General features: G+C 40.4%; 3 protein-coding genes across 7 annotated transcripts; all 3 read right to left on the reverse strand.

The window, feature by feature from the left end:
- Positions 1-35,148: 35,148 nt before the first annotated feature.
- LOC148848777 (mitogen-activated protein kinase homolog MMK2) lies at positions 35,149-70,395 on the reverse strand. 2 transcript variants are annotated; one of them, XM_088949382.1, is made up of 6 exons: positions 69,586-70,395; positions 61,354-61,483; positions 52,719-52,856; positions 36,648-36,980; positions 35,861-36,044; positions 35,149-35,783 (listed from the first exon to the last, which is right to left on the reverse strand). In XM_088949382.1, the coding sequence occupies exons 1-6, from the start codon at positions 69,747-69,749 to the stop codon at positions 35,611-35,613; spliced, it is 1,122 nt and encodes a 373-aa protein (XP_088805508.1). In that variant the 5' UTR covers positions 69,750-70,395; the 3' UTR covers positions 35,149-35,610. The 2 variants fall into 2 exon arrangements, with proteins under 2 accessions (XP_088805508.1, XP_088805509.1); XM_088949383.1 differs by having other exon boundaries at positions 69,637-70,334.
- A 27,033-nt stretch (positions 70,396-97,428) lies between these two features.
- Positions 97,429-101,237, reverse strand: LOC148848778 (protein BPS1, chloroplastic-like). 4 transcript variants are annotated; one of them, XM_088952317.1, is made up of 3 exons: positions 101,021-101,104; positions 99,847-99,969; positions 97,429-98,692 (listed from the first exon to the last, which is right to left on the reverse strand). In XM_088952317.1, the coding sequence occupies exons 2-3, from the start codon at positions 99,910-99,912 to the stop codon at positions 97,610-97,612; spliced, it is 1,149 nt and encodes a 382-aa protein (XP_088808443.1). In that variant the 5' UTR covers positions 99,913-99,969; positions 101,021-101,104; the 3' UTR covers positions 97,429-97,609. The 4 variants fall into 4 exon arrangements, with proteins under 4 accessions (XP_088808443.1, XP_088808444.1, XP_088808447.1 ...); XM_088952318.1 differs by lacking the exon at positions 99,847-99,969 and having other exon boundaries at positions 101,021-101,237; XM_088952321.1 differs by lacking the exons at positions 99,847-99,969; positions 101,021-101,104 and adding an exon at positions 100,036-100,106.
- A 14,153-nt stretch (positions 101,238-115,390) lies between these two features.
- Positions 115,391-118,947, reverse strand: LOC148848779 (putative serine/threonine-protein kinase At1g01540). The gene is made up of 7 exons (XM_088952516.1): positions 118,007-118,947; positions 117,429-117,533; positions 116,921-117,043; positions 116,653-116,823; positions 116,350-116,479; positions 116,033-116,242; positions 115,391-115,909 (listed from the first exon to the last, which is right to left on the reverse strand). Exons 1-7 carry the CDS (start codon positions 118,591-118,593, stop codon positions 115,748-115,750), a joined length of 1,488 nt encoding a protein of 495 aa, XP_088808642.1. The 5' UTR covers positions 118,594-118,947; the 3' UTR covers positions 115,391-115,747.
- Positions 118,948-144,179: the final 25,232 nt, after the last annotated feature.

Raw genomic sequence — 144,179 nt, forward strand, 5'->3', positions numbered from 1 at the left:
TCTTGAACCGGTTCTCAAGAATCGGGGTCCCAAACTTCGACTGTCGAGGCGATGTAGACCTACCGAGCCGGGGTCCTCCCGACCAGTCCGCCTGCGGCGAGATCGGGGTAGCCTGTCTCTCCCGTCTGCCATGGGGGAGGCTTGGTTTTTTGGGAGATTTTGGGGAGCCTCTCCTTGGCCAGAGTGTTCGCTCTGACAGCGAAACTTGGCTTTCTGCGAGGCCAGGTGCTGAGGCTAGAGCTGAGGCTGTTGAAGTTGAGGTTGAGGCAGTTGGGGGAACCGCTGCTGATACTGGTATTGGGAGAACTGGTGCAGCACGTGCTAATGATAGAGCTGAATTTGTTGGAACTGTTGCATTTGGGCCTGCATGGCACTCATGCACTGCATCAGGTCCTCCAGTTGGTTCGGGATAGCCACTGGGGGCACGACCAAAGGTTCAGTGAACGTCGTTCCGACGGTAGTAGGGAGTGGGGTGATGACAGGTGCCATTGTGAGAGGCACGTTCAAGCTGGGGATTCCGTCCGCTGAGAGGGGGATGGTGAACTGTCTGATAAGACAGTAGGAGGAAGCTGGGGTTGTTCCCTGGAGTTATCCATTTTCGTGTTTCGTCCAACATTGCTAGAAGAAGCCACTGCATCAGGTCCTCCAGCTGGTTCGGGATAGCCACTGGGGGCACGACCAAAGGTTCAGTGAACGTCGTTCTGACGGTAGTAGGGAGTGGGGTGATGACAGGTGCCATTGTGAGAGGCACGTTCAAACTGGGGATTCCGTCCGCTGAGAGGGGGATGGTGAACTGTCTGATAAGACAGTAGGAGGAAGCTGGGGTTGTTCCCTGGAGTTATCCATTTCCGTGTTTCGTCCAACGTTGCTAGAAGAAGCCATGAATGTTGGATTGTTTCAAGGAAGAAGAAGGAACTGAAAGAGTTTAGAGAGAAAGGCTTTTTGAAGTGTTTCCCACAGACGACGCCAAATGATGTAGCGCGATCCGGGCACTCCTAGCTGACTGCTGACTGGCTCCTTGTTGGCAATGAACGACACCTGAGAAGATGAAAGGAAAGATTCCCGGGGATTTACCCGGTGGGAATACTCCAATGCTTAAGTTAGTATTGTGTGTGGGAAGTAAAGAAAGAAAATGAAGGCTAAGAGTGGAAGTCGCACTCTTTTTTCAGTACTTGAGAGATTGAAGGTTTCCAGAAGAAGTTTCTCCTCTGCCCTGAGGGCTTTTATAAGGGTGCTCCTTGTGAGATCTGGCACAACCGCCACTGGGCCCCCTGCCACAGCCGTTACTTGCCAGGGCTGCGCAGGTGGCCATTGCGACGTACTCCTTACCCGAGCGAGTAACACGTCCCCAAAGTGACAGGCACGCCTCTACCTACTGAGAAATGTGGGCACAAACTAACGAAAGGACAGGGACTGCACTGCCAGCGAGGGATATGGCGCAGCCTGATTGGTACGACCTCTCAAATAGAAGCTTCCTGTGGAATGCTCGTGCGGCTAACTCGCGAGCTACTTTGCAGCAAGCTCGGGATACTTCAGGAGTACCCTTAGTAGAATTAGTCCTCGGGATGACTTGTCTGCTCGAGAGCTCGGGCGAACTAGTTTTCTTAGTTTGTGAGCTGAAGTTCCCTCAGAATATCCCTTTGGGGTAGCTCGGGGAACCCGAAGCTTGCATCATGGCGAGCTCCTCCTTTTGCGCGATATGATGTGGCAAGCTGCTTTATGGGTCTGTTACTTAGCTGTACTGGGCCGCATTGCTGAGTTGTCGCTTACGTCAAGTCAGTGCCCACATGTCGCCGTATCATAGATTGGGTCAAATCATCCTTCATCACCAGGCTTTGACCCCTGCTAAGGATCTCACTGATTGGCATATCAAAGACAGCCCAATCTGACACCTAGTGCAGTATCATAATCGAGTCTAGGGGTCAGGTGTAACTTTCTAGTTTTTCCCATCAATCTCCAAGGTCCAAGGCAATACTAAAATCTAGTCTGATTCAAAGATTCAATTAATCCTAGCATGTGCCTTGGGTCTCACCCTGGCAGCTAAGACAGGCCACCCCAACATTTGGCAACACACTAGTGTCAGCCTTGGCAAAATAAATCTCCCTAGACTTATCCAACAGCTATGAACATTCTAAACAAACACGAGTCTCATAAGTGTCCAGTTCAAGGGTATTACACAGAAACACACCACAAGAACATGAATCAAATATGTACTTTATTCATTTACAATAAATTCATAATGTACATCATTCTGATTGGAGCTAAGGGCATAGAACTGTCTAACAGGTTTCACTTGCACTTAGGTCCAATCTGGTACAAGTCAGAGTCTCATACTTTCCATGTGTTTCTCAAACACTTTCTATGTCAGTGGCTTAGTCAATGGGTCTGTTACATTCTCCGCTGACGCTACTTTCTGAATCAGGACTTCCTCTCTACCAACAATCTCCCGCAGTACATGGTACTTCCTCTCGATGTGCTTCGACTTCAAATGGGCTCGTGGCTCCTTAGCCTGAGCAATCGCTCTATTGTTGTCACACAACAATGAGATGGGTGATGTGCTAGATGGAACTACTCCCTATTCATGAACGAACTTCTTCATCCACATGGCTTCCTTGGCAGCTTCACTTGCGGCAATGTATTCGGCTTCGGTTGTGGATTTTGCCGTGGACCCCTGTTTGCTGCTTTTCCAGCAAACAACACACGATCCTATTGTGAAAACATACCCAAATGTAGACTTTCTATCATCTGGATCCGACTAAAAATCGACATCAGTATACCCCTGGATCTGTAGTGAACTACCATCGAATACCAGACAAAACTCTTCTGTCCTTCGAATGTACTTAAGTATGTTTTTCACAGCAGTCCAGTGCTCCAGCCCTGGGTTGGCCTGAAATCTGCTTACCACACTCACTGCCTGAGCAATGTCAGGACAAGTGCACAGCATGGTATACATGATGCTCCCTATGACTTAGTCGTAGGGAACGTCGTTCATGCCTTCAATCTCCTTAGAGATCTAGGAAGACATCTTCTTGGAGAGAGTGACTCCGTGCCTGAAAGGAACATTTCCCTTCTTGGAGTTCTCCATGTTGTATCTCTTGATAATTTTGTCAATGTAAGCAGATTGGGATAATCCTATTATCCGCTTCGATCTATCTCTATAGAGTCAAAGACCCAATATATATGAGGCTTCTCCAAGATCTTTCATGGAGAATTGTTGTGAAAGCCATACTTTCACCGTAGTCAACATTTCTATATCATTCCCAATGAGTAGAATGTCATCTACATATAGAACCAAGAACGTAATTTTATCCCCACTGGTTTTCCTATAAACACAGGGCTCATCCGGATTCAGCTCAAACTCAAACATTTTGACAATAGAGTCAAATTGGATTTTCCAACTCCTAGAATCTTGCTTAATCGATGCCCTCTTTCTGAGTGTAACCTTTCGCCACCAGACGAGTTTTGTAGGTCTCAACCCTACCATCGTGGTCCTTCTTCCTCTTATAAATTCATTAGCAACCAATGGCTTTTACCCCAGGGGGCAGATCTACTAGAGTCTAGACTTCATTGGTCTCCATTGAGTCCATCTCAGCTCTCATGGCATCTACCCACTTAAGGGAGTCCATGTCCAACATAAATTTCGCATAAGTCACAGAATCCTTCTCACTAGTCAAGGCTTCCACCAAGTAACTATCCTGGTCATAACCAAAATGGACTGGTGGCCTGGATACTCGGGTAGATCTTCTAGGTTGGTCACTAATTGGAACTTGTGGGGCACCTCCCACTACATCCGAACTCTCCTCATCAAGAACAATTTCCTGATGATGATTGTCCAAGATGTAACCATTTTCCAAGAATTGTGCATTTCAATTGTAGAACACCTTCTGCTCACTTGAGTCATAGAATAGGTAATCCATAGAGCCTTTTGAGTGGCCTACAAATAGGCAACGTATCACTTGTGCATTTCAGCGGCAAAAAGGAGGCAACAAGAGAGATTTAGCGCAGTGAAGCTGAATTCTCTCTTCTGTGATATCAGCTCTGAAGAGGATGTGAATATGAATTATCTTCTAAAGGCTGCTGCCCCCTCCTTCTTTTATAAGCTTAAAGGGATCAGCTCCTAATCCCATTAGGAGTTGCTGATCCAAATCATATTTGGATCAGAATTTCCTTTAAGTGATAAGGGTAAACCCTTATCTTATCTGCAGATTAGATCATCCCCCTCCTAATCCTATTAGGAGGTTTCCATATCTGAATCACATTCACATCTGGATTCTTTGAGTGGATATGGTTAAGGCCCAATCCTATCTGCTAATCTAATCTCATAATTCGCCCCTTATTTAACTAATCAAATCAGCCCAGTTTGAAATGGGCTTTAGGCCCAATAAAGTTATGTGCTCACTTAGCCTTCCAAACTGCTGCCTAGTTGGGCTTCCTTGTATGGCGTGGGACCCAAATATTGATCTACACATCAGCCACATGGGTTCAGCCCAGCCTTTGTTACAAGACCTGGCCGAATACACTGTTATGGGCAATGCACCCCCTAAAACCCATCGAATGGGTTCTATGAGCCCAACACTTACCCTAAGTTGTCCATGGGCCAAGCCACCTTGTAACACCTAGGGATTGTAAGTAGATGCAAGATTAGCCCATTAGGTATTACCCTCAATGGTCTTACACTTAACCTCTCAGCCCATAATGATCAAACACTATTCGACAAGAGAGGACCTCTCCCTCGGCTGCAAGGAACAGTGTTTCACTCTCTGCTCACATGGATCCCGGGAATTATAACCTTTTGCAAATGTTTAGAGAGAGTGCATCCCCGATCATTACCTTTGTCCGACAATGGGGCTGATCATGTCACTATGATCACCCACTCATATGAATTCTCAGACTGTCCCAACATACATAGGTTTTGACCCCTACTAAGGATCTCATTGATTGGCATATCAAAGACAGCCCAATCCGACACCTAGTGCAGTATCATAATCGAGTCTAGGGGTCAGGTGTAACTTTCCAGTTTTTCCCATCAATCTCCAAGGTCCAGGGCAATACTGGAAATCTAGTCCGATTCAAAGACTCAATTAATCCTACACTGCATGTGCCTTGGGTCTCACCCTGGCAGCTGAGACAGGCCACCCCAACATTTGGCAACACACCAGTGTCAGCCTTGGCAAGATAAATCTCCTTAGGCTTATCCAACGGTTGTGAACATTCTAAACAAACACGAGTCTCATAAGTGTCTAGTTCAAGGGTATTACACAGAAACACACCACAAGAACATGAATCAAATATGTACTTTATTCATTTACAATAAATTCATAATGTACATCATTCTGATTGGAGCTAAGGGCATACAAATGTCTAACAGTTCAGGGGATCAAGATCATATGAATTTGGGATAATGGAAGGATCCAAAATGGAATCTTGGTTTAATGAAAGGGTAAATGGAGGAATTTTGAGTTGTGATTTGTTGGATAGGTATTTTAGCATGTTTTGGGTTTGATGGCAATGTCTGATCTAATTATTGAGATGTAAATGGGGGCTGATCGGGGGCCATAAGATTGGTATCGAGCAGGTTTAACAATGGATCTAGGGACTCTTGGGGTGAAATTAAGGTTTCTTGGGTTTTTTGGTGTTTTAGAAAGATTGAAAGGGTCCGATCGAAAATTTAGGGTGAATTGGGGATTCAAGTGGCAGACCGAGCAAAAATAGGGTTCTGACAAGGTCGAGCCATTCCATAGGCGTGATTTCTTTTGTCTTGCATTTGAGGGCTGCTACATAACATTGCCTCACAAACCACTGTTATGTTGTCATCCATCGAAAACTTCAAGACTATGTTGTTTAAAAATGTCATCACCTTTAATGAAGGTAATGTTAGTTAGCCGATAATTGCATTTTATGGGGAGCTAACCTTGACAACTAGGAACTTGGTCATCAGAGTAGTGTGTTAAGCTTTGTCCCTATTTCGGTGATCTTTCCTTTAAGCTTGATGGTTGCCCTAGAGAAACTAATTAAGGGGATGTCGATAGGCTGGACTCAATTAAGGGTCATCCTTACATAATTGGCAATCATGAGGGAGATCACCAATGTATCATCATGGGGGATGGCGACTTCCTGTAGATCATTGTTAGAGAATGTGATAACTTCCTCCGCCTTAGCTTTCTTTTGAGGCCTATGCCCAATATGAAGTTGTCGAGTGTAGGCCTTTTGGGTGGACGAACTCTCTCTACTTGTTCTTCAAACAAAATGCGGAAAATATATAGGAGCACTACTAAAAGGGTACTAACAGAGATCAAATATATTGTGTATAGCTATCTCTATTAGTATGAAGGGTGGTTGATGTGTTAACTCACCTTTAAATGAAAGCCAACTCTATGTTGTCTTAAACCACAAAGGCCAATAAATCTACACACTAGTACCACAATAGAGAAGCAATTGATGTGTCTCATATAATCCCTTGCAAATAAATGGGGCTTCTCAGTCTATATAGAGACAAGAGATAAAACCCAAACAAGGTGTAGGTACATAGTGGTCGTTAAGACCATCAAAGTACAGAGGGTGTCAAAGCAACACTACATGAATACTTACGATGAATCCCTAACCCATTGCACATTTGCGATGAATTCATCGTAGATATGCGATTGTGATGAACTCATACCTAGGACGGGTCATGATGAATTTCGGCTAGCGTGAATCTGCGATAAAGCTAAGACATGTGCGAGCTTGCGATGAACCCCGGACACACACGGATTTGTGCTAAACCCTGAACACGCATGGAGTTGTGATGAACCCGACACCATTACAGAAACGCGGAATCATAGTAGATCGGGAATAAATGTGGTTACACATACATCTTTAAGTTATGCATGCGAGTTTAATGAAAGTACACCTGCCAAACAAATACGTCACCTATGCCACGTCAGTATAATAAGGGCACATACGAAGAGAATCTAGAAGGGGTAGGATTATCTAATAATGATCTCTTAATAGTCAAAAAAAATGAAATATCTAATTTTCTAACAAGAAATATCATCTTTCTTAATAGAAAATAACTCCTTCCTTGATAGCCTTAACTATCTCTATAAAAAGGGGAGAACAATTCTTCCTTGAGGGACAACACAATAGAATGATAACTCTGGCCTAGGGTTTCTCACAAAAGAGATTCTCCCTTCTCTCTTTTCCTCTTCCCTCTTCCCCACATCCATTCTCTCTCTTTCCGGCTGCTATCTCCACCTTTGGAGACCGACCAACCTCCGCCTTACCATGGCAATTACATTAGGATCTCTGGTTTTCGTGACGGGAGAGTGATATTGAAGAAATCTTCTCTCCACCTCGATCGGAACGAATGGTGAAGACGTAAAGACAAAAGACTCCATCTTCCCGCGCCATTCACCAATGCTATCGAAAGTGTGAAATTGGTGTTACTACAACCCTCATGACAAAAGCACCGTGAACAAAAGAGAGTCTCTTCTTTGATCATCTTCTTACGGAAGTAGTGAATCCAGCGGCGGCGAGTGACTCTCATTCGGCACATTCATCTTCCATCTTTGCGCCCTCCAGCGAAACCAAAACGGGAGAGCAGTGGTCAATTTCCGCTCCCTTCGCCGGATTCCTCCCCCTCCCTTTTTTTTCTCTCTTTTCTGTCCGCTTCTTCTCCCTTTTTCAATTTTTTTATTTTTATTTTATTTTATTTTTTAATCCCCAAATGCACTATTCCTCATCGTCTCCCCTATTCGAGTGTAAGCCGGCGACAACCAACCTCACTTCTCTCCCTCTCTCTCTCTCTCTTCTACTCCTTTCCCAGACCACCCGCAATCCACTATTTGTCGCCCCCCCCCCCTCCCCTCTCTCGACTCCGAACTGAAGTAGAGCACCGAAGACCCCTTAACCTCCTACTTCTAATCCACCAGAATCGAGTCTGCATTTTGCTTAGTACCTCTGCTCCATCGAGCAAACTCAGGCTCAGATGCGATCGGTTTCCCAGAGCAACTCTCCGCCGTCGTCGACAATAGCGGTCGGACAGAGGTGACAGCGGCGGCAACGAATCCATTGTTCACCATCATCTTCTCTACCCAAACCAGCGACAAAGCGATGGGATCGAAGCTGCATTTGCGGAGCTCTTCTCTTCTTCTTACCTGAGTCCAGCAAAGAATCTGATCGCGGTGGTGATCGGCGGTTTCCATTATTTTGTTTCTGTCAATCTTAATTGAATAAATTCTATAAGGCTGCTAGTGACTTGGGGGGGGGAGTAGTCTGGTAGGTCTAACTTTCTTGACCAACCAGCCAAACCATAACCTAATATTGAATGCTTTTATAGAGCATGCTCAATAACACAGCAATCTTTTGAAGAAAACTACATTTAGTCTAACTTTTTTCCCCAAAATGCTGTCATTCTTTTTTTTTTTTTGGTTTACACATCTAGTCTAACTTATAATGTTTACACATTATAGGTTTTGGATTCTGCTTGCATTCTTTTCTTTGACTTGTGGTAGATGAGGTGCAGTGCCGAATGAATCCATGTATTTGAACTTTGGCTGATTTCATATTGTAGCATGCAGCCATGTGACGTGAAGAATTTTTTTTTTCCTTTATTTTCTTGTCTTTAAATCTTCAAGGTATTTCTTAAGGCCATACGTACACTGGTAGAGGTAATCTACAACACAATGTGGGGTACAGACTTGTTTGAACAAGGGATCTAAGGAACTAAACATGTCTTTGATATTTCTTAAATATCTAGCTAATGAAATAAAAGGCTTTGTTTTCTATTCGGTCGAATTTTGCCAATTTCTATATTTTTTATTGTTGGTGGTAGCCTAGTGGTTTATGCTATTGTGAAATTTAGTGTGGATATTTTTGCATAATGGGCTTTGTTTCAAGGTAGATTGGCATGAATTCTAGGTTGCTTATGATGCCTTTCATATTCTTTGAGGATACAAAATTGTCAATGTTGGCTTAGAATTATACACAAATTGTCAATGTTGCCAGTATTTAGTGTTTCAATTTCTGTTGATAATCTGCCCAAACCCACTTTGACCAATCCAAAATTAAAATGATCAATTCAATTAATCGGGTTAGTGTAGTTTATTGTTATATGTTTTTTTCTTTTTTTCAATAAATGGAAACTATTGTCATTTATTGTGATTATTAATAGGAATTATCAATTTTGTTTTGTTAAATTAAAGTATGGAACATGTTTGTACCTTAAAGCATCCAATGTACCTATGCACATTTTGTTAAATTAAAGTACGGAACATGTTTGCACCTTAAAGAATTTCAGGTCAAACAGTTATTTTCAGAGCACACTTTTATCACAAAACGTGATTCCCACAAGGTTTTTCTCTTCAAACAGTTATTTTCAAAAACATACTTTCGATGCCATCTTCTAAGATATCTAAAATATGTTATCATCTAGCTTCGAAATTTTATCGTTTTGTGGTTTTAAAACATGGTTTTTTTTTTTTACAGTAAAACTGTGGCTTGGACTTAGGTTAACAAATTTTGGAATGAGTTTTCACACATTCATTACATATCTTGCAATGTATTTTGAGCCTTGTGATGGAGTTATGATACACTGATATGATTCTGAATAGCATGATATAAATATTGTTAATGGATATTTTTTAGTTGTGCGATGAATCTTGACTATGCTTATATATATATATATATATATACATATATGCTCTTATCTCCTAGCAACCCCAAGATTGCACTTAAATTCCCTAGCAACCCTGGGAAGGCCCTGTTCCGGCAGGTGCACTCTCATATACCCTGGTTCGCCCAGGATGCCGCATGCTCCATACGAAGGCCCTATCTCGGCAGGTGCACTCTTACATAGGCCCTGTTCCAGTAGATGCGCTCTCACATACCCTAGTCCACACAGGATGCCGCATGCTCCATGCGAAGGCCCTGTTCCAGCAGGTGCACTCTCACATACCCTGGTCCGCCCAGGCATGCTCTATGCGAAGGCCCTGTTTCGGTAGGTGTGCTCTTACATACCCTGGTCTGCCCAAGATGCCACATGTTCCATGCTAAGGCCTTGTTCTGACAGGTGCACTCTTACATACCCTATTCTGCCCAGGACGTAGTGTGCTCCATGCGAAGGCCCTAGCAACCCTGGGCGTGCTCATATCACCTGGCAACCCCAAGCGTGCTCATTTCACTTGGCAACCCCAAGATTGCACTTAGATTCCCTAGCAACCCTAGGTGTACACACATCCCCAAATAACCCTTAGATGGCTTCGGCAATATCAGGTATAATTCTTATCTAACTTACAAATGTGGATGCTTTGTTGAGCCTATAAATGCTACAACCATAAACGAAATAAAATTCAGTACTCACTCCGACTATATATAGACTACTTCCCGTAAGTGGCCTTAGGTAGTCCCCTCATGTGGTAACCACATTCCGTCCCAAAGCAACCAAAAATAAATTCCAAAAAATTGAACCCTTGTGACTACCTGTGATCCCTATACAGTTGCGATGAAATTCCAGCTTATGCAACTATTCGTCTACAATAAGGGCAAACTAACAATTATTTGCGATATGGTCTACAAAACACTTGGTTCAGTGGCACAACCAAAAATCAAGATAGGTTCTCAGTGAACGTCGTATCTCACGATATCACAGAATTCACTTAAAATTCGAAATCATTTTACTTGCGATTAAAGTTTCACTTAAAATTTGACACTTACCTTTCCAAACTACAAATTTCCTTTTTGCGATAATATTTACCTCTCATGTCTATTTTCTCTCCAATACAATATCAATTGCCATATCGTTCAACTTTCGCATATGCAGTGGTGTTTAACTTTTCCAAATGCGACAACACCCGACCTTTACGTACGTAAAAGACTTAAATTTTTTTAAAATGCAATGACACTTAGTCGACTGCGATTAAACATTTTTGGCAATACCTCGAAAACCTCAAGGATGATAGATAAGACAACAAGCATGACAATCCTTAGCATAATCAAGTGCGATGACATGTCCTGGCTAGATCAGTAATAATTTGATAATCCGAGCCACACTAACAGGCCTTGAAAAAAGAAAATACTTGGCAAATCCAAGAGAGATAAAACACCACAAACACTTAGCACTCCGAGTGGTGACTACATAACAAGGTTAAGCTGCAATAGTCCAAAGGACTTCATATGCGATAACACACCCCATGATCAAATAAATGATCCACAATATTATCACAAGAATACTAGTATGTTGTTCAAAATCACAATCAATGCCAGCATGTTCAAAACCTTGCACAATAAATGGGGGCTTTCCTTCATGCCATATTTTCCCTACCCGATGCTTTACTAGCACTTTCTTCCAATCAAAGCGAAAGGAGGTTGGATACTCTACCCACAAAACACCCATGCAACACCCCCCACTCACACAAGAGGACAACAAAGGTTACACATCCAACGAACCTCACTAAAATGTTTCTTGATATAAGGCATTCTGTCAAGATACAAGGGGGTGAACATTAAATTAGCCAATTATTCATTTCACTCATTTCTTGATACAATGACTTCTATCAAGAAATAGGGGGCTAAAGTACAGAAAGTATTTGAGTTATATTTTACAAAATGCCCTTATTATGTTTCCGTCACTTACACCTTTAAAAAAACTCCGGTGACCCCAAAAGCAAGTACGAGTCAACACAAAACCCTGTCAAAAAGATAGGGGGCATAATCACAAAATGAAAACTCTTGATTACTAAGTCAAATACCACAATGCTTATTGATAAACATACTTGCCAATAAGCAGGGGGAGGGGGCTACCAAACATACCAAAATATTTTTTTTCCGCACGTAAAACTTACAGAGCATCTCATCAAGAACAGGAATGATCACCGAACCTAATGTAAAAATATCAAAATGCCACAACATCTACAAAATTGTTCCTCATCACCCCATCCCAAAACCCCGAAGCAAACACAGCGACAAAAAATGCTTATGAACTTACCGATAAGTAGGGGGATAGTGTAGGTACATAGTGGTCGCTAAGACCATCAAAGTACAAAGGGTGTCAAACCAACATTACATGGACGCATGCGATGAATCCATAACCCATCGCACGTTTACGATGAACTCATACCCAGGACAGGTCGCGATGAATTTCGGTTAGTGCGAATCTACGGTAAAGCTAAGACACACGTGAGTTTGCGATGAACCCCGAACATGCGCAGATTTGTGATGAACCCCGAACACGCATGGAGTTGCGATGAACCTGACACCATTACAGAACTGCGGAATCACAGTAGGTCGGGAATAAATGTTGCTTATGCGTGCATCTTTAAATTACACATGTGGATTTAATGAAAGTACGTCCGCCAAATGATGATGTCACCCACTCCACATCAGTATAATAGGGGCACATACAGAGAAAATCCAGAAGGGATATGATTCTCTAATAATGATCCCTTAATAGTTAAACAAAAGGAAAGATCTCATTTCCTAACAAGAGAGATCCTCTTTCCAAACAGAAAAGAACTCCTTCCTTGATAGCCTTAACTTTCTCTATAAAAAGGGGAGAGCAATTCTTCCTTGGGGGACAACACAATAAAATGATAACTCTAACCTAGGGTTTCTCACAGAAGAAATTCTTTCTTCTCTCTTATCTTCATCCCTCTTCCCCACGTCATTTCTCTCTCTTTTCAGTCGCCATCTCCGAACCTTCGGAAATTGACCAACCTCTGCCTTACCATGGCACTTACACAAGGCAACAACAAAAAATTTCATAACAATCTTCAATACAGTTTCCCCATTCCTTGAAAAAAAGAGGAAAAATGTCTTGGGAAGTGACAAACACAAGACACTCAAGAAAGCTCGTAGCATGGTCTATAATGATCCAACACTCCTAATATACGATTCTCTTGGAAGAGTAATAGTAATCATAATGAAGGAAACTCTAGCAAAAGCAATAGGCTTGGTTGCCTTCTTAATGGCAAGAATAATTCCTCTCCATCTTCACTTTAAAAAGTGGTGTTGTTTTGCTATTGTGAAGAATTTATTGTTGGAGTTCCTAAATTGGGTTGAACATAGTAACACAAATCTCTCTTTGGAGATTGTGAGAAGAGGTGAAATAAGGAAAGAAGAGACAATTCGAACACTTTCTTTTCACTCAGAAAAATAAATATATAAAATAATTTGAGATTTCAAGGCTTTTCATCCAAGTGCAAGAAAACCTACTTGGAAGCACTAACTAAGAAAAAAATAATAATTAGTTAAACCTACTTGGGTTCAAATTCAAATGTGTGCTGGACACACTTATCTAGTGGATCAAAGCCGAGTCCGGATCTCCGGTCCATGAGAATCCTACCCACAGTTACACATGGAGAACATTTCATCCTCTGCATAGTATTATGCAAGGGGAGATGTTCACAATTTACAGGGGATGATATAATATGGATAGACGTGGGCAGGGTTCTCATGGGTAGGAGATCCCGAATCATCAAAGCCATGTCACGGGGAACTTGAAAACATCTGTGGTTAAGAGGATTTCCTTACAAATATCGGGCCGCGATCATGGAGCTCGTTGCATGCAAAACTCCAATACACCTTTTGGGTGTAGAATGCTTAAAAGACCAAAAACGTGAAGACCAAAAGTCATGAAGATGAGCATGAAAAAAGACAAAAAAGGCTGATAATTACGAAGCTTCAGATGAAGCGATTGGCTTTTCCGAGCTGAAAATAACTGCCCCTACCCCACCTGTTTTTAATAGCCCGGTAGACCGTGACAGGAATGAAACGGTCTTAAAATTTAAAGACAAGACCCCAAAATCTCAAGCCATCTTCTTGTCTGCCAGGCTATTCAAAGATCTTCTCAGAAAGATTTGCCAAATAGTCACTAACTAAAATATGCAAATATGTGCTCATGTCATTGAAACTGACATTAGCATAAACTTGGGGGGCATTTATAGACATTAATATTTTTATGTTCTTCTAAATGGGCCCTACCCCTGTAAACTCAAATTTGCTCATGGGTTTAAGTATGGATCCTTCTATTTAAACCTTGTCCATATTCTCAAATATGTGCATGGGGCTTAACACTTGGGCTTTGTTACTGCAGATCCACTAGCACGATAAATGGGTCCATGTGAGACCCACCTTGAAGTCAAACTTAAATTCATTCTGGCCATATCACCAATCGATGATACCGGAATTTCTCTAATCAAATTCATTCTGGCCATCAACAAGTAAGTTTCTTCAACTGGGAATATTGGTAGTTGGTGAGTCTTCAATAGGGATCTCTCAGAATTGTTAGCATAAAGATACAAATTAGTTAATTTATTGAGAAGAAACAAGCTAATGGTTCATCGATATATCATATCCAACCAGCAAACTACTACCATGTCACCACAAGTAAGTTTCTGTTGGGGAAGATGGGGTCACTGTAACTTTGGAGGAGAAGCTTTGAGGCGCGTCTGAAGACACTGTCTTTAGAACGTTATTTGCCCCTGCTCAGTTTTACTGAGTTTGCTATTGGGTTACAGGCAAATCCGTTCCCAGGATACAACAGAGCCTTGGGCGAGAATCTGCAACCAGCAAAGTTGAAGAGTATCCAAAGAAACCTTCTGTGAGACTGTAGCAGACCGGACAGAGAGAGAGAGAGATAGTGAATTTCGAAATTGTGTGTTTTGGAGTCTGATTCATGCTCCTCAAATAACTTGTGAAGAGGTATGAGGAAAAGGTAGGTGCTGGTTTAGAGAAGGCACCTTGAACAGTCACAATTTCGACCATTGTAACTGTTTAAAAAGTTGTTAACAGTTGGTGATTGTTAACTTTGAATTGTGCCTCTTAACCACACCCGGTCGAATCGTGACTGTTGATCTCATCAACGGTGATCAACGGTCATCAACGTACCAAAACCAGAGCCGCCCATCGCAAGCCACACGGGTGCACGCAAAAGTGCACCTCATTGCGCCACACACACGCGCGCACACGCATGCGCGCGCGTTGCGCGGCATCGAATCCCCATACTCTCCTCTACTAATTCTAAAGAGTGTAAATCAGCTCCTATTGAAATACTGAAAACAAACCTTATAATTATCCAATGTGGGACAAGTTCAAAACAGGGTTTTTTTTTTTTGTAAGAGAAAAACTGATTTTCCAACCAAGTGTGCAGGTGCAATTTCTCATGTAATTGACCAATCAAACCCATTGAATTTAATCTCTTATGAGATTAAAATCCAACACTTTCTTCAAGAGAGTGAATTCTACAAGGATCTCCTTTGAGACGACAGGAGAGTGGTTGGAGGCAGACAATTTCGACCAATGAGAGCTGGAGTTGGGAGATCTTCAGTGACGAAGTGTGATGCAGAGAGAGAGAGGAGGAAGAGAATGAGAACGATGAACACTCCAATGCAACTTCCAATAACAACCCATAAAGGCAGACCGGATATTGAGGTCGGCTTGGAGAGTTCGTTGTTCAAGAGGGCAATGTCGTAGAAAAACATGATAAGGAAACAGAGAAAAAGAAATAGAAACAGAGTAACAAGAACCAGTCATTATTCTTGAGGATGATGAGGATGTGGGGTTCTAGATGTATGTTGCATTTTATTGCCATAAGGAATTCAAGTTTCAGAGGAAATGGTGATTACATCCCTGTTCCAGCAAACAAAGGTGGAGTTCTAGTGGAATCGGAAGTCCGAGGAAAGAAAAGAGACGTGGAGTAAGCCATAATGTGTCAAACCCTAAGTTATTACCTTTAAAGGGCATAATTAGAAATTTCAAAAATAAACGGGGATAGTTTTGGTAGAGAAAATTCAATTAAGTAATTATTGTTTAAGCACTTAAAAAAGCTGAAAGTTAGGCTTATTATTTAAGCTTTGGAGCTTATTTCCCAAACATCAATAAGTGCTTAATGGTGTGGTCCTGGCCCAAATAAGTGTGTATTTGAATAAGCACTTATTTTTAAGCACTCCCAAACATGACTTTAATGATTTATGGAAATAATCCAAATAGAGTCCATCTTAAGTCCTAAAGATGAAAATCTAGTCAATGATTGAAGAGATAATAATTGATTTAAATTCATTCTCTCTATAAATGGCAATTTGCCAAATTTCTTCTTTATGAAAGGTAACTAGAACCAATCAAATATCTAGTAAATTAAGGCGCACCCTCCTACAAATGGAAATTGGTCATGATTAAAAAGAAAATAATGGATGATAAATTATTCTCTTCAAGAATGGCAATAATTATAAGCTTTCACTCTCTAAAAAAGGTAAGAAAAGCTAATCAAATCCTTAATCAAGGAATTAAGAGATTAGATTAAGAAACCTATAGGGAGCTTTTGGAGTCAAGGAGAAACTAAGTAAAAGTTAGAAAGGTATTGGAAAAGGTGGAAATACATCCACAACTTTGTAAAGAACAAAGCTACAACACTCTTGAAATTTTTATAGAATCCTTCTTTTTATCAAGCTTTAAAAGTCCAATTGAAGGAAGCAATCTTCGTCACTTTTTAAAGTATGAAAGCGCATCATCCGACCCTTACCTTCAACTTAATTCAAATCATAAGTTACAAGAAATACATCACCAAGAGAGAATCAGAGGTTCTATCTCTTTTGTAAGAGAATTCAAATACAAAGAATTTATACCCCATTTATTTAAAATATATAAAAAATTATTTTTTTTAATTTGTTTCTATTTTTTTTATATTTGGATTTATACACGAAATTTGTACCAATAATGGCCTTTTGGTAAATGAGAAGTTGAAGGCTAAGGACGCTAAGCCATTGGTGGCAGCTGCAATAGTGATAGCTTGGTTAAGGTCATTGACTTCAAGCACCACCTTGGCGTTGTAGTGTTGTATATAGTCCTAGAGGTTTTCCCCACGCTTTTGCTTAACTATCATTAATGCAGCCGGTGCCTTTTGATAATGTCTACTGCTCACAAAATGGGAGAGGAAGAGATCTACAAACTTTTTCTTAGAGGTGATGAACCAAGGTAGGAGACCTTGAGAACCAATCATTAAGGCCCTTTTAAGCATGGCACATTAGGGCATTGGAGAATCCATGAAGGATCATGATAATACGGAAGTCTTATATATGGTCTTCCAGGTTGGTGTTTCCATCATAAGTCTCTAGGGTAAGAGACTTAAAATTCGATGGGAGATGCTTTAAGAGTATCTCTTTGGCGAATTTTCTCGGTTGGACATGTTACCATGAAAATGGACAAATTAGAAATTGCCTTCTGATTTATTTTGAGTAGAAATAAAAGTATACCTGTAAATTGATGAACCGCCTTAAACGTATCTAACCCACAAACACTCTCAACAGAAAAGGCTGTTGGTCCCCAACATCTAAAGTTAACCCAGCTCTGAGAGATCTAGGTCATTTTAGGAGTGTCCGAATGCGATGGAGACCCCTTCTCACCGGGCACAGCAGTTGTTGAGATGGTGGCATAGGTCCGACACTTGGCCTTGAGGAACAGACCCAGACGTAGTGTCGTCATGACGACGACTGGGTGTGGCTCGATCCTTGTTGTCACCCATGTTCCTTTAGTTGTTTAGGGGTGGAGCGGCCAACGTTGTGGCCAATATGCATAACCCTAAGAGACTACTACTATCGGCCTCGGAAAAGTCATCCTTGGTACAACTTCCAAGGCATTGATTCATTGAAGGGTTAACTGGCCACCTGCTATTGTTGTCGTGAGCATCAATGGGATGGTTGTGTTGGGATTAGCCTCCCATTGGTTTCTATAAGTTAAGCACTTAATCAGCGAGGAACTTCACTTGTTGCATCAACTATTGGAAGAGATCGTGTTCTATTAGGGCAAATATGTGCCGATACCATTCTAATAGTCTCTTGTAATTTTGTATAGGGAATATCTCTTCATGAAATAAAGCATATAAGTATGGAGATATTTTCAATGCAAGGTAGTAAAAATTGTTTAAATAGGCTTTGCCCTAACTGAAGCTGAACTCAGGTGCTATAGGTTTTTTATAATGAGATCAACTTCTATCAGGGCAAATCTGTGCCCACACCATTCTAATAGCCTCTTGTAACCTTGTATTGGGAATATCTCCCCATGAAATAAAGCACGCAAGTATGGAGATATTCTCAATGCAAGGCAGTAAAAGCCGCTCGAATGGGCTTTGCCCTGATTGAAGCCGATCTTATCAGGGCAAATCGGTACCCACACCATTCTAATAGCCTCTTGTAACCTTGCATTGGGGAGACCAGCTTCTATTAGGGCAAATCTGTGCCCACACCATTCTAATAGCCTCTTAGAACCTTGCACTGGGAATATCTCCCCATGAAATAAAGCACACGAGTACAAAAATATTCTCAGTGCAAGACAGTAAAAGCTGCCCGAATCGACTTTGCCCTGAATAAAGCCAAACTTGGAGATTGACTTCTATCAAGCAAAGGGGAATTGTCAAGATTGCACCCAAGGCTTATGTGATGGTGAAATTGCCCTCGAAATGTGCCATGTGTCAAACAACGATTGGATGGTCAATTGTTATTGCACCAAAACCCTCATGTTTACATGGTTTTTTTGTTGTTCTCTTGTTCCTTACAGACTTCTACATAAGCAATATCTTTATAAAAAGTGGATGGGATCAATATGAAATATCTTTCATGATGTCGACAATCATCAAAAAGGTAGACATATATTTCCCCAAAAAGCAATGTAATCTTTCTATCAAAAAAAAACAAAGCAATGTAATCACGTTGAGAAGCGAGATTTCTATTCCGAATTCGATATCTAACGTAATTGAATCGAATTTGAATGGTTAAATAAATTTAACGGTTGAATTCAAATTTATACATTTTACCGATTAATTTATCAAATTCGAATTTTTATTAATCCAATTCGATTAATTATATACATTTAATATATATTAATAAATATAATAAAATATAAAAGTTAAAGTCATAAAGAGGGGTCATGTCGAGTTCATAAAAAACAAAGCTGACAGCTGCAATTATATCACATGTCATTCTCAATAACCCCTCCCCTCCTCTCTGTCTCTCTCTCATTTCCTCTCCTCTTAATTTCTTCTTCCTCTCCTCTTAATTTCTTCTTCCTCTCCTCTTCTCTTCCTCTCTCTCCCTCCCTCTTTTCTATTCGCACTCCTCTTCTCTTCCCCTCCTTTTCTCTTTTTTGTTCTTAATCTTTGGAAGTTGTGAGCACCTACAACAGCATTAATGATAGCAGTCGAACATGGGTTACTTGGGTCACTGTCCACTACCATCTCCTTCGCTACTCCCTCCCTCTTTTCTATTCGCACTCCTCTTCTCTTCCCCTCCTTTTCTCTTTTTTGTTCTTAATCTTTGGAAGTTGTGAGCACCTACAACAGCATTAATGATAGCAGTCGAGCATGGGTTACTTGGGTCACGACCCACTACCATCTCCTTCGCTACTGATCAAGTTCAAGCTCAATGCCTCAAGGCCCTCAACCGTCCAGCATCACCGGCCATTGTGCTGCAACAGTTCAGCATCACCAGCTAACATTGCTCACTATCATTGCATTCGCACTACCAAGAACCCATGACCGCCGCCATCACACACTCACACAGACTTGGCCCACCGCCGGGAACCCACAAATGCCGCTCTCAATCTCCCACCTCGTTTCTCAAGCTAATCACTTGTTTTTCTTTGCAAACTTAGTCATTTAAGATTCTAGGCCTCATACCAGTTGAATTCGAATCGAACCGAATATTCGATTTAATAATCAAATTTGAATTCGAATATTGTTTTTTATAATTGGTTTCGAATTCGAATCTAGCCTAATTCGATTCAAATTTAATCCATTTATAGGCCTACGTGAAATGCATTATCTATCTATCTATAATATATATATATATATATATATATATATATATATATATAACAAAATAGGAAAGTCCATGTCAGCAGACCCCCCCTTTCAACATAGGTATTTATCTATTTTCTTCTTTTTTGTATTTTTTCTTATTTTCTTTTATTTTAAAAATATAAAATAATAATCATTATTATTAATAAAGTTATATACCATTGATAAAGTTGCACACTATTAACAAGATATTATATTATTAAAGATATATATATTATAAAAGAGAGACAATTAAAAGAGATTATTAATAGAGAGTGATGGTGCGCAATCCAGTTGGTCCTAGCTGTCAATGACCTTGCCTCTGACTGGAGCCACAAGGGCCTGAAACAGAAAAGAAAGTGGGGGATCTCCGGGGAGGAACCTGATGAGATTTCTCCAAAGCTCAAGTTAGTACTCTCACAAAGGCAACATAAAACCAGATGGCGCAAAGTTCACATACCTTGTTCTTGGGGGGTAGGGAGCCTTTTATAACCACTTCGTGCACTCACTCCTAAGCTTCTGTTAGGTCGGGTATGATTATCTCTGCGCTCCTACCAATTCAGGTGTCATCACCTCTGTTGGGGCAGAACCGCCACTGCTCTCCTTGTCGGAGCCATCTCTGCAACTAGAGATGGCGGTGGCAGGTGGCAGTGGCAGGTGGCCGTTGAAGTGCGGCTGTCAAGCGTCAGAACCCAAGTCAGTCAGGTGTGCCGCCCCTAGATACAGACTTCCTCGGTGTCAGGCATGGTACGGTTGTTCAGTTCGGCGTCCTGGAGGCGAAGTGCTGGAGTGGTGAGCGAGGTGAAGTCTTGAGTTCGGATAGAGGTGTGTCCCGAACAGCCATGGGGCAGGCCAGTTCGGGTTGTTGCCCTTTGTGTTTGTAAGGCTCGGGGCCTAAGGGAAAGCTCGGGCTCCTTGCGGGGAGTTCGGGCTCCTTGTAGGGAGTTCGGACCGCTGGTTCCTCCTTTCAGAGCTCACGCCTTGGGCGTGCTATTGTGTTGAGCTGTTGCCTTTGCCACGTTGAGTGATTACGAGGTCAGGCCAAATCTTCCATCATCAATTGTCCCCCACTCCTCGCGCTAAGGGATTTGCCCTGGCACGGGGAGTTCGCAAGGTGGCGGGTGGATTTGTCCCGTACTTCAAACTGGTTGACTGGTAGCGCGAAGTGCGCGTTTGTCAAGATCTTTCCAGGTTTCTCAAGCGCCAAAAAGATGGGAAACGCGCCAATCTGTCTACAAATGCTGATAGACGTGACAGCGTGAGCTTATTTCAAAATTCAAAAAGCGCACCACTGGGAAACGTGACAGCGGGCGTCTTTTTAAATTTGAAAAAATGTGCCGCTGCCATCTTTAAAGCGAGGAGACGTGCACTGGCGTTCTTTCAGTTTCAAAAAGACGTGCGGCCAGTCACGTCTCAGTCTCAGGAGATGTGCGGCCAGTCGCGTCCCAGTCTCCGAAGACGTGTGGTCAGTGCAACTGCGGGCCATTGGATTGGCTTTGATCTGAGCCATTGATTCTCGGTTACTGTGAGTATAAATAGTGGGGGGGCCCAGTCGCTGTCATTATCCTACACTTTTCTTCTTGAGCTCGCATCCAAGTTTCAGCTCGCGTTCACGTTCCCGTAGTCTGTTTGTTTTTTTCGGGTGAGTACTTTCCTGGAATCCTTTTTCTCCTTCCGATGTCTAGCTCAGATAACTCAAACAGTTCTTCAAGGGGGTCAAATGCAAGTTCAAAGAACCGAGTTGCATCCCCCGACAATCCTAGTGAACCTGAGGTAGAACTCGAAGAAGAGTTTGAACCCGTAGGCCAAGTTGCCTCGGGTAGTTTGGCGTCCTCCTCTCATTGAGGTCGGACGTTAGACAAGTTTGGGCCCTCGACCATGACGCCAGAGGGGCTTCACTCTCTTATTATCCAGTTCAAATCGCCTAGGGAGTACACCTACTTCATACCCTCAGGCAGTTTTGGGAACACGGTCCTGATGAGATCGTGATATTCCGGGAGCAGCTCGTTGCGGGATTGCGCCTGTCTTTCCACCCCCTCATTGTCGAGGTAATGAACCATTTCAGCGTTACTGTCGGCCAGCTTCACCCAAACTCCATTCGTAACTTGGTGGGAATAATCTCCCTATTTTGCGAACAGGTCTTGCCTTTAGACCTGGAGATCTTCTCCTCCATTTAATGCTTAAGAAACAAATGGGTCCCCTTCCCGGGCATAGGCGGGCGTATTACCTGTCTCCTTGCCTGGGTTTTAAGCTTTTACACGAACTTCCCAACAAGGTCCCGGCGTGGAAACGGGACTACTTCGGGGTGCAAAGTGCATTGGGGTGGCCGTTCCAAACCGGGTGGGGAATGGCTGCCCCTGACGCCGGTGTTACGCTTGATAAGGAAACGACGATGGGCCTCCGGAAATGGGCACGACTTGGGCTAAAATGCCATCATTATCTGACGGAGGCCAAGCTCATTGAGGTCGGACTGAGTTCGGGTAGGTTCCTTACTCAGAGGTTTGTCTTTTGTTTTGCTCTGTTCTTTCATTTTTTTTTATGCCAAGCTCTTTTTGTAGGTATGATGGACTCAGAGAAGACTCGTGGTGGACACCTCTTTCACGGCATGAAGTGGAGGAAAAGAATCGCCAAACGAACTTGTGCCAAGCTACCCCGAGATGCGGAGCCCGAGGTACCAGACTACCCATTAGTGGATCCGCCTAGGGAGCCCGAGATGGCCCCTCCAGTACATGAAGTGGCAGGGGCCCCTTATGCCAAGGCTACTTACACGGGGGCTCCCGCTTACTCTGAGTCTGCTTATACGTGAGCTGGGCCCTCAGGCTCGGGAGCCCAAGGCGAGTTCAGGAGCGTGTTGTCACCGAACCATGCTCTTCAGAAGAGTAGGGAGGCCATCTATCCTGAGGAGGTCGCGGCATGGACCGAGCTTCCTTTGAACCAGGTAGCTTGTCGTGCTGCCACTCATGCCATTGTGGTAAGCCAGATTTCTTGTCAGGCTCTTTGCTTTTATCTTTCTTGTTGTCATTATTTTGATCATTTGTTCTTTCCTTTTGGTAGGTGAATTCTTCTATCCATGCCTTGGCGGCCCAAGTGGAAAGGAGCTCAAGGCAGGCGCGAGCTGCCGAAGAGGTTTCCCGTGCTGCCGAGGTGGCTGCTCGCACTGCACAGGCCAGGCAGGCATGGTCTCAGAGAGATGCCGAGGCCATGGGAGTTGTGGTGAAGCAAATGGTGGACCTAAGGCTGAATATGCAGCATCAGGTTGAATACCTTCAAAAGGATATTAGGGAGAGGGCACAGATCTTTTCTCAAGGCATTGAGGATGCCAAGAAGAAGGTCGTCGATGAATACATCACCTCGTCGCGCTTTGATGACTTGATGGTGGACTCGTACAGAAGGGGCTTTAAACTAAGCCGGTGGATGATCTGGAATACGTACCCCGAGCTGGATATTAGTGCCATATCCACTTCGTGCATTACTCAGGAGATGGCCGACGCCACTGACGGTGAGCCGGATTCTGAGGGCGAGGCAGGACCTTCGGGTATCGTCGAAGTGCCTTCTGATGGTGAAGAAGTACCTCCGGGCCTGTGATTTTTAATCAAGTGTACCCAGTATTATTTTTTTTTTTTGAAATGTACACAAAGTATTTTGCAATGGAATGATTTTCTTTTGATTAAGTGTTGGTCGCTCTTTCCTCCGAACTGGTTGTATTGCCGAACTAACCATATGTCGATGCCCCTATTAGTTTGTTGTTGGCACTTTGCCTGAGCTTTTAGTTTGCATCTGAGCACTCTCTTTACTCGGTACGGCCCTTCCCAATTCGGTCAAAGTTTGCCCATGCCGGGCTCGGGTGCCATGATCTTACGGAGAACTAGGTCGCCGATGCGGAAGTTCCCCTTTTTTTACTCTAGCATTGTAGTACCGAGCTACCTTTTGCTGGTAAGCTGCGGTCTGGATGTACGCGAGGTCTCTTACCTCGTCCAGTAGGTCAAAGTTTGTGCGTAACTCATCTCCGTTTGTTTGATCGTCATATGCTTCTAGTCGCAGTGTAGGTATTTCGATCTCCGCCGGGATTACCGCTTCAGTGCCATAGGTGAGGTTAAAGGAGGTTTCTCCTGTGGCAGTTTTTTCCGTGGTTCGGTGAGCCCATAGAACAATTGGTAGCTCGTCTGCCCACAACCCTTTAGCTCGGTCTAGTCGTGCTTTCAGTCCGCGGAGGATAGCTCTGTTCATTACTTTTGTCTAACCGTTTGCCTGCGGGTGTGCGAAAGATGTGAAGTTCTACCGGATTCCCATATCTTGGCACCATTCCTGAAACTTGATATCCTCGAACTGCTTGCCATTGTCGGAGATCAGTGCCCGAGGTAACCCGAAGTGACATACTATGTTCTTCCAAAAGAAGTTATGTACATTTCGGACTGTAACTATTGCTAGAGGTTCAACTTCTATCCACTTTGTGAAATAATCTATTGCTACCACTAGGAACTTCCTCCCACCTGTTGCTAGCGGGAATGGCCCCAGGAGGTCGATGCCCCATTGCGCAAAGGGCCATGAACTGGTGAGGTACTTGAGGTCGGTGACAAGCTGATGGTGGATATTGGCATGCTTTTGACACTTGTCGCATTTTCTGACGAGCTCGATGGCCTCTGCCTTCATCGTTGGTCAGTAGTATCCTTGTCGAAGTGCCTTTTGGGCGAGGGCTCTGCCCACCAAGTGTCCGCCGCACAGACCTTCATGAGTGTCGTGAAGTACGAGCTCGGCTTCGGCAGGTCACAAGCAACGCAGGTAGGGGAGCGTGTAGGACCGTCGGTACAGTCGTTTGTCTATTATGACATATTTGGCTGCCTGGCGCTGCACCCTCCTAGCTGCATTACGGTCCGCAGGGAGGATTCCATCTAGCAAGAAGCTCGCGAGTGGGTCGATCCAGCTCGGATCTGCTTCAAGGACGGGAGCCACCTCTGCCCCACCGAGAATGCTAGGCCGAGGTAAGTCCTCTATGTACACGGTTCTCATGGTGTTGTGACTCGTGTTGGCTATCCGGGACAGGGCGTCGGCCTCAGTGTTCTCTGACCTCAGGATTTGCCTGATGAAGTGTGACTGGAAGTTGAGCAGAGCCTCCTTTACATTTGCCAAGTATGCGATCATAGTGAGCTCGCGTGCTTCGTATTCGCCCATAACCTAGTTGACCACAAGCTGGGAATCGCTGCAGATAACTATGTGTTTTGCTCTTACCTTTTGGGCTAGGTTCAGCTCGGCTATCAGTGCCTCGTACTCCGCCTCATTGTTGGATATCGCAAACTCAAAGTGTAGTGTGTATTCCAATTTCGTGCCACCCGTGCCGCGTAGCACTATTCCAGTCTCGCTGCCCTGCTAGTTCGAAGAGCCATCTACGTGAAGGATCCAGGGCTCCTCATCCCAGTTCGCATTTGGCCTAACCAGGTGAGATGCCACACTAGCTGCTACTTCACGGGGTTCAAACTCTATTGGCTTGGGAGCTTCGGTCTCACCCGAACTGGGGATCTCAGGCTCAACTGGCCTAGGGACTTCAAGGCTGAACGTGCACTTGGCGATGAAATCTGCCAAGGCTTGGGCCTTGATAGCAATTCGTGGCTTATACTGGAGGTCGTACTCACTGAGCTCGATGGCCCACTTCGTCAACCAATCAAAAACCTCGGGCTTAAGTAAGACTTGCCTTAGAGGTTTGTCAGTCAAGACGATGACAGTGTAAGCCTGTAAATATGGGCGGAGTTTTCGAGCTACAATTACCAGTGCGTATGCTAGCTTTTCTATCTGTGTGTATCTCGTCTCTACTCCCTACATAATTTTACTAACATAATAGATGGGCTGCTGGACCCGATCTACTTCTTTTATTAGTACCGAACTGACCACCTCGTCGCTTGCTGAGAGGTACAGTTCTAAGACCTCGCCCTCCTTAGGCCTGGCTAAGATTGGCACACTTGCGAGGTGGCTTTTTAGCTCGTCAAACGCAAGCTGGCAGTCTCGAGTCCATTCGAACCCTTTGCCTTTGATTGCCTTAATGAAAGGCAGACAACGGTCTGCCGATTTGGACATGAAGCGGCTCAGAGCGGCTATGCAACCGTTTAGCCTCTGAACCTTTTTTACTTTTCAGGGTGGTCTCATATCTAGGATGGCCTTTATCTTGTCCAAGTTGGCCTCAATACCGTGCCGGTTGACAATGTACCCTAGGAACTTACCCAAGGTGACACCGAAGACACATTTGTTTGGGTTCTGTTTCATGCTAAATTGATGCAGAATTTGGAAGACAAAATCTAAGTCTTGTATTAATTCCTATGAAAGCTGTGTCTTGACGACCATGTCGTCTACATAACATTCTATTTTTGTGCCAATTAAGGGCCGAAACAGCTTATTCACAAGTCTTTGGAAGGTCGCCCCTGCATTCTTCAGTCCGAAGGGCATGACCTTGTAGCAGTACAGGCTGAACTCAGTTATGAAGCTGGTTTTTCCTCATCGGACTGGTCCATCCTGACTTGGTTGTAGCCCGAGTAGGCGTCCAAGAAGCTTAGCAACTCATGTTCCAAGGTCGCGTCCACTAGGTGGTCAATTCTGGGGAGGGGAAGCAGTCTTTTGGGCAAGCTCGGTTCAGGTCGGTGTAGTCGACGCACATGTGCCACTTGCCATTTTCCTTTTTCACCAGCACTGGGTTGGCTACCCAGCTCAGGTAATGAACTTCCCTTATGAAGTCTATTGCGAGGAGCTTTTCGACCTCCTCGTCGACTGCCCTCCAGTGCTCCGGAGTTAAGTTGCGTTTCTTCTGTCTAATGGGTCTGACTACAGGGTCAGTATTAAGTTTGTGAGTTATAAGGCTAGGGTCAATACCAGGCATATCGGCCGCGGACCATGCAAAAATATCTACATTTTGAAGTAAGAAACTCACCAGTTCGGTTCGTAGTGGCTCCTTGACAAAAGCATCGATCTGTAGCATTCGAGTCGGGTCTGTAGCCGAAGTCAGGATTGCGATCGTTTCCTCTGTGGGCGAACCTCGTTCCTTGCCCTACTCTGTAGGCCGCTCCAGCTCGAGGTCGTCGGCCACTTTGGTTTTTTCCTTCAGGGCGGCAACATAACACTTCGGGACTCAAGCTGGTCGCCCCGTGCTACCCCCACACCGAAGTCTGTAGGTAACTTCATTGCCAAATAGTAGGTGGAGACCACTGCCCACAGGACATGCGTAATTGGCCACCCTATTATGGCATTGTATGGGGAGGGGGTCGCAACCACCAGGAAATCATGGTTGAGTCTCACCGCACAAGGTCATGTGTCGACTTCCACAGGTACTGTTATTTTCCCAAGGGGCCTGACTTCCTCTCCGCTAAAGCCCACCAGAGGAGTGTTTGCGAGCTTCAACTCGCTTCTCTGCAACTGAAGCTGATCAAATGCCGACTTGAAGAGGATGTTTGTTGAGCTACCTGAATCTACAAGTACATGTCTGACTTCGAAGTCGCTGATCCTTAGTTTTATGACAAGAGTGTCATCGTGGGGATAGTGGACACCTCGCGCATCATCTTCCATGAAGAAGATTGGTTCTTCCGTCTTTGGCCTCTTTGGAGGGTTCTGTTCTTCTTGGGCTGCTTCGCAAACTGACGTCCGGGCCACTGCCGAAGTACAGCTTGCTACCACTGAACCTCTCACTATCACGTGGATGGTTCCCCAAATTGGCCTCTCTTCTGGAGGTTGTCTTTGCGATGGTTCGACTGGCTTGTTGCTGGATTCGGGGTCATCTCTTCTGTGCTCCCCTTATCGACCTGTATTATTATTATTATTATTATTATTATTATTATTATTATTATTATTATTATTATTATGTACAAAATTTCTCAAGTACCCGTGACGAATGAGTCCCTTTATCTCATCTTGGAGATTACTACATTGTTTGGTACTATGACCGTGATCTCTATGGAAACTACAGTACAAGTTTTTATTTCTCTCGTTTGGGTTTCCTTTCAGGCGGGGTGGCCATTTGACGTATGGGGCATCTTTGATCGTCATCAAGATCTCAGTCCTCCTCGTGTTTAAGGGTGTGTAGTCCGTCCGAGCTGCTAAGGGAGCTCGGAACGGCTGGCACGGCTTCACCTCCCGGGTTGGGTTTTTTCTTCTGTCAACTGGGTTGGAGGGCTCGCCTTCCCTCTTCCTTTTCTCGATCCCGCTTTCGGTCTATTGGTTGATCTCTTCCTCTGTTCTCATGAACTTATCCGCGAGCTTGAGGAATTCGGCCATGGTCGCAGGCTGGTTAGCTACCAAGTGCCATTTGAACTCCTTGTACAATACTCCTCTCTTGGCCACCACAGGGTCCAGTCGCGGTATCTGCAAGCACGCGTCATTGAACTGCTTGATGTAGCCCCGGATGGACTCTCCTTCCCTCTAGACTACTCCGAAGATGTTTTCCTCGGTTTTGGGGCACCGCTTGCTGGTAACGAAGTGTACGGTGAAGACCAGCTTCTTATTGACCCGGGGGCTAGGTTCTTGTACCAAGTGCGGGCCACCCCCTTGAAGGTGGTGGTGAAGGCCATGCACATGCACGATTCACTAGCCCTGGCTAGGTGCATTTGGGACTGGAAGGCGTCGACATGGTCGTTGGGGTCAAAGGACCCATCATACTTGTCCAAAGGGGGGACCTTGAAGTCTCTAGGCATGGGGACCATGAGGAGTTCTAATTAGAGGGGGGAAGGAACTGAGAGAATAGGGGCAGCTTTTACCTCGTCCGAGCTTGTCTCTTCTTTACCTCTAAGCTCGGGCAGGACACAAGTGGCAGTTCGGCGCCTTCGCCGGCACCTTCGTTGCTAAGTGGGCCTAGTATTGGCCCTGTTGGCCTCTGTATCGCCGAGCTCGATGGGCCCGGACTATTGGTAGTCTGCCGCTGGGACGCTTAATCGATTCTCTATCAGCGGGAGCTCAGACTTGGAGTGTCGAGATACTGACTTGGTGGGCAAGGTCCCTGACCGATCAGCGAGCTATGAGGCGGCGGTGATTTTTCTTTCCCCTCAGCCCGAGGATGAGGCCTGGCTCTTGTGGGGGTTCTGAAGCTGGCAGGCTTCTCCTCGGTGACGGCGTCCACCCTAAGGGGAGGGCTTAACCGGCTTTAGAGAAAGGTGCCAAGGTGGAAGCAATGGTTGGTTTAGAGGCAGTTGGGGGAACTGCTGTTGATAGTGGTACTGGGAGATGTGGTGCAGTACTTGGTGCTGCTAGAGCTGATGCTGCTGGAATTGTTGTATTTGGGCTTGCATTGCCTGCACACATTGCATCAGGTCGTCAAACTGGTTCTCGCTGGTCGCCAGGGGGAAAACAGTTGGTTCAGTAAAGGTTGTTTCGATAGGGAGTGGAAAGGGGACATTCATGGCGGGAAGGTTTACGGGCGCCACTATTCGTGTCGCATTCAGGCTGGGGATCCCATCCACCGGAAGGGGGATGGTGAACTGTCCGATGCACACCACGGGGACTTGAAGTTGTTCCCCGGTGGTGTTCATATTCGTGCCACATCCGCCGTTGCTAGAAGAAGCCATGAGTGTTAGGGGTTTTTTGGAAAAAAGAGGTTATGAGAGTTTTAGAGGGAGGCTTTTAGAAACTTTCCCATAGATAGCGCCAATTGATGGTGCGCAATCCGGCCGGTCCTAGCTGTCAACGACCTTGCCTCTGACTGGAGCCACAGGGGCCTGAAACAGAAAAGAAAGTGGGGGATCTCCGGGGAGGAACCCGGTGAGATTGCTCCGAAGCTCAAGTTAGTACTCTCTCAAAGGCAAGATAAAACCAGATGGCGCAAAGTTCACATACCTTGTTCTTGGGGGGTAGGGAGCCTTTTATAACCACTTCGCGCACTCACTCCTAAGCTTCTGTCAGGTCGGGTATGATTATCTCTGCGCTCCTGCCAATTCGGGTGTCATCACCTCTGCTGGGGCAGAACCGCCACTGCTCTCCTTGTCGGAGCCGTCTCTGCAACTAGAGATGGCGGTGGCAGGTGGGCGTTGAAGTGCGGCTGTCAAGCGTCAGATCCCAAGTCAGTCAGGTGCGCCACCCCTGGATACGGACTTCCTCGGTGTCAGGCATGGTACGGTTGTTCAGTTCGGCGTCTTGGAGGCGAAGTGCTGGAGTGGTGAGCGAGGTGAAGTCTTGAGTTCGGATAGAGGTGTGTATCGAACTGCCATGGGGCAGGCCATTTCGGGTTGTTGCCCTTTGTATTTGTAAGGCTCGGGGCCTAAGGGAGAGCTCGGGCTCCTTGCGGGGAGTTCGGGCTCCTTGTAGGGAGTTCGGACTACTAGTTCCTCCTTTCGAAGCTTGCGCCTTGGGTGTGCTGTTGTGCCGAGCTGTTTCCTTTGCCACATTGAGTGATTACGAGGTCAGGCCAAATCTAATTTCATTAATGGATTTGGATTCAAATCACCATATGTGAGACCAGATCAAATCGGATTCAGATATAACCCAATTCGAATCCGATATATATATATATATATATATATATATATATCAATTATTCCAATAAATTACTTATTTCCTTTTTAATTTTTTCTCTTTTCCTTCTTTATATATAGATAGATAGATAGATAGATAGATAGATAGATAGATATATAATATTGTTGGGCCAACTCGAGCTTGGGCTAGGCTTACTCAGGAAAGCTTGAGCATGGCTTGAAAAACAATCAGGCCTGATGTTTAAAACCCGAGCTTCAGTCTATTAGGCTACCCAACCCATGAATAGGGTCTAGGCTCAACCTAAAATTAATAAGAGAGAGAGAGAGAGAGAGAATTCTAAGACATAGTTCCCACCATTTCCTTCATTAACCTATTTTAGCATATTTCTATAGGCATATTCTATTATTAGTCTATTGTATTCCAAACAAAGAGAGAATTTTACTCTTATCCAAATTTTTATTCATATTCAAATTCTATATAGTTGGTTAATTGTTATAAAATTATAATTTGTAACCTAATAACTAATTAATAAAATATTATTAAAGTTAATAAAAATATTAAATTCTAACAAGTTTTTGTCTAGCAACTATTTAAATTTAAGAAATTAATAAAATTTATTACGAGGATAATTAAAATTATAATGAAAAGTAACAAATCATTTATAACTTAGCCAAATCTTGCATTTTTTTGGCTCAAACAACTATTTTCTTTTAAGCTAGGTTTAGCTCAGATCTTAACCAAGGCCACACATAATGCAAGCAGTAGGGTTGTAAGCATATCAAATTCACATCAGGTGCAGTTACATCCACATCAACATTCATTTATGAAATCTCTAGATCTGCATGCACATCTGATTATTATATTGGATTTCAAATTTAATCCACAAACAATCTTATTGTGTTTTAAATGACCAAAAAATTAGAAAGTAAAAAAGTACTTATTATTTTTAAAGTATATATGTACAATAATTGCATATAAATATAAAACATTAAATTTATTAATTATAGACTTTACATAATTACACATAATATCTATATGTATACACAGGACGTAGATTTTAATCAAATTGGATGAGGTTAAATCTACATCTAGTCCAATTATTAAACAAATGCAAGTTCTAACATCCAAATCAAGGATTATCGGATTCAAAGTCCAATGACGGCCTTAGCGGATAGAGCCCAAGTTAGCCACGCCCTAAGCTCAACATGGAAGTTAAATGCACATATGGTAAATGTTATTATATAATATTTAGATAACAAGTTTTATATTAATATAGATAAAATTTTATATATTTTTTAAAATAACTAAAATTAAATAAACCAATTTAATTTATAAAAGAAATCATAGTTTTATAAATCAACATGGGCAAGCCTGACCATGTCCTAGGCCTAGATAAATATTATTATGCTTGAATAATAATAATAATAATAATAATAATAATAATAATAATAATAATAATAATATAAAAACACCAAAAATTAACTAAAAATCCAAAAATTCTGAAAAACTAAAGATTAACTAAAATACTAAAAATAATTAAAATTTTAAATTAATTGTATTTTATTAAAAAATACTGAATAATAATGAAAAAAATAATGTATTTTAATTATTAATAGTAATAAAATTAACAACAATTATTTTTAAACTATAATTAATAGTAATTATAATTGCTATAAATAGTATAGAATTACATTTAATTACCAAAAGTTATATTTATTACCAAAAAAGTACATTTAATTAGCTTTATCCAATAAGCAATTTTTTGAAAATATGATATTTTTGAGAAATTACTATATTTTAAATAAATACAATAATTTAATAATTATAATATCTTAGTAATTAATATTAAAAAGTAACAAATCATTTATAACATAACCTAACCCAATTAGATTTTTAAATTTGCAGGCTCAAGCAACTATTTTCTTTTGAGTTAGGTCTAGCTAAGATATGCACCATGCCCACATTTTATAAAGGGTAATCATATTTGAAGTCTAATTGGGTATGAAACTTTTGGAGTCCAATGATGGCTTTAGTGGATAGGGCCTAAGCTAAACAACCCCTAATAAGATCAACTTGGAATTTATATGCATATATGGTAAATATTATTATATAATATTTAAATAAAAAATTTATATTAATATATATAGAAATGTTATATATATTTTTATACTAGAATAGAATTAAATAAAAATTTTAATTTGTAAACAATCATAGTTTTATAATTAATACATGCCTCTTTATCAACAGGAAATGTGCAAGCCCGAGTCCGAGCCCAAAGCCCGATCTGTACACAAAATGTCTTATTTCTATATGCTTTTATAAACTAATATTATATTAATTTAATAAATTAATAAACTATTTATATTTCCTAATAGTAAATGATATTTATTAATAATTTAATAAGCATATATATATATATTGAAATTTTGTCCAGGCCTAAAAAATAACAGGTCAGGCCAGGTCGGGTTGTCAAACTACCCGGCCCATGAATAGGTCTAATTGTATATATAAACAATTGACTTGGTCCGCAGCTTGGCTTGGCCTATGGACCAGCCTAGTCCATAGCATGGCACGGGCTGTGGGCTGTACCAAACCAACCCCCTAAATTATCCTAGGGTAGGGAGGCATGGCCTGGGATGCCCCGTGGGACAGCACAACATGGCTTGCACTTTGTGCCGACCGCATGCAGGTCATATAATGCCAGCCCAATATGACCCGATTTACATATCTACTTAAACCCGCCCCATACTGGGGACAGGGTGGGAAAATTCAAGGATTCCCCATCCTTGATGAAGAGTGGGGTGCCTTGCCCTTGAACTCGCTCGACATTGAGAAGTGTTTGCCTTGCTCTGAACCTACCTGGCACTAGGGATGGGACAAGGATGGGATAGAGTGTCTTGACTATAGGGTAGGGATAGGGATGGGGTGCCCCGCCCTAAACCCACCCTGCTGTCATTCCTATATAATTGTTAATTATTAGTGAAATTAATATAAATGTTAGCTTTTGTAATTATTTTTATTTATTTAAAGTTAACAAATTTTTCATTTAAAAATAATAAAAATAATAACAATTATTACAAATTATTAATAAAATTAAATTTATTAAAAAATATTTGTTCATATTAAATTAACAATAGTTATTTTTTGTAAATGAACATTAAATGGAAATACAAATATCAAAATTTTAGATATTAACAATAACTTTGAATATTTTTACTTAATTAATATCAATTTTTAATTATTAATTTAATATTATTTAATAATAGATAAAATTATTAAATCTTTTAGATTTTCCCGTGCATCACACGGGTCCCGCTAATAAATAATATGCAGCATCTGGCTATAATAATCCAGACAGACCAGCTAACTTGGACTAGCAATACAAAGTTCTGACGAAAATTAAATTGACACAAATTACAATAGTTGCACCATTGTACCTTCTAACCTGAGCAATCAAAAGTCAAATCAACACCCAACCACTAGGGCTATTCAGAAGATGTTCTAAATCCACCAAACTGGGCCGACTTGACCCGAGATGGTCTGTTTCTAAAATGGTCCGGTCGGTCTCGGTTTAAAAATGGCAAAACCTTATGCCCCGGTTTGGTTGCGGTTATGCTTTTTGTAACCCGATGTGAAACCAACCAGAGCATACTACACATATTTGCTTTTTGTAATTCATATATCTTTATATATTTTTCATCTCTTTTACTTTTAATTGACAGCCACTACTTTCTAATCATCTCCATCTATGATCTAATTAAGACACAAAAAAAAAAAAAAAGTAAAAAGTTAAATCTATTTATAGGAGTGAAAACCAAAGAGAGAGCTTGTCAGAAATGTAGAGAGCATATATAGGCACAGTTTTAGGCTACAAAAGTTAATTTCGGCTACAAGCATTAATTTCGATTTGGTTTAACTAAAACCAATTAAACCAATGTTAAACAAAATGAAATTTAAAATTGGTTTTCTCTCTTTATCGGTCAGTTTCAGTTTTCAACCTGACATTTTCGATTCAGTTGACAAAATCAAAGACAACCAAATCGAACGTGAACAGCCCTACCAACCACAGAACAAGTAATATGTTATTGAATCTATTTGAACACCAGAAAATGTGAAGATACAAAATGCAACGAGAGATTAGAGAAAGCAAATGGAGAGATCTTACGTAGGAGGGCTCCCAAACAGCCAATTGCTGAAACTAATGTAATTAGCAGCTTCATGGCCAAAGAAACCTCATACTTTTTGGAAGCAACCTCACTGATATTGTAATTAAGGTATATTTACAGTGCAAGGCTTCACTGCTCGCAGGTGATGACACAATCGGCGGCCAGGGCGCTTTCTGGTGGGGAAAATACACCAAGAATGACAACAAATATAGCATACTCACCCTGATTGTAATCATACGCTCGAATCAGGTCGAGATATTCTCAACACTCCATCAGGGCAACGTTGAAATTGTCTAATGCCAAACGAGATGAGTTGGCATTAGGTCAACTGCTAACAAATTCACTCTTGTACTTGCACACATCCACCCTTTGTTTGCAACAACCATTAACACCCTCCATACAAACCCCGTGGAAATTGATGCTAAAACCTTTATATACATAAGACCTTGCAATCATTTCTTTCCTTTTCGTAAAGGTCAGTTCGGGGTCCGTGGCTTGCCCCATTAGCCCCCACCGGATACAATGTAGTATGGGGTGCTAATGTGAGGTATCCCGCATTCATAGCATGGGATGCTGTTGTGAGGTATATATGTGATACGTTCCCTCTCTCTGGCATCTAACTTTTAGGGTGAGTTCTAAAGCACATAACAAAATGCTGCTTTCATAGATAGAAAGAAACCTGTTTAACTACAGTACAAAATTCTAGGTTCCAAAACACCATCAAGAAATTACTAACCTCTGTCCAACATATTAAAGAAACTCTTCCAATTAGCATTTTTATTTAAAGGTGACAAAATTAGAAAGTGTGAAAAAGACTTGCAACATTACACAATATCTTCTCCATAGCTCCAAACATTCTAATACACAATTTATATCGACAGAAAAAAAATACCCCACATCGACATGGTTTGCAACTCCATGGAAGGACGTCCATTAACACAGAATCGGAGTTTTATCATATTTCCGAGGCATCCATAATATCCTGCATAGTCGCTTCAGCTTCCTTGTACAGTATTTTCGGAGTTCAGGCTTTAACAGGTCAACAAATAAAAGTGGAATAAGCTCTAACAACATTTTATATCTCTCAGCATCTCTAGTGCAGTTTTTTATCTCTTTTTCTTCCATGGAATGTGACGGTAACATTGAAACCTCGGAAGCTGATTCTCTCAACATCTTTTTATAATACAGGTACTAAATACTATCTCATATTCCCTAGTAAGTTGGGTCAGGATTGAACTTCACAGATTCCCTCCAGATGAGCTCCTTGATGTTCTCTTCAGTGAATGATGGTTGCTCAAAATCAAAAACAAAAGGCTTTGGGCAAATAGGCTCATCATTGATATTATGCAGTGATGCCAAGTATGGGTGGCACAATGCCTCATCAACTGCAAAGGAACAAGAAAAAGTCCAGTGAGCCAGACTTAGAAATCCTGTGTCTAAAATTAACTCTAATTCGTTATACCTGTAATGCGCCTGTTTGGATCAAACACAAGCATTTTCTCTAGCAAATCAACAGCCCCAGGAGACATATTGGGGAATCTAGCAGAAAATGGTTGTCTTGGGTATTGTGGAAGCTGTCTCACATATCTCCGAGCATTATCACTTCGAAGAAATCCAAGGCTGGCGTCGTCAGGTGAACCTATTAACTTTTTGAGAGAAAAGGAAAAGAATTCACAGCATAGTCAGCATCATCCTAATAAGAAAGCAACCTCCAACACTGCTTTTTAACCACGACTTTTCCATCATTTCTTACCTTTAATCTTTAGAATCAGTAGAGACCATAGAAGGCAAAGGTGAAAGAAAACATACTTAAATATTCTTCTCATTTTTTATTTTTATTGTTCCAGAAAATGGTATATTTGATAACCTTTCAACTTCTTTGGTCATGACAAATAAAGAGTAGATAGAACTCTTGAATATTTGTTCTTGACCTCTTACGAGTCTCCTAAAATGATACTGTGTCAGCAATAGTAATTCAGGTGGTGTAGTTGTGTCCCTTTGGGTAATAAGGAGTAGATATGGCCTAAGAATGATATTATATGAATAATTAAGGATCATGCACCTAGTAATAACCTCCTTGAAGTACGAGCAGAACCTGAATGCCTGAGAGATATAATGAATTTCCATCCAAGTGGGGTTATTTCATCATGGGAAAAAACAAGTTGTTATCTTGGATAATTAAGCAGCAGCAGCAGTTGCAAGGTTGCCCAACATAAATCAGTTAGTGCCAGTAATGTTCCAAAGAATACCTCCGTGATAAGCCTCAACTGATGAACATAATCTTTCCCAGGAAACAAGGGCTCTCGTGTCATAATTTCACCAAGTATGCAACCCACTGACCAGATATCAATTGCAGCAGTGTATTCTGAGCAATTCAGGAGCAACTCTGGTGCCCGATACCAACGAGTAACAACGTACTCAGTCATAAAATCTGTTTCAGATGTTATCCTTGCCAGTCCAAAATCTCCAATCTTAAGATCACAGTTAGCATTTAAGAATAAATTGCTTGGCTTGAGATCACGGTGCAAGACATTTGCTGAGTGTACATATTTCAGTCCTCGCAACAACTGATACAAGAAGTACTGCAGCAGTAGCATTGACATATCAATCTCATATAGATGTTTACTTACAGAAAGTAGATGAAATTAATCATTAACAAAAATTGTTGGAATACTCCCACTCATAAAAATATCAAGGATTACATGCAATGGGAAGTGGAAGAAGGAGAAGGAATTATATCTCAAGTCTGGATATTGAAGGGGTAACAATTTCCAACCAAAGAGAAATCGCAAGGGCCTTTGTAGATTATTTTAGGTCTATTTTTGGAAGATCCCTAAACAATAGGGTGTCGATTGAGGGATTGGAATGGCCAACATTGCAGCTAGAGGATAGGGAATGGTTGTAAAGGAAATTTGAAGTGGAAGAGATAAAAGAGGCAGTGTTCTCTATGGATAGATCAAATGCACCAGGCCCAAATGGTTTTACGATGGCTTTTTATCAGGATTGTTGGGAGATATTAATAAAGGATCTATAGCTTGTGTTTGATGAATTCCATTCTAAAGGAGTGATTAACCCTAGGCTGAACTCCACATTCATTGCTTTGGTTCCTAAGAAAAGGAATGCAAATCACCCGAGGGACTTTAGGTCGATTAGCCTAGTTAACAGCCTTTATAAGATCATCACTAAGGTGTTGTCATTAGAATTAGGAAAGTGCTCCCAGCAATCATAACAGATAACCGAGTAGCTTTTGTGAAGGGGAGACAGATAACAAATCGGTTTCTGATAGCAAATGAGAATTTGGAGGAGTTCAAGAGATCCAAGAAAAAAGGGGTGGTTTGCAAATTGGACTTGGAAAAGGCTTATGATTTGTTGGATTGGTCTTTCTTGATGGAGGTGATTATCAATTTTGGGTTCAGAGATGATTGGTGAAAATGGGTGTTGGGTTGCATCAAGAACTACCATTACTCCATACTGGTAAATGGGACAATGGTAGATTTCTTTCTAGCCTTGAGAGGGATTAGACAAGGAGACCCCCTTTCCCCTTTTTTATTTACATCGGTTGCCGAAGTTCTGGGGAGAATAATTTCCAAAGCATATTCTATGGGCTTAATAAGATGTTGGAGAGTTGGGAGGGAGAATGTGCAGAATGTGCCACTCACACATTTGCAATTTGCAGATGACACTATACTCTTTTGTGAAGCAGGGAGTCTTAACAAGATCAAAAACCTGGAGCTCACTATACAACTCTTTGAGCAAATGTCAAACCTTAATGTGAATTTTGAGAAGAGCTATATAGTTGGGGTAAATATGGAGGGGGAAACATCTGAGTGTGCAGATATTTTAGAATGTGCAATATTAAATTGGCCCTTAAACTAACCCTCGGAAAGGTGAGTTTTGGGTTCCGGATGTGGAGAGATTTGAAAAGAAACTAGCAACTTGGAAAAATTATTTGTCTCTTGGAGGGAGAATCACTCTAATCTGGTCTACATTAGCTAACCTTCCTGTCCACTTTTTGTCAATCTTTAAGATTCCGATTAGGGTGCCTAGTAGATTAGAGAAACTAATAAGAGACTTTCTCTGGGAGCCGGGGGAGGAGAAGAAGGACCATAGGGTAAGGTGGGAGATGGTTTGTAGGAGTAAGAGGGAGGGAGGTTTGGGTATTGGGAACATAAGGAATAGGAACTTGGCACTACTAGGGAAATGGTTATGGAGATTCACATTGGAGAAGGACACACTTTGGGTGAAGATAGTGGGTAGTATTCATGGGGTTGTAGACAATGGTTGGGATTTTGGTATTCTGGCAAGGACTACAAGAGCATCTCCCTGAAAAGCTATTCAAGCTATCCTGCCTTTGTTCTCTCCATGGATTAGGTATGACTTGCACTCGGGCAATCTACTTAATTTTTTAGAACATGTTTGGATTAAAGATTCTCCCTTAAAAGACCGATTCCCGAGCCTTTTTGCTCTTTCCACATTTAAAAATGAATTGGTTTCCTCATTCCTTGTTCCTTCTAATTCTACTTCTAGGGTCGACTAGAACTTGGGACTAAGAAGAGATATCAGGGACACAAAGCTTGATTGTATTTTATCCTTGTTATCCATTCTTGAAGGGGTTTTCCTAGACCCAACAAAGGCAGACAGTAGAATTTGAACACTCACTCACTCTAGTTCTTTCATTTGTACCTCTTTTTTTAAAGCTCTAACACAATCTTCCTCCTCCAGCTTGCCATTCCCTATTAAAGACGGGTGGTGTCATCCTATACCTCCTAAGGTTGGGAGTTTCTGTTGGGAAGTCTTTCTAGAAAGAGTTAATACAACAAATTTACTTCAAAGAAAAAGACCCAATAGTTGTTTCTGTCCTCACTGGTGTGTTCTCTGTAAAGTTGATGGATATCAATTACTAATTTCTTGTCGGTTTACTAAAGTCATTTGGGAATGGTGTACTTCTCTGTTTGGGTGCAGGCGGACCCCCCATTTAAATGTGCAAAGCTTATTCAATTCTATGCCAAATTGGAAAACAAAAGGGAACAAGACTATGTGAAGGTGTATGAGGGCAGCAGTCTGTTGGACTATTTGGGAGGAGAGAAATTCACGGATCTTCTCAGATAAGGAGAGAAGTTTGGAAGTAATATTGGAGGTCATCCATATTAGGGTGATACACTGGCTGAAAACCTTGGCTTTGTTTGCAGAATTATCAATTGATGAGTTGCAAAGAAAATGGAAGGAGATAGCAGAAGTTGCTCCAATAAAGAAGGCCTCAAACTCTTGTTGGCTCCCTCCACCTCATGGCTTTACTAAATTGAACTTTAATGGTAGCAGCATGGGTAATCCAGGGCCATCCGGAATAGGGGGAGTAATAAGAGATGAAAAGGGGAACAAAGGATCAAGGATATGCAAATTAACAAGCTGATCATAGAAGGAGATTCTGAAGTGGTGGTGAATTGGCTAAACGAGGAGAACTCTAGACTTTGGAATTACAACAATGAAAAGAGGAAATTTAAATGGCTAACTAAGGACAGGGAAATTCGATACAAATGGGTAAAAGGAAGTGCCAACTCATTGGCAGATGGTCTAGCTAGACAAGGGGTGAACAGAAATTCTATATTTTGAGTTGTATTGTAATCATTTTTTTGGTGTTCAATGGTTGTTCTCGGCAGCTAAGATTGTTTAGCTCCCTTGTTCTATAACTTTTCATTATATTAGTACAATTCACAGTTATTGATCAAAATAAATAAATAAATAAATAAATAAGGATACTCCTGTCCAAAAAGTTACATAAACATGTGTACTTTTGTACCCAATGGTAATTTATGATAATATAAATTTGGGTAGACTGCTTTCAGAGAGAATGAAAGATTTGCTCTAAGTCTCTCCTAAGCAGGTCAACTACTATTTCTCTCCCAATGTCCTTTCTTTCTTTGTTCTCCTTCTTCCTTAATTATTTTTATTTTTGTTGAGTTGGGCCGATTTCTAGTTATTGGGCCCAGTTGTTTTGTTCTTATTTTAAGTTGTTAAGTTAGGAAGTTGTTGGGCTTAAGGCCCATTAGCTTATGTTTTTTAAGTTGGGACTGTTCAGCTACTTTAGTAGCCGCCCTACTAAGGGCATTCTTGTAATCTTTCTTTCCCCTCTTTTCTTCTCTACTACTGAAACTCTTCATCCTCTTCTTCTTTCTCTTCACAAGGAATTCATCCTAATTTACAAACAATGATTTCTACTTGGTATCAGAGCAAGGCCGAAGGTTCCTCAAGCTGTTTTCTCATTCAGCCCTGGATTGGCTGACTGCATGGTGATTGAAGAGGCTGATCAGAGATCTCAAGTAAGCCCAATTTTTGGACTTTTTGGTGGATCTGTTTTTCCCTATAGCTAGTCTAGGGTTTCTCATCAAAATCAGAAAAAACTAGATAAAGGGGGAAAGTCCTGTTTCTGTTGGACTCTTCAATTTTGACCTAGGAAGTGGCACCCTAGATTTTTAGGGTTCCTTGGAGTTTTCTATAGGGGGCGGTTCAAGTCCTACCTGATTTGGAGGTTTTTGGAGAGAGTGGCTGCCTCTTCTCTCTCTTCTCCCATTTCGCAAAAAATGAATCTTTTGTGGAAGGACCATCTAGGGCACCAGAAAGGTGTTGTTGGTTCCAAAAGTGTTTCATTTGATCTTCTTGCATACTACAGTAATTTTCTTTGCACCTTTTGAGAAGTATGGCGGGTCACGGAGTTGAAAACAAGCCCGAGAGTGAAATGGGACCAGTAAGAGGAGGTGCTGGAGACCTTTTCAGGGTTGGGACCATTACTACAGTTAAGTTGGATGGTTCGAATTACTTAGAAAGGTCACAATCTGTAGAGATGGCCATTGGTGCTTGTGGGAAGTTAGAGTATATCACTGGTGAAGAAGTGAAACCCGAAACAAACAACTCCCGGTGGGTATAGGAGAATTATATGGTGATGACTTGGCTGTGTAATTCCAAGTTGCTCCATATAACTAAAAACTTTTTATGGGCAAATACAACTAAGGAAATATGGGATGAGGTTGCAGAAACCTATTCACAGAGGGAGAATGTTACTAGGACTTATCAATTGAGAAATTAGATTATTACTACAAGGCAAGGAGATAGACCTATTGCAGTTTACTTTTCAGCCTTTAAGACCTTGTGGCAGGAGATTAACCATTTAGAGACATTTGCTTGGGAAACTACCAAGGATGTAGCTGCCCACCAGAAACACCTAGAGAAGTATAGGGTGTTTGAATTTCGTGTTGTCCTTAATCCCAAGTATAATATTGCAAGACAGCACATTCCTTCCAGGGACAGTGTTACCCTCTCCCAAGCATATGCCTTTGTGTTAGGGGAGGAGAGCAGGAGAAATGTGATGATGAAATATTCTGGTTTTGATCAATCAGCCATGGTTAGTACTGTGAGACCTAAACAAGGTGGAGACCGGGGTGAATCAAGAAGGAATACAAAAAAGATTTGATTTATGACTACTGTAAGAAGCCTAAACACACAAGAGATACTTGCTAGAAGCTTCATCCACATCTTATGCCAAATAGACTCAAAAATAAGAAGGGAAATGCTCACATGGTAGTCACTGGTGACATTCTGACCCCTCCTACAACAGTTGCTCTGGATTTTGTTGCAACTGCTACAGTAAAGGCCGAACTTGAGAGGTATGGGCAATTTTTGAACCAGTGGGATACAGCCAATTCTAGTTCACCAATAGGCAGACAACAAGGTACAGGTGGTTCTGGTGGAGTTCACTCTACTTCCTTTGCTCACACAGATAGTTCACATGCCACTACAAATTATGTTTCTACTTCAGGTAAGGAGGGACCTCCTTGGATTATAGATTCTGGAGGCTCAGAGCACATGACCCATAGCTCCAATTTTTTCCTCTTACCAGCTCTGTTCTGGCAGAGACAAGGTCTTCACAGCTGATGGATCTCATGTTCCCATTGCTGGGAAGGGGTCCATCAAAATTAGTGATTCCATTTCCCTTCCCTCTGTTCTTCATGTTCCCAGATTGAGCAACAATTTGTTATCTGTTAGTAGTTCGATTAAGAACCTGAACTGTTTAGTAATCTTTTCTCCCAGTCATTGTATCTTGCAAGATCTTGACTCAAAGATGACGATTGGGAGTGGTCGTGAAGTGAATGGAATCTACCTCCTGGATGTGCTTCCTCCTCATCAGAGTCATCATGTCAGTAGGGATAGTGAGTCAGGGTCTGTGGGTCAGATTATGCTTTGGCATAATCGTTTGAGTCATTTGCCTTTTTCTTCTTTGAGCCTTTTGTTTCCAAAGCTATTTGAGTCTGTTAGTTTGTCAAGTATGGAGTGTGACGGTTATCAACTTGGAAAGCATTGTAGACATTCCTTTAAAGATAGTAATAAAAAGTGTTCTTCTCCCTTTGACGTGTGGGGACCTTATCATGTTCCTTTTATGGGTGGTTATCGATATTTTCTCTTATTTTTTGATGATTTCTCTCGATATTCTTGGGTTTACTTGACGAGATCTCGAGATGAGGTACCATCCTTGGTAAGGCAATTTCATCGGATGGTGTTAACACAATTTGGAACACGAATAAAGGTGTTCAGATCAAACAATGCCAAGGAATATTTTGAAAAACACCTTGCCTCATATCTGTTAGAATATGGTGTTGTCCATCAGAGCAGTTGTTCCTATAGTCCACAGTAGAATGGTTTTGTAGAAAGGGAGAACAAACACATTGTTGAGATTGCAAGAAGCATGATAATCACATCTATAGTTCTAGTTCGGTTTTGGGGTGATGCAGTTCTCACCACAGTATATTTGATTAATAGGGTGCCCTCTTGTATACTTAGATTCAGCACCCCATTCAATCTCCTTTTTCCTGAGGGGGGGATGTTTCATATTCCTCTCAAGGTGTTTGGGTGTGTCAACTTTGCATATATCCTTGATCCTCACTGCTCAAAGCTTGACCCGAAGACAAAGAAGTGTGTCTTCCTTGGATATGCAGAAAATCAAAAAGGGTACTGCTGCTATGATCCAGTCTCTAGAAGTTGGTATGTTACTATGGATGTCACCTTTTTTGAGTCCACATACTTCTCAAACAATCCTTTTCAGAGGGAGTGTTTTGGGGAAGTGAACAGTCTATCCCTCTCCCAGTTCCAGTCACTGTGTCCACTCCTGTGCTTGATCCTTCTGTGTCACCTACCTTACCACCTCCCTTGCGTCCCACTTCTTAGCGTTACTCAAGACAAAGACTTCACAGGGAGGTTGATTCCATTGCAGCATAACTCACATCACTTTCTGTTGGTCCCTTGGAGACTCCAGATTCAACTGACACAGATTCAGGTATTCCTCTTGATCCCTCTACTGTTTCAATTCCCATTGAAGGGGATCCTTGGTGTCAGTTCTAATTGTTTATGTGGATGATATTGTTGTCACAGGGAATGATCTAAGTAAGGTTGATTGTCTGAAGATGAATGTACACAGAATTTGAAATCAAGGATCTTAGAGAACTTAGATTCTTCTTTGGCATTGAAGTTGGAAGATCAAAACATGGATTTTTATCTCTCAGATGAAGTATGTCTTGGATCTTCTTCAAGAAACAAGGAAGCTTGGAACAAAGGCAATCAGTACTCCTATTGATCAAAATCATAGAATTAATGCATCAGAATGTGAGCCAATAAAGGACATTGGGAGACATCAGACTTGTGGGTCTGCTCCTATACTTGTGTATGACAAGACCAGACATTTCATATGCAGTAAGTGTGGTAAGTCAATACATGCATGCTCCACGAATCCAGCATTGGGAGGCTGTTGACAGGATTCTTGCTTATCTGAAAGGACACCCGGGCAGAGGCATATTGTTTGCTAATCACGGGCAATTGAAACTAGAGGCTTATACAGATGCAGATTAGACTGGATGCCTTGATGACAGGAGATCTACTTCAGGAGTGTGCACTAACCTTGTCTCGTGGAAAAGTAAGAAACAGACAGTGGTGGCAAGATTAAGTGCTAAAGCTGAATACAGGGCCATGGAACATGGAGTTTCATAACTTCTCTGGATCCGTTCTCTATTGGGAGAAATTGGTGTACAGGCAGAAGAACCTATGATGTATTGTGATAACCAGGTAGCAATTGACATTGCCCATAACCCAATTCAGCATGACCGGACTAAGCACATTGAAGTAGATAGACATTTCATCAGAGAAAGGGTGACTTCTGGGGAAGTTTGTCTCCCATACATTGCTTCTGATCTGTAGCTTACTGATGTTTTCACAAAAGGTGTTGCAAGGAACAAGCTGGAGCATGATCTGTGCAAGTTGGGAATGTGTGACATTTACTCCCAACTTGAGGGGGAGTGTTGAGTTGGGCCGATTTCTAGTTATTGGGCCCAGTTGTTTTGTTCTTATTTAAGTTGTTAAGTTAGGAAGTTGTTGGGCTTAAGGCCCATTAGCTTATGTTTTTTAAGTTGTGGTTGTTCAGCTACTTTAGTAGCCGCCCTACTAAGGGTGTTCTTGTAATCTTTCATTCTTTAAGTATAAAATATAATGAGGGGTTGGTGGCCAGAATTAATTTTCAATTCTAGTTATCATCCCACACTTTCTTTCCCCTCTTTTCTTCTCTACTGCTGAAACTCTTCATCTTCTTCTTTCTCATCACAAGGAATTCATCCTGATTTACAAACAGTGGTTTCTACTATTTTCTTTTTTCCTTCTTGTTCTGACTATATTAGAGCACACTTACATAGTATCAGAGCAGGATTTGTGAGAGTTTCTCTTTTTCCTACTTGATTTGCTTAGGGCTTCAATTCTATTGGTGTTGTGGTTAAGTCTTCAAAATTAGACCAAGTCAGGGTATGTTTCTAATTTGACTAATGATGGTTTCAGCAATCACAACATTTGTCAAGGGTGATCTATGAGGTGAGATCCTCTAGTGGGCACAAACCAAGAGGAAAATTGTTGTTTTCATGGAAGAATCAATTTGAACTGTGTTGATTGTGAGGTGATTGCAGTTATGATGCAAAAAAGTAAGATTTAGCCAAGCACAGTGTCAGATTTAGATGTGAGATAGTGAAAGGTGATTTGGCTAGTGATAAAGTTGGTATTCTTTATGTTAGAGCTAGTCGAATAAGGGTAGATTAGTCATTTTATTTCTGTTAAGTTATGTGCTTATGTGGCAGTTTTAATAGACTTCCTGTCCCATACTTAAGTGGGGGGCAATTTAGTCTTTCTACAACTAATTAGAGGCTAATCCAAATTAGGGTCGACTGATTGGGTTTAGGCTATCAGATTCAATTGTTCCTCTTCTTCTTCTTCTTCTTCTTCTTCTTCTTCTTCCTCTGGTTCGAACTACTGAAGCCACTGAGATAAAATGGTATCAAAGTGACGTTGCTCTTTAAATCTCTGCTCGTGATTGCTGCTCCTTTCTGTTCGTGACTTCTTTTTCTTCTCTCTGGACTACAAATGGAGAACACAGACTCGACCTAGGTCTGAGAACACTTCGGCCTCTCTTTCTCTGCTCAGAACTTGATTGCCTATCAAGAGAATAACTCTAGAAATAAGTGGATGGTCAACTGAAGCTCTCCATCAAGGTCGGTTATCCTTTTTCTTTGTGTTGGTGGTGTTTCTGGGTTGGAAAACCCTCAGAAATCTGCTCGGACTAATCATAACTTAAAGAACTAGGTTATTTGTAGCCTTGGTTCTTGGCAAAAGGCCCAAGAACTAGGTTATTTGGAAAACCCTCAAGGAGGTGTATGTTCTTTCTTTTTGCAACAGCGTTTTGTTGTGGTGTTCTTGTACATGAACTTCTATGAATCGATCCATGGGAAGCAAAGAACTCATTTAGCTCCCCATGGAAATATTCTTTCGCTTTATCAAATTGAAAAATTTGAACTTCCACATGGAACTGTGTAAACACCATCCTTTGGAAATCTCTTACAATCTTAGGGACTTCGTCTCTGTTATGCATGGGAAAAACCCATGTATAACGGGAGAAATCATCAATCAAGGTGATAAATACTTATACCTGCCCTCCAAAGTTATGGAGTAGGCCCCCACACATCAAAATACGCAATATGAAAAGGGAAAATTGATCTTTTATTACTTGAAGAAAATATTGTTCTATATTTCTTGCTCAATTAACATGTTTGACAATGAAAATCTGACACTGAACAAGACAAATAATAACGGAAACAAAGACATTATTATCTCAAGACACATGACCTAACCGATTATGCCACAAAACAATTTGACCCTTATTTGACCGAATATGAGGCTCTGAAAATGGCACTGAGAAACCAGCTTTGTTGTTGAGAGTGTAGAGAGAGACCATCCACTAAGCTTCCTCTACCAATCGTCCTCTCAAAAATTCGGTTCTGAAAAATACATGAATCAAGAAAAAAGGTTACAATGCAATTTAATGAATTTGTGATACTACTAATAGGAAGAAGGTTGAAAGGAAGCTGAGGGACATGCGAAACATTATTCAGGTTAAATCCTTGGGGAAGGGATATTGATCATTGACCTACAATGGAAGAAAAAGATCCATCTGCAAGTCTCACCTTATCTCTTCCTAACAAAAGGTTATAAGAACTGAATAGGTTTGGCTTACTAGTCATGTGATTAGAAGCCCCTAAGTAAATGATCTAGGGGGAATCGGTGGCTATGGAGACATGGAAGGCAGAAGCTACATTACCTGATGTATACGCAAATGAAGTAGAAGGGTTACCAGTGGCTGATCTGTCCATCTAGCGCAAGGCCCTACCATATGATTCCAAGTGACTATGGAAGGAGTTCATAATGTCTTCCTTGGGGTCAAAACCAATGAATTGTTCTCGAGTAGTATCATTTGGCACCCAAACAGACTAAGTTTCTTGGGTTACCACATTTGCTATGTTGTGGGCTGTATTAGGCTTCTTCTAACTCTGTACCTTACCCATGTTCTTGGTTCTTTATAGCCCACTTTGGTCTTCCATGGAGCTCCCAACATGTGTCACACGTATGTCTTGAAGGATGACAGTGGGTGTAGAACAACTTATCCTTATCATTGGCTTTCCTGCAATCATTTTTCTTTCCCATGTTATTTCCACCCATTGCAGCTAATGCTACCTATTGCTCCCCCTCAGTTGTAGCCATTACACTCCGCCTACTTTCCTCAGACTGAACAAGGGCATACACCCCTTGGACTGAAGGCAACTCTTTACTTCCAAAAATATGAACTCTAAGGAGTTCATATATGGGGTTTAGTCCCAACAAGAAGGTGAAAACCCGCTGCTGAGAAACCAACTTCTTATAGGCTCTAGTATCATCCTCATGTTCCCATTCTATAGTCTGATAGTGGTCTAAATCCTTCCAAACTAAGGTAAGAGATGAATAATAGGTTGATAAGTTGCGGTTTCCCTGTTTACAAGTTGAGGATTCAGCTTGTAAACGGTAGATCTTAGCAAAGTGCCTTTACTCATAATAGGTGGTTTTGGCCTGCTCCCATATCTCATTTGCAATACCTGTCCATATAAAATTCTTTTTCACATCAAATTCCATGCCTGCAAGAAGCTAGGACATCACCATATTGTTTTCTTGGTCCCACTGATCATGTTCAATAGTCCCACTCTTGGGTTCTTTAACCCTTCCATTTATGTAACCAGCTTTCTCCCTTGTTGTTACATAAGGTTTTACACCTTTGGCCCACTCCAGGTAGTTCAGACCATTTAAAGGAGTGATCAGCATAGGAAACATCATGCTTTCAGTCCCCATACCTACTGTACCACAAGTTGATGTAACCCAGATGATGCAGAATCATTATCCGCCATTTTCAAAGGAAGGTCTACAAGGCAAAAACAAAAAACTGCAACTGCACAAGACCAGTCCCCACACCAATACTACTTCTACTAGTCACAATTAAGGCACAAAACTCCACACACTACTTCTAAAAATATGTACACACTACTGTAGCACATAAACAGTCCAAAAACCAGTCCAGGAAGAAGAATATTGCTGTAAACCCACACTTCGCACACCAATTCTAACACATACCTGGACAAAGGGGATCACACACCCCTGTACAGCACTTGTATGAAGGTGCAAAAAGCATAACCAAGCCTTCACAGCATCAGCCGAAGGTCAAAAAAGGAAGTTTAGGTCTTCATAGCATCAGTCGAAGGAGCCAGGCCTTCACAGCCTCAGTCGAATGTCAAAAAAGGAAGTTTAGGTCTTCACAACATCAGTCGATGGAGCCAAGGAAGCTTTACAACATTGGCCTCCACCAATTAGGGTTACCTTGGTGCTACGACCAAGGAAGAACCCAAAATAAGTGACAAGAGATATTTCTGATCAGTCCGATTAAATATTTTTGTCTTAAAAGTCCAAGAAAATTGGCGCCTGGGTTGAGTGAATACTTCTTAGTGGAAAAAAAAAAAAAACAACTCCCATTGTCCAGAGTGTCGCTCCAATACCATGTAATCATACAAGAAAAGAGGAAAAAGAGAGGAGACAGAAGAGAGGAGAGGAGAAAAGATGTGAGAGTCAAAAGTCATAGACCTATCGGCGCCCAACTTCACTTTTATTTAAATGTGTCACACAACTTATATCAAATATAAGAAATTGCAAATAGGCCCCTAGTGGCACACCCTAATACAAAAGAAAAGAACATGCTGACAGCGGTCTAAGTTGACAGCATTGTAACAGCATGAATAAAGAAAAAACTATTTAAATCTAACATGTACCTAGTACAATCATCAATGAACAACACAAAATACTTGTATCCCATTCGAGAAACAACAGATGAAATCCAAACATCACTATGTATAATTTCAAAAGGTGAAGTAGCATGTTCAACTTGGTGAGTGAATGGTAAAATACAACTCTTACTCAAACAACAAGAAACACAAGACGTATCAAAAGATTTCATAGATGGAATTTTAGTTTTAATAAAACTAGACTCAAACAAATATTCAAGTTGTTCAGAGTCTGGGTGACCAAAACGTTTATGCCACAAATCCCAAACATAGTCTCTCTAACTCGAAATAAGACCCAATGTAGAAAATGTCAAATAAGCAGAGGATGATGCAGATTGTGATTTCTCAAACTCCAATGCAAACAAGCAGCCCAGCCTACACCCCTTCTCAAACTCCAATGCAAACAACCATCAGAGAAAAAGGTTAGAATGTGACCTTCAACAACTAATTGATCAACTAAAATAAAGTTAGCAATAATTGTAGGAACAAGGAAATTCTTGGCAAGGGACGGGGAGTTTGAGGGGGAAAGTTTGATATATACAGCATCACTCCCAATGATATCCAGTTTCTCACCATTAGCAATGATAATATGTTTATGGTTGGTCTTAGAAAGTTTGTTAGAGGGTTCAGGGTAGGCCCAGTAATGTGATTTGTAGCACCATAAGCAATTATTCAAACTTGAGAAGGAGAAGAGCAATAATCGAAGAACTCACCTGATAGGCCAATAGCAGAAAAGGCATTAGAGATAGCAGAGGATACCAATTGTCCTATCTCTTCCTTATTAATGGAAGCAAAGGATTCTCCCTTGGCAATAGAGGCATCAGACACTTGTCCCTCAGACACCTGATAAGCTCGTGGCTAATTCTTCATGGGACCCTTGGGTGGACAAATAGGGCAATCTAGAACGATATGCCCATGTTGTTTGCAATAGGTGCAGACATTATTCATTTTGCAATGTGAAACTATATGTCCATATCCCTTACATAGTTACATTCATAGGATTGGGCTTTAGAAGGATCCTTTCGACTAGATATATTATTCTCGAGTGCAATAAAAATAGTATTAGTCCATGAATCAAGATGTTTCCCATCTATATTTGTAACAGCTAGGAGTCTAGTTTCTTCCCTCAATAACTCTACTATCACAAAGTCTAAATCTGGAAGAATTCCTCTGCTCAAAATATTTGACCTAATTATTTCATACTAAGGTCTCAGCCTCATAACGAATTGGTTCACCTTTCTATTTTCAAAATGCTTCTACAAATACTTGACACACTCAACAGGATCAAAAGGCTCAGTATGAACTAATTCATATTCAACCCAGAGATCAATAAAGCTTGCATAGTATTCTTGTATCTTTTTGTCCCCCTAGCAATAGACAAAGATTTCATATTCAATCTACTATTGTTGTGACATATTGGACTGATGATAAACCTTTTTCAAATAGGAATACATCTCATAGACAGTCCTCAGTCTTCTCATGGGAATACCAATGTGAAGCACAATGGAGCTCAAAATCCAGGAGACTAATTTTCTATTGTCTAACTTCCAATGTGCATAGGCTTTACTATCAGTCTCATCAAGTTTACATATAGTCCCATTCAAGTAACCTTCAAGTCCCTTTCCCCCAAAAAAGAAATCGAAATGGAACTTTCACATACTGTAGTTAATTCCATCAAATTTTACAGGGAGAATGTCTATCTTTTCAGCCATCTTAAATAAGCAAAATCAACCTAGGAAAAGGATAGCAGCACCAATGTTCACTTAAATCAGCAATAAACTAGGCAGTGAATCACCTTAGCTGTATTTCTCAAAAAAAAAAAAACATTAATATCAAATAGCAATGAAGTCTGATCCCAAAACAACACCAAACTAGAGCAACTTTAGCAAGGATAAGTCACTCTATAGAGGCACCGAAACCTCCAATAAGCAACCGAGAACAGCGCAAACTAGAGTTCCAAGGACTGATAATCGAAAAGAAAATACCCTAGGGCAGCACAAAACTAGGGTTCCAAAAACTGATAATAGTTGATTAAGACAATAGTGAGATACACCAACCTGAAATGTGAAGTTTTCCAGAGCAGCTTGAAGAGATGACTTTTATGTCTATTGAAGTTCCTCAGTTTGAAGCATGAAAAAACCAGAAAAAAAAAGTTCAAGACTGCTGCTGCTGAGGGAGGAAGAAGCCAAACTATTGAGATTCCTCATTCTGTAGCTGTTCAAAACTGAACCATAAGGAGCCAAGCTGCTGCCACACTGGAGAAATCAGTACACAGAAGGAGGAAAAAGGCTGCTGCCACCCAGGAGAGAAGACCAGAACTCCTCCAAGACTTGTCAGTTCCCATTGATTTTCTAAGAGAAAAAAAAAAGAACAGATCTGGGCGACACAACCAGTCAGAAATCCTTCCAGACAGAAGCCTCCGAGAAGAACTATGGTTAGGGTTGAAAAGCACAGCCCTAACACCAGTCAAAACACCCAGAGAACAAAACCCCTAATATGCCCAACAAATGAGCAAGGAAAGAGCAGAAATTATCAAACAGCCTGCGCTGATACCATGTCAACAAACCCAAAGCAGAATACAGAATTCCGTGCGTGAAGAATGGATGCTTAGACCCTACCCCAAGGGGCTTTTATATAGATGATGAAATTAGAGTATTTACAGAGAGGCTCTTGTAGGGCAACAGAATATAATTACAGAAAAGCCCTTGTAGGGCTGAAGAAAAAATAATAAGATATACATCAGTTAGATACAATACAAAAGGAACTATGCTAATACGGTACATCAGTGAGTTTCTTCACAGGTAGCATCACAGCCCTATACTTGGGACCTGCTGAACAAGGTGATTGTGGCAAGATCAAAACTATTGGCAGCAGTATATGGGGTTGAGGCAAAAGAGTTGGGTATTGATAGACTGATTATTGAGGGTGACTCAATAACTGTTCTGAAATGGCTGAAGGGGGAGGGGGTGACATGGCATTTGAGGAATGAATTCAGGCGATTTAAATGGCTACCAAAGGACATGACAATCCGAGTTAAATGGGTGAGGAGAACTACCAACGGCTTGGATTGGGACAGCCTTTCTAAAGTTGTATTCTTTCTTTTTTTTCTTCACAACTCTTGTTGTATCCATGCTTTCTTTTTATTAATGAAATCATTTGTGTGCTGCTGATCTAAACAGAAATAGTAGCTTATGTGTTGACCTAGCTCAAACTAAGCATCCAAAAGTTGGTTGTTTAACTAATTAAAGATATCAAGCATCAACTTCATTGAAGAACAATCCTCAACTTCATGAATGTAACTCCATCACAGACCAAACTAAAAGCTTTCTTGAATAAGAATTAGATGGATAGTATTAGGCCTTGATAACAGCCACCAATGGGGGAATACCATTAGCAGTAGAACGAGTGTACAGATGGTTAACGAGTTGAAACATTCAAGTTTCTCAAACTCCAAGTTTCCCAACAAAGTTAGGGAAGTAGTGTGCACAAGCTTTGGGGGTTGCAACTACTAAATGACAAACTTCTTTGTTTTGGCTGCAATAATAAATGACAATCTTGATATGGAAAAGTTGAAACTATGAACATCTCAAGAAAAAAAGATTAGTGCAAAACCTGACAATGGTCATCTGTTAATGGTTGGTTAGAGCGGATTATCTGATGAAGATCAGTGTCCATTAATTCATAAACAATGTAAACATCATTAAAGTTCTCCTTCTGTGGAGGTCGTATAATGTCTTTGAGGGCAATAATCTGTGGCCAATAAAGAACAGAGCAGTCAGATGCCGAAGCCCTTGTCATACTATAATAGCAAGCAAGAAATATCTTAGAATTTCTCCCAACTATCTAAAAATCCTTTCCATTTATTGTCATAGATTGGGACCACTATATTATGCCCAGATACACAGTGGACAAGATATGGGAAACAGAATAAGATAAAATAAGGGTCCAAGCGTCCCATTTAATATGCTTATATCATACGTTCATATCTAGTATTTGAAAGTGCCATTTCATCAAATTTATATATTGCCAAATTTCATTAATCTTCTAACATATAAAGACTTTTTTTTATAGATAACTGAAATATACACAGATTTTTTATGGTATAATTTGTTAAAGCATACTGGTCTATAACATTTTCTGCTAAAGACGTTAAGGAACCGAGTATTCAACATTAGACATCAATATCCATTAAGGGAATTCATGTACATAATTCTTTTATCACTCACTGATAATTACATTATTGATAGTATAAGAAATAAACAAGTATGTTGCAGTATAGCATGTAAAACTTTCCATTTCACTTCTGTAACAATGTTGGACAACTGCAGAAAACTTTTATTGGGAAAAGTTTCCCTAATGGATCAAGTAGGGAGGTTTCTACATGACCTACCCTAATCTGCCACATTGACTGATGAGGCAGCTAATCCAAACCATTCACTAAGTAGGAAAACCTCAGGATTTGCCACATGTTTAAATCTTCCAGTCCATGTTAAACTATATGCCACTTTGTATTTGAAAATTTTTTCCAACTAGTAGAAGCCATTCATATTTTTAGCTTTTTATTGATATAAAACTTGCCCATAAAAAAGATCTTAGTTTGAAAACATGGCAAGGTCTTTTTAGGCTGAAATTTGTTTAACAAATATGAGGCAAGAGGAACATAGGGAGCAGCCCTTTTTGGCTCCAAACTAATTTTCCACATGGAAGATTCTTGGGTCACCTAAGGAAGCTCACAAAACAACCTAACTAGCAAAGCAGTTTCCTATTTCTAGACCCGAATTTTAATTATATGGATAACATCTGGCCAACCAAAAGACAAAAAACTAGAAAAAACAAATTGATTCTGAGGTTCTACTTTGTATTTCATTGACCTGATGTTAGAAAGATGAAAAATAAAACATCAATTAGAATTCAACTTAGTTTTAAAGTAAAACTAGAAAAAACTCTATAGATAATCTGAACAATTGGTTAAGACTTATCAGGAATCTCATTCCACATTGCAACAGCATTTTGTTGATTGCAAAATCAAGAGAACTTCTCCTAGGAACAAGTATGAGACTCCAATCATCAAGGACAAACAATTAAATGTCTTCATCATGAGCTCCTGGGTGTAAATAGAAACCATGAATATAGATACATTATTTCTCAAGAATACTGTATATTGTTAAAGAAAATATATATATATAGAGAGAGAGAGAGAGAACACAACCCACCAATTTGTGTTTCTCTCTTGTTTCTTCTCTTGTTCAACTGGAACTGGCATGGTATCAGAGCGGGTTGCTTTTTTTTTTTGATCAATAACCACATAATTCATTAAAATAGGAAAAAAAAAGTTACAGGGAAGGGGAGCTAAAGATACTTAACTCCCCAGAAAAGAAGTACAACTGACTTAAACACTCAGACCCTCACAATTGAGCCCAAAACCCAGAATTTCTAATAACTCCTTGCCTAGCCAATCCATCAGCAAAGGAGTTAGCATTTCTTCTAACCCAAGTACATAGGACTTCCATATCCTTAATCAGCCACTTGAATTTTCTTTTCTCATTGCTGTAGCTCCACATCTTGGGAGTGTCCTCTTTCAGCCAATCCACAACAATCGCATAATCTCCTTCTATAAGCAGTTTCTTGACTTGAATTTCTTTGGCCCTTTGTACCCCTTCCAACACTGCTAACACCTCAGCCCTCAAGGAGTCTCCCACTCCAATTGGACATGAGAACATAGCTATTACATTACCTTTCTCATCCCTTAGGACCCCCCCAATATCCGAAGGCCCTGGATTCCCCATGCTACTGCCATCAAAATTTAGTTTGATAAAACCATGAGGTGGAGGGTTCCACATGAGATTCAAAGTCTTCTTCCTTGTAATTGAGCTAGCAACTTCTTTCCACCTTCTTAGCATATCATTTGTTGAAAAATCTGTAAACTCCTTCATTGTCTTCAGCCAGTGTATTACTCTTATGTGAGTCAACTCTACCAAAGTTTCAAAACCTCTCTCCTTTTCCAAGAAGATTCTTCCATTTCTTTCCTCCCATAGTGTCCAACAAACAGCAGCTCTCATGCATCTCCACATAATTCTTGATGTTTTTGTTGAGCATTCAATAGGTGAAGAGGAAAACAAGCTTTGTAGACTATTTGGAGGTGTCCACCTGCACCCAAATAAAGAAGCAAAACAATCCCAAATATTTTTTGCCAAAACACATTAGTAAGTGGTACCCAAACTCACCAGCAGCTTTGCATAAAACACACCAGTGTGGAGATAAACAGCTATTGGGTCTTTTTCTTTGAAGTAAGTCACCTGTGTTGATTCTTTCAAGGAAAACTTCCCAACAAAAGCTCCCAACCCTTGGAGGTATAGGTTTACACCACACTTCCTTGACAGGGAATGACAGACCAAAAGAAATTTCAGGTTGTATCAAGACTTTAAAGAAAGACGCACAAGTGAAGGATCCAGACGAAGACAAAGACCAAATCCTACTATTTGTCTTTGTGGGTTCCAAGAAGATCCCCTCAAGAATGAACAGAAGAGATGAAACATTAACCAGTTCTGTGTCCCTGAGTGCTCTTCTCAAACCCAAGTTCCAAGCAAACCGGAATTTGAGTTTGAGGAAACGAGGAAAATGGAAATATGTTCATTTTTTAGGGTGGAGATTGCAAATAGAGCCGGAAATTGTTCTTTCAAAGGGGTCTCCCCAACCCAAACATGTTCCTAGAACTTTATGAGATTACCCAAGTGTAAATCATACCTGATCCAAGGAGAGAAGAGAGGCAAAACATCTTGGATGGATTTCCAAGGTGATGCTCTTGTAGCTAATAGCCAAAATCCCAGAGTCCCAACCATTCTCTGCAAGCCCTTGAATACTACAAATTATCTTCATCCACAGTTTCTCCCTCTCCATAGAAAACCTCCACAGCCATTTCCCTAACAAAGCCAAATTCCTCTTCCTAATATTCCCAATGCCTAGCCCTCCATCCTATTTATTCCTACACAACATCTCCCATCTAACCCTATGATCCTTTTTTTCCTCCCCCGGTTTCCACAAGAAGTCCCTCATTAATCTTTCCAACTTACTAGCAACCCCTGCAGGTACCTTAAAGACTAAGAGATAATAGATGGGCAGATTAGCTAGGGTAGACCTAATTAAGGTAATTCTTCCCCCAAGAGATAGGTAGTTTTTCTTCCAAGAAGCAAGTCTCTTTTCAAACCTCTCCACTACATGAATCCAAAAACTTCCTTTTTGAGGATTATCTCCTAGAGGAAGACCGAGGTAAATCAAAGGCCAATTTGATACTCCACAACCCAAAATATTTGCACACTCAAGGATCTCACTTTCCCCCATAATCACACTTACAACACAACTTTTATCAAAATTAACTTTCAGATTGGACATTTGCTCAAATAGTTGTACTGTAAATTTCACATTTCTAATCCAATTCATGTCCCCCCCCCAAAAAAAAAAAAAACAAAATCGTATCATTGCAAACTGCAAGTGTGTTAGTGATATATTCTCCCTGCCAACTCTCCAACCCTTAATTATCCCTCTAGAACCTGCCTTAGAGATTAGACTCCCTAGTACTTCCGCAATAAAAGTAAACAAGAAAGGAGAAAGAGGGTCTCCTTGTCTTATTCCCCTCAATGCTGGGAAGAAGTCTACCACCGTTCCGTTCACCAAAATAGAGTAGTGGCAAGACCTAATACACCCCAACACCCATCTGTATATCACCGAACCCAATCAATGGATCCTTCAATCGGTGGAAGAGTATAGGGCTGAATTGATCAACCAGCAAGAGAGATTTCATTAGATCTCTCTTGAGAGATTTCAGATCTGGTGATGCACTGATGCCTAGACCTGATCTCTCTAGCCTGTAAACAGCTCTTGCTCTGGTGAACATTTGAAGGAGTTTTGATCTTCTTCCTTGGGCAGCTGCTACTTACGGTTTCCTTTCTTAACTCATCTAGACTCAAGTTTTGGGCTTAGCTTGCCTATTGATTCTAAGATCTTCAGTGGTTCCTAGTGATTATCTGACTTCTCTTTAAGGTTTCTTGGCTGAATATGGGATCCAAAAGGAGTGACTTCATCTCCGTGAAGTTCCACAGATCAAACTATGCTCTCTTGAAATTCCATTACCAGTTTTTTGTTGAAAGAAAGGGTATGTGGGGTTATTTGGATGGAACCACAACCATCCTTGATGTTGCAGATGCTAAAGGGCTGAAACAGTGGATAATCAATAATACCCAGATAGTTTCTTGGATATTAAATTCAGTTATTGTTGATGTAGCTATTCCTATGAGGGGTCTGAAAACCACTAAGGAAAAAGGGTTTCTAGCATAGAAGGGCAACTTTTGGGGTTTAATATCAATAAAAGTAATATATTTAAAAAAAATTCAAAAATAGGTTAATTTTTTAAAAATAATATCAATAAAGGGCAAAAACACTGTTCATCTTCTTCTTCTTGCTATTTGTTCACCAGAGCCACCGTTCGCCGCCACCCGCCACCGCCTTCCGCCGCCCACCTCTGCCTCCGGCAACGTTGCTGGAGGTGGCCGGAGGCAGAGGTGGCGGTGGCAGCGCTGGTGGTCATTCCTCTACCCGCCGCCGCCGCCACCTCCGCCTTCTCATCCTCTTAATCGCTATGGATTTCTTACAACCCATAGCTCCCTTTTTGTTATTTTGTCTTCCACAAATATCCCAAAATCTTACCACCAAGCTATAGCAATTGAGTATAGAAAAGTTGCTATGGACTATGAAATTCAAGGTCTACTGGAAAATAATACTTGGAAACTTGTTCCTCCACCAAATGCTTCCATTATTGGTAGTCGTTGGGTGTACTCTGTTAAGGTGAATTCAAATAGCAATCCGAATAGATATAAATCCTGCCTTGTTGCTCAACAGTGCAAACAGGCACATGATATTGACCATGAGGAAATGTTTGCATTAGTTGCCAAGAGGACTATTATTTGACTTATCCTTGCCATCACTACTATTAAGCAATGTACTTTTCACCAAATGGATGTGAAGAATGCCTTTCTTCATGGGCATCTCTATGGGACAATGTGCATGAAGCCTCCTCCAAGCTACTATGATGATCTTAACTTAGTCTACGGACTTAAGAAATCATTATATGGCCTCAAACAAACTCCATGAGCTTGGTTTGAGAGATTCTATGGGGTTGTCATTGAAGTAAGATTTTAACAGAGTTCCTCAAATTCCTCCCTCTTTATTCTCAAGCATCCTCGGGGCTTGACTCTTCTATTGGTGTACGTTGATTACATACTTATTATTGGTGATGACTTGGAAGGGCTTTGGTCTAGTGACCTACTTTCTTGGTCTTAAAGTCGCTCAAAGTGCTTAGGGATACCTTGTTAATCAACAGAAATATGCTAGTGATCTGATCAAGATGACCAATCTCTCTGATCTAAAGTAGGTTGATACTCCACTGGAAATCAACCTAAAGCTTAGTAAGGATGATGGACAACTTCTTCCTGATGCCACCTTATAATGTCAGCTTGTTGGCAGCCTTATTTACCTCATTCTGACTCGGTCAGATATATCCCATATCATACAAATAGTTAGCCAGTTTGTGTCTACTCTTCAACAACCTCATTTCTCCACAATCCTTTGGATTATCATATATGTGAGAGGAACCTCGTTGTCTCATGGACTCTTCTTCTCGTCTTCCTCATCTCCTCAGTTGATTGCTAATGCTGATGCTAATTAGGCCGGTTGCCCTGACACCAAATGGTCCACCACTAGATGGTGTGTTTTCTTAGATGATTCTCTCATCTCTTGGAAGCGCAAGAAGCAATAGACAATCTCCAATACATCTACAGAAGTTGAATATCATGCCATCATTTGTTTGCAGTAAGCTTGTCTAGCTTCAAGCCCTTCTTCATGATCTAGCTATTAATCATCTAGCCCCTATTCCTTTATTTGCTAACAACATGAATGCAATCAAGATTGCCTCAAATCCAATCTTTCATGAATGGACTAAACACATAGAGGTGGATTGCCACTTCATTAGAGATCTTCTCACTGTAGGTCACATCACTCTTCCTTATGTGTCCTCCAATCTTCAATTGGTTGATCTTTTCACCAGGACTATGACTTGCACTAGACACAATTTTTTTATGAACAAATTGATGCTCTTGTCTAGGCATCAAATTGAGGAGTATAGAGGAAGATGGAAGTTAATAATCATTTTACCATTCTTTTATTTCTTCTTGTACATTACATCTGTACACTGTTGTACCTTATCATTCTTGTAAGGATAGAATTGTCCATTAACACATTATATATATATATTTCTGGGCATGCCAGACATAGAACACACCCCACCAACTTGTATTTCTCTCTTGTTTCTTCTCTTCTTTGACTGGAAAAGGCAAAAACATTTCATGTAGACTTAAAAATTAAAATTATCATAAGTTGTGAGGACCAGATCACATTATTGCAAACACAAAAAAGACTGCAAAAGCAGTTACCTCCATTGTCTTTTGAAGAAGACTAGTTGTCAAATTGCTCAAAATGAACCACAATAACTCTAGTACCAAGCTGAATCAAACAATAAGAGATACATCAAGCATTGTCAATTGGAGCCAGATCTGTTATTTAATAATTTTATGTTATTTGGTATGCCTTATTAATAAGGGAAAATTCCTGATCAGTACCCTGTACTTTGGCTCAAGTGGCAATTTGGTCCCCGAACTTTAAAATGCGACAATTCAGTACCCAAACTTTCAAAATGTGACAATCCAGTACCTGTCGTTAATCAGTCCATTAATCAGCCGTTAAGTGATATTTGAAAAGTCAAAAATTCCCTAAGAATTCCATCTAATTCTCTTTACCAACCATCCAAACATTGACGACAAAATGAACAGTCCCAAATTTTAGATTCTTCTAAACAGTCACCAACTTTTTTGAATAGAAGAGGCTAGGATTTGGGACTGTTCAGTTTTTTGGCAACATTTGGGTGGTTGATAAAGAGAATTAGATGGCATTTGAAGGGCATTTTTTACTTTTCAAATGTCACTTAACGGCTTATTAACGGACTGGTTAACGGCAGGTACTGGATTGTCACATTTTGAAAGTTCAGGTACTGAATTGTTGCATTTTAAAGTTTGGGGACCAAATTGTCACTCGAGCCAAAGTACAGGGTACTGATCGGGAATTTTCCCTATTAATAATTTGGATAAATCTAGTGGAATATATATTTTTCCAAACAATTTGATGTTCACACCAACCAGACACACGCACGACCGCACATATGTGCACATACACACATTCTCAACTCAACTCAGCCTAAATCCCAACTATTTGGGACTGGCTATATGTTTACTGTTGAGGTTTAAGTCCTTAAATCATTTCTTACCACTTCAAGCAACGTTTTCTTTGCTCTTGCCCTTGCTCTTTTAGATTCCTCTACTCCCAACAAGTCATTGGTTATCTGTGCACATGACCAACCACCTCAGTCGACCTCTCATCCTATCAACTATATGCACCCATTTCTGATCCTAACCTTTCTAGTCGACATTTATCCACCTGAGCATCCTCATCTCAGTTTCACTCATTTTTTGTGCATGCTTCTTGATTGTTTATTACTTGTTCCACATAACATTTGTTGGTCTTATAGCCATCTTACCTTCTTTTAGCATCATTGGTACATGTTGGTCACACAGTACACTGGATACACTCCTCTGCTTCATCCACCCAGATCTAATTCTGTAGGAAATACCCTCTTCAATTTCTCTCATTATGGATGAATAATCCTAGGTAACAGAAGTAATCAGTTGAGGATATCTCCACTTCATCAATCTTAATCATGCCCTTTCTTACCATATAAGGAAACTTAGGACAGCTTAGTTACAAGCTACACCAAAACTAACAAAAGGATGTAAAGGATGGGATAGCGAAAAAATTATCTTTTAGAACATTGCAATTGTTTGATCAATCTCTATAACATAATAATCATCCACTTTATCAGGTTTTCTTAATCATGCCCTTTCTTACCATATAACGAAACTTAGGACAGCTTAGTTACAAGCTACACCAAAACTAACAAAAGGATGTAAAGGATGGGATAGCGAAAAAATTATCTTTTAGAACATTGCAATTGTTTGATCAATCTCTATAACATAATAATCATCCACTTTATCAGTTTTTCTTTTTTCTTTTCTGGGGGTGGGAGGGATAAAGACAATCAAATGGTATGTAAACTTACACTTCACAATCTACCCATCAAAATACTTACATTTTCATGATCCATGTGACGCAGAAGCTTAATTTCCCTCAATGTTCTTTTAGCATCAATTCTGTTGTCAAACGCATTACCAATCTTCTTAATGGCAACCTCCTCACGGGTCTCTGAATTCACTGCAGCACTGGAGAAAAGAAAATAAAATTATATAGAATAGACAAAAGGTTATCAACTTATAAATCAAGAAAAGAAAATGAGAAATTATTAACTTTTTAAAATTGCCTTAAAAGTCAACATAGACAACTACTCTTGGTAGAAAAACATGACTTGACTAAGACTTGACATGTGAGTATTGTTAAGGAGTTTTCACCATCAACATGATTGTCCCTGGCTAGGGGCGTCAATTGGACTGAATTTGGTCCAATCTGACCCAGTCCAATGTGAGTTCATTATAAATGGACCAGGTCCAATCCAATCCAATGAATGTTGTTATGCAGGAGAGAAGAACAGAGGAAGAGAGAAGAGTGAAAGAGAAGAAGAGAGAAGAGAGAACTGAGAGCAAAAGTACTGCTAGTGGCGCCAGCTTTTGGTATATATACTAGGGTGACAAAACATAAAAAATAAAAGGAGGAAAATACAAGAGTACCCCTGCGGTACTATACTTAGATAAATAACAGTCTTTTAACACTCCCACTCAAGTTGGGACAGATGTCAATCATGCCCAACTTGTCACATAAATCATGATGCCGTGAGTGGTGTAACCCTTTCGTAAAGATGTCTGCAAGTTGATCTTTAGAGCTAACATAAGGAGTACACAGTTACCCTGTGACAACCTTTTCTCTAATGAAGTGTTTGTCGACTTCGATGTGTTTAGTTCTATCATGCAACACTAGATTAGCAGCAATGTTTATGGCCGCTTTGTTATCATAGAATAGTGTCATAGGTCCGTCAACCGGAAAACCCAACTCACTCAACATTTTTTTTAGCCACATAATTTCAACCAGTCCATGAGACATTGCTCGGTATTCAGCTTCAACACTAGATCTAAGAACAAGCCTGCACCTAGGAACTTCTTAAGATATCTAAGAACTTTTTTTGTTGCTTCAAGATGGGTAGTCTTAGGGGTATGCATGAACTAGCTAAGAACACCCACTGCATAAGCTATGTCTGGTCGAGTCATAGGAAGATATAACAGTCTTCCTACAAGTCTCTGGAACAATTTTACATCCTTGATGGGTTCACCTTGATAGTCACCTAGATTGTGGTTAGGATCAATAGGAGAATCAATTGGCTTCACTCCCAATTTTCCTATATCCTGGAGTAGATCTAGGACATACTTTCTTTAGGAAATGAAGATCCCCCTTTTTGAGCGGGCCACTTCAATCCCAAGGAAATACCTTAGAGGACCTAGATCCTTCACTTCAAACTGGGTAGCAAGAAAATTCTTCAACTTCTGAATTTCATCCTTCCAATCGCCAAATGATAACTATATCATCAACATATACTATCAGTGCTACAATTTTCCCTTCCCCTATCTTCACAAACAATGTGTGATCAAGCTGACACTGCTTGTATCCTTTTTGTTGTACTGCTACATGGAACTTGCTGAACCAGGCTCTTGGTGATTGTTTCAACCCATATAATGATTTCTTTAGCCTGCACACTTTATGTTCATTGCCTTGAGCCCGAAAACCAGAGGATTGTACCATGTATACTTCCTCTTCAAGGTCACCATTCAGGAAAGCATTCTTGATGTCAAGTTGATGTAGGTCCTACTCAAGATTAGCAGATAGGGAGAAAAGGACTCTAATGGAGTTCATCTTAGCAATAGGAGCAAAAGTTTCTACATAATCTACTTCATGCACTTGTGTAAACCCCTTTGCCACTAAATGAGCTTTATACCGTTCCACGATGCCATCAGCCCTGTGTTTAATCATGAAAACCCATTTACATCCAACTAGATCCTTCCCCTCAGGAAGATCTACTAGTTCCCATGTGCCATTTTTATGTAGAGCATTAATTTCTTCCATTATAGCATTTGTTCATTTAGGTATCGAAAGAGATCTGCCACATTCTTAGGGATAGGGACACTGTCACTATAAAAGAGAAAAGCTCAAAAGGATGGTGAAATGTTTTCATAGGAAACAAAGTGGGAAATTAGGTGTTTAGTGGTGCAAGACCTAACACCTTTCCGGTGAGCAATAGGAAGGTCAAGGACATTAGCAACAAAAGTGTCAATGGCAATAGGGTCAAGAACATCAACAGGAACCAATGTACTTGAATGGGTATGATCCGCCCCCGGAGAGTCTGATGGCATTGGTGGTATAGCTTCTAGGTTCCCCACAGCTCTTGAACACGGTTGGCCTTTGTGATGATGAAAGAAGACATGAAAGGAAGGAGGATCAGGAAGAAGAGGGAGTTGAACTAGTTACCCTTCATTCCTACACTCCCCCTAAGGAGAAACAGGGAAGAAAGGCTCACTCTCAAAAAAGGAGACATCCATAGAGACATAAAATTTCCAAGAAATAGGATCAAAGCATCGATATCCCTTCTGAGTGAAGGAGTACCCCAAGAAAATGCAAGGAATGGCACGAGGATCTAATTTTCCATGAGTGGGTGATAGATTTTGAACAAAACGACACCCAAACACACAAGGAGGATCTAATTTTCCATGAGTAGGTGACAGCTTTTTGGAAAAGAAACTGATGTGGGGCTTTGCACTCTAACCAACGAGGGGGCATGCGATTGATGAGATAGGTACCACAAAGGACAGCCTCCAAGCCAAAAACATTTCAAGACATTCATATGAAATAGTAATCCCCAAGCCACTTCAAGAATGTGTCAGTTCTTTCTTTCAGCAACACCATTTTATTGTGGTGTTCAGGAACAAGAGCTACGGTGAAATGAACCACGCAAGAATATATGAAAATATTCTTAGGCATTGTCCAATTGAAAATTTTGGATTTCAGTTTGAAATTGGGTGAAGATCATCCGCTGAAAATCTTAGATAATTTTAGGTACTTCATCCCTAGTTCGCATGGGATATACCCATGTATATCTGGAGTAATTATCAATAAGGGTAAGAAAATACTTGCAGCCACTCTCAGATGGTAAAGTAACAGGACCCCAAACATCAGAATGAATAATGTGAAAAAGAAATGTAGATTTATTATTCTTTGAAGAGAAATGATTTCTACACTGCTTACTCAATTGACAAGTAAATTCGGACACTGATACTGACTTAAACAACTCTGGAAACACAATTTTTAAAGACTCAAAAGATAAATGACCAAGACGACTGTGTTATAAATAGACGCGACTCTTACAAGACTGACTCTTACACTCTGTGACTTGAAGACCAGCCTTATTCTCCAACATGTAAAGCCCATCCACCATACATCCTATACCAATCATCTTCCCCGAGGCCAGATCCTAGATCACACAATAAGAAGGGAAAAAGGTCACTGAGCAGTTTAAGGAATTATTAATACTACTAACAGAGAACAAATTAATGGGAAATTTTGGGACGTGTAAAACATTAGACAGAGTAAGGCAAAAGGGAAGAGAAATGGTTCTTTGACCAGCTATGGTAGAGTATGATCCATCAGCTAGTCTCAACTTGTCTCTTCCAAAAATGAGGTGATAGGTTTGAAAGTAAGAGGACTTACCAGTCATGTGTTTAGACGCTCCAGAATCAATGATCCAAGGAATATTATGGGTATGAGATGCTACATGGAAAGCTATAGTAGAGTTACTTGATGTAGACACAAATGAAGTTGAGGGAGGAGAATCCATCTGACAAATTGCTCTACCATAAAGCTCTAATTGGTCACGGAAGGAATTCATAATATCCTCCCTTGGGTCAGATCTAGAGGCATGTGTCTAAGTCACAGTAGTAATGAGGGGTTGATTCTCCTGAGTAGCCATATTTTCCATAGTGTGTTTTCTTGTACCTTGTTGTCCTAGCTTTTTATTCATATCTGAACCTTGCTTCTTATTCAAATCTTGAGCCCATTTCGGCTTCCCATGAAGATCCCAGCATGTGTCTCAAGTGTGTCTGAGTTTCTAAGAATGAGTGCACCACAGTTTGTCCTTGTCATCCACATTTTTCTGAAAATCCCCCTTCTTAAAGGTATTTCCCCCATCAGTAGTAACACTCCCTTTCGCTGCCAACACAATTGCATCCCCTCCAAAATTGTTCATCAAATTTCTTCTACTTTCTTCTGATTGTACAAGAGCATAAATTTCCTGGACGGATGGAAGATCCTTGCTACCTAAGATCTAGACTCTGATAGATTCATATGTAGGGTTCAAACCATGTAGGAAAGCAAACACTCTCTATTGTGAAACAAGTTTTTTGTACAATTTTGCATCTTCATCACACTTCCAGTCCACACTCTGGTAATATTCTAACTCCTTCCAGACAGAGGTCAAGTCTGAGTAGTACACAGATAGACACCTCTCCCCCTGTTTACAAGTGGATGATTCTACCTATAACTGGTAGATTTTTGCATAGTGACGCAATTCAGAATAGATTGACCACTCTAAATAATTTAATCCATCGAGAGGAATAACAGTCAATGGGAAAGGATAGGTCCACACCCCCACTCATTCCATTCGGCATTGAGGAAACACTGGATGTAGTAGAATCTTCACCACTCATGATTACAGATTCAAAAACACTCTTAAAGTGGGCACAAAACCTTAAAAAAAGTTCCAACACTGAGGGAGAAAGGAAATCCCTTTTTTTCTTCGGAACCACAACTCTTTTCTATAAAACACAGGTGTTGTTACAACACTAACAGGTCACCCCTTGACCTACAGAATCAACACAGGTGTTGCCACAGTGCATACAAGTCATCTCTTGACCTACGCATCAACAAGAAAGCTGTTATAGCAAGTACAAGTCACTTTCTAGCCTTTAGTTCACCATAAAAGCTGCTATTGCAGCACACAAAAGGTCTTCACGACCTATAGTTTTCATAGGGATCAGTCGACCCCACAAAAAAAGGAAAGAAATAGGTGTTGATCACCTCACATCCAACCAGCAGACCTAGTATAGGTTCTGCCCTGGCACATGACCAGAAAAAAATGAGGAGAAGGAGAAAAGTTAATTCAGTGCATGAGATCTTCAATCAGCTAAATAGTAGATGAGGGCAGAAGATCTGGAAATCTGGTGCGAAGAAAACTGCTCAATCGACTTCTCCTTTCAGATCTGATAGTCCCGCTATGATACCATGTTATGCAAGAGAGAAGAATGGAGGAAGAGAGAAGAGTGAGAGAGAAGAAGAGGGAAGAGAGAACTGAGAGCAAAAGTACTGCTAGCAACGCCAGCTTTTGGTATATATACTAGGGCGACAAAACATAAAAAATAAAAGGAGGAAAGTACAAGAGTACCCCTGCAGTACTATACTTAGATAAATAACAGTCTTTTAACAAAGTTTTGGATCAATTTGGACCGGTCTAATTCAATATCTGGACCATCCAATCTGTTCAAATTCATTTTGATTTACCTTGGTTTCAACCCAAACCTGGTCCATTGACACATATATTCTTATCTTATATCAATGGACCAGATATTGGCTTAATCCAACCCAATCCAATATAAATTTGTTATGAACGGACCAGGTCCAATCGAATCTAATAAATATTTTGGACTGGATTGGTCCAATCCAATATGTCTTGTTGGTCTGTCCAAATTGATTTTGGACTGGATGGAATCCAATCCAAAACCGGTCCATTGACACCCTTACCCTGTCTGTATAAAGTGGTTAGAACGACAATTACAGGAAACAGAAATTGCAGAAAGGAAGATTTACATAAAATGGGGAAAATGAGCCTTAGGACCATAGCTATTGGGCTACTCATAATTCCTACATACTCTTCATCTATAGTGGCCCCTTCAATGGAAGCCTATTTACCCTCGGCCTATATGCAAGCCCACTCCAACAAGCCTAATGCAGAAGACAATGAATATTCCAAGGTGGATTCCAAAGAAATAAAAGCAGTAATGCTTTTGGTATGTATGCAATTTTTTTCTTTTTTTTTCTGTTTTCCCCAAGGGACCACACAGCAGGGGGTAGCCCATCCCCCAAACCCATAAACCACCCCAACCCAGGTGCAAGCAGGATTCAATCCCAAATCTCCACTACAACAGCAGGAGACCTTACCAACCAGCCAGTTGGCACCTTGCCTATGTCTGTAATTTAATTCTCTTGCTTTGCAAGACAATCTATCTTTCTTCTATAAAAGGCATTTTACCTCATTTTTCCATTTTTAGAGAGTAAACGAATCTTTTGAGATTTGTCTCTGTAACTTGGTTGAAGGCTGAGAAGTGAGACTCTTAGTGTTGCAACCTTGCTTAGAGTTTTGCACAAGAACCAACAAACAAAGGAATTATTTGCTTTTCAAAGAGTATTTTGGTCATTAAAAACATTACTATTTAAATTACAAGAAGTACCCATCTTTGTTTTGATCATCAAAGTTTCCAGAAATGTATACCTCAAAACAGCCACAGCAATCAATGTATGTATATATGGATGTATCTAAACAGTTTTATGGATACAGACGGGATTGCTGGGAAGGATTTAAAGTTCGGACTTTGGACTCTGAAGAATGAGATATAGCAGATGCATAATAAAAGGATCAACTACAATTTCTTTTTCTTTGCAACAATCCAACTAGGACTTCAGTCACCGAGCAAAAATAATATCTTGATAAGAAGGTAAGGAAAATATTTTATGATATAATGTAAACAGCAATCTTGTCCAAGTTTTGGTTGTAAAAGACAGAGGATAACAAATCACAAATTTGTAGCATGATCTCCAAGTATCCTACAGACGCAACTTATCTCTGTAGTAAAAAGTAACCGATGCAAAATAAATAAATATAAAAAGGGCAACCCAGTGCATGAGGCTCCCACCAAGATGTCAGCACAATGGCTTCACAACTAAAGGTTTTACCATAAGTGAATCTTCATAATGATTGGGAGAACCATTTTACTAGCTTTTACTCCACAAGCCCATTTACAGCTAATTGCAGTCATGAAAGCATGACTGTAAGAATTCAAAGTTCTCAATGAGCATGATCATTCTCTGACTTAATCTACCTTCACTGACCAAGTAACATCCATGCTTTGGAAGAATAGCAATCTAACTTGTAAGAAAAACTGCATAAGGGAAAAAGATAGGCAAGAAGAGCAACAAAGAATGGATAGAAGTAGAGGGTCCAAAAAATGAAAAGACTACAATCAAAGTTTAGGCAGCCATTACAACAGAGAAATGAGATAATCAATAACAAGCACCCGATTCACCACTTTGGAATCCCCCTTGAATGTCTCTCAAAGAAAAACCAGACAAATTTGGGACGATACAAACCAAAAGGTAGAAGTTGAGCCTGTCACCAATGACGGTGCAAGTCTTAGACTAGACTTAAGTGAAAAAAATTAAATGACTTTGTTTGCTTCACAACTAAAGCAAGTCAATGTTCAAGTCTTCTGTCCAATAGCAAATTTGACGAGGAATTGGGTGGAAAGAAGTTACTACAAAGAACCCCAGTGTGATCTATGTACTGACACGGCTACAGTTCATTGCAAATGTACGTTGAATCTGTGTGACATGATCTACTTAAGCATTTCACGGTTAATTCAATTATTAGTTGAGGAAATTATTTGCATTAAGTAATCATTTCCCACGTCGTCAGTAAAAGTCAACTCTATGACAATACAGACATCAGCATCTCTCTGAAACTATCTCCACTCTAGAAAGAGTTTTTAGCTCGATGCAAGTGTTTGTGTGTGTGTGAGAGAGAGAGAGAGAGAGACTACTAGTTTGAGTTGATGTTAGTGCAAGACACAAGTCGTACCTATCGATATAATTGTTTTACGTCGTTACCCTAAATTTGTAAACATACATTAAGTATGAATTCCCTTGACATCAAGTAGGGCATCTAATTACCTGTATTTCCAACGAAATTTTCACATACTATACCCAATTTGGCCTTCTTTTCCTGCAATCCAATTCAAATAATTTGACTGACACTAAAATATTTCTGTCCAACCGATCAATCAGAGAGGGAAAGAAAATGAAGAAGTAATAAAGCCCATAAACCAAATCAGAATTCCAGCAAATTTTCAGCACGATCTTCCAAATCCCACAAAACCTAGTTGAAATCTGAAGAAAATATGACAACCCAAGAAGTTCAAACCAGATAAATCTTGATAGTCGCATACATGTCGAGTTATGAGAATTTGGAATAAGAAAATTAAGCAAGAAATGAAATAATTACCAGACAATGCCGTAAGCACCTCTACCGACGGGTCGTATCGGCGGAACGTACCTAGTAGAGACCTCGAAAAGATTCCCATACACATTGTACTGAACATATCGACCTCCATGTGTGAGGACTCCCCTGATATTATTACTTTCAGCAGCACCCGCCTCCGCAGACATGTTCAGTGACCGAAACAGAAGATTCTCAAGCAAAGACTAAAGAGGATCCCTCTTCTTTTCTCTTTCCCTTCCGCTTCTTTTCTCTTTCCCTTCGCTAAATTAGGGGGAGGAAACCGGAGGCGGAGAGGTTTCGCCTGTCGGTAGTTTTATACCTTTATCTTAAGAATTTTCTTCTGTTTCTCCTTTTTTAGGTTAAACGATACTTTCCGTGTTAAATGCTTTGCAAATCCGTGAAAAGTCAAGTTTGAAATAGACCGCGCGTGGCAGCGCTCGCTCTATTTCTGCTTCATTCCGTCTCATTTTTTAACTCATTCTTCCCTGGTACGCTCTACCAGAATTCCCAACGATGGACTATCAATCCTCACGTCATTAAAACCTCTGGAGCTATCATTGACCAGCATTTTGATTTGTTTCACATTTATCTGTACCTTCCATAAGTTGACCAGATGCTTCAACGAAAAGCCAAAACTGCTTGATAAGTTGATATCTCGTTGAATGACTGGATCAGTAGAAACAGACAGGATTCCAAAAAACAAATCCGTCCACTGAGAGCAGCAAAAAGGTGATTGGTTCTGCGAAAAGTCGAGCTTCTACAGTTGAAAATTCAAGTGGGTCGTAAAATAATGCCCACCCACAACTTACGGACAAGCAATTGAACTATGCCATCCATTTTGAACCATTGGAACGCTGGGCCACACCTTTTGGAGACCGGATCCTCTCCTCACATAGGGTGGCTTACACGCAGATCCTAGAATATCTCCCATATTTTTAAATTATTATTTATGGGAGATGTTTCCAAGTAAATGACTAAATGTGCATTAAGGAGAAGATCCTCTTCCAACCTTTTGTTGGTATGTAGCCATATCAATGTTGCCCTCAAGAAAATATTGAATTTGACATTGGATTCCCAAAGCTACTTTTCAAATCTGTTCTAATCTCCTATACGCTTTTTTCTCTTCCATTCAGTTTATCATCCTTTACAAGTTACCACAAATTTAGGGAAACCGGATCTCCTGCCCACAGAATTCTATACACACCTATTTACAATACACTATCCCCAATGAATTGGGAATATCTCTCTTCCTGCATAATATTATGCACAAGATGAGATGTTCTTCATATATAACTACGATAAATGTGGACAGAATTCTCATGGGCAGGAAATCCGGGCTCTAATTTAGCAGCCCTTTGAGAGGGTTCAACTTTCTGAGTTTTTCACCAAACACACCTTTCGCTACAACTAACATTGCAAGACGAGGAGCCCTTTAAATGGGCATTAAAGGTCTAGCGTTGACTTCACCTACCAAGCTGACAGACTGTCCCTCTTAGTTTTGCCCATTGATTGGTACTCCATGAAACATAAAGATGACTATAAGAAATAGGTTAATGTTCATATTAGCCTTTATTTAGGATCCATTTGATTCAAAGTTAAAATTGAAATCAAAATAGTCTATTCTCCCTGCTGCCCTGTTTGGTTTAAATATAAATCAAAATTAGAATTGGAATCGGTTAGAATGGGATTCTCATTCCCAAAGGAGGGGAGAGATTGACCATTCCCTCAAATGATAGAATCCCATTCTATCAAAATGGGAATTGCATTCCAATTCAATCCAACCCAATAGATGAAATCAAAATGGTTAATTTCAATTGTGATTCCAAATCCTATTCCTGCCAACAAACCGACACTTAGTCTCAACTTTGTAGCATTGCGTATATGGCTTGGTAATCAGTTAGCTTTAATGCATCACCTCTAAGGTGGATTCAAATCGAACTGATCCGAATATTAGACTATTTGAGCTCATATTTTGTAAAATATCACAAGGCTTGAGTTCGGGCTAAGGTCAACAGTGAACGAAGCTTCATATAAAACATTAATAATTAAACATATAAAAAATTAAAAATATTATATAAACTCAATTAGGCCCCATGAGCTTTATGAACCGAGTTTCATGCTGTTTGAGCTCACCTCAATTAATATGGGACCCTATATATTAGATTATTCAAGCTCAAACTCAAAGCTAAATTAAAGCCAAACTGAGGAATTAACCCTTTCAAAAATGTAAGTTCAAATAACTTATAAATAACTTGATGGGAAAATTTATGATGCAGAAAAGATATGATATAGAAAGACTTTTTACCAATCAAAACCCACCCATGAATTTTGATAAATAACACCATGTTCCTTATCACGTTTAATTTATGATTCTGATTTATTGATTAGTTGTTTTTTTGGATATCATATCTTTTTTATATCATAGTCGAACCTTAACTTGATTCATGTACACCCCTAAAGATCACTTATCTACCCTTTACATTAAACCAAATGAGCCAGACCAAGGGGTGGTGGCAAGGCGTTGTTTATTTAATTTGAGAAGAGATTACAATTATAATTACCATATCGGTAGGTAGTAGGAGTGATGGAATGGGAGGCCATATGGTCTGGGTATAGTTGCTTCAGGGATTGCTCTTTACTTGGAGTCATACTGCACTTCTTGACACCTTGAAGAGGTGACATGTCTTCAAACTTACAAACCCCCAAAGTCATGAGGAATGAATGGCCAAGTTTGTTCCACTTATTGGCCATCAACCATACAGCCACCACTCGTCGCTCTATATCAGCAGTAATTGTCCCAGATTGAGCTTTCAACTTTTGAAGGATTATATTTAATTAGGTTGGTTGCGTGTTCACGAGATGTGAGGGTGAGAGGACTGAACACAACTATCTCATATCCCATCTCTCATTTTTCTCTTTAATCATGCTCTCAATTCTAAGCAGTTTTTGTCACCTTTTTCTAGCATTTTCTTCTTCTATCTTGCCCTAAACTTACACAGTTACACATCTTTTTTACGTAAGTTAATTAATTGTTGAAATATTATTACAAAGGAAAAGAACTAATCCTACATAAGAGGAAGAAAGAGAGTCCCACGCACGCATAGCCTGTGAACTACCGAAGGAAAAAGGACTAAACACGCAAAAAAGATTACTTGCTGGTAATGGTAATAGATACTAGAAGATTAGCGGGACAAAAATAGCAATAATTAATAGTTTTTTATAATTTTTTTAAATAATTAATAATTATTTACATTTTATATATTACTTTTAATAGTTCTTTATAATACAAAAATAACAATAATTAATTCCAGCTAGGGTTCATCACACTGATAAAACGGACCAATTTGACATTTTATAGTATTTCTAATCAGATTTGGTTTAACAATTTCCAAATCCGACCAAGTTGGATCAGTTTTGCTTTGATCATTTATAAAACAACCAAAATCAAATCGAACTAACCCGACCAATCGGTTTCAGGTGACCATCTGTCCAACCTGACCAAGTCAATTTGGTTGGCCAAACAGCCTACAACCGAATCGAACCAACCTGTGAACGCTCCTAATTTCAACTAAATTAATAGTCTAATTTATAATAAATAGCAATAGTTTAATATCCAATAATTATTGAAAATTTTTAGTGAAAATACACAATTATTGAAAATATAATTACAATAAATAACTAATAAAAATACAATAAATACTAAAAAATATATTAAATTAGTCCATAAATAGTGTAATCTCAAATAATAGTTTAATATCTAAAAAATATTAATCAATAAATTATAATAAAAATACAATAAGTACAATAAATTAAATTTTAAAAGTTAAATAACAATGGTTTAATCTCCAATAGTTATTAAAAAAGTTATATTGAATAACAAAACAATTATAGATTTATTATCTAAAAAAAATCAATAATTATTGAAAACATAATAAATATTAATTTTAGTATATCAATATAATATACATTAAGATTTTAAATTTTTTTTTTTAGAAATATTAATTGATATAAGTGAAATTAGTTATTTTCAATATTATTTAGTTATTTAAATCATATCATTATTTAAATTTTAAAATATTAATTATTTATTGAATTTAATAATCCATAAAATTAGAATGTGTACTATTATTACAAAATTTCATTATTAATTTTGTAAAATATGAAATTATAATTAATTTGAATATTATGTTATAATTATTTTTGTATTTTTAAGATTTTCTTAAACTTTTTTCATAATTTAGTTATTCTAACTATTTAAGATATAGTTATGTAAAATATTTCATTATTTAAAACATTTAGTTTTGAAAATATTTAAGTAATATATAAAATTCTTAAAATTTTTTGTTATTTGAATTTTATTTATTTAAAAGTTATTACATAATATTAAATATTTTGTTAATAATTATTTAAATATTTAGATAATATTTTATTTTTGAACATTAAATTTTTATCATTTTAATTACATTTAAATTGAATAATGTAGAAAATCATAATTTATATTGTTAGTACATAATTTTGTGATGAATTAATTTTATAAAAATATAAAAATATTAATAATATGATATTATTAAATCTATTATTTATTTTTTTCTTTTTAATAAATATTTTAAATAGATATAGATAAAAAATGGGGGAGAGGATAAATAGGAATTAGAGATAATTTAGGAGAGAGAGATATTTTAGGTAATTTTTTATGTGGAAGGCAAGCATCTCATTGGTTGTTTCAAAGATGACATGGAATAAAAAATAAAAATTCAAATTAAGGAGAAAATTCCTAGACTCCTATGTTTTAGTGTATACTAGTAAGGACCTGTGCGATGCACGGGTTTTGTTAAGCGAAAGCTAAATAATAGAAACACATGAAAGTATACAACTGTTTTGTATTTTGCTTTTTTAATTAATTAATAATTTTTATATTTTATATACTACTTCTAATATTTTTTATAATACAAAATTAATAATAATTAATTTTAGCTCAGGTTGTTAATCAAACCAATGAAATTGACCAACTTGACCCAAGTTCATCGAATTTCTAGTATTTCCAATCGGCTTTGGTTCAACAATTTCCAAACCCAATCAAGTTGTGTTTGGAAATAAGTATAATAGATTTTATATTGTTAATTTTTAAATATATAATTAATAATTATTTATATTTTATAAACTACTTTTATTAAATTTTTATAATAAAAAATAACAATAATTAATTTCATCTAGGGTTGTTCATCAAACTAATGAAACCAACCAACCCAGTTAGTTTTCTAGTATTTTTGGTTGGCTTTGCTTCAACAATTTCCCAACCCGACCAGGTTGGATCAGTTTTGTTTTGGCCATTTGTAAATCGACCAAAATAGAATGACCTGACCAAAGATATATATTAATATTTTATATTTTAAATATAATTATTTAATATGAGAAAGTGGGAAAATTCCCATATTTCTTAATCTAAAATATCTTATATCATAAACTTAATTTTTAAAATCATTTTTTAATAATGCCACTATAATTTTTAAAATTAAAATTTAGTTTTTCAGTTTAAATCTTTTGAACCATTCAACCAAACTAATACAATCCAAGTTGGTCGATTTTCACTAATGGTTAATTTTAATATATATATATATAATAAATATAGATTAAGATTTTAAAATTATAATTAATAAATATTATTTTTTGAAAGATATTTTCTAGAATTATTAAGTTATATAAGTGAAATTAGTTATTTGCAATATTATTTAGTTATTTAAATAATATCATTATTTAAATTTTAAAATATTAATTATTTAATAATCCATAAAATTATAATTTATTCTATTATTATAGAATTTCATTATTAATTTTGTAAATCATTAAATTATTATTTTGAATATTATGTTATAATTATTTTCTACTTTTAATAATTTTTTTAATTTATTACATAATTTCGTGATGAATTTTGAAAAATATAAAATTATTATACGAATATTTTTAAATCTATTATAATTATTTTTTTTGTTTTATTAAATATTTTAAATCTATTATATAATTTCGTTAGAATATTTAAATAATTCTTAATTTTTTAAATTCAAACTTTCTTTAGATAGACATAAATAGAAAGTGGGTAGAGAATAAATATGAATTAGAGATAATTTAGGAGATAAATAGGAATTAGAGATAATTCAGGAGAAAGTGGGGATAGTGGGGAAGGTGGTTTAGGAGAAATTTTAGGAGAGGAGATTATTTAGATTATTGGGAAAGTGTGGGGGAGAGAGTGATTTTAGGTAATTTTTTATGGGAAATGAGAACATCTCATTGGCAATCTATCATATTTATTCGACAATAAACGTTAACTCATTTTTTGTAATATTTTGGATAATTTTTGATATTTGTGACATTTTTGTTAATTATTGGTAATTTTATGCTATTCCCATTAATTTTTGGAAATTATCATATTTTCAGAAATATTTGTAATATATTTTTGGTTATTTTCTTGATTAACTTCTATCCATTTCTACTCATTTATGACAATTTTTGGTAATTAAATTATTTTTTTGCTCTTTAAAATATATCTAAATATACAATTTCAATATAAATACTGTTAATCATGGTTTAAAATTTAATTATATTATTTATAGTTTCTAATATAATTTAAATGTAATTGCTGTTAATTACAGTTTGAAAGAGTATTTAGTTTAAATAATTGATGAGGTTTATTGAAAATTATTGATAATGTTGGTAATAATCAATTAATTGTAATAATATTGTTATTATTATTGAAAATAATATTCCAACCGTGTATAACACAGTAAATCTTCCAATAGTGTATAAGAAGACATTTCCAAAACAGGTTTTTTTAACAGCATTAGATTTTTTTCTTTTTTTTCAGTTTTTTAAACTATTTTCTTACTAATCACATCTATAGTGTTCCACAGTCGAAAACATGTAGAAAAAAAAATATTTTCTACCACTATTCAAGAGCAAAATGTACTGATCACGCGTGGTCTACATGCGCCCCTATTTCTTGTCAAACATCTTCCTACCCTTACTTTTAGTGAAATAAACAATAAAACTTAAATTGGGTTCAGAATTTACTTTTAATGAAATAAACAATAAAACTTAAATTGGGTTCAGAATAGAGAATGAAGAAAGGAGATGGTGAAGTGATTTACCAATTTGGTGTCCTTCTGCCCCTGTTATTTTTTTTTTCTCTCTCAAACAAAGTTACTTCCACCACTATAGAAGCTATGACGTGAAGAGAAATAGGATGAAAAAAAAAAAGATAGAGGTCTAGGTAGATTGATCGTGAGAACAAAATGTGGAAAATTTGACTTGAAGAGTAGAAGAAGAACAATGGTTTAGAATCTTTCATGGCTTGGTCTTGTTTCAGTTGGAAATGATCTAGGAGAGGTTTCGAACATGATAAACCCTCCTAGAATTGTAATGAAACATGGCACTTGGAAAGCCAGTCGATGTGGCAAAAAATGTATCAAGTGTAGGAATTTGATTTGTTAAATGCAAAAAAAAAAAACGTGGATTAAAAAATTAAAATTTTTGAAAAAATGAGAAAATTTCTTGATTTCTTTTATATATATAGATATATAGATAGATAGATAGATAGATAGAAGAGAGAGAGAGAGAGAGAGAGAGAGAGATTATACAGATAATGTATTGATAATTTATGGAAAGCAATCACATTCTTCACTTGCATGCTGACATCTTTCTCCTTGGTAGAGGAGACCTAGGTTCATAAACATGAGAAATAATAGTAGGTAAACTGTTTCTTAGTATAGTCCTCCTCTATGGGTGTATTGGTGGTTTTCTATGTAGTTTGGATCTTAGAGGATGGTGATTGGTTTTTTGTTTAGTTTTGATCTTCACCCTTGTATTCACCTTTTTCTTTTAATTTTAACATTTTTTTTTTATTTTCAAAAAAAAGAAGCACATGGTAGATTAGAGGGTTCAATCATGACCAACCAAAAGAAGCAACTTTGTACTGGTTCTTAAGAAGTCCATATGGCTCATTAATTTGTTTCTCCTCATTGCCTTTATTTGGGGGAAATAGGTGAAAACATAAGAAAAATTGAAAGTGGTAATAATTTTTCTCTACTTCACTACCAAAAACTAGATAAAAATTATTGAAATAATCTAATTAATTACATAGGAAAAAGATAAAACAATAAAGATACTAAGTAGATTGGCCAACATTTAGATACTTCCAACATCTAGGACATCTTAGTATGCCTCAGGATCTTTAGTTTTGAGATACAACAATCCTGAGGTATATTTTAAATGGTTTAGAACCTAGAAACGAAGCAAACATGATGGTTATGGAAACTGTCCTAGCACTGCTCAAAATATGAAAGACAAAATGATTATGAAGATTTCAAGAATGATCAAGACAAGCTTTATTTATTGACTAAGTATTTCTCATGGTGAAACTTGTCTAATTAGACAATTTGAAAGCCCATTTAAAGTTGAAATCAAGCTAGCTTCTATATCATCAACTATCTTCTTACCACTGAACCTTTTTTTCCTTTTCATGCCACTAGAATAGAAAGCATATTTGATATGATAACTAAATGCAAGATAAGAATAAATAATTAGATTTGCAATTCAATGCATGGTTTTTCTATTTGAAAGCCATTTAGTTTGGATTTGTGTTGTTCCCAAAAGTTTACATCCTAAATGGATTTATTAATTCAATTTATATATAAAGGATCATATAATAGTCGAGACTATGTAAGGAAAAAGTTCCCTTTAGAGTGTAAAAGTTATGGCAAAGGAATCTAAAGATCTCCAATCCTATTTACGTTAAGGCTCAGAGCTTTTGAATCTAAAGATCTAACCTTTCATTCTAAATAAGAGTGGCGTTATGCATCGTATCATTGAGTTTCATATTTGTTTTTTAAACTTTGTCTCCAACTATATTGTTCCACTTTAGCAGAACAAGACAAATATCAAAGAGTAGTCCCCTTCAAGTTTTGTTGTTGAGTGAGTCTAAAAAAAGTGGAGACAAATACCAAAGACTAGTCCCCTTCAAGTAGGACCAATTGCCATCTTACTTGCAAACCTCCAAAAGTAGAAAAAAAATCCATAAAAAAGATTGCTAAAATACAGTTGTTATTTATGATGCATGTTTTAGGAGTATGGGTGCTATTCAACCAAGTCGAGCCAAACTTTGTTAGTATACAAAGTATGCAATTCCATGTTAACTAGATTTGGTAGTGAATTTGATACTGATGATTGGATGTGTTCTTTCATTGTTAGGACAAAAATTTGTTGTACATGTATAAGGTCTATAAAAGGGGATCCCCTCCTTCATTTACATAGAGCCAAGCAATCAAGTGTTGTGTCCCTTTTTTGAGCAATACAAAAAGTTTTTTTGAGTTTTCTATCTCTCTTTCCTTATGTACTTTGTGCCTTTATTGCCTAAGTGTGTGCTTTAGTGTGAGGGATGATTTGGTAAGTTGCTTGGTTTCAAAAGCCAGGAGAATACTCTAACTAGGGAAGGCTGACTTATGGAGTGAAGGATTGCTGCCCAAGTACCGCAAGAGATGCTAGATGAGCTTAGGTCCATGACAAGTGATATCAGAACCTCATCAACACTAAGCACATGGCTAAAGATGAGAAGAACATTGTCTTTGAAGTGGAGGATGCCACAAGGATTGATGTGACGAAGATGGAGTCGAGTAAGAAGAGTAAGCATGGTAACAAGAACCAGGAGGCATCCTTGGATAAGGTTGCTAGCCTAGACCAACAGCTAAACAAGGTGGAGATGACTCTTGGTGAAGTCCCAAAGGAGATTGAGAAGCTTAATGGCAGACTAGACTTCTTTGAGAAGGAGCTATCCAGGTTTGAGGAGGTCATGAATGATAGTATTACTAAGGCCACTTAGGCTTTGCGCATATAGTATCAAGGCCAAATGGAGGCCATGTACCGGACTATTGTTGAGCATCAAGCCAAGATGGAGGAGATGCAAGCAAATCATGCCTTATGGAAGAGGGCTATGGCCAGTGGAGGACTATCTGCCCCAGCTCGTGAGGTGGTGAAGGTGAAGACCCCTAAACCCAAACCATTCAAGGGAGTGTGAGATGTATGTGAGCTAAACAACTTCCGATGGTATATGAAGCAATACTTTGAGGCAGTTGGTCTTGAGGACAAGAGGTCAAAGTTGCACATTACAACTATGTACTTACTAGACAACGCCATGCTGTGGTGGCGTAGGCGGTGCATGGATGTTGAACATGGCACATGCACAATGAATACTTGGGAGGACTCTAAGAGAGAAATCAAGAAGCAATTATACCTAAAGAATGTTGAGTACCTTGCTAGGAAGAACCTTAGGCACCTCAAGCATACAGGTACTCTAAGGGATTACATGACAGACAATGACTTCTTATTCCACTTTATGGAAGGCCTTCAGCCATGGATAGATCAAGAGTTAAGGCACCGTGGCGTTCAAGACATGGCTAGTGCCATGGTTGTTGCTAAGCAACTCACTGAGTATGAGAAGGAGACCAAAGACCAACCCACCAAACCGGGTTAGGGTAAATGTGAGGGAGATAAGGCCTATGCCAAAGAAGGATCGTTTAAGCCCCAGTTCTCTCAAGACCAGAAGGATGGAAAGAGTAGCGGTTGGAGAGACAAAGTTAAGGGCCCAAAGAAGAAGTCACTCAAGTGCTTCCTATGTGATGGAGCACACATGATCAGGGATTGTTCCAAGAAGAAGGTCTTCAACTCCCTTACAGCCAAGGAGGGAGAGCAAGAATATGGCCATAAGGAGGCCAAGATTGGGTCAATACAATTACTTTCAGTGTTAAGAAGCTGGAGAAGCCGGTTAAGGGACCAGCCAAGACCACGACCAGGTCAAGGCTGATGCATGTGGAAGCGTTGATCAATGGTGAGAAGACTCAGGCCATGATCGATACAAGGGCAACTCACAACTTTGTCTTAATTGGGGAATGAAAGTGCTTGGGCTTAGTAGAGATCACAAAGAGCATGGGCATGATCAAGGCAATTAATTCCCAAGCACATGAGATCAAGGGCATTGCTTAGGGGGTGAGCATCTAACTAGGGAGCTGACAGAGTGCCAATGGATGACTACCAGATGCATTAAGTATGGACTTCTTCAACAATGTGCGGGCTATGCCCATACCTTATGCACGGGCGTTGTGCATTATGGTGGTAGGGGCCTCATGCATGGTCCCTTTGGTGGATGGGACATGTGCAATGATGAAGAAGTTATCAGCCCTACAACTGGGCATGGGGCAAGGCCTTGGGGGCCAATCTAGTCCAAGGTGGACAAGCAACCAAGGGCAGCACAACACGAAAATCAGGTCCAAGGTAAGGACAAAGTTGTGTATGCAGGAACAAGCCAAGGCAAAGGTCGAGGCAAGGACACTAGAAGGGGCCAGGCAACTAATCAAGATTGGAGCAAATGGGTGGATATAGCTGAAGGGATGAAAGATCCATCATATGGATGGCTGAACCATGCAGGGTGGATGGGCGAAATTTTAAAAATTTCTTTCTCCCATCCATCATATGGATAGCTGAACCATTAGGAGTTTCTTGATCAAAATCTTTATTTGGATCTAAACTCTTTAAGTGATAAGGATAATCACTTATCTTATCTACAGATCAAGATCAACTACTCCTAATCAAATTAGAAGTTTCCTTATCCAAATCTCTATTTGGATCTGGACTCTTTAAATGGATAAGAGTTATCCTCTTATCCTTATTTGCTGATCCATACCCAGATTCGCCCCCTATTTAATTAATCCAATTAACCCAGTTTGAAATGGGATTTAGGCCCATTAAGCTTTTAGGCTCACTTCCTTCTGATGCCGGTTAGCTAAGCTCTCTTTGTATGGCATGGGGGACCCTATCATTGATCTCCACATAAGCCATATGGGTTCATCCTAGCCTCTGTTACAAGGCCTGACCAAATTCACTACTTAATACAGTGAACCCCCGAGTCCATCAGTATGGGTTCTTAATGGGCCCAACATTTACACTAAATGGTCATTGGGTCCAGCGGTCTTATGAAGGCCCAAGGATTGTGGGTAGATGTGAGATTATCCCATCAGGTTTATTATCCCAAATTGATCTTACACTTAACCTCTCATCCCTTAATGATCAACACTGCTCAATAAGAGAGGACCTCTCCCTCGGTTGCAAGGTACAGTGTTACACTCTCTACTCATATGGATCCCGGGAATTAAAACGTTTGGAAACATTTTGTAAAACCATAATATATATGTATATCTCTATATAAATATATTTTACAAAACAAGTTTCAACAAAATTGAAATCAACTATCGGTAGTTTAGGTTTTCATCAGAGACAGTGCATTCCCTGATCATTCACTTTGTCCGACAAAGGGGTTGATCATGTCACTATGATCACTCACTTAGGTGAATTCTTAAGCTGCCCCAACATACCCAGGTGATGATGCGGATTCTGGTCCGTCCTAGCTGCCAGTTACCTCGCTTCTGACGAGATTGGAGGTGCCTGAAACAATGAAGAAAATTGAGACTTCCGGGGAGGAACCCGGTTGGAACACTCCAAAGCTCAAGTTAGTGCTCTTTAGAAGGCAAGGAAATGAGGAATTCTAAGACCAGAAAGCGCAAGAATCACATACCCTCTTCTTTGTGAGATGGGGGCCTTTTATAATCACCCTGTACACTTACTTCCATACCTCTACCAGTTCGGGTATCATTACCTCTGCCAGATCAAGTGTCATTTCCTCTGCCAGATCGGGTGTCATTTCCTCTACCAATTACCAGTTCGGGTGTCATAACCTCCACTGCCAGCTGCAAGGGCCGCCTCTATCCGTCTGAGATGGCAGTGGCAGGTGGCCATTGGATGGCGAATGTCATGTGTCAGACCCCTAATCAGTCAGGTGCACCGCCTCCGTGTACGGGTCTCCTGGGCATTAGGTACGGTTGTTCAGTCAGGACACTTGGAGCCGAAGTGGCATGTGAGGTGAAGTCTTGAGCTCGGATAGAAGTGTGGCCCGAACTGCCTTTGGGTGGGAAGTTCGGGTCTTTGCCTTTTGTGCTTTTTGTAAGGCTCAGGACCTCAAAGGGAGAGCTCGGGTTCCTCCCTAGGGAGCTTGGGAATCTTCATCTCGGAGCTCGGGTTGTAGGTTCCCCCTTTGGGGGAGCTCGAAACTTCTTTTCTCAGAGCTCGAGTTGTGGGCTCGTTGTCGTGCCAAACTGGCACTTCTGCCAGGTCACTCTTGGTTGCTTCCACGTGTCGTATGGCCAAGGGGTCGGGTCAAATCTTCCTCCATCAATTGCCCCCCACTCCACATGCTCGGGGTCTTGACCCGACATGGGGAGTTCACGGGATGACAGATGGATTTGCCTCAGGACACTTTGGCCTCAGTTTGGGACTTCTCTGGTCTAACCTGCTTATGTTCTTGGCTCAACTGGGGTTGGCTTGGTTCGACCAGGGGTCAGTCTTGGGCTGTGTGTAGCTCGCGTGCGTAAACGTTTTCAAAATTATGAATGTAAACAACGCACGCCAAAGAGTCTTTTCCTCGGGGAGTGCACAATTGATTTCGCGGGGAGCCATTGGATGGTTTCGATATTGGCCGTTGATGTGCGGGTACAGTGGCTATAAATAGTGGGGGGGCCCTTGTCACTTTCCTCCGTCATCCTTCGGCATTTGTTCCTTGAACTCGCGTCCAAGCCTATCAGCTCGCGTCACTTGTTCGTAGTCCGGTAGCTTTTCCTGGTAAGTCAGCCCTCTTTGTTTCGATGTCTAGCTCAGGTAGTTTAGGTAGTCTCCTGGGGGGGGCGATGCTGGTTCTACAAACCGAGCTGCTTCCCCCGATAGCCTTAGTGAGTCCGAGGCGGGGCCCGAGGTAGAGCTCGAGGAAGAGCTCGAGTTCAAGCCCATAGGCCGAGTCACTTCGGGTAGTTTGGCATCCACCTCCCGCCAAGGTCGGGTGCCAGATAAGTTTGGACCTTCCACTATGACGTCCGAAAGGCTTTGGTCCCTTATTGTGCAGTACAACCTGCCCGGGGAGTATACTTACTTTTTACCCTCGGGTGACTTTCCTTGGGAGCACAGTCCGGATGAGATCGTGATATTCCGGGAGAAGCTTGTTATCAGGCTACACCTTCCCTTCCATCCCCTAATCGTCGAGGCCATGAACCACTTTGGCGTCACTGTAGGTCAGCTTCACCCGAGCTCTATCTACAACCTTGTCGGGACCATCTCCCTTTGATGTGAGCACTGCCTTCCTTTGGACTTGGAAAAATTTTTCGCTATTCTTATGCTTAAGAAACAAGCGGGTCCCCTTGCCCGGGCGTAGGAGGGCGTACTACTTGTCACCTCGCCCGAGCTTCAAGCTCTTACACGATCTCCCAAATAAGGTCTTGGCATGGAAACGAGACTACTTCATGGTTTGAAGTGCTACGGGGTGGCCGTTTCCTACTGAGTGGGGTTTGGCTGCCCCTAACCCCGTTGTTGAATTAGATGAAGATACGGTGAAGGGCCTCCAGGACTGGGCCCGAAAAGGGCTCAAATACGAAGTCTACCTGACGGAGGACAAGCTTATTCAGGCCGGTCTGAGTTTGGGTAGGTTTCTTGCTCAGACGAAGATACTCTTGCTTTTGCTTTTATTCCCATCTTCTGATGCTGAGCTCCTTTTTGCAGGTGTTCTGGAGGCAGAGAAGACTCGAGGTGCGAACTTGTTTGTTGGCATGAAAAGGAGGAAGCAAGCTGCTAAGCAGGTCTACGCCGATCCTTCCTGGGTTGCGGAGCCCGAGGCACCAAGAATGGAGCCTCCTAGGGAGCCCGAGGTGCCCCCTCCGGTTCATGAAGCGGTAGGGGGTCTCCTATGCCGACGTTGCTTATACCCGGGCTGTGCCTTCGGGCTCGGGAAGTCACGATGAGGTCGGGAGCGTGCTGACGCTGAGCTACACTCTCCGAAAAACCAAGAAGGCTACTTGCCCTGAGGAGGTCACAGTGTGGGCCGATCTTCCTACAAATCTCATAGGCGCTCGGGTTGCCTCTCACGCCATGGTGGTAAGTTGAAGTAGTGTTTGTTTTTGTTTTTTTTTTATCGAGTTGATTTGTCCTCATTCTGGCAAGTGAACTTTTCTATCCACGCTTTGGCAATCTAGGCGGAGAGGGGCTTGAAGCGAGCACAAGCTGCCGAAGCGGCTTCCTGTGCTGCACGAGCTGAGTTGTCGAGGTCTCGGAGGGACAAAGAGGCCTTAGGAATGATGGTGAGGCACATGGCGGACTTGAAGTTGGACCTGGAGCATCAGGTTGAGTTCCTCTAGGAAGATATTAGGGAGAAGACTCAGATCTTCTCTCAGGCCATTGAGGAGGCGAAGGTAAAAGCCGTTGAGGATTACATCGCTTCACCGCGCTTTGACGATATGATGGTGGGCTCGTACAGAAGGGGTTTCAAGCTGAGCTGATGGATGATAAGGAACACGTACCCCGAGCTCAATATTAGTGCCATAACCACTTCGCGCATCACCCCGAAAATGGCTGATGCAATTGATGATGATGCGGATTCCGAAGATGAAGCGGGTCCTTCGGGTGTTGTCAAAGTCCCTTTTAAAGGCGAGGAAGATTGACCTCTGGGCTTGTGACCTCGTTTGTGTTTTTTGTTTGTTTTTGCCTTTTCTTTTTAAACACTGTAAAGCTAACATTTAGCAATGAAGTATTTTTTCTGTTCAAAAGTGTTATGCAAACATTCTTCTTTTGCCGAAGTGACTATATACCCGAGCTGCTAGACTTAAGCCTCGAGGCGAGTTAATATAGTAAGGCTATGTGCTCGATCTGTTCTCCGCCCGGGTTAGTTAACATAGGCTGAAGTGGGCCCTGGGCTATGCACCTCGAGATCCCTACTTGTGCAGATTGCTTTCATTGATGAGGTGTTGAGGTCATCTTTAGCTCGGTATTCTGCGCTTTTTGGTGCTAAGGTCCTTGTTAGCTTGGCATTCTAGGCCTTAGGGTGCCGAGGTCTTTGCTAGCTCAGCATTCTGGCCCTTAGGCTCTGGTAGTGGTTCATGGTCTGCTTAGTTTGATAATTTATAGGTAAAATCGTCTTAAGTTGACGATGTTTCATGCTCGAGGTATCTATTTACCTTCCAGGGTCTCGAGCTCATATGCTCCCCCAAGTACTCTCTTCACTCGGTAAGGTCTTTCCCAGTTCGGCCCGAGTTTGCCAACGTCGGGCTCAGGTACCATGATTTTGCGGAGGACTAGGTCGCCGATACGAAAGTTTCATTTCTTAACTCTGGCGTTGTAGTACCGAGCTACCCTTTGTTGGTATGCTGTGGTTCTGATGTATGCAAAGTCCCTCACCTCGTCAAGTAGGTCGAGGTTGGTACGTAGCTCGTCGTTATTAGTATTGTCGTTGTATGTTCCCAACCGAAGTGAGGGGATTTCGATTTCGGCTGGGATGACTGCCTCCGTGCCATAGGCTAGGTTGAAGGGAGTTTTCTTGTGGCGGTCTTCTCTGTAGTTCGGTATGCCCATAGGATGTTGGGCAGCTTTTCTGCCCATAACCCTTTATCTCGGTCTAGCCTGGCTTTTAGTCCGCGGAGGATAGCTCTGTTCGTGACTTCTGCCTGACCGTTTGCTTGTGGGTGCGCAACCGACCTAAAGTTTTGCCGGATCCCCATGCCTTGGCACCACTCTTGGAATTTGATGTCTTCGAACTGCTTGCTGTTGTGATGGTTACGAGAGTTTCAACTTCAACCCACTTGGTGAAGTAGTCTACTACCACTACTAAGAACTTCCTTCCTCCTGTTGCTGGCGAGAATGGCCCGAGTAGGTTGATACCCCATTGTGCGAAGGGTCACGGGCTGGTGAGGTACTTGAGGTCGGCGGCGGGCTGATGGTGAATATTGGCGTGCTTTTGGCACTTCTCGCACTTCCTTATTAGCCCGACGACGTCTGCTTTCATTGTTGGCCAATAGTACCCCTGTCGTAGTGCCTTCTGAGCGACGACCCTGCCCCCTAAGTGTCTGCCACATAGGCCTTTATGAATGTCATGGAGTACAAGCTCGGCTTTGGGAGGTCGCAAGCAGCGTAGGTAGGGGAGCGTGTAGGATCTTCGGTATAGTCGTCCATCTATCATGACGTATTTGGCTGCCTGACGCGCTACCCTCTTGGCGGCGTTGCATTCTGCGGGGAGGGTTCCATGTAGCAGGAAGCTCGCGAGTCAATCAATCCAGCTCGGTTCTGCTTGGGCGTTAGGAGTGACCTCCTCTGCCCCCCAGATAATGCTAGGCCAAGGTAACTCCTCTATGTACACAGTTCTCATGGTGTTGTCACTGGTGCTAGCTAGCCGGGAGAGGGCATCAGCCTCAGTGTTCTCTGACCTTGGGATTTGCTTGATGAAGTGTGATTGGAAACTAAGTAGTGCCTCTTTTACCTTTGCCAAGTAGGCATTCATAGCTGGCTCGCGAGCTTCGTATTCCCCTATAATTTAGTTGACCACGAGCTGGGAATCGCTGCAGATAACTATGTGTTTTGCCTTTACCTCTTGCGCCAGAGCTAACCCTGTTATCAACGCCTCGTATTCTGCCTCATTGTTGGATGTTGCAAACTCGAAGCATAGCGCATACTCCAGTTTCTTGCCACTTGGTCCGCAAAGAACTACGCCGGCTCTGCTGCTCTGCTGATTTGAGGAGCCATCTACGTGAAGGATCCAAGGCTCTTCATCCCAATTTGCGCTCGCCCTAACCAGAAGAGATACTGAACTGGGTGCGATCTCACGAGGCTCAGACTCAACTGGCCCAGGAGCATCGAGCTCACCCAAACTGGGAGCCTCGTGCTCAACCGGGCTGAGGACCTCAGAGTTGAACGTGCATTCTGCAACAAAATCCGCCAAGGCTTGAGCTTTGATTGCGGTTCGGGCTTGTACTGGAGATCGTACTCACTGAGTTCGATGGCCCACTTCGTCAATCGTCCAGAGACTTCGGGCTTGAGTAATACTTGCCTCAAGGGTTTGTTAGTGAGGACAATGATGGTATGAACTTGGAAATATGGGGGCGGAGTTTGCGCACTGCAATGACCAGCGTATAGGCTAGCTTTTCTATCTCTGGATATCTTGTTTCTGCTCCTTGCAATATCTTACTAACATAGTAGATGGGTCGTTGGACCCGATCTGCTTCCTTTATCAGTACCGAACTGACCACTTCGTTGCTTGTCGAGAGGTACAGTTCTAAAACATCGCCCTCTTCGGGCTGGGTCAACACCGGGATGCTAGTGAGGTATTTCTTGAGCTCATCAAATGCGAGCTGGCAGTTCGGGTTCCACTCGAACCCTTTGCCTTTTATTGCCTTGAAGAAGGGCAGGCAACGGTCTGCTGATTTAGACATGAAACGGCTCAGAGCGGCTATCCTGCCGTTTAGCCTCTGAACCTCTTTTACTTATCGGGGTGGTCTCATATCTAGGATGGCCTCAATACCACACCGGTTGACGATGTACCCTAGGAACTCACCCGAAGTGACACCGAAGACACACTAGTTTGGGTTTAGTTTCATGCTAAATTGACGCAGAATTTGAAAGACGAATGCAAGTCTGGTATTAATTCATGCGAAAACTGTGTCTTGACGACCATGTCGTCTACATAACATTCTATCTTTGTGCCAATTAAGGGCTGAAACAGCTTATTCACGAGACTTTGGAAGGTCGGCCCAGTATTTTTCAGTCCAAAGGGCATAACCTTGTAGCAGTACAGGCCGAACTCGGTTATGAAGGTGGTTTTTTCCTCGTCGGACGGGTCTATCTTGATTTGATTGTAGCCCGAGTAGGCATCCAGGAAGCTTAGCAGCTCGTGTCCCGAGGTCACGTCCAGTAGGTGGTCGATCCTAGGGAGGGGGAAGCAACCTTTCAGGTAAGCTCGGTTCAGGTCGGTGTAGTCGACGCACATGCGCCACTTGCCGTTTGCCTTTTTTACCAGAACTGGGTTGGCTACCCAGCTCGGGTAATGAACTTCCCTTATGAAGTCTACTGCGAGGAGCTTCTTGACCTCCTCATCGACCGCCCTCCAACGTTTTGGGGCCAAGTTGCGTTTCTTCTATCTAATGGGTCTGACTACATGGTCAGTATTAAGCTTGTGAGTTATGAGCATAGGGTCTATGCTGGGTATTTCTGCCGCGGACCAAGCGAAAACATCTAAGTTACTGAGTAAGAAGCGTACCAGTTTAGATCGCAGGGATTCTTCAAGGGATACTCTGACCTGAAGTAATCTGGCGGGGTCCTCTACCGAGACAGAGATGGGAACAGTTTCCTCTGTTGGTGCAGCTTGCTCCTCGTTCTGTTCTGTAGGTCGCTCTAGTTCGAGGTCGCTGGTTACCTTGGCCTTTCCCTTGAGGGCGGCAACGTAGCACTTACGGGACTTGAGCTGGTTGCCTTGCACTACCCCAATGCTGAAGTCCATTGGGAACTTCATGGCCAAATAGTAAGTGGACACCACAGCTTTTAAAGCGTGGGTGATCGGTCGACCTACTATGGCATTGTAGGGGGAGGGGGTCGCGACCACCAAGAAATCGTGACTGAGTCTTACCGTGCTAGGCCACGTGTCGACTTCCACAGGTATTGTGACCTTTCCCAAGGGTCTGACCTCTTCTCCGCTGAAGCTGACCAGCGAGGTGTTCGCGGGCTTCAAGTCACTCTCTCGGAACTGGAGCTTGTCGAAGGCCGCTTTAAAGAGGATGTCTGCCGAATTGTCGGAGTCAATGAGTACCCGTCGGACTTCAAAGTCGTTGATCTTCATCTTTATGACAAGTGCGTCGTTGTGGGGGTAGTGGACCCCACGTGCATCGTCTTTGGTGAAGAATATGGGGTCTTTTGTCCTAGGCTGCTTTTTGGGACTTTGTTCTTCTCTAGCGACCTCCCGGGTTGATGCCCGAGCTATTGCAGAGGTGCATCCTGTTATGATTGATCCTCTGACGATCATGTAGATTGTTCACCGATCTGGTCTTTCCTCTGGGGGCTGCTTCTGCGGTTCGGCTGGTCGGCTGCTAGACTCGGGAGCATCTCTATTGTGCTCTCCCTGCTGACTTGTCTTATTACTATTATTATGCTGTACAAAATTTTGTAGGTACCCACAACAGATAAGCTCTTCTATCTCATCGTGGAGATTATTACAATGCTTGGTGCTATGACCGTGGTCCCTATGGAAGCTGTAGTACAATTTTTTATTCCTCTCGTTCGGGTTTCCCTTCAGACGAGGTGGCCATTTCACATACGAGGCGTCTTTAATCGTCATTAAGATCTCGGCCCGCTTCGCGTTTAAGGGTGTGTAGTCCGCCCGACCTGCTAAGGGAGCTCGGAACGGTTGGCTTGGCTTTGGCCCCCGAGCTGGGTCTCTCTTCCTCCTGTCATCTGAGTTGGAGGGGTCGCCTTCCCTCTTCCTTTTTTTTGATCTCGCCTTCAGTCCTTTGGTTGATCTCCTCCTCTTTTCTTATGAATTTATCCGCGAGCTTGAGGAACTCGGCTATGGTCGCGGGTTGGTTTACTACCATGTGCCACCTGAACTCCTTCTGTGTCACACCCCTCTTGACTGCCGCGAGTTGTACCACGGGGTCTAGGCGTGGTATCTGCAAGCATGCGTCATTGAACCGTCTGATATAGCCCCAAATGGATTCTCCTTCCTTCTGGACTATTCCGAGGAGACTCTCCTCGGTGCGGGGGCACCGCTTGCTGGTAACAAAGTGTGCGGTGAAGACCTGCACAAACTGGGTCCAGCTTCTTATCGACCCGGGGGCCAGGTTCCTGTACCAAGTGCGGGCTACTCCCCTGAAGGTTGTGGTGAACGCCACACACATACAAGACTCACTGGCCCTTGCCAGGTGCATTTGGGACTGGAAAGCATCAACATGGTCATTGGGGTCAAAAGACCCGTCATACTTGTCTAGAGGAGGGAGTTTGAAATCCTTGGGCATGGGGATTATAAGGAGTTCTGATGACAGGGGGGAAGGGACTAAAAGAATAGGGGCAACTTTTACCTCGTCCAAGCTTGTTTCTTCTTTACCTCGGAGCTCGGGCAGGATGCGGGTGGTTGTTCGGTGACTTTGCCGTCACCTTCGCTGCTGCTTAGAGGGCCTGGTGTTGGCGCTACTTGCCTCGGTGTTAACGAGGTTGATCAGCCCGGATTGCTGGTAGTCCGTTGCCTGGACGCCGAACTGGTTCTCTATGAGCGGGATCTCAAATTGAGAGTGTTGAGGTGCTGACTTGACTGGCAAGGAGGTTCCCGATCCACCGACGAGCTATGAGACGGGGGTGTTTAGTCTTTCCCTCCTGCCCGGAGATGAGGCCTGGCTCTTGGAGGGGTCCTAGAGTCGGGAGGCTCCAACTCGGTGAAGGCGCCCGCCCTGAGGGGAGGGCTTGGCTAGCTTCGGAGCAGGGTGCCGAGGTGGCAGCTGTGGTTGGTTCAGAGGCAGTTGGGGGAACTGCTATTGATAGTGATACTGAGAAATGTGGTGCAATACTTGCTGCTGATGGAGCTGATGTTGCTGGAATTACTGCATTTGGGCTTGCATTGCCCGCATGCACTGCATCAAGTCATTGAATTGGTTTTGGCTAGTCGCTAGAGGGACAATAGTAGGATCAGTGAAAGTTGTCTCGATAGGGAGGGGAAGGGGAACATTCACAAGTGCCACCATGCTTGGTGCATTGAGGCTAGGGATTCCGTCCATTGAGAGGGGGACGGTGAACTGTCCGATGCATATGGTGGCGGGCTGAGGGTGTTTCCCTACACATTCAAGTCGGCGTTGTGCCTGTTGCTACTAGAGGAAGCCATGGAAGCTAAAGTTTCTTTGAGAGAGAGAGAGAGAGTTAAAGGATTGGGGAGGCCTTTTGAAAGTTTCCCATAGACGGCGCCAAATGATGATGCGGATTCCGGTCCATCCTAGCTGTCGGCTACTTTGCTTCTGACGAGATTGGAGGTGCCTAAAACAAGGAAGAAAATGGAGACTTCCGGGGAGGAACCCGGTTGGAACACTCCGAATCTCAAGTTAATGCTCTTCAAAAGGCAAGGGAAATGAGGAATTCCAAGACCAGAAAGAGAAAGAATCACATACCCTCTTCTTTGTGAGATGGGGGGCCTTTTATAATCACCCTGTACACTTACTTCCATACCTCTGCCAGTTCGAGTATCATTACCTCAGCCAGATCGGGTGTCATTTCCTCTGCCAATTACCAGTTCAGGTGTCATAACCTCCACTACCAACTGCTAGGACCGCCTATGTCCGTCTGAGATGGCGGTGGCAGGTGGCTGTTGAATGGGGGTTGTCATGTGTCAGACCCTTAATCAGTCAGGTGCACCGCCTCCGTGTACGGGTCTCTTGGGCGTTAGGTACGGTTGTTCAGCCAGGACACTTGGAGCCGAAGTGGCGTGTGAGGTGAAGTCTTGAGCTTGGATAGAAGTGTGGCCCGAACTGCCTCTGGGTGGACAGTTCGGGTCTTTGCCTTTTGTGCTTTTTGTAAGGCTCAGGACCTTGAAGGGAGAGCTCGGGTTCCTCCTCGGGAAGCTTGAGAATCTTCAACTCGGAGCTCGGGTTGTAGGTTCCCCCTTTGGGGGAGCTCGGGACTTCTTTTCTTGGAGCTCGGGTTGTGGGCCCGTTGTCGTGCCGAGCTGGCGCTTCTACCAGGTCACTCTTGGTTGCTTCCATGTGTTGTATGGCCAGGGGGTTGGGTCAAATCTTCCTCCATCACCAGGTTTTGACCCCCTCTAAGGATCTCATTGATTGGAATATCAAATGTAACCCATTCCAACACCTAGTGCAGTACCATAATCGAGTTTAGGGGTCAGGTGTAACATTCCAATTTTGCCCATCTATCTCCAAGGTCTAGGGTAATACTAGAATTTGGTCCGGTTTAGAGTTTCAAGCAAACCCACACTGCATTTACCTCAGGTCTCACCCTCGTAGCTAAGACAAACCACACCAACCAACTTGGCGACACATCAGTGTCAGCCTTGGCAGGATAAATTTCCCCAGATTTATCCAACGGCTGTGAAGATTCTAAACTAACACAAGTCTCATAAGTATCCAGTTTAAGGGTATTACACAGAATCCAATATGTACTTTATTCATTTACAATAAATGTCACAATGTACATCAAGCTGATTGGAGCTAAGGGCATACACTGTCTAACAATAGCAACTATGAAAGCTACATACCCAAAGTGAAGGGATGGGAGATCTATCTTATGGATAGCCGAACCCTGCAGGAAGGTTGGGCGAAATTTCAAAAATTTCTTTACTCCCATCCGGGAATCCTATTCCCAATTTAGAAAACTGCACTTTTAAGGTTTGTTCATGTAACCAAACCATACCAAATCCGAAATCAAATTAAGGGAGGGATATACCTAATACAGAATCCATGCAAGAATGCTCCTCCCAACGTAGGTATTCACGCCCAAAGAGAGTACCAAATCCTTCCTCTATTGAAGATGACACAGCTTAGGGTGATGTAGGATCAACAAGTAGTTCTTCACTAAGAATTAGCGATTCTTCAATAAGAATCGAATGAGACAGTGAACACAGCTTCTAAATTGTTTTTTCTGGCAAGAAACAATATTAAGATCAAATCTTGATCCAATCCAAGAATTGAGATCGAGCAGGGTAGGGAGGCAAGAACAGGAAGAAAAAGAGGCAGAAGGCAAGAGTAGTCTAACTGTGTTGTCTTCTCTCTGTATTCAGCGAATGTGTCTTTGGAGGTTCACTCTACTCTCTAATTTATAGCCTTAAAGAGAAAATTTCCTAATTTTATTAATAGTTTCCTGATCCAAATCTTTTATTTGGATTTAGACTCTTTAAGTGATAAGGATAATCCCTTATCTTATCTACAGATAAAGATAAACCTTCCTAATCAAATTAGGAGTTCCTTTGATCCAAATCTTTATTTGGATCTAGACTCTTTAAGTGGATAAGGATAATCCCTTATCTTATCTATTGATCTAAATCCCTTATCTGCCCTTATTTAATTCATCTAATTAACACAGTTCGAAATGGGCTTTTAGGCCCATTAAGCTTTCAGGCTCACTTCCACTTTAATGCTGGCTAGTTTGGCTCTCTTTGTATGGCATGAGACCTTATCATTGATCTACACATTAGCCATATGGGTTCAATCTAGCATCTGTTACAAGGCCTAGCCGAATTCACTATTGAATACAATGAACCCCTGAGTCCACCATCATGGGTTCTTAATGGGCCCAACATTTACACTAAATGGTCATTGGGTCCAACTATCTTATGAAGGCCCAAGGACTGTGGGCAGATGCTAGAATAGCCCATCAGGTATAATCCTCAATGGTCTTACACTTAACCTCTCAGCCCATACTGATCAAACACTACCCGACAAGAGATGACCTCTCCCTCGGCTGCAAGGTGCAGTGCTGCACTCTCTACTCACATGGATCCCGAGAATTAAAACCTTTTGCAAATATTTTGAAACCATAATATATATATATATATATATATATATATATATATATATATATATATTACAAAAACATATTTCAATGATTGAAATCAACTTCGAACAGTTTAGGTTTCCATTAAAGAGAATGCATCCCCGATCATTCACTTTACCCGACAAAGGGGCTGATATTGTCACTATGATCACCCACTTAGATGAATTCTCGGACTATCCCAACATACTCAGGTTTTGACCCCCTCTAAGGATCTCACTGATTGGCATATCAAAGACAGCCAAATCTGACACCTAGTGCAGTATCATAATCGAGTTTAGGGGTCAGGTGTAACATTCCAGTTTTGCCCATCTATCTCCAAGGTCCAAGGTAATACTGAAATTTTGGTCTAGTTCAGGATTTCAAGAAAATCCACACTGCATGTACCTTAGGTCTCACCCTAGCAGTTGAGACAAACCACCCCAACCAACTTGGCAGTACACCAGTGTCAGCCTTGGTAGGATAAATCTTCTCAAATCTATCCAACGGCTGTGAAGATTCTAAACTAACACGAGTCTCATATGTATCAAATTTAAGGGTATTACACAGAAACACACCATAATAATTTGAATCAAATATGTATTGTATTCATTTACAATAAATGTCATAATGTACATCATGCTGATTGGAGCTAAGGGCATACACTATGCAACACAAAGTGCAGGGAACCTCAGGAGATTATCGATGAGACCATGACTGCTTTTCCTGGGGTAACTCCATGGATGAAGTACGCAGTTAAGTGGAAGGGGTTTCCTGCATCAAAAGCTTCGTATGTATGAGTGGACGAGTTAATTGTGGCTGGCCATGAAGTCTTGATCAGGCAATGGGATGCACAAGCCAAGTGAGTGCAACGAGGGCATTGCACAATTAGGTGGAGGAGAATGTCATAGGGTGACACAATGAGGCGCTTGGCTAGAGAATTTCTAGATGTTTCTTGAGGCTTCTAGCCAATTTTATAGGTTTCTAGGCTGTTCGGGAGCATTCTGGGGTGTTCTGGAGTATTCTCCATGTGTCTAGAAGGGTCTAGATGTTGGTAGAACTCTCTACAACCTTGTGAAACAATCCGGGTTTGTGCGGAACAATCTAGAGGGGTTCGGAGCAATCAAGACTTCCTCTAGAGTGTTCTTATATTTTATGGAGGAGGCATCCCCTAGAAGAGTTTAGAAGGTAGAATGTTCTAGAGGTGCTTCTAGATGATGCTAAGTGTACATATTTCTAGAGAAATCCTTTGAGGTGGAAGTGCTTATAAAAGGGGACCGCCTCCCTCATTTACATAGAACCAAGCAATCAAGTGTTGTATCCATCTCTTGAGCAATACAAATAGTTCTTTTGAGTTCTCTATCTCTTTTTCCTTATGTACTTTGTGCCTTTATTGTCTAAGTGTGTGTCTTAGTGTAAGGGACGAGTTGGTAAGTTGCTTGGTCTCAAGAACTATGAGAGTGTTCTAAGTAGGGAAGATTGACTTGTGGAGCAACGGACTGCTGCCCAAGTGCCACACGAGACACTAGATAAGTATATGTCCATGACATATCGCTATGTTGTTCAATTTTAGCTACCAAAAAAGGCACTTTGATACTACATCTATGCCACAACATTTACGACCAATGCAACATAATCACATAGCCATCCATCCTACACTTTGTATTCCACGAACTCTTGATAGACTTGAATAGTATGACTTTGCAAGTGTTCCATCTTGGCTTAAGTGTGAATCAAATCACTACGGACTTTCTGACTTAGTTTGGAAAGAATACAAATACAAATATGTATAATATAAATACATATAAAATAATATAAAATACAAGATTTTAAGCTCTACATATTTGTATATTTGTATTTGTACTCATGCCAAATTAAGCCTCTTTAACAATTCTTCTAACTCAGGTACACGCTCTTGGAGATGTTCCTCTCGAATGTGTCCCTTATGGATCTCTCTTTATAGCTTGACATTTTCTACTTATAGTACTCTCCTTGCTCTAATTGCACGCCTAGCCATGATACCCACTTTGTCATTATCTTCCATCTGTTCATTGTCTTTTCCTATACCTGTGTAATTCAAACACCATGCTCATATAGGGATCAATGAGCAGACGCTTCAAGTAAGCTTTGGACAATGTGCCTGAAGAGGGTGGGCGTACTTGTGTAGGCAACTCAGGAGGGGGAGAAAGCACCAACTCTATTTCTCCTGCCTCTATCCTCTGGTGATATAACTTAGTACGAGTTGGGAATCCACAGGTAGCCACATGGCAAACTCTCTCTCTTACTGGTGGTCTAGTATTGTTCTAACCTTGTCTTCATGTTCTGTTTGTAATTATGGAAGTCAATTAGATCCTTGGAGATCTAGAACTGGACAAACTACTAAAATCCAAACTAGCGGAGGACTCGAATAAGGGGCTGACCCTACACCTAGTAATTTGGCTAACACTACACTGTATCAGTTCTTGGAGGCCAACCTAGGCTGTTCACCATCAGACTGCAGTTTCCAAACAATTTCCACTTCTGGGTATTCATTTATATTTTGTACATAATCCTCTTGGGTAAGATGATCCAACCGAGGATGAGCATGAATAATGTCGGAAATGCGATACCTGGTCCATTTTATTGGGCCACTGAAGATTGCCGGTGAAGGATCAACCATAGTTGAAGAAGTTGCAATGATCCTTAAATCGACCACTGCCTCTATCATGTAACAAGGACAACCCCCTCAGTATCCGTGCCAATATCATGGGTACCAATAGTAGAGGCCTTTTCTCAAACGGCTATTGAAATTGGAAAATTACCCTAATACATTGGCCATTGCAGCATGCACTCGGTGTTGGTTGATGTGGTAAAAAAGGCAAATGTCAACTCTTGGATGAGAATAATATTAGGATGGGTGACCTATTGGAAAATCCTCGTGTTGCACCCCAACTTTTATCCGGGAACGCACTACCCCTTTGTTCTAGTGCAACTTTAGGGTCCTGATCTGGATTCTGGGTTTCACTTCTTAGCAATAGGAACTCTCATCTCACTGATTGGTCATCTGGCATGTCAATGTTTGTTTTTCTACAACTTTAAACTTTAAGGCTGTGTTAGGTTTGAAGGAAAAAAATAGGAAAAGGAAAGGAAAGGCAGGGAAACCTTTACCCATCTTTTCCTTCAAACCAAACATAGCCTAAATGTATGAAGCAGGTCCACAAGAATACAGTAGAAAGAGATTTTAAGTTTTAACCCCCTCAGTAGTGCAATTTTTAAGCCTGCCAACTAACAAGTCTTTGCCGATGTGTATAATTTTGTCTTTCAAAGGAAAAACAACTGCAAGATCAGTAGCTATTATTTTTTGCTTTAAAAAATAAAATCATACATATTGGCAAAGACCAAAGGAAGCACAAAATACGAGGTACAAGCCTGGTGGCAGTAAGAGGGAGAACAAAATGCACAACCAGCATAAACCTTGTATCATTTCATGAACATGTAGAAATACACATTTTCAAGTACATAACCAGCAATATCACACAACATACAATCTTGTGGTGCCCAATTAAAAGAGTGTTGACTCCAATCAATCAAAAAAGAGACATTCAATGTGTACATGAGTGACCTTGGCCTTTTCAGATCATCTCACGACCTGCTTTTCAGCAATATTCTCTTGCCTTGTGTCAGACTTAGAACCGCCTACTCTTATATTACAAAGTAAAGCATCACGCCCTGTTAGAACAATCTGAAAGAAACCTTCTACTTCTTTTGACAGAAGATCTAGCCCTTGTGAGAGATTCTGTACATACTTCCCCAAGTCCAAAACTACATTACTCAACATATCTGATTCTGGAGGGTCTGTGTCATCACAAGTCATTTGATACAATTGCTTCACACTTGCTTCAACCGCTTGCAGATCTTTCAATAGTGTGTTACCTTCCTTGGAAACTAAGCTTCTGATCTCCCCATAAACATTGTTTTGCAATTCATTAAAAGCCTCTGCCCACAAGAACTTGTCAGAAACATGCAAATCCATCAATGGCTTTGCAGATCCTGAGAAAGCTGCTGTTAAGACACTACAAACAAATATTGTCTCAATCTTAACCCCATACAAAGCCCGCATTAGAACACTTCTTTTCGCTGAGTTCTTAATCTTAGGAAGCTGAAGAGAGCCAGAAAGCTCATGCAAGATGGTGGAACAATTATCAAGTTTTGAGCTTCTGGAACTCATCTGTTGCATCCAATCGTCAAGAGATGAACGAGCACGAATAAACTGTTCACTGGATGGGAAAAAAGTAGATACATCCAAAACAAGCAAGACACATTGAAGCAAGAGCTGTCGCTGATTGAGCTGTGAAAGCTCAGAGCTAAAAGCAATGCAAATGTCAAGTAACTTGACACTGTCATCCAAGTAAACATCCATCCATTTTTCATCCCAGTCAGCAACAGGGAACTGAAGCTCAGTAATGAGGGCTTTGATGTCCATATGTGTTTCAGAAAGTAATTGCATTGCCAGTATTATCCAAGATAAGTTGAGGGTGCTACCCTGACCCTTCAGCTTTAGCTTTTTCAGCCTTTCTGCCAAGGTTTCCTCGAAGGAGTCTAACAGGGCCAGAAGCTTTGGAGAGAGGTAAGATCCCTTGGGAAATATCATCCGGAAAGGATTTCCAAAAGGAAAGAAAGGTGGATGCCCATCATGTGGACGACTCATTTTAACATATAACTGCTCAAAGAGTAACATAAATTTGTAAGCACAAGGAAAATTTGGGATATCACCAGAATAAAAGGCAATTTTGTCACAACTAACAACAAAATAATAAAGAAGAAAATGGATTATAACAAAGCAGATATTATCTCCATGGCAATCAAAAGCAAGGTTTGAAATATTTGTAGCAATACCTAGATCATCTATTATATATATTAAAGGAAGGTCTTCAGGCAACAGCCCCCACCCTTCAGACATGTGGCATTATAAAATTTCAATAGATAGAATCTTAGAAGAGGTTAAACTCTTATTCTTAAAAAAGTCTATCCACTCACAAAAAAGTGATCACTCCACTCTCTTAAAATTCACACACATAGCATCCTAATCCCTAAAAAGTGGCCACTTCAAATGTTATGGTAGTAATTGAATTTTATTCACACACAACCATTTCAAAAGTAATGATTAAACAAACAATTTAACTTGAAAATATTCAAAATATTAAATGGATAAAATAAAAATAAATGAAATTCATAAAATGACTAAACAATAATACAAATGGTGTGAGTTTCATTCTTTTAGATGAAATAGTTTATTAATTGCAAACTAGATTTAACTTTTTTTGGAAGCATAACCTAATTTAGCTTTTAAAAATAAATTTATCAAATAAATAGTAAATACCAATTAAAGCGGGTTACTACTTACAAATAAGACCTCATTTAACCTCTTAAATCATATTAAAAACAACATAAATTAATAATGATTTTCAAACAAAGTAGGTCAGAATAGATTGCCAATTACAAAGATGTAAGACCCATGTTAATTTTTCTAATTTAACCTTTTATAATTAAGTAGTAAATTTCAAATTAAATGATACTGTAGTTGCCCCTTAGTATGGGGTCATTCTCTAGATAAAACATGGTAAGTCTCTTAAATCAAATAAAAAGACTAACCTAAATGTCTAATATAAATAATTTAAAAAAATTGAAATAATTCAGATTAATGGTTGCCATTCATAGTTATATATTATTGTAGAGGCTAAGATAACCATTTTAGAAAATTATTTTGGTAAGAAAAGGCCATTATAAAATAAACTGTATTTGCCACTTGATCAATAATTTACCATATGAATATACAATACCAATATTTGATTTCTTAAGAAGATTATGTATTACAGCCAAGGGGCCATTGCCCATTGCTTGATGCAGTATTAAAACCACAGGTGAGAAGCATGAGAACATGGTTTCAGGTCTGAGAACAACCACTTCGTGCAATTAGTTGGGATCAGCATCTTAGACCTGAACTTCATGCAGAAAAAAAAAATGGCTGTTTATTTTGAATTATTACAAAGAAAGGGTAATTACCAGTATAATAGAGAAAACATGAAGGCTGATTGTAACATATACTTCAACGTTAATATTGACATTCTGAAAACCATGACTGCAGGCAAGTGATAATCAATACGATTAACTGGATGAATTTGAAATCATCAGACTTGTTTCCATGCATTTTCTCATAAATTTAGATATCCCATGTCCCCACACCATCAGAAACCAATGGTATAACAAACAAAGAATTGCATCAAACAAAAGTTCTTGAGGATACACAAATGACATCATTCGAAAGGCCATCCAGTTGAAGGGGCTTTTGAATGCCCAACTGCATCACTAGATATAAAGTCACTAGATGATAAGAGAATTAGAAATGAATCCGTCAAGGATGTCAAGAGATGGATTACCATCTAATCGTGTTATCAAGTCTGTAACGAATCCATTTTGAACTCGTATGTGCATATAGACTCCCCATAAGAATTCTAAAGGATTCTTAATACTTGAACTTCTTAGAAACATATATAAAAAAACATGAAATCAAATTTACTATTATCGTTTTGCTTTTCATTCATTATTTCTTCCAATTAATCATTTCTACCTATCTAACTAGCAGACCAGAGATAGTTTCGATCATCATAAATATATCCAACAAGAAACGCACAGATCTTCACCGAATTGAACAAGTTTCGACAGATTAACATAAAATCATAAAACATATAACAACTCAAATCTCCTTCCCAGGGGGAAGTTCTTGCGAAAATGTCCCATCTACTGCATAATTAACAGAAACACATCGTATCCCGAACCATAATCAACAGAAACCCCAACAGTCGTTTACACGAGGCGGAAACAAAACAATATAACAATAATATTACATCAGAACCCCAAACCTATGTAAAATTGAAAACCCCAATTCAGTCTAAGAAGAAAATTCAAGTTTTCATGAAGGTATCGGAGAAAAGAGATTAGGCAAGAAGACAAGAAGGAAACTACAGAAGCAAGGACCACACTTTCGCACCTGAATTGGTACTAACGAAGAGAATCTCAGACGAAGAAGTTGCAGACGCGTTAAGCACACTCCTTGGTTTTTCTTCTAAACCTTGTGAATGAAGCCTAAGGCGTTGAAACGTTTAGGAAAGAAAATTTGTTTTAGTGGTGGTAATGAGCACTATCCACGATGTTCACCCACTCCATTGAATGTTCAGGATACAAGAAGTTTCCAGGCTGAGCCCAGCCAAATAAGGTAATGTTGATTTAACGGTAGATATTTGATCATCTGGAATAAAGTCCAACAAATATGATGAATCTTAGCTACAGCAGATGATTTTTACCCGTGTTGCTTGTCCATACACGTCAACTCTTTGTTTATTTAGGAGAAATTTCAAACTTTGTTCGGCCACGGAAAATTTAAAAGTCGGCCATGGAATAAACTAATGCTCGATCTGGACGGCCCCCTATTTGTTGGATGGTCTGAATCAGCCACTAATTCCTCCAAATATGCTTTGCAACTACGTCCAGCAAGCTTCCCTGATTGACCCAATTATATGACTTTTTTCATTTTTCATTTTTTATTTTGCAATAAAAGATCTTCATTAATAAAATCTTCAAAGAAAAAGATGAGAAGTCGAACTAATATGAAGAATAATTCTGCACTGAATAATTAAAAAAAAGTTTAATAAAAAAAAATTATCATAACATTTCCCTAACTACTATTTATATAAGCATATACACCTTTATGGCTCTTAAAGGAAAGCTTTATAATCAATGAAAACACTCCATAATAAAATCCTACTAAAACTTTTCAAAAAGAAATTTTTAATTGAACAAAAAATCGGAAATCATGATCTAATACTAATTTGGTAATTATGAACTAGAATAAAAGTCCTACGCTGACACTAGCTTGGTAAATTCGAACTAAAATAAAAATTTCGTGTTGGCACAATTTTGATAAATTCGAACTAAAATAAAAATTTCGTGCTGGCACAATTTTGATAAATTCGAACTAAGATGGAAATTCTGTGATGGCGCTATCTTGATAAATTTGAAATAAGATGGAAATTTCGTGTTAGCGCTAACTTGGTAAATTCGAACCATAATAGAAGTTTTGCTCTGGCACTAACTTGGTAATTGATTACTTGGTTGGATTAATGACATCATCTGAGATTTTTATGTGTCTTGGAGTGGTTCTAACTTGCATAGAACTTATTAGCCTTATCCTGTACTGCATCATCCTCCCCGAGTTGGGAAGAATCCGTCATTGGATTCACATCATCATTTGACTAATCACCAACATATGTTGCCAAGTGTTTGACATTGAAAACATCATGGGTACGCATATGGGTGGGTAACTTTAGTTTATAAGCATTCTCATTGATGACTTCAATTATCTCATATGGTCTAACTTCCTTAGTGCCAGTTTTCCATGTTGCCCAACCGGTAGGTGTTCCTATGTTAAAATGGCCCAAACATAGCCTCCCGCATCAAATACTACTTTCCTCCTATATGTACTAAGATGAATCTTCGGAAACTAACTTTGTAAATGTTTACTTAGTTGGTTTGAATCCCGTACTACATCATTCTCCGGGTTGGAGAGAATTCAACATCGGGTTCATGTTACCATTTAATAGGCTGCCAATATATGTTGTTGCACTTCCACTGTGCTTCTTTGTTTCTAACCCTTTAATATATAATTGGTGATGTAAGCTTCCAATACGAATTGAGTTTTTTTCATTGTATATCTTAAATTTTGAAGTATATTTCTTTCACTTCACAGAACCTGAATTTTCTTTTATTGACTCTTTTGAACATTGCAAGAGTGCTTGCCAATAAGGATCTTCGTAGACATGCATATAGACAATGTGATCATAAATCCCAAGATGATAAGTATTATCTCCATCATATTGAAATTCATAATGAATTATGGCATATTCCTCCTTAATAATTGGTTCTTCATCATAGATTGAAGGTTTGTTCTAATCAACAAGTTTCTCTTTAAAAGATATTGTTAAGGAGGATGGCCACACCTCCTCTAGAAACTCTACACCTTTCAGCTCAACCCCCTTGTCAATTAAAGCATATGCAACACCCGTCTCTTTTAAGGCACTTGTGAATTCAGCCATGGCAAAAATGTTAAAACCTTCCTCAGGTTTCTGTTTAGGTATAGTCTCTTGTGATGGGCATAAGGTTAGCTTTTTTCCTTTAAACTCAAAAGAGTAGGTGTCCTTTTGTCTGTTATGGACAATGTAGCAGTCAAATTGCCATGGGTGCCCAAGTAACAAATGGCAAGCATCCATGCATACAACATTACACCATATACAATCACTATAATTATTGCCAATAGAAAAACTTACTAGACACCATTGTGTGACTACAACGACTACAACTTCATTCTTTCTTTTTAGCCATGCAAGGTTGTAGGGGTGAAGGTGTTGTTGAGTTTTTAAGTTCGGCTTGCGGACGACTACTTCCGCTATAACATTCTCACAACTTCTGCTATCAATTACAAGGCTTGCAACCTTCCCATCCATAGTACACATGGTGTGGAAAACATTATTTCTTATCCAATTCGATAATTCATCCCTAGGAGTTAGGAATGATCACTGCATCACCAAGGTCTCTCCCACATCCCCATACACCATTTCTCCCTCTAAGGTTTCTTCATCATAAGGGTCAAACATAGGTGGGGTTGAGTAGTCAAATGCTTCCAATTGGGTTTCACTCTCATCTTCTATAAACATCGCCCCTTTTCTTTTATCACCCCTTGCACATTCGACAAATTTATAGGCTGGTTCACCACACTGAAAACACTTCAGTCCAGGTGGACCCACTAGTCCACTTGGTTTTGATTAGGTCCACATCCTTGGTTTTAGTTCAGTCCACAGGACTATGACTGATTTATAGGCGGGTTGGGATTACTACGTGGGGGTGGTCTGGCCATAAAAACATCATAGCGTCAAATAGGTCTAATATGTCCTAAATATTTGGTCTTAGCCTGCCTATATACCTAGCCATCAATTAGTCTTCAATTTCAACTAATTCATTCCGGTCCACTAATAGATGAAACTTCTTTGTATATTCATCTACTGTATCAGTTCCTTACTTTAGATTTTGCAATTCTTGATAAAGTAAACGGATATAATTATGGGGTAGAAATTTTGACCTCATATTTGCCTTGAGTTTCTCCCATGTCTTAATCTTTTCCTTACCTCTTCTCCATCGCATAACTTTCAATTGATGCCACCATGTTACTACTTGTCTTCTAAACCGAGTGGTTATTAAGGACACAATATTATTTTTCAAAACTTCATTGAATTCAAGGATTTTTTCTACCATGAAGAGCCAATCCATGAATTCTTCTGGAGTCTTGCTTCATTGGAATTTTGGGATGTCAACATTAAAATCTACTTCCCACCATCTCTGATCACCACCCACAACTATAACCAATCTGGTTGCTTTCCTTGATGATGAAAGGGAACATGTGGAGATACTTGCGTTAGAGTCGTTGTCCCTTCACAACGATTTCAACTCCTGAGCAAGTGCCTTGACTTGTCTTCTCAGCTCTACTATCTCTCCTTGTGTTTTGTTGTTGGGTTTCTGCTCCATGATGTGAGCTACTTGTTTCTTCTTAGGAGTCACAATTCAGAGAATGATAAAAAATGAGCTTTGATACCAACTAGCATAGTACGGAAACGAAACACGTTGAGAAAAGATTCAAAGAAAAAAACATAAGTCAAACTACCAAGAAGAAGAATTATTCACTAAATAATTAAGAGAAAATTCAATATTAAAAACTATCTTAGCCTTCCCCTAGCTACTCTTTATATAGGGATACACCCTTATGGCTCTTATAAGAAATCTTCCTAATCTATGAAAACACTTCATAATAGAATCCTACTAAAACTCTTTAAAAAGAAAGTTCCAATTGAATAAAAATTAGGAAATCATGATCTAATACTAATTTGGTAATTATGAACTAGAACAAAAGTCTTGTGCTGACACTAGATTGGTAAATTCGAACTAAGATGGAAATTCTATGCTGGCGCTAACTTGGTAAATTCGAACCATAATAGAAGTGTTGCGCTGGCACTAACTTGGTAATTGATTACTCGATTGGATTAGTGACGTCATCTAAGCTTCTGATGTGTCTTGGAGTAGTCCCAACTTGCATAGAACTTATTGGCATTCTCCTGTAATCCATCATCATCCCTGGTTGGGGAGAATCCGTCATCGGATTCAAATCATCATCTAACTAACCGCCAACATATGGTACCAAGTGTTTGACATTGAAAACATCATGGGTTCGTATATGGTTGGGTAGCTTTAGTCTACAAGCATTCTCATTGATGATTTCAACTATCTCGTATAGTACAACCTTCCTTGGTGCCAGTTTTCTATGTTGCCCAACCGCTAGGCGTTCCTTTGTTAAAATGGCCCAAACATAGTTTTCTGCATCAAATACTACTTTCCTCCTATATGTACTAAGATGGGTATTCGAAAACCAACTTTGTAAATGTTTACTCAGTTGGTCCAAATCCCATACTGCATCTCTTTCTCTCTCTCTCTCTCTCTCTCACACACACACACACACACTATTCTCTTTATTTCTATAATTGCCTCTATCGTATTCAAAAATTATAAAAATGCCACATATAAGACAAACCTACTTACATAATTGACTATATGGTATTAAAAAATTATAGAAGTGTCACATATAAGACAGATGTATCATCTTTACTTTACTATATAATTGCATCTATAATATTTGAAAATTACAAGAGCACCACATAAAGGGCAAACCTCTTAATGTAATTGACTCGATGACATCTAATACATATATTAAAGGAAGGTCTTCAAGCTACAACCCCCCACCATTCAAACACTTGACATTCTCATTTTTCCAGAAATCTAGATACATGGCATTTTTTGAGAAGCTGCTCTTAAAACCCACAACCCACTACCACCTTTCAAACAAGTGGCCTTCTCATTTTCTAGAAAGCTAGACACATGGAAATTTTTGAGAAATTCTTGCTAAAGCCCCCCCCCCCTACCATTTAGACATGTGGCCTTCTCATTTTTCTGGAAAGTTAGACATGTGATATTTTTTGAGAAGTTGCTACTAAAGCCCATAACCCACTACCACCATTTAGACATGTGGCATCCTATTAATTCAAGAAATAGGATTCAAAAAGTGGGTAGTTTTACTCCTATGGAGAAAGAAGAGATGGCCACCAACAACAAGAAGCTGAGGTGTCATCGTCGTTGTCTCTTGTTTTCTCACTCTGCTGCTTGGAGAGTTGGTTTCAATCTTCATTTTGGAGAATGCCGTCTACAACCATGGGCTGTTCATGGTGGCGCTGAACCAGTGCGACCCATCAACTAAGACCTATCTTCCAACGCCCCTTGTGACTCTCTGATGAAACCACTTCCGTCCTCTTCTGCATCTCCCATCCTCCAATTCTCCTTCTCTCCATGTCTGCATTCTTGGAACCGCTTTCCTCTCTCCCGATGATCGAGGAGTTCTGCTAGTACTCAACTATCTACCTACTACTTGTAGTGCAGCCCTTCTTTCTCTTCCTCCAGTTTATTAGCTTAGAGTGTGATTGTTAATTTCAGGATCACGTAGCACAAATGCTGTGATTGTCGGACAATGATGAAAGGAATATAAGGGAGATTCACAAGATCTACTATCAAGCCAAGGAAAGGGGTTTTGGCCAGGTTTTTTGCTACTGTTCGAAATTATGGTCAAGTGCATTCTCTTTGTAACTGTCGATCTCTCTCTCTCTCACCCTTTTCCTTTCTAGTTCCCTGCACTAGTGGCTGTTTTCTGATGAGATTGAGATTAGAACTAGTTTATGTTCTTGTATTCTTCGGGTATTTAATAGACATGCTTTTCATTTGATTGTGTTGCAAATACAAAGACACAAGGAATTTGCTGATTTTTAGGCTCAATATAAAAAGAGTACAAACAGAAATATGCAAGGACATTTGGGTGGTTTATTGAGTCATGATGGGCTAGGAACAAGCAAATCCAAGCTTAATAAATCATTGGATTGAGCCTAATACCCACAAAGTTGAGCTTTATACCAGCAAATTCAAGAAGTTGGTTTTCAACTCATTAGGACCCATATGATATGTAGAGGATTTATTTTCAGCCAAACCTGAAATCACAGAAATCTACGATAATAATAGAAACAAAGTTACAACAAAAAGTTGAGTAACAAAAGTAACTCACTACAGGGATCGAATCATAAAAAGGATTTCACAAAGATCTAAATAACAAGGAATGAATATTTAAATGAAAATAATACGTAATGACAACAACACCTACTCTAGCTTAAATGATAGGTTGAAACCGACTCCCCAAGCGATAGAGTGGAAAAACACGAGACAACGATGATGACAGTCTGGCTTCTATTAGTCGTCGATGATAATAGTCTAGTTTGTCTGAAATATCTAAGGTTTTCCTTTGGTTGCCTGTGATGACTGTTGGTCACGGTCAGTTGAAGAGGGAAAGAGTGAGGGTGTTCGTTTTCTTTCAACTCTTATTGTTCATTTTTTTTATTTTTTAAAGTACAATCATGCAATCTTTTGTTTTCTAATAATACATTCCAAAAAGATAAATAAAAACTTTCATATATGACGTTAAAATGGATATTTAATAATTTTTAAAATTTAAAATTTCAAAATAATATTTTTTCCGTTCAAAATTAAAAAAAAGAAAAATTCATTAATACCAATATACTTTTTAACATCGGACGAATGCCAAACCGAAAATGAGATAAAACGAATGAAAAGCTAACGGCATAAAAGATAGACTATTTAATTCGTTTGACACGCATTAAACCTATACGCGCACTAAAATACGCGTCACGATGGTAGCATGGACTCTGCCCTGATAGAAACCAGAATCTATTGTTCTACACAAGTTGTCTGCATTCCGCTATTGATATTATTATTTATTAACTAACAGACATGAACCAGCATTACGCATTTAAAAATCAAAACACGGCACGTGAATGCACGCTCTCCATCTGTCTAATTAGAGCTGGAATAATAGATGCACCCCGGCTAGTGCGCCAGCAATTAAAAGCTTATGCGTTTTGTAGTTGAGCAATTAAATACCCTAGAGCCAGCTGCAGAGTTCAGAGACGCCATTCCACCGGAAAATGAAGATAACCCAAGGACTGAGTCAAGTAACCTAAGAAGGGTTTCTTTTATTTTACTTCAGGAGCCTTGAGTAATTGGTACGAATCATGAAATTCTGGACAAACGACAGTCATTAAATTCTACCTGTGCTTCTTTTGAATAATTCATCGATTGCAGTTTAGTCGCACAGAGTAATCCAGATCATGCGAAGGTCCATCCTTTAAGCTTTTCAAGGTTTTTTCTGGCATCCACCAACTCCAATCCAATCATGGAAATCATGGTTAGTCTTAGATCCTGGCCGAGTCAAATTACTTCTCTTTCCGGTGAAGAAAATCAACAGATTAAAGCCAAGTTTCGGGAATAACATTCAAAGCAATCGTATTTTTGGCTCGTTATGACCCAACGGGGACAAGAATTGCAAGGATCCTTATGGCCCAACGACGACAGGGTTGGAATTGGAGTTCCCCACCTATTTATGACGCTTGTTTTTGTTTGGTTCAATCGGGAATTGAAATTGAATACCGATTGTTGCTGTTTGGTTTATTTAGAATTGGAATCAGATTAATTGAAGCTTTTTAATTTTGTATTAATCTATTTATTGTTTTATTATTATTTTATTAATATTTTATGAATATATAATTATTATTTTATAAGTATTTTTCTATTATTATTTTATTAGTATTTAATATTAATATCTTAGTATTTTCATATTATTTTATTATTAATTAATAATTTACTTTTACTGTTTGATTATTTTGTTTATATTCTATTATTTTTGTTTTATTTTTTTAAATTAATTTCTTATTATTTAATGATTAATATGTTAGTATTTTATTACATTATGTTAATATTTTAGTTTTACATAATTATTATTATTATTTAATAAATAATATCTTTGTATTTTAGTATTAATTTATTAATATTTACTAATTGATGTAACGATTTCTGGTCACGTATCATTTTTTCTGACTAAGTACCTCGTCACCTCGTCTACTCTCAAGTGGCCGATGACTCGGAGGCTGAAGGGGAGCTCCCTAGCGTAGCGCAACCCAGCTGCTCCCTGTAGGAGATGATCTGGCTACTAGAAACGGTGGGAACTGAGCTGGATACTCCCTGCTGGAGATGATCTGTTCATCTTTGTAGGCGACGGGAGCTGAGGGACCTGCGAGAACCGAATCAAAGAACTCGAGGGTGTATACCCGGCGAGGTCACTCCGATGGCTAAGTCAGCACTTAGTAGTGAGCTGAGAATGATATTAGAGAATGAGAGAGCTAGAGAGCAGAGGCTACCATCTCATCTCATCTCATACCTTTGCCTCTGGGGGTGAGGTCTTTATATACTGAAGTCCTCATAGGTTTGGTGGAGCAGTTCCTGGATTCCCACTGTGATGGAACCTACTTTCGTGTTAGGTGGGGATAAAGCCACCAATCGGTAAGGTTGCCCACTTCCACCTAAATCGGAGAGTGGGTGAGCTAATACAGCCATTACAAGTCACAATCCCATAAAATGCGGGTATGGTGGTGAGCTCCTTGGGGTTGTCACGCGGTGGTCGGTCTGACTAGGAGGTAAGCTGCCCGTAAGTGGCGAGCTGCCTGTAGCGAGCTGCTTGTGGTGAGCTTCTTGTGGCGAGCTGCCTGGTGGCGAGTTGCCTGTGCAGTGCCGAGTTGTCTAAGTTGCCAGGCTACATGATGGTGAGCTGCCTGTGGCGAGTTACTTGTGGCGAGCTGCATAGTGGCGAGCTGCCTGTGCAGTGCCGAGTTGTTTAAGTTGCCAGGCTACATGATAGTGAGCTACCTATGGTGAGCTACTTGTGATGAGCTGCCTATGTCGAGCTGCCTGTAGTGAGTTGCCTGTGGCGAGCTGTCTGGTTATCATGAGGTGCCAGGTGTCATATTGTCATTGGAGGGCCAAATCTGCCCTCATCATTTTCCCTCCACTCCCGAGCTAAAAGTAACTCGGTGAAGGGAGTAGATTTCTCCTTTTGGCCCGTAATTTGATGAGCTCGTAAGCGATGATTCAGTTTCTTAGGCTCTAGGAGCTGCTTGGAAGCGAGTTGCCCGTAAGGGGCCGAGGTCTCTGCCAGTTCGATACTGTAGCCCTCAGGCTCTGGGGGCGACTTATATTCCACTTTTGTTGATTTTGTCCATGTCGAAGAGGCGATTGTGTCTTAAGTGCCCATGCCAATGAGGCAACTGGGACTAGCTTGCCCATGCCGAAGAGGACTATGTCTTAAGTGTCCAGGTCAAGGAGGTGACTGGGACTAGTTCGCCCATACCGAAGAGGCAACTGGGTCTTAAGTAGTATTGTGGCCCTTAGGCTTTGGGAGCGACTCATAGTCCACTCCTGGACTTTGCCCATGTCGACGAGGTGGCTAGGTCTTAAGCAGTATTGTGGCCCGTAGGCTTTGGGAGCGACTTGTAGTCCACTCCTGGACTTTGTCCATGCCGAAGAGGCGACTGGGTCTTATGCAGTATTGTGGCCCTTAGGCTTTGGGAGTGACTTATAGTCCAGTCTTGAACTTTGCCCATGCCGAAGAGGCAACTGAGTCTTGTGCAATATTGTGGCCCTTAGGCTTTGGGAGCGACTCATAATCCACTCCTGAACTTTGCCCATGTCGAAGAGGCAACTGGGTCTTGAGCAGTATTGTGGCACTTAGGCTTTGGGAGAGACTCATAGTCCACTCTTGAACTTTGCCCATACCGAAGAAGTAACTGGGTCTTGTGTAGTATTGAAGTCTTTTATCAGTTCGTCAGTTCGTGCCTGGACCATGCCGCCAGGTCGACGCCCATGCCAGGTCACGCCAGGTCGGCACATGTGCCAGGCTGCCAGGCCGCCAAGTGGGCGCTTTAGAGCTATGATTGCACTGCATCCGCCTCGTAATGTGAGAGCTTCAGTTTCTTTGAGTTCATAAAAAATGGAAACTAGAAAGCGAGAGCTTCAGTTTCTAAAAAGTGAGGGCTTAGCTTTCTGGGAGAAGAGGACTTAGCTTTTTGTAGGATCAGTACTTAGCTTTTTGTAGCGTGTTTCCAAAGACAACGCCAATTGATGTAACGATTTCTGGTCACGTATCATTTTTTCTGGCTAAGTACCTCGTTACCTCTTCTGCTCCCAAGTGGCCGATGACTCGGAGCCTGAAGGGGAGCTCCCTAGCGTAGCGCAACCCAGTTGTTCCCTGTAGGAGATGATCTAGCTACTAGCAACGATGGGAACTGAGCTGGCTACTCCCTACTGAAGATGATCTGCTCACATTTGTAGGCGGTGAGAGCTGAGGAACCTGCGAGAACTGAATCAGAGAACCTAGGGGTGTATACCCGACGAGGTCACTCCGGTGGCTAAGTCAGCACTTAGTAGCGAGCTGAGAATGATATTAGAGAATGAGAGAGCTAGAGAGCAGAGGTTACCATCTCATCTCATCTCATACCTTTGCCCCTGGAGGGTGAGGTCTTTATATACTGGAGTCCTTGTGGGTTTGGTGGAGTCGTTCTTGGATTCCCGCTATGATGGGACCTGCTTTCGTTTTAGGTGGGGATAAAGCCACCAACTGGTAAGGTTGCCCACTTCCGCCTAAATTGGGGAGTGGGTGAGCTAATACAGCCGTTACAAGTCACAATACCGTAAAACACGGGGTACAGTGGTGAGCTCCTTGGGGTTGTCACACGATGGTCGGCCTGACTAGGAGGCGAGCTGCCTGTAGTGAGCTGCCTGTGGCGAGTTGCCTGTGGCGAGTTGCCTGGTGGCGAGCTGCTTGTGCAGTGTCGAGTTGTCTAAGTTGCTAGGCTACATGATGGTGAGTTGCCTGTGGCGAGCTGCCTGTGTAGTGCCGACCTGTCTGTGTAGTGCCGAGTTGTCTAAGTTGCTAGGCTACATGATGGTGAGCTGCCTGTGGCGAGCTGTCTGTAAGTGGCGAGCTACCTATGACGAGCTGCCTGTGGCGAACTGCCTACCTGGTTGTCATGAGGTGCCAGGTGTCATAGTGTCATTGGAGGGCCAAACCCGCCCTCATCACTAATATTTTATTATTATTTTAATTTTCAATATATTCTTGTTTTATTACTATTATTATCTTATTATTTGTTTCATAGTATTTTATTATTTAATTTCTAATGCATTATTATTATTTCATAAAGTGTTTATTAATATTGTATTGATATTTTGTTTATATTTTGTTCTTGTTGTTATTATGTTTAATAATTAATGCCTTTTATGTTATTATTATTTTATTAATATTTTATTACTTCTGGACATATTCTTGAATGGAAATCCCTTTCCTGGGGCAGCCAGAAATGACCATGCCCTAATACAGGGAAATCCCATTCTGCCAAGCATGGGAATCAAAATCTCATTTTGACAATTCAAATCAAAATAAGCCATTCTAATTCTAATTTCAAACACCATTCTAAGGAACCAAACGGAACTTGGAATTGATGTTGTTTCTCGAAAAAAAAATGACATCACAGCGCCACATAGGATATCAACTTCAAAGGTCAAAGTCTTGTTTGATCAGCATTGTTTTTTTACAAAAGTGGGAGAAAACAGCAATGCCTCAAAATTTGAAAACGCTCATCGATAACTGACTCGGTGCTGACATGACACCCAAACAAGGATCAAAACCCTTTAATTGTTTCTAACTTTGCTTAGTTGGAACGAGGGTTCCAAACCCAAGAAAACATAAAAAACGCTTCAGCCACTGAATGGGCTCATGGCAGAGCCATTTTCGGGGAAATAGACCATGTGAGAAACAGCCACACTACCAAATATATACCTATAGGGTGTTTGGAAACGTGGGTGTTTATTCAATTAATATTGTCACATGGTATGTGTTTGGTACCGTTTATATTTATTGAATAAACGTTTGTACTTTATTTGCTGGTAAAATCGAGAAATGCAATAATTGCAACCGTTTATGACAACTAGGCACCACTTCAGCGTAATAGTGAATAAATGCTTGGCTGTTTATAGAAGCTTCAAAAAATAACTTCTACAAATGACTGACATGCATATAAACCAAAGTTCACCTTTTACATTTTTGATGTATGCAGAAGAGCAAGAGAGAGAAAATGCTGAGATGGCGCCTATGTGGGAACATTAATAAACGTTTAATGAATAAACGTAAACGGTACCAAACATCATCATAATCGCCACTTCACTTCCTCTCATGCTCTTTCGTATGCATGGTAATAGTAAAAGGTGACTTCAGTTTTTGTGCATGCCCACCATTTAGGGAAGTTATTTTTTAAAGCTTCCCCCAATAGTTAGGCGTTTTTTCACTATTATGCTGATGAAGTGCTTAGTGGTATTGGTGCCTAATTGTCATAAATGGTTGTAATTAATACTTTTCTCAGTTTTGCAAACAAATAAAGTACAAACATTGTGAAAAAATATAAACGAAACTTGCAGGTATATGTTGATTGCCACAACTGTGGGGGTACAGAAGGTGCTAAGCCGATACCACAAGAACATCTGTGGCGAGTCCATGGCTAACATCGATGATGATCTCAAAACCCGCAAAGACTTGCAATGAACTTAACAACCGCCGCAGACTTACGATAAGCTTAGTAACCATTGTAGACTTGTGATGAACATAAAACACCACTTGGGGCCCACGGTAAACAATGGGCGTCGCCTAAGACTTGTGATAACATCACCAATCTTGTCTTTTAACACATGGCCACTGGGAAACCTGTAAGGGAACGTAATCTACACGTGCCACGTGAGAATCCTTAAGAGAAAGAAGACTTTGTCTTTGAAGGATCTCACTGGACATGTGGTGAAACCCCAATAGTGCTCTCTTAATAGCCAACATAAAAATAAAGACCCCATTTGTTAATAGGAAATTTCTCCTTTTATATCATTCTCCTTATATCCTTGGGATCCTCTCTATAAAAATGGGGATAACTCCTTCCCACGTTAGATAATATCATATAATTTTGACCTAGGGCTTCTCAGAAGGGGACTCACCCTTCTCTCCTCTCTTCCCCACATTCTCTCCCTTTCTTGTCGCCTTCTTTGGACCTTCGAAGACTTGACCAATCTTCAAAGCCTTACCACGACACCAACAGAACCAAACACATACCTAATAATTGTTGGCAATGGTGGAATTAACTTGATATGAGGACAAGACAAATGAGTACATGTGTAAAGTGGGTAAACCGTGCCGACACGACCCACGAGCGACCTGCGCAAAATGTGGGCCATCATGGGCCATGTCACCCTCCCTAGTGAAAAGTTTGTGGGTTAGCCCGACACAGCCCAAGTCAGGCCACGGATAGGGCCAAAGCTATTTTGGCTACTTATTTAAAAAAAATGAAAATAAACTTAAAATTTTAATTTTATATAAATTTTGATGTATACAAATGCTTATTTATAGAATAATTAAATAAATTAGTATAATAAAATTAAAAACAATTGTTTATTTTATTAATATATTATATACTATATATTATTTATATAATTATAATTTATATAATATATAATATATTAAATATAAATATATAAAATATATAAATATTATATATATAGAATTATACAATATATATATATATATATATATATAAATAGTATATATGGGCAATGCTGGGTCGTGCCAACACGTGGACCACCGTCCTATTTGTTCATGCCATGCCGACCTAACTCGCAGACTAAAACCCTAAGCCTAGCACGACAGAGAGCATCATGCCAAGGCTGGCATGGCCCGCATGCCATCATACCAGGCCGGTCCAAAATAAGGCCGCTCATGGCCTGGCACGATTTACACCTCTACGAGTCCCTAAGTTGATTAAATTGCAAGTAAACACTTTGAAAGGAGTGTTTGGCACCAGACGGTTTCTGCAAATGCCAATTTGCCTCAATCAGCAATGCAGCGGGTGGCTAGAAACGTTTTAAGGCAATGTCTTCAACCTTTTTCTTAGGGTAATGTACCTTTAACTATTTTCGTATAAACCTTTTTAGTTGAGAAATAGCCGTGACCGACGATTACTCAAAGTTTCCCGTAGAATCTTTAGTCCTATTTTTACTTTTTAGTATCAGTTGTGCTTGATTTTCACTTTTCATTTTTCAAGCGCCAACGTTTACAGTTGCGAATGCAAAAATGGCCCCATTTATTTTGTAAAGTCAAAAAAGAAGATTCCCCCCCTTGGGAATGACCTGAGGCAACCATTATGTTGCCGATTAAAAGGAAACAGGTTTCAGAAAATTCAGCTTTGGGCTCGTTTCCCCAGAATTACTAATGTAGCAAGTAGCCAAGTACAAGCAATGAAATTGTATTATCAGTTCATGATGCCAAAAACCACCTTAACAAGAACTGACAAGAAATATCTTCACTCCACTCTCTAGTGCTAAATATACACTTGCAGTTCTGTTTTTTTTTTTTTTCATCTAAATGATGAATAAATTTTCTATGATACAAGTGCATCCCAATTCAACACATGGTGGATCCTAAATTAAAATATGCAAACATACAACTAGACAAAATACAGGATTGCTGCTGGTTAACCATATTCTTGATATAGAATGAGTTATAGACAGAAATTGGTTTACTGTAGAATAGAATTTTGGAAACTCACTCAGGCTAAGAATTGTCAGTCACCTAATTTACCCTTTGTCATCTCCACCTTGTTTGCTGGTGTAGATTGTTACTGGTTTCCCCTTCTCTTCTCTCCAATACCCCTTCACCCAACTGTTTATCGTCCAACCCCACAACAACTTGATCTGCTGATGGATGATCTCGATGGGAGCGGCTGGCTTCTCGTCCAATCCGATTTTCCTGAAAATGGAAAACTCAAAAATAAATGGGTTGGAAGTAAAAAAAGTTGCTTCCTATTAATTTCCAAATCAAAATATTCTAAGAACTCAAGGAATCAGTTTCTAAAGAAACATTTGGACATACATCACGGAATAACAAATCATCAGCCTCAAGCATGTGAATCACATGTCCCATTTTAGGCCTTTTCTTGGCATCCGGATCAACACATCTGAGAGCAACCAGAAGAGCTCGTTTAAGTGCCTTTGAAGATGGCATTTCCGGCAACTTAGGATCCACTACTTGCTCAGATTTCCGGTTTCCGACCATGGTTTTTAACCAATCAACCAAATTCGCCTGCAATTGATTATTCTAACTCAGCAATTTAGTGATTGAAATTGAAACATATTATAATCGAGAAGAAGAGAGGTTAGAAATGAAACTAAATGTCTCAAGTCAACTACCTCTCCAGGTGGTCGACTATAATCAACAGGGATCCTCCCAGAAATTATCTCCATCATGAGTATTCCAAAGCTATAGACATCACTCCTCTCATTCAACATACCAGTACAAGCATATTCCGGTGCTACATAGCTACAAAATCCATGAAAGTAATTAATAATAGTAGAACCAAAAAAGTGATTGATGAGCAGAGCATATAAATGTTTAGATGAGCAAATTTGAATCACAAATTTCTTTTGCTCACAAGGAAGAAAATGAGAAATAAATCACAACCATGGCAAACAAATGAAAGGAAGAGAACCAACCCAAATGTTCCCATCACACGAGTTGTAACATAAGTCCTTTCAGAACACAACAGTTTGGCTAGCCCAAAATCAGACACCTTGGAATTCCATTGCTTGTCAAGTAAGATGTTGCTAGACTTTACATCTCGATGGACAACCTTTGGTTCAAGACCCTCATGAAGGTAGGCCAAGCTGCAGAAATTATATTCTCATTCAGTTAAATGTGCATATAGTTGATGAGCAAAAATAACTAGCAAAAGAATAAGTCTCAGACGAGAGGTGACTTTACCCTTTTGCTGTTCCAAGGATAATGTTCATCCGGATATCCCATGTCAGAGGGCTCACTTGCCCTACATCCCCATGAAGCCACTGATCCAAATTGCCATTGTCTACATACTCGTAAACAAGCATTCTAATCCAGGAAAACAGGTTAAACTGTAAGAAAACTTAAATATCAAGTCTCAAATCAAGACATATTCAGCTTCCAGAGGATCTCAGACACTCTAAATAGGATGAGCAAAACCCTACTATATGTGTGTGGGTGTGCATGTCCATGAATGTCTGTAAGCTCCTTCGACAATGAAGATACACCATATATGGATACTAAGGTTAAAAGCACATATGGATACTAAGGTTACCAATGAAGAGAAAATCAACTAAACAATGAATGTCTGTAAACACCATATATCCTTCGACAATGAATGCCTGTAAATAAAGATACACCATATATGGATACTAAGGTTACCAATGAAGAGAAAATCAACTAAACAAGAATGGAAGGACAAAAGTATCAGTACCTGTAAGCTCCTTCGACACAATACCCAAGCAACCTGACCAGATTCTTGTGTCTAACACGGCCAATCGCCTCTACCTCTACTTTAAACTCCTTCTCAGCTTGACCCCTGATAATTCAACAGCCTCTTACAATTAAACTCTTAAAAAAAAAGATCCAAGGTCATCTGGAAAGCAAAGATTCCAATACTACTGGAGAGAGAGAGAGAGAGACTAATATCGGTCCAGAAAGTGGAAATCTAATAAAACCAACAACACCCAGAATAAGTAGAATAGTTCTATAATTTGAGCAGGAATTATCAGAATATCCAGATTAGCACGAAACTTCAGTTTCACATTCTAACTAAGAAACTAGCAGTTGGTTAAAGCAGAAAATTTCTTCAAATTTCAATATTAATCATGCCTCCTAGTGAGGAGAGGGGGATTCCACCAGTAAGGAAGAAAACACCCTCGAGCTTTACACCAAAGAAAGAGCTAGAACACACGAACCCAACTAATTTATTGATCCAACACTCATTCTGTTAGTCAACGAAAATCGACACAAGAAACAATAATATATAATTTATGCAACTGAGTTGATTACCTGTTATTCAGCAAGTTCTTCACTGCAACTCGAGTATTATCGGACAGTACTCCTCGATAAACAATACCGTATCCGCCTTCTCCAATCACATTCTCGTCCGCCAACCCATCTGTGGCCGCTTCAAGCTCTCTGAGAGTGTACCAATGCCCCCACCCAAGATGTGACACCTCCGGCGGACCCCCAGCCATTGACACCGAATCCGTGGCAGTAGTGGAACGACTCTCTCCGCTTGCATGCGAGGACGGCCTGTCAGAAAAAACAACACGGTGCTCCGCCTTGCCAATATCAATCTGAATCTCGGGAACGGCCGGCGGAACCGGCCGCTGATTCGTAGTAGCAACATGGACGATCTCTTGGATCTCCTTGGAGACAATAGGAGAGTGATCGGAGGCAGAGAACTTCGAGCGACGAGAACTGGAGTTGGGAGATCTTCGGCGACGAGACGTGATGCAGAGAGAGAGGAGGAAGAGAATGAGAACGATGAACACTCCAACACAAATTCCAATAACAACCCATAGACGCAGACCGAATATTGAGGTCGGCTTGGAGAGTTCGCTGTTCAAGAGTGCAGTGTCGTAGAAAGACATGATAGAGAAACAGAGAAAAAGAAACGGAAACAGAGTAACCAGAACTGGTATCAGTCTTCTCGAGGATGATGAGGATGTGGGGCTTTAGATGTATGTCGCATTTTATCGCCGGAAGGAATTCAAGTTTCAGCAGAAATGGTGATCATATCCTTTGTTCCGGAAAACAAAGGTGGAGTTGCGGGGGTATCGGAAGTCGGATGAAAGAAGAGGAGACGTAGAGTAAGATCCGTCTCTTCTTAGTCGGAGTCGCCTACTCACTATTAATTTACCGGAGAAGGCATTTTGACCAAAAGCACGCTCGGTTTTTACTTAATCACGAACACATCCCTAGCCCAGCAATATCGCGTTTGTTATACTTATTTTCTTGGAAAAGAAAAAGGGTTTTCAAATTAAGATTCCGGTGAAGAAAGGTGTGCAAGCCATTAAATGGTGTTCATTGAGTGTGGGTCCTACACCAATCGTAGGGGGAGGATTCGCTTGGGTTGGAAATCACACGTGGATAGAAAACACGTGTGAGTACTAAGTTACGTAGGAAGAAAGCCAAAGTGGAAAATTCAAACGTGGTAAACTAAACGGTCTTCTCTCAAGGACGACAGACAGAACAGAAAGACGGTCTAGAGTTCTAGGACGAAAAGGACGGTCTACCGTTGAAACTGAAAGGGTTGTCGGTGTTGACGAGTGCATGCAAAGCAACCCTTTTACATTTAAAAATTAAAAGTAATAAATGCACAAAAATCATTAAAAAAGCTTTATTCTTAAATTTACACTTGTTTTTGTTAACCAGCATCCATCTTAATAAAACAGAATTTAATGCAAAACGAAAGGAAGTTTAATAATGAATTCTTAATCGTTCGTGCTTTTAGAGACGAAGGCATTAATGGGTTGAACGTTGAACTCGAAGGGGTTCTTATTTTCCATCAAATTAAATTAAATTTAAGGTCATTAATAAAAATACCCTTACTAAAGTTATATTATATTTTATATTTTATTAAAGCACTTTCTATAGTTTGCAACCAATTTATTATTCCACTTTTCATCCACTATGTGGAAAAAAAATAGTTTTAATACTAATACCTATTATAACATAAGCAAATCAATTAGGCTGTATTTGGTTTGAAAGAAAAACTAGGGAAAGGTAGTAAAACCTTAACAAATCTTATATAAGTTTTTTTGTATTTTCCTACTTTTTCCTTCAATCCAAACATAGCCTTAGTGATTCAAAGGAGGAAGTTAAACCATTGGAGACAAAGAATTCATTGTTCTATCTTCTTTATGAAACATTGTTTCATTCAAAAATCTTGATTAAAGTGCCCTTCAACATTGTCAAGTAACCATTTCGGAATGTGAATACAAATATGTTCTTAAGACTGCGTTTGAAAATGATGCAAATGGAGTGTAAATCCCAGTTCAGGGTAAATTTACACTCTGGTTCACTTTTGCCTGTGTTTGGCAACATTACATTTATGCATTGACAAATGATAAACTAATGCATATTTATATTGATAATAAAATGTAAAAGTACATCAATAAAAAAAGTAAATTTGCATTTAAGTGGGCTTTTGATATAAAAAAACATATGCTTTATTAGAATTCATATTTGCATTCATTACATCTAAAAATCTTTTTGGTAAAAAGATGAATTTGTTAGTGCAAAATGAACCAAATTCTGCAATTTATTTGAACTGTTTTATACTCTATATATATTTGTATTCACACTTATTTGCATCATTTTCAAACAGAGAATGTTGATTACGTAAATTGATTACAAATTATAAGGGTTGCTTAAGTAAAATACAAATTATGTGATAGTTTTTTTATAAATTTGTGAAACTATATGGAGTTTTTGGTAAATAATATTAAATTATTATGGTAGAAGATTTGATCCTAGATCCGAACCATTTAGAGGAAGACAGACTTTTCCAGGTTTCAATTATTATTATTGTTATCATAGAAGTCATGGGAAAACGGGGGAGAAGCGGGGGACCACAAGCTAGAACAAAACCCGTTAATGGTGGGTTGATCCACGTGATATATTGTGTATTCACAATTTAAAAATGGCAAGTGGGCATTATGAACCACGAAGCAACGAATCAACAATACAACTACAAGAGTAGAAAATGGACAAATCTGTTGGATTGAATATTATTATTTAACGGGTTCGAGGTTCTGAATTTTACATGAACGGTACTTCAAAAAAAATTTTATATGAACTCCAGCAGTAGCTGATTCCAATGGAATATAAACATCAGGGGAAGAAACATTCATTAACACTGATTCTATTGATCCACTTTCAAACCATAAAATCCTCGTTAAGCTGATTGATGCAATTTGATTTATTTTTTGCTAAAAAACAAAGTTCAGGTCAATCCAGGCCTGGTCCTAAAATGCTTTAAGGCTCGAGTCTAAATCAAGCTCAATCTTTTCAACCCGAGTCTAATCGGTACTGTAATTTATATATACTAATTTATCTTAATAATTGATTTAATTATTAGTTGAAATTACAGCTTTTCATTTTTATACTCATTTTTTTAATAATTTATAATGAAGATTATATAAATTTTCAATGGTTTTCTAAAATCAATCAAATGTAATAAATTTTCCTAAAACTTTCAAAATATTCCAATAATCTTCAATAATTATTTAATACATTTTAAATAAACTTTTAAAAATTTTCCAAAAGTATAATATTATATTTTTTAATTTCCAAAATGTTATTTTATGAAAATGTAATTTTATGAAAATTTTATTATATTTGTGTAATTATGGAGATTTATTGAAATTATTTTAATTTGTTACTAAATATTTATTTTTATTAAGTAGTTTACTAACAAAATTATACTAATTTATCTTTTATTTTCCAATATAAATTAATTAATAATTCACTAACAAGAAATATGACTTTTAGCTACGAATAAAACCGTTGCTAAATGTCAAAAAAAACTATAGCTATAGAGCTATAGCTACGGTGTAGCTACAGATAGAAAACTATAGTCTATGTTCGAATGGCTATAGCCTACAACTACAGTTCAACTAATTTGTAGCTATAACCCATCTATAGCTACGTATCTATCCGTAGCTAACGGATGGATGCAAAATAGGGGTGATCATTTCAGCCCAGCCCGAAAATTCTGGCCTTGGGCTTAGGTTTTGTGTTTAGGCCCAGCTCAGGCTCGGGCTCACATCAGGCCTGCAAATTTTAGGGCTGGGCTTGGGCTTAATACTTCAAGCCCGACCTAACCCACATATATTTAAACTTACACATTTTGTGTATAATGTATACATATGTATACATGTTATTTTACATTATATTATATATTTTATATATAAATATTATAACATGACATGTATTATTTATATTATATGTAATATTTTATATTATATAATATATAAAATATTATATGCATATTATGTCATTTAATATAAAACTAGCGGAGAGGGCCCTACGCTGTAGGGGCTCACTCATAAACTATTAGGCTTGAGCTCGATTTAAATTAGAGACTTGAGCTCGAGCTCGAGCTCGACTCGAGCCAAAAGCTCGGAAGTTTGAACTCTGCTACCTTTGGTTGTAGGTCTCTCAAGCAGCCGAGGTGTTGAGCCGAGGTCTCCCTCAATTGTCGAGGTGCCAAACTGAGGTCTCCCTCAGCCGTTGAAGTGTCAAGTTGAGGTTTCCCTTGCAGGCAAGGTGTTGAGCTAAGGTCTCCCTTAGTTGAAAAGGTGCTAAGCTAAGGTCTCCCTCAATTGTTGAGGTGCTGAGTCGAGATCTCCCTCAGTGACTGAGGTGCCGAGTCGAGGTCTCCCTCAATGGTCGAGGTGTCATCTAGCTCGAGCTCAATTCAAATTAGAGACTTGAACTTGAACTCAGAAGTTTGAGCTTGGCTCAACTCGAACTCGACTACCTTTGATTGCAGATCCCTTAGTAGTCGAGATGCCGAGCTAAGGTCTCACTTAGTTGGAGAGAGTGGCATTCTTATAATTTATAAGGAGAGAGAGGTGGCGTTCTTGTAATTTGAAAAAAAAGCAAAAGAGAGAGAGAGTTGGTAGAGAGTGACATTCTTTTAATTTCTAAGAAAAAAGGCAAAAAATACTATTAGATTCCATTTCCTTCATCCTTAGGCCTTCTTAGGCACACATTTTCAGCTTAATATATTTATATAGATATTATAGATATGTAATGTTTTATATATGAAAGACATTGGCCCAGAATTAGGCTTGGCCTAGCTTGGGCTCGTGTAGACCTATGCTAGGGCTTATGTTACAGGCCCAGAACCCTGGGCTAGGCTAGGCCTAGGCCTAATCTATAGCCCTTATCATAAGTAAAAAGCCTGACCTGGGTCTGGCCCGGCTCGGCCCATGATCACCCCTAATGCAAACCATATGGACCTTTAGCCATGGGGTTGATGGTAGCTAAAAGATGTGTATAGCTACGATTTGTTATAAAATTGTAGCTAAATGCACCACCTATAACCATATTTTTTTTTAATTGAAGCTAAATACTTCAACCTATAACTACGGTTTTTAACAAAACATGACTAAAATGTGCAATCTATAGCCACATTTTTTTGCAAAATTGTAGTTAGATGTGGCAACCTATAACTACGATTTCTTATAAAGCCAAAGCTAAATGCATCAATACCTACGTTTTTTGACAAACTATGGCTAAAAGTTGAAATCTATTCAATCTATAGCCACGGATTAAAAAAGAAATGATGATAAAATACCTATTACATTCATACACTCCATAGCTAATTATTCAAATTAACATAATAAATTAGTGGCAATTGGAACCACCACCATAAATCAATACCTGTTTCATTCATGCATCTCATGAAAATTATATAATAATTTTTAACAAATGGTTATATCAATGTAATAAGAAGCCATGTATAATTTGAATGCATTCATTGTTCTAATAAAAATAAAAAAAATATATCCATTGTTTAAAATGTATTACAAATGTCAAAATTTCCTCAATACATGTTAAAGTCTACACCACCTTAAAAAAAAGTGAAATTCTAAAAATAAAAGAAGTATGCATTGTTACGCACACCACATTAAGAGTTGACAGTACAGGCATCCCCTAGCAATAATTAAATTCAGATAAGTATGATTGATTCCATCAATAAATCATGTATTCCCTATGTTTTTTTTCATCAAATTATCAATAAAGTGTTCCTAATAAATTTAGTATCAAATGCATTTAAGTCTGCATTTAGAAACGATGCAAACAAGTGCGAATGTAAATAGGTAGAGTGTAAAACGGTTCATATAAATTGCAAAGTTGGTTTAGTTTTACACTGACAAAGTTACCTTCTTATCAAACAGACTTTTAGCTGTAATGGATGCAAACATGAATTTCAATAAAGCATATAGCTTTTTTTTTTTTTTATCAAAAGCCTACTTGAATGCAAATTTACTTCTTTTTATTGATGTACATTTACATCTTATTATCAATGTAAATATACATTGGTCTGTCATTTGTTAATGCATAAATGTAATGTTGCCAAATACAAACAAAAGTAAACTAGAGTACAAATTTATCTTGAACCAGGATTTACACTCCATCTGCATCGATTCCAAACACAGCCTAAAGAAATATATCTATAAACAATATTATTGCATAAAATAAAATGTTTCCTAGCCACCCATAAAATACAAAATTCAAGACACACCAGTACATCTTTCAATGGAACAAGAAATATTCAACTAGGCAAAAATGATAGACAAACAAATTAACCCTCTTACAAATGGAAGATGCAGAAGAAAGCAAAAAAAAAAAAAAAAAAAAAATCCAGTTCAACCAACGAGAAATTGAATGTCATCCTGCACATTATAAAATGAAAAAAAAAAGCATGAGATAAACGCATAAGTATCCTATCCACAACATATACTTATTTGGCCACTACTATATTCAGAAATAGAGAAGATGAATACGTCAGCTACGATTGAACATGATGCTTGTTTCGTCACTGAACCATTACTGTTAACAAAATCAAAATTATGTCAAATCATTATGAGAAATCACAATATTATCCAGAAGTTTTATCTAAGAGTAAGCACACCAAATAACAAAACGAGATCTGAACTTTCCTTTGTGGTCCAGTAACCTTGTGAACAGGAAGGATGCCGATCTCTTCCTCGGACTGAATTGTCATATAATCAATCCAAACCATCTACCATACGAGATTGGGAAAAGGTTCCTGAGATGATACGCGATCTGGAGGCTCCTAGCTGGAGGATGACCTAGACTTTAGTCGTATAGTGAGCTGGACCAAGTTGCAAGACAGAGGATTAAAGCATCCGGGGCGGTTAACCTAGTGAGGTCGTTCTGATGCTTAAATTAGTACTGTAACATGATTGCGAGATAGAATCTGAATGCTAGAGAGCTTGGATGCAAGTAATTGCGTGTACCTGGACCATGGAGGGTTTGATGCCTTTATATAGCTGAGTTATTGTGGGTTCCCCCCTAAAACAGTTCTGAGATCTGTGGCCTGAATGGACGAGATCCGTTTCCGCTTTAGTCGGGGAGTAACGTATCAGTTAATGAACTTCATTATTGCCACTCGATTCGATCAGGGAAATATAAGGCTTGCCGTAATGTGGTATGATCCTGCAATATTTGAAGCCTGCTGGGAAGCTATTGAGATTTATTACATGTCACTTTGGTTCTTGGGCCCCGAACTTGATTAGCCGCTGAGGTGGTGTTACGCCGAAATGACCTTATGCCAAAGTGACTTTACGCCGAGCTCCGCATACTGTTGACTAGGCTCCCCTTGCTGAGTTGTCATCCTACATGCAGATCGCATCCATGTGAATTTTATTTACTAGGTCGTGCCAAATTACTCCTCGTAAATTGCCCCCCACTCCTCGTGGCAGGGGTCCTAACCCGGCGTGGTGAGTTCACGATGAGCTTAAGTGGATTTGGCATGAGATCTAGGTGATGTGGAGGGGGAGTTGTTGGTAGGACCTGTTCGACCATTCGGTTCAACCGGGAAGTGACCTAGATCGCACACTCAGTATGCGCGAACATCAAACCGATTATACTCTTTGGACATTAAAAGACGTGCTAAATTGATTTGGTTTTCCTAGGAGATGTCAGGTTGTGTTGATCTTGACCGTTGATTCCCGGATATACTGGCTATAAATAGGGCCAAAGGGCCCATTTTCTTCGCCACAAGTTCACAATCTTTGAGGTCACACTCAAGTCTTCTAATTCGGTATTAGCCTTTTCTGGGTCCAAAGTCATCTCCTTTTCTTCGGTCTTCCTTTTGGTGAGTCCACATTCCTTTGCTTTTTCCTTTTGATTCCATTATCCTTTCCTTTAATATGTCTAGCCTTAGCTTAGATAGTCTTCTAGATGGGAGCGGAGAGTCTGCTAGGGCCAAGGTGGGTACCTCGGCTTAGACTGTGGATCCTCATCCAACCGAGGTGGTCACTTTAGGACATGATGTGGTTCTAAGTCTGCTCGAGGTGAACTGACAACTATGATTATAACCCTAGCAAGTGCACTAGTTATCAACTAGTATAAAAATATCGTTCTCACAAGGATTTAATAAAATAAGTATTAGAACTACAACATTCCTTAATTATTTGGACAATCGAAATTCAGATTTAAGGCTAAGAACTAATGGAAAGTAGAAAAAGGAAAACAAGAGCAGAAGTAACAATGCTGAAGTATGTAACGATTGGTTGAATTCGTTAGGGCTTTCGGTCCACCTAACCATTCCAATGAATATTAATGGATGAGATTATCTAAGATAATTTGTCATTCCCATAAGCTGAAGTCTTTCCTATTTTATTTAATATTTTCTCTCGAGATATACTAAAACTACTTCTGTCAGGTAACCCCCCGATCTCTCGACTAGAGTTCTCAAGATAGAAGCGCATTAAGTCCAAGGAAAAACTATTATATTCAGATGAATCATGTGTATATACCCCTATATACCATTCAATTCACACCATCAATTATGTGGTCAGCAACTATGTGAATTCCTCTCTTGATTCATTCACATACGCCTGATCAATTAAGAGATGGTCACTCCTAATAGAATTAAGCAATATAATTCATAGACTATATGGAAATCACGATCTTGAATAAAATTAGAATAAAAATATATTCATTGATATGATTAGGCTTTCCACAACCCTAACTACAAAAAAATTAGTTCATACTAGCAAAAAAAAAAAAAAAAAAAAACAAACAAGAGGAAAGAAAGAACTTGTGGTTTCACCCTTGGAGTTGAGATCTCTTCTCTTTTCCGCCACCTCCTTCTTGCTGACTTTTTGCTTGATAACTGGATTGCTCATTTCCTTCTCGATGCCTCTCTAGTCCGCCCCCTACCCCTTTATATAACTTAAGGGGAGGGGGTGGTCTCCTACTCTTTCTTGAAGTTAATCTCTCAAAAATAGAAAGTCCTAGTCTAATCCTACTCTTATCTCTTTATCTAATGAACTCAATCTCTTTATCTTTATGGGATTACATCATAAATTTAGATCTAATAAGACTCTTCTCAGTTTCATTTTCTTGGATTCGTATTAGACCTCCTTGCGAATTGGGCTACTGCCAGGCTATCCTACAAGTTGGGCTTCAGCTGCGGATTGGGCCTTCCTATGAATTTGCCTTGACTTCGGGCTTGGATTTGACTTCGATGTAGGCCGAATCTGCTATAGGGAGCGAGAAGCTTCTGGTAAATCGGCTTCCACCTCACATTGAGGTCGGCTGATAGACAACTTCAGCCCATCAATAATGACGGCGGACATGCTCCTAGCCTTAGTAGCCCGGTAGTGACTCCCTAACGACCTTGTGTATAGCTTAGACCAGCTTAGGCAACTTTCCTTGGGATCATGATCACAATGAGATCGTGGTCTTCGAGGAGCAGCTCGTAGCTGGTCTACATCTTCTACTTCACCCTCTTATAATCGAGATCGTTAAATTCTTTAACATTACCATAGACCAGCTACACCCGAACTATATCCGTAATATCGTAGGGACCATTTCTCTTTTCCATGATTATAACCATCCCCTTGACCTCGACGTCTTCTCTTCAATCCTTTCCATTAAGAAAAACTCATCCTGCATTTTTCTCAAACACAAGCGAACTTACTACTTGTCTCCTTGTCCTGGGTACAAATTGTTGCACGAGCTCCCTAATAAGGTCCCGGCCTAGAAGAGGCATTACTTCGTGCTCCGCAACATCGAGGGGTGACCCTTCATGACTCACTAGAGGGCAGCCATACAGGACCCCAGCGCTAGACTGGACCTGAAGACAAGGGAGGAGGTCTGATCTTGGGCGGAGCTCGGCCTGAAGTTCGAAAACTTTGTGATCAAGGAGAAGCTCATGCAAGCCAGCCTAAGTCATCCTGATAGGTCGCTACTTGCTGTACTTTTTCTATTCGTTTTACTTTGGTACTATATCTGACTTAGCTCATTTTTTTATCGCATCTGCCATGGACGACATCCCTACCAATGAGCTCTTCGAGATCATGAAGAAGGGGAAGAAGAAAAAGAGAGCCTCCAAAAAGGCTCGCGTTGAAACTGAAGCAGCCAAAATTGAGGCTGTCGTTCCTGAGCCTGAGCACCCACTAGTTGCCAAGCAGCCTCCCGTAATCAATTTGGTCGAGGAGGACTCGGGCAAGGCCACCCCACCCCGCATACCTGAGGAGGCTACACCTTCAGAGCCCGTCCTAGCGGCCGCCACTTCTTCAAGCAGAGATGCTCCAGTTTGGAGCATTTTGGCTTTGAAGTTTGGCCTTCTCAAGAGAAAGGACACGGTGTTCACTAAGGAGATCGCTCGTTGGGCCGACTTGCTAGTTGCTAAGCTCGGGGCCCAAGCGGCCACACACTGTATGGTGTTATGTTCTTGAACTTATCTTTCAAATTGTCTTGTACTTAGATTTTTCGTATACTGATACTCGTTTTCTTCTCTTGGCAGGTTAACTCCTCCATCCACGCCTTGGCTTATCAGTTTAAGGTGAACCTAAAGCGGGCTTTCAAAGCCAAGGAGTCTTCTTGAAATGCCCATGCCGAACTGAACTTAGCTCACAATGAAATCAACTAACTGAAGAACGACGCACGAGCTAAGAATGAGCTGTTAACTCTGCTGATGTCAAAGAAGAAGGAGCTCGAAGAGCGTGAAACGATATTGAAGAGGGAGATCGAGAACCTCGAGGCCCACGTGCAGGAATGAATCAAACTCCTACTTCAGGTGATGGTGGAGGCCAATGTTAAGGCAGTTGAGGAGTATAAGTCCTCAGTGGAGCTTTAGGAAAGGTTGGTCGAGCGGGCTACCACAAGGTCAAGGGGACTTGAGGAGTACAAGTCCTCGGTAGGGACAACGGGCTACCGCAAGGGGTTCAAGCTCAGCAGGTGGTTGACCCGATGTGAATTTCTCCACCTCAATCTCAACACCATCACCATGTCGAGGATCACCAAGGAGATGGCCATTGAAGCTACCAAGGATCCGAACTCCAAAGCGGAGAGTGATGATGACTTGCTTGATGACGAGGGAGAGCAAACCGGTGTTGCGAAGGACAATATGGAGACAGATCCTCCTGGTGATGTCTCCACTAAGGATGAAGAGCCCCGAACAGATTGAAGCCTCTTTTCTTGGACCCCCCCTTTTGTAATGCTCAATGTTTCGAGCCTCTAAGCTTGGTTAATTCTCTTCTTTTCCTTTCTTTTTATTTTGTACTTGAAGTTCTTTATCCATGAAATACAAGTGTTTTGCAATCTTTGTATGCAAATTTTTCTAACTGTACATTACTCTCGAGTTCATGAGATTGACACTAGTAGGAATAATCTAATTGTCATTGTATGCCAACGCGAACAGACACTATAGGGTACATACCCGACCTGTCTGTGCCTGGGTCACTTTGCTTTGCCCATGCCAAAGCGACTGGGTTTTAAGCTGCCTATACCAAAGAGGCGACTAGGACTTTTTTTGTGTCGAGGTCTATTATTAGCTCGGCACCATTGCCCTTAGGCTTTTGGGAGTGACTTATGGTCCTCTCTCCAGCTCGTCGTCTATTTGACCAGTTTGGTGATTTCACAAGTGACTTATACTTGGAGTTGTGGAATCATACAAAGTACCTTCTTAAGTTGTTGATGTTCCAAGCTCGAAGTACCAATTTCCCTTCCAAAGTCTTGAACTCATACATGCCTTCCTCGTGCACCCGTCTTATACAGTGTGGACCTTCCCAGTTCGATCCGAGCTTACCCACGCTAGGCTCAAGTTCCATAACTTTCCATAGGACTAAATCGCCGACACGAAACTACCACTTCTTGACCCAGGCATTATAATACCGAGCTACTTTCTGCTGGTATGCCATAGTTCGGACATAGGCTAGGTCTCGTACCTCCTCTACAAGGTATAGGTTGGTATGGAGCTTGTCATTATTTGCTTCCTCATCATAAGCCTCAAGTCACAATGTGGGCACTTCAATTTCTGCTGGGATCACCGCCTTTGTACCATATGTGAGGTTAAAGGGGGTCTCACACGTTGCTGTCTTGATGGTAGTTTGGTAGGCCCAAAGAACGTTGGGTAGCTCATTCACCCACAACCCTTTAGCTCGTGCAAGACGTGCTTTCAGCCTATCGAAGATAGCTTTGTTCATTACTTCAGCCTGCCTATTTTCTTGTGGATGTGCTACCAAAGTGAAGTTCTATTGAATCCCCATCTCAGCACACCAGTTCTAGAATTTAATATCTTCAAATTGCTTCCCGTTATCCAAAATCAAGATTTTGGGTAGTCTGAAATGACATACGATGTTTTTCCAAAAGAAATTTTGCGCGTTCCAGGCTATAATGCTTACTAGAGGTTTGGCTTCCGCCCACTCTATGAAGTAGTCTACCGCCATGACTAAAATCTTCCTCTGTCTGGTTGCCGACAGAAATGGACCGAGGATGTCGATCCCCTACTGCGCGAAGGGCCACGAGCTAGTAAGATACTTTTGATTGGTAGCAGGTTGATGGAGGATGTTGGCATGCCTCTGACATTTGTCACATTTCTTGACGAGTTTGAGTGCGTCTGCTTTCATTGTGGGCTAATAGTAGCCCTTCCTTAATGCCTTTTGGGCAAGGGCCCTACCCTCCAGGTGTCCTCTGCATAGACCTTCATGGATATCACGAAGTACAAGCTCAACTTCTGTGGGTCGTAGGCAATATAGGTAGGGGAGCGTGAATGATCTCCTGTATAGCCGTCCGTCTATGAGGACGTACTTGGCCGATTGTCACTCTACCCTCTGAGCTGCATTGCGTTCTATAGGTAGGGTCCCATGGAGCAGATAATCAACGAGCGAGCGGGTCAATCCATCTCAATATTGCTTGCAACACGGGAGTGACCTCTTCTGCCCCTTGATAATGCTGGGCTGAGGTAGGTCCTCTATGCTCACAGTCCACATAGTGTTGTCACTCGTACTTGCTAGTCGTGACAGGGAGTCGGCCTCAGCATTCTCGGACCTTGGGATTTGTCTGATGAAGCAGGAGCGAAAGCTCAGTAGGATCTCTCTGACTCTGGTTAAGTAGGCTGCCATGGTCGAGTCACGAGCTTCATAGTCACCATTGACTTGGTTAACTACCAGTCGAGAGTCATTGTAGACAGTAAGGTGCTTTGTTCCCATCTCCTTTGCTAAGTTGAGCCCGGCAATTAGCGCCTCATACTCCATCTCGTTGTTCAATGCCTTGAATCCGAAACGAAGAGCATACTCCAGCTTCACCTCGCTCGGGTCGTATAGTATTAGTCCTGCTCCGCTTTCTCACTGGTTAGACAAGCCATTGACATGGAGGATCCAGGGCTCCTCGTCCTAGGCCGGTACTTCTACGACCGGGGCCAGTGCCGCACTGGTTGATGCCAATGACGTGTGAGTGGGCTTAGTCAATTCAGGGGCTGGTACGCTAAATGTGCATTTTGCTACGAAGTCTATCAACACTTGGGCTTTGATCGCTGGTCGTGGCTCGAATCGGAGGTCATATTCGCTGAGCTTGATGGAGCACTTCGTCAACCTCCTAGACACCTCGAGTTTAAGTAGGATGAGTGATGAGACTGAAAAGAACCCTATTTTTGTCCCCTAATTTTCATTTTTTTTCATTATTTTAACACTTAAATGCACTCATTACTCTTGTATTTCGATTCAAGGCAATAAAGAAGGCAATTTGAAGGAAACATGCCAATTCAGGTGATTTTGCACAGTTTCGGCGATAGTCAGTGATCTAGGCCTAACTCACAATTCCGGACTCCGAATTGGGCAATTCAAGAAGCATTAGAAAGAAGAACGAAAAGCCCACAACTTTTATGTTTTGGGCATTGACTGGTTCGGTCCTCATCGAGTACGAAATTGGGCCTGAAGTCGGAGAAAATTCGTAGCCAGGCCCATTTAACAGCTGAAGCCCAACTCGCAGAAGAACCTGGAAGCAGCCCAAGTAGCAGAGAAGCCCAACTCGGATACAAGAGTCTAGAGTCCTAATTCGAATGTAATCTCCCAAGAGGGAGAGAGTCTTATTAGATCTAAACTTTGAATGTAATCCTGTAAGGATAAGAAGGTTGGGGATTAGATAAGAGATATGATAGGATTAGTTCAAAGAAAATCAAGACTCCCTAAAGATAAGATGATCTCCTAGAAGGAGTTGAAAAACAGCCCTCTCCTTTGGCTATATAAAGAGGGGGGCGAACCAGCTCTAGCATCACTCATTCCAAGATCCAAGAGATCATCAAGAGGCCAAGAAGCTCAAGGAAGCAGTTCGACTATGGAGAAGAAAAGCATGGAGATTGCGCAGATCATGAGTAGCTAAGCTTCTTTTTTCTAGTTCAAGGGGGGAGGTTCGATTGTGTCATTGTGAGGTTCTGTAGTTACTTTATTTTCTTGCTTTCTAATTCAAGTATTCATTGATTCTTGTGCATATTTTTATTGGATGTTGATGTTAATTAGTTTGACAAACTGAATTAATGTTGATTTTCCTATTGCTATCCATGATTTCGGTGATCCGCAATTGTCACGAATAATGGTACAAGTAGCAATTAGGTTGATATCTTTTTGGGTCAATTGTTTGTGATAGCCTTTGACCAACGTTTTATCATGGTTCAACCTAAAGGAATCGATGGAACAAAATTCAATAATTGCAGCTATCTCAATTATTGTTATTTTGGTTTAACTGTTTTCACAAATCTTACCCAGTTGAGTGGTGATAAGTGTTGATTGAATGCTGGGTTTGGTCAACTGAATTAGGAAAACACAAGGTTTATTATGGCTATCCTAGTAAATCTAAGGTTAAATGCTTGAATTGCAAGAATGCTGAATTGTGCCTAGGATCAATGGCCAATCGATTCAACCCGAACCCTTGAACCAGAATTCGGTAAGACTGAATTTTCTCTTGTTTGTTTAAGTGCTTTCTTATTCTTTTAATTCTAGTTATTAAATTTCCCCACTCAATTATAGTATCCATTCGGCTAAGAGGTTACTGATTTACTCCCTGTGGGACTCGACCTAGTACCACTTTCACTGCAAATATTTTATTGTGGGACTAGTACTAATTTTGAGGGTTTCGACAAACCCGTCAAAATTTTGGCGCCGTTGCCGGGGAGCAACGTTAATTTCTTAACTATTACCTTCTTTTGTTAATCTTCTTGTTTATGACTCGTGCTTCTCAACGAGGTGAACTTTAGTACAACCCCAAAATTGAGAGGACCGCCCCTCGTTTAAGGAAGGAGGCGAAGCAAAGGAATGATCGCTCACCTAAAAGGGTGAACTCAGATATCGATCTACCCACTTGTGATTTTCCCATCTTCGAAGAAGTAGAAAGAATGGATGACAGAGAGAGGACATTGAGGGAGTTGGCTGCACCAATTATGAACCAACAACCCTTATGCATCACGTACCCCACTCTTGAGGTAGCCTTTGAACTCAAGTCTGGTTTGATTCAATTATTACCTCTGTTTCATGGTTTCCCAGGTGAGGACCCTCACAAACATCTAAAGGAATTTCATGTCATCTGTTCAAGCATGAAACCCCACGGTATGACCGAGGACCAGGTAAAACTCATAGCCTTTCCATTTACTTTAAGAGATAAAGCAAAGGATTGGTTGTATATTCTCCCTCCCGGTTCTGTACGCACATGGGATGAAATGAATAGGATATTTTTAGATAAATATTTTCCTGCGTCCCGGGCTACGAATATAAGAAAAGAAATGTGTGGAGTTTGGCAGTTTGGTGGTGAGACATTATATGAATATTGGGAAAGGTTTAAGCAACTTGTTGCTAGTTGTCCCCACCACCAAATTCCTGAACAATTGTTAATCCAATACTTCTATGAAGGGCTTCAGCCCATGGATAGAAGTATGGTCGATGTAGCCAGTGGAGGAGCTCTAGTGAACAAGACACCTGAAGCGGCCAAGGAATTAATCTCCAATATGGCCGAAAATTCTCAGCAATTCGGTGCAAGGACAGAAGGTACCATTAGAAGTGTTAACGAGGTAACCCATGCAAATTTAGAAAACCATATTTTTGATTTAACTACTTTGGTTAAGCAGCTCGCAGCAGGATAGTTACAAGCTGCCAGGGTGTGTGGTATCTGTTCGATCCCTGGACATCCTACAGACACGTGTCCATCATTACAAGATGGCCCGATGCAGCAAGTCAATGCCGTGGGAGGATTCCCGGGCCAGCCCCAACGAAAGTATGATCCTTACTCCAATTATTACAATCCGGGGTGGAGAGATCATCCAAACTTAAGCTACGGGACCCAAGGAGGACAGCATAAATATCAGCCCCAATTTTTCAATCGACAGCCCCGATTTTCAACACCCATCACAGCACAAGGCCAACCCCCGAATTCAGGTATGCCTTTGGATGATATAGTTAAGGCTTTCGCTACTAATACTCAGTAATTTCAGCAGGAAACGAGAGTTAGCATTCAGAATTTGGGGAACCAAATTATCCAACTAGCCACTTCCATCAGCAAGTTAGAAGCGCAGAACTCCGGGAAACTACCCTCACAAACGGTAGTTAATCCGGAAGAGAATGCAAGTGCGGTGGTGTTGAGAAGCGGAAGAGAGTTGCAGTCCCAACCAAGTTCACCATCGAAGGCAGCCAAAGAAGAGGAAAGACAAGGGTCAAACAACAGCCCCATTGAGGTAAAATCGGACCCCCCTCTCCCTAAGGTTACTAATGTTGTATCACCTTTTCCTAGCAGGTTGGCAAGTTCAAAGAAAGAAGAATATGAACAAGAAGTGTTAGAAACCTTCAGGAAGGTGGAGATCAACATTCCCTTGCTAGATGCAATAAAACAAATCCCTAAATATGCAAAATTTTTGAAAGAGTTATGCACTAACAAGAAGAGGCTGCAAATTGATGGAAAGGTAAGAGTGGGAGAGAACGTTTCAGCCGTGATCAAGAGGACCCTGCCAGAAAAGCATGCTGATCCAGGTATGTTTACCCTACCCTGTGTGATTGGCAATAAACGAATCGAGCATGCCATGCTGGACTTAGGTGCATCTATTAATGTCATGCCATACTCGATTTACTGTGCATTGAGACTAGGTCCGTTAAAAGAGACTAGAGTTGTTATTCAATTGGCTGATCGTTCTAATGCATACCCATAAGGGATTGTTGAGGATGTATTAGTGCATGTTAACGATTTGATCTTTCCATCTGATTTTTACATCCTGAAGATGGAAGAAGACACAACCATGAGTTCAGCCCCACTTCTATTAGGTCGGCCATTCATGAAAACGGCCAAGACCAAAATAGATGTGGATGAGGGTACCCTCTCCGTCGAGTTTGACGGAGAGATTGTAAAATTTAATATTTTTGATGCAATGAAATATCCTAGTGAGTGTCATTTGATATGCTCTATTGATACTATCGATTCGATTGTGCAGGAAGTCTTTGGAGAGGAGGACATGGACGATGAGTTGGAATATAAGGCACAATCAGACAGGGAGGAGGAGATCAATGCACCCTATGATACTCCGGAACCTGAACAGGAGGTAAGTACTTTTGATGTTCAAACGAAGGATTCTCACACAAGGCTGCTGCCCTCTGTTTTGGAGGCTCCGGAGCTAGAACTAAAGACCCTACCTGATCACTTAAAATATGCCTACTTGGGCGAAAAAGAGACACTGCCTGTGATCATTGCAAAATGGTTGATTGAGGAGCAAGAGGAGAGGCTCATCAAAGTCCTAAAGGACCATAAGGAGGCGATTGGCTGGACCCTAGCCGACATAAAAGGGGTCAGCCCCTCGATTTGCATGCATAGGATCTTTTTGGAAGATGATGCCAAACCGGTTAGAGAACCACAAAGGAAACTCAACCCGGTAATGAAAAATGTGCTTAAACTGTTAGATGAAGGGATAACTTATCCAATTTCAGACAGCGAATGGGTAAGTCCTATTCATGTTGTGCCTAAGAAAACTGGGATGACTGTAGTAAAAAATTAAAATAATGAACTAATTCCCATGAGGGTACAAGGTGGCTGGCGAATGGTAATAGATTTTTGAAGGCTCAACTTGGCCACTTGAAAGGACCATTTTCTCCTACCCTTCATTGATCAGATGCTAGAGAGGCTAGCAGGTAAGGCTTTCTTTTGTTTTCTCGATGGATTCTCCGAGTATTATCAGATTGTTATTGCACAGGAGGACCAAGAGAAAACGACATTCATTTGTCCATTCGGCACCTTCGCCTACAGACGAATGCCCTTTGGTTTGTGTAAAGCTTCGGGCACTTTTCAAAGAAGCATGATGAGCATATTTCCGATTTTATTGAAAAATGCATTGAAGTGTTCATGGATGATTTTACTGTTTATGATGATTCGTTTGATGACTGCTTGAATAGTTTAAGTAAAATTCTGAATAGGTGTGTGGAAACAAATCTTGTCTTAAACTATGAAAAATGTCATTTTATGGTGAAGGAGGGTATTGTGTTGGGACATGTTGTTTCAGCCAGAGGAATAGAAGTCGACAAGGCAAAAATTGTTTTAATTGTGAGTTTACCCTACCCTACAAATGTTAGGGAGGTTCGTTCTTTTCTTGGACATGCAGGCTTTTATCGCAGGTTCATCAAAGATTTTTCAAAAATTGCCCTGCCATTGTCCTATTTGCTGCAAAAAGATGTGCCTTTCGATTTTGATGATGAGTGCAAGGAAGCATTTAACAAGATTAAAAATTTATTAACCATTGCACCCATCATTCAACCACCCGATTGGAACTTGCCTTTTGAAATCATGACGGATGCAAGCAATTACGCAGTAGGGGCTGTTCTAGGGCAGCGGATAAATGGGAAGAGCCATGTCATTCACTATGCTTCCAAAACGTTGAATGCTGCACAGAGCAATTACACAACCACTGAAAAAGAGCTATTAGCTATTGTGTTTGCTTTAGACAAATTTAGGTCATATTTGCTTGGCTCTAAGGTGATTGTTTTTTCTGACCATGCAGCTTTGAGATACCTACTAGCAAAGAAGGAGTCGAAACCAAGGCTGATAAGGTGGATACTCTTGCTCCAAGAGTTCAATCTAGAAATCAAGGTTCGAAGGGGAGCTGAAAATTCGGTGGCTGATCACCTAAGTAGGTTGGTGAAAGACGAGGACTCCTCTCCCATCTGTGAGTTGTTTCCTGATGAGCAGTTATTCCACATGAGAGGTATGACTCCATGGTATGCTGACATTGTGAATTACTTGGTCACAGGAATTTTGCCTAATGACCTTAGTAGACCCATAAAGAATAAAATCAGGTATGAGGTGAAATATTATGTATGGGACGAACCCTATCTATGGAAATTTTGTTCTGACCAAATGATTAGGAGATGTGTCCCTGAAGAGGAGCAAATGTCGATTCTAAGGTTTTGTCATAATTACGCTTGTGGGGGCCATTTTGGGCCAAAGAGGACTGCTCGAAAAGTCTTGGATAGTGGGCTGTATTGGGCCACCCTATTTAGAGATGCCTACTTGTTTTGTAAAAACTGTGAAAGATGTCAACAAACAGGTACACTATCTCGCAGGAATGAGATGCCCCAAACCCCCATTCTTATATGTGAAATATTTGATGTTTGGGGCATTGATTTCATGGGACCCTTCCCCCTCTCTTGTGGTTTTTCTTACATACTTTTGGCTGTCGATTATGTCTCAAAATGGGTGGAAGCCAAAGCCACAAAAACTGATGATTCTAAATGTGTTGTAGGGTTTATAAAGTCTAACATCTTCAGTAGGTTTGGCATTCCTCGAGCCATCATAAGCAATCAAGGGACCCATTTTTGCAATAGAACAGTTGAAGCCTTGTTGAAAAGATATGGGGTGCATCATCGAATTGCCACTGCTTATCACCCCCAGACTAACGGGCAAGCTGAAATTTCCAATAGAGAGGTAAAGTCCATCTTGGAAAAGACGATGAATCCAGGAAGGAAGGATTGGAACCTACGTCTAGATGATGCTCTCTGGGCATATCGGACAGCTTACAAGACCCCAATAGGTATGTCCCCTTACAGGTTAATTTTTGGCAAATCTTACCACTTGCCGGTGGAAATTGAACATAGGGCCTATTGGGAAATCAAGAAATGCAACATGAATATGGAAGAAGTAGGGAAGGAAAGGAAGCTCCAGTTGCAAGAGCTGGAAGAGTTGAGGTTAGAGGCATACGAGAATTCAAAAATCTATAAAGAAAAGACCAAATCATTCCATGACAATGCACTCTTAAGAAAACAATTTAAAATTGGACAAAAGGTCTTATTGTATAATTCTCGACTTCAACTCATGCCAGGTAAGCTGTGTTCCAGGTGGATGGGTCCGTTTACTGTGACTAATGTTTTTCCCTATGGTGCAGTAGAGATCAAAAGTCTCGACACAGGTAAGATCTTCAAGGTGAATGGACATCGATTGAAGTTGTTCCATGATGATGCAAATGTCCCCTCTATGGTAGACATCTCGTTGGACATTCCTCGGTATTCATTGGATTAAAGGAGCAAAAAGAGGACGTCGAGCATAATGACGTTAAACAATTGCGCTTGTGGGAGGCAACCCATTGTGTTTAGCTAATTTTGTTATTTTGTTTGATTTTAATTTTTTTTTGCAGGAACCCAATAAGACAAAGAGGGAAGTACCCCCAAATCCTTCTACTTTATGCATAATCACATACATTGGGGACAATGTATAGCTTAAGTGTGGGGGGATTAGGGAAATCTGATGGAAATTTGAGATACCTTACCTTCTTGAAAGTTCTGCTCCCTGGAAGCATATCCTTGAATGATTTCAACTTATCAAGAATCATGTGCTTAGGCTGAATAGATAAGATAGGATGCAAGCATGACTAACTGAATCTTTCTTGGATGCATAAGGTACCTCATGATTTTAATCGATCAATAGGCAAGATGCATAAGGGTTTGATTGATTTTCACACAATTTTCTATCAAACATGGGTTGATTATTCTAGAACTTGCTGTGTTAGGCATATAGAGACCACGATCAATGAATTCATGGATCAGGCAGTGAAACCCTGTGATTCTTGTGCAAAAAAAAAAAAAAAATCATGACTAACGTGAGATGGAGCATAAAATGCACTCACATCTAGAAATGAAAGCAAGTGTGAGATGGAGCATAAAATGCACTCACATCTTGAAAAGAAGGAAAGGGTGAGATGGAGCATAAAATGCACCCCCCTAGAACCCCAATCCCATTCTCACCTTCAGATCCTAGGAATTCACACTAAGTGGTGGAGATGTGATACATAGCAAGCTTATGGCAATAAGCACACCTTGTTTTGATTTGAAGGAAAGTAATTGCATCTGGCTGAATTGGTTTGTTAAAGGCAATGAGCACCCATGCAGTCCAAGGAGTTTCAGCCCTGGAAGGCTTGTCTCCTTGACTATCGATTTAACTTGGGACCATGAGGAATGGTGATTTGCGATCACTCTTGGACAAGAAAAAGGGGAGAAAGAGATGAAAAGGGAAATGTTACCAAGTCTGAACTAAAGCATGCAATGAACCAGACCTCATGTAGAGAAAAAGAAATATTGAAAATCAGTGGTTGGTTTCTTTTGTGTTACTTGAGTTTTTTCCTTGCCCGAGGATGAGCAAAGTTTAAGTGTGGTGGGATTTGATGAGACTGAAAAGAACCCTATTTTTGTCTCCTAATTTTCATTTTTTTCATTATTTTAACACTTAAATGCACTCATTACTCTTGTATTTCGATTCAGGGCAATAAAGAAGGCAATTGGAAGGAAACATGCCAATTCGGGTGATTTTGCACAGTTTCGGCGATAGTTAGTGATCTGGGCCTAACTCACAATTCCGGACTCCGAATTGGGCAATTCAAGAAGCATTAGAAAGAAGAATGAAAGCCCACAACTTTTATGTTTTGGGCATTGACTGGTTCGGTCCTCATCGAGTACAAAATCGGGCTTGAAGTCGGAGAAAATTCATAGCCAGGCCCATTTAACAGCTGAAGCCCAACTCGCAGAAGAACCTGGAAGCAGCCCAAGTAGCAGAGAAGCCCAACTCAGATACAAGAGTCTAGAGTCCTAATTCGAATGTAATCTCCCAAGAGGGAGAGAGTCTTATTAGATCTAAACATTGAATGTAATCCTGTAAGGATAAGAAGGTTGGGGATTAGATAAGAGATAGGATAGGATTAGTTCAAAGAAGTTCAAGACTCCCTAAAGATAAGATGATCTCCTAGAAGGAGTTGGAAAATAGCCCTCTCCTTTGGCTATATAAAGAGGGGGGCGAACCAGCTCTAGCATCACTCATTCCAAGATCCAAGAGATCACCAAGAGGCCAAGAAGCTCAAGGAAGCAGTTCGGCTATGGAGAAGAAAAGCATGGAGGTTGCATAGATCATGAGTAGCTAAGCTTCTTTTTTCTAGTTCAAGGGGGGAGGTTCGATTGTGTCATTGTGAGGTTCTGTAGTTACTTTATTTTCTTGCTTTCTAATTCAAGTATTCATTGATTCTTGTGCATATTTTTATTGGATGTTGATGTTAATTAGTTTGACAAACTGAATTAATGTTGATTTTCCTATTGCTATCCATGATTTCGATGATCCGCAATTGTCACGAATAATGATACAAGTAGCAATTAGGTTGATATCTTTTTGGGTCAATTGTTTGTGATAGCCTTTGACCAACGTTTTATCATGGTTCAACCTAAAGGAATCAATGGAACAAAATTCAATAATTGCAGCTATCTCAATTATTGTTATTTTGGTTTAACTGTTTTCACAAATCTTAATGCTATCATTGTTTAACATGGAACGCTATCGTACCCAGTTGAGTGGTGATAAGTGTTGATCGAATGCTAGGTTTGGTCAACTGAATTAGGAAAACACAAGGTTTATTATGGCTATCCTAGTAAATCTAAGGTTAAATGCTTGAATTGCAAGAATGCTGAATTGTGCCTAGGATCGATGGCCAATCGATTCAACCCGAACCCTTGAACCAGAATTCGGTAATACTGAATTTTCTCTTGTTTGTTTAAGTGCTTTCTTATTCTTTTAATTCTAGTTATTAAATTTCCCCACTCAATTATAGTATCCATTCGGCTAAGAGGTTACTGATTTACTCCCTATGGGATTCGACCTAGTACCACTTTCACTGGAAATATTTTATTGTGGGACTAGTACTAATTTTGAGGGCTTCAACAAACCCGTCAATGAGCCTCAAAGGTCTATTCATAAGGACAACGATGGTATGGGATTGGAAGTAGGGGCGTAATTTTTGAGCTGCTACCACTAGCGCGTACACCAACTTCTCGATGTCGAGGTATCTGGTCTCTGCGTCTTGTAGTACCTTACTTACATAGTAGATAGACTGTTGAACCCGGTCTACATCCCTAACTAGTATCGAGCTTACTACCTCGTTACTCACGGAGAGGTACAACTTCAAAACATCACCTTCCTCAGGTCGGGTTAAAACTAGGGCGGTACTTAGATACCGTTGGAGCTCGTCAAACGCGAACTGACATTCTTCAGTCCATTCGAAAGTCTCATTCTTTTTAATGGCTTTAAAGAAGGGGGGGGTATCGACCTGTCGACTTGGACATGAAATGACTTAGGGCTGCTACCTGGCCAGTCAGCCTCTGGACTTCTTTTATTTTTCGAGGTGAAATCATGTCCATAATTGCCTTTATCTTTTACGGGTTCGCTTCGATACCACGTCAGTTGACTATGTAGCCTAAAAATTTTCTCGAAGTAATTCTGAAGACACACTTATTTGTATTTAATTTCATATTATATTTTCTTAAAATTTGGAAAACAATGTCTAAATCATTAATTAAAGATTCGGAGAACTAGGTCTTTATAACCATGTCGTCAACATAACACTCCACTTTATTGCCAATCAAATGATAAAAAATTTTATTTACAAGCCGCTGGAAGGTTGCTCCAGTGCTTTTCAAACCAAAAGGCATAACTTTATAAGAGTATAGCCCTAGTTCGGTTACAAAGGCAGTTTTGTCTTGGTCAACCATTTCCATCCTAATTTGATTATAGCCGGAGTAGGCGTCTTTGAAACTCAGCAACTCGTGCCCTGAGGTCGCATCTACCAGGCGGTCAATTCTAGGTAGGGGGAAGCAATCCTTTGGGCAGGCTCTGTTCAGGTCGGTGTAGTCAACGCACATGCCCCACTTGCCATTGGCTTTCTTCACGAGCACTGGGTTTGTGACCCAGCTCGGGTAATGGACCTTCCACCGTTCCGGGGCGAGTTTGAATTTTCTTTGTCAGACTGGCCTAACTAAAGGGTCCAAATTCGATTTGTGAGTTTTGACACAAGGGTCAATTCTGGGCATTTCTGCCACAAAGCAGGCAAAAACGTATAAATTGTTAAGTAGAAAACTTTCTAGTTGATTTCAAAGCGGTTTGCTTATGAGTGCTCCGATCTGGAGAGTCTTAGTCGATTCGGTGTCGGACACTGGTATGTAGATCGTCTCTTCCATCGGGGCAGCTTGCTCGTCACTATAGTTTATTGGTCGTTTTAGTTCGACGTCCTCTGCTATCTTTGCTTTTCTTTTGAGAGCAGCCGCATAACACCTCCGAGACTTGAGCTGGTTGCCTCGTTCTACTCCCACTCCGCAATCCGTTGGGAACTTCATCATGAGGTAGTAGGTTGACATTATTGTGCGTAAAACATGTGTAATAGGCTGACCTATGATTGTGTTGTACGGGGATGGGATAGTGACCACCAGGAATGTGTGCTCGAACCGGACAATATTTGGCCACGCGCCCGCCTCCACTGGTACTGTGACACAACCTATAGGCCTAACTTCTTCTCTAATGAACCCTACTAGTGGGGCATCTGCCAGTGTTAGGTCATTCTATTGTAATTGTAGATTGTCAAAGGTTTCCTTGAAGAGGATATCTGCCGATCTACCTGAATCCACCAAGATCCACCTTACTTCAAAGTCATTGATGACCATCTTCACGACAAGGGCGTCGTCATGAGGATATTAGATCCCGCGGGTGTTGTCCTTGATAAAGTAGATCGGTTCTTCGATTTGAGGTTATTTGGGTCGGTTCTCTGCTTCTTGCTTCGCGAGGGGGATTTGCTTCTTTGCTTGGGGGACTTACTTTTCTTTCTTTTCTTGTTGCTCATCCCCTCTTCCTCCCTCTTCCTTTTTTCTCCTGGCTGGTTGTCAATTTTTTGGTTTATTTCCTCTTCAGTGCTAATAAAATGGTCTACCAAGTGGAGGAACTTGGTGATGTTTTTTGGTTTGTTGGCTAAAACGTGCCACTTGAACTCTTTATGGGTGATGCCTTTGCGTGCTGCGGTGAGATGTACTGCTGGGTCAATGTCTGGTATCTGCAAGCATGTCTCATTGAAGTGTTTGATATGGCTGCGGGTTGACTCTCCCTCCCTCTGCACTATGTTCAGAAGGCTCTCTGATGGAACGACGAGTCTTGTGACGTCGCCATTGCTGCTTTTTTGGTGGAGTGACATTTGTATTGCCAACCTCTGTTTTATTAGGCACTTCGATCTTACTTTGAATAGTAGGGTGATCTAGTTTATAGATTCTTCTCACCGCCTCCTCTTCATCATGTGTTCAATGCTGGTTACTACGAGGAACCAAGGGGTCTCTCTTGGAGCCCTCACCTTGAACCTCAGATCGGTGCTCCACATGGGAAATTTGTCGGCTGCACCTCTCAACTTGGCTGGGTTCGGGTCTATTCCTTGAGCTTTCTCTTCGAGAAGCAGGGGGAGTACGTCGGTCATCTATAACACTCCGGGATGGAGGGGTTCACCCCGAATTGGGGGCCAATACTGAAAGAATGGTAGGATCCATCGCATGGACGCCAAAAATGTTGTGGAATCGGTGGGCGAATTTCAAAAATTCCCTACCTTCTTCCAACTGGGAATCATATTCCCTAAATTAGAATACAATATTCAAGGATCCTACTTGAACCATAATTGAACTAGATCTGAACCAAAAGACAAGGGAGGAATTATACCTGATCCAGAGAAGCAGTAACTCCCAAAGTTGGTGTTCACGCCCAAAAAGGACACCAAGATCCACTCCTGCTGAAGATGACACAGCAATCTGTGGAACGGAACCAGCAGAGTGCATCTTACACACTGAATCCTTCGCAAGAATCCTCTAGAAACACTGAGCACCGAATCTTT

The sequence above is a fragment of the Nelumbo lutea genome, chromosome 6 (genome assembly GCF_056320005.1).
Source record: "Nelumbo lutea isolate HS-2025 chromosome 6, American lotus-T2T, whole genome shotgun sequence".
Classification (NCBI taxonomy): Eukaryota; Viridiplantae; Streptophyta; class Magnoliopsida; order Proteales; family Nelumbonaceae; genus Nelumbo; species Nelumbo lutea.

Coding starts and splice junctions, on each gene's coding strand:
- LOC148848777 (XM_088949382.1), bottom strand. CDS start 69,749: ATGTCTGCGGAGGCGGGTGCTGCTGAAAGTAATAATATCAGGGGAGTC. Junction 61,484..69,585: donor GGTGCTTACGGCATTGTCTG/GTAATTATTTCA, acceptor TCTTTTCTCCAG/TGCTGCAGTGAATTCAGAGA. Junction 52,857..61,353: donor GTCACATGGATCATGAAAAT/GTAAGTATTTTG, acceptor TATTGGCCACAG/ATTATTGCCCTCAAAGACAT.
- LOC148848778 (XM_088952317.1), bottom strand. CDS start 99,912: ATGTTCTCATGCTTCTCACCTGTGGTTTTAATACTGCATCAAGCAATG. Junction 98,693..99,846: donor TGGGCAATGGCCCCTTGGCT/GTAATACATAAT, acceptor CTCTTTGAGCAG/TTATATGTTAAAATGAGTCG.
- LOC148848779 (XM_088952516.1), bottom strand. CDS start 118,593: ATGTCTTTCTACGACACTGCACTCTTGAACAGCGAACTCTCCAAGCCG. Junction 117,534..118,006: donor AAGAACTTGCTGAATAACAG/GTAATCAACTCA, acceptor TTGAATTATCAG/GGGTCAAGCTGAGAAGGAGT. Junction 116,243..116,349: donor ATAGTCGACCACCTGGAGAG/GTAGTTGACTTG, acceptor AATCAATTGCAG/GCGAATTTGGTTGATTGGTT.